Genomic DNA, 126,153 nt, shown 5'->3' with positions numbered 1-126,153 from the left:
TCCTTATTCGTTAGGGCCTCTTTCTTCCTATCTCATTTCAAGTAACCTAGTCATCTAAACCCAATCCTATTAGCTAAAAATGACGCCATCCTCCCCCACATTAAAAATTTTCTCGCAAGACTAATTCCTATTCGATCCCCGCTCCAAAAACCTAAGATTTTCCAAAGGGATCTACCCCAAAGAAAAAGTATAAAAACCCGTGTTCTGGTGGCTCCGGACACAATCACACACAGTTTTTCAAGCAGTTTGCGCAGTTATTCCGTTTAGCTCAGTTTCTCGAAACAGTTTTCGAGTAGTTCGGGGGCGCGAATCAAAGAGTAAAATCAGTTGATACTTTGTCGCGACCATCTCGTGGTGCATCTCAAGTAGAAGGCCCATCACCTTGACGACACCATCCCGCGGTAGGGTGCCCACTCGTTTACAAAAGGGTCCGACGCCTATACAACACCTTCCCTCAACGGGGCGCCTGCTCAGAACCACCGAACATATTCAACGCGATCCGAAACTACTCTGCAACGAGTAAGTCAGTTCATTTCTCTTTATTTTATTATTTCTTCTGTCCTCCCTCCGGAAAAATAAAACACTCACACACACACACACATACACACACACACACTTGTAAAGAATACATAAATAAAATTATTAATATATGCGATTAAGAATTAAGTTTTTGTATCCTAATTATAAATTCAATCAAATTAAAATGTTGTCTTTAATAAATTAAACTTTTGTTCTTTTTCATTTAACCACACCCTCCTCGTTCGTCACCCCCCTCACACCTTCCCTCTCAAATTGCGCACAAAGGTTCCGCCCCGGGTAATAGGGATTCAATTCCTTGACCCAAAAAGGGAACCACGAGCGGTTGACTTGTTGACGGAGTAAAAACGACTCTTCCAGTCGCTGACCCGTCGCAAGTCCTAAACGTGCCGCTCGGCTCGTGCGGTCAGGTCCGTTTACGTCGATCGCCGAGCCCAACGAAAAAATTCTACATCTATCAGGACGTAACAGAAATATCTACATGCATTTCATGAGTTTCTCTTGCGCTGTTCGCATTTTATGCGCTCCAGAATTGTACATTACGTACAATGCTTATGCATCGCAACTTCTGCGTTACTTTGTGACAAAATATTCTACAATTTACGGTGAAGAATATGTCACTCATAATGTGCATGGCCTCATTCATTTGCCTGCAGAATGTTTAAAACATGGTCCCTTGGATACTTTTACGTGTTTCCCATTTGAAAATTATTTGTTTCAATTAAAACAAAAAATTCAACCCTCTAGAAAACCGTTGTAACAAATATATAACAGATTGGAGGAACAAAAGTATGCATGGAAGAGCAATGAAGAAATAACATACCCAATTTTACGAAATCGACGTTCAGTATATCAAGCACACGAACAAAAAGATTTCGTCTACTACCGAGCAGTTGAAACGGAAAAGTTTGAATTGATTAGCTCATCAAGTACAGACAACTATGTTATGTTGAATGACAAGTCTGTACTGTGCATAAAAAGTATTTTTTTAAAGTATAATACATCGGAAATATTTGTCACGGTGTTAGCGATCGCATGAAAATCATTACTTATATTACCGTCCGTTCAATCATCGTTTATCTGTCAACAAGGCCGATATTTGTTTTGGTTACATAACCGTTTTTTTCAAAGTTCTAAACAAGCGCTCTGTGCCCCTCTCGAGCCACCAAGGCAAAACCAAGCAGCGTATATAAAGCGCTTCCTCGATTCCGGAACCAGAAGTTCTTTGAATTTGACACGAAGCGAAAAAAGGAAAATTAAGATAGAAAACGTTCGAAAAATCGCGAGTGTTCGATCTCAGACTCACATAAGGTGGTCTTATGTAGTGAATTTATTAGAAATAAACGCATTTCTAAACTTGTAAATTTGTTGAGTGCAACCGGACATTTTTTCGCGACATCTCTCGATATTCTATTGCCTTCTCCAATTTTCCGTTTTTCTGCCTATCTCTGTCTCTCAGAGTTCTTGCTCACTTTCCGAGAACGTCGTTTCGCTCTGCGGACGACAACAAGTCTTTCTATCTCTTGCTCTCTTGCGTTTCTCTCACCGTTCTCTATCGCTCTAATCCGTTACCTAATTACCGCAATCGACACCTGCATTCATTCAGAGTGCTTCCAGCGCCTCTTTATTAAGTTCCAACATATAAACCAGCGTCAGCCTTGGTTTCGCGAACAGTAATTTAGTAAAATGTGTACTGCCGCATTATTCACCGTTACTATAGATTACTTAAGCTTTCTTAGTGCTACTGTTACTAAGATTTGAAAACATCATATCATTTCAGATCAAACATCAGTTATACACTGTACTGTTTTCAAGCTTCTTTGTTGGTTTTTATATAATTATAAAAAAAAAAAATTAGTTTTTTAATTAGCTTTTAAAAGAACTGGCGCGTTTTTATTTAATAAATTAATAAAATTTTTTAATAAGATATTTTTAATTAAATAATTTTTACAATATAAATACGGTTAGTTACACATACGTTTTTGTACGTTTGTACGTTTTTGTAGTTACACATACGTAATTGAAAACAATTTTAATTAATTCTGTTCTAATTAAGTAATGTATGATTTTTGAAGAACAGAAAAAAAGATTTTTTATCTTAAAATACTGAGAAAATAATTTTAACATGCAAGAAAAGTGTATAATTATATACAAAAACGTATATACGATACACGTTTTTTAAGACAAGAATGATAAAATAAATTTAAAAAATGAGGGTAATAAAAAGAATAAGGGTATAAATCTTTTTTGCCAGTAAATAAATTATTTTTATGATTGATAGGTTTTTTACTTGCTAATCAAATTTTGCTTAAAAACGAGTCTTGTACATATATTTACTGTTTAATGTGAGTGTTATTTGTAAACACTTCTTTGAAAAAGTTAAGCATATTTGAGAGACCTATCGAGAGCTTTCATTTTATTTTTATGTTACGTTCCGTCAAAGGACTGTATTCTTGCCTTGTGTATTAAGAAGTGTTCTTACTAATAATATACTTGTATTATTGAAACATAATCTACATTCCTTGTATGTTATTAACCCTTAACAGCATATAATATCTGCAACAAGGTTATGGGTCCAGAAAGTTTCCGTGGCGCATAATACTAGTAAACTTTGATATGGCAAATGTAAGTATTTTTGATCGAGTCGATCGGCTGAATAGCAATAACTACCAAACATAGAAGTTTGCCATAAAAATGCTGTTGATACAAAGGGAATTGTGAAAGTATGTAGACGGATCCACAGTGTTACGAGACGATGCCACGGCCGAACAAAAGGTAAGCCACAGATTAAAAGATGAAAAGGCATTGTCGACTATTGCTTTATCGATAGATCCGGATCAGCAAGTTTATATAGTACATTGCAAAACAGCGAGACAAGCATGGTTGGTCCTTGAAGAGATATACGAACCAAAGTCAAGGCAGCGTATAATGCAATTAAAGAGGCAATTTGTTAGAATTCGATTAAAAGATGACAAAAATATGGAATCGTACTTAAATCGTTTAAAAATCTGTTCGGATTCTTTACGTGAAGCAGGAGCAGAGGTTAAAGACGAGAATTTGGCATACACTATGCTTTCTGGACTTTCGGAAATCTATGATGCTCTTACAATGACACTCGCAAGTCTGGAAGACGAGAAATTTACTTTAGTAGAAATAAGGAAATTTTTATTTATGGAACACGATAGAAGAATGTCCAAACGCGAGGATGAGCAACAAAAACAAGAAATCGCTGCATATCAAATAAAGCAAAACACCTCTGGAAAATCTAATAAATCTGGAAAGTGTTTCAGTTGCGGAAAACAAGGACGTTTTGCGAAGCAATGTCGAAATAAAGAAAGGAAGGGTGACAAGAGCGACGTCACTAAGAAAAAACAGATTGCTTTATTCACGGATACTAATGATACTTCATTGGAAGATGCTTGGTTGATAGATAGCGCCGCGGCACACCATGTTTGTAGACGTAGAGAATGGTTTGAAAATCTAAAAAGAATTAAACCTGAATCCATCGGTACAGCTGAAGCAGCAGATCATCCAGATGAGAGATCGTTAAGTGCACAAGGAGTCGGCGATATAAAACTGCAAGTTAAGATCAATTATAAAATTTACGAGGTAATTTTGCGAAACAATTATTACGCACCTAACTGCAGAAGAAATTTGATGTCAGTAGCTCAAATAGAAAAGAAAGGAAGAATATTAGAGTTTAAAAACGGATTAGCTCGCGTCGCGGATGGAAAAACAGGTCAACGAATAATCGAAGCTCGTAGATGGGACAATCTCTATATAGTTCAAGTAAATGTAATAAACCCTAAAACTCAAGATTTAATTAAACTACATTCCGCGAGCATGACAGAACGAGATGTGTGGCATCGGCGTTTTTGTCATATTAATAATAAAAGTATAAAGGAGTTAAAACAAAAAGGTTTTGTTCGTGGATTAGACCATCATAAAGTAGACTCAAATCTTTGTCATGGTTGTATTGGAAAATCTACTAAAGCACCGTGTAAACGTATTACGGATGTCAGTAAAGTGGCGTGGCGGAATTAATTCATTCCGATTTGTGCGGTCCCATGCCTGTTAAATCTATAGGCAGATCAAGATATATGATGACATTAACAGATGACTATTCTCGTAAAACGACGGTTTATTTTTTAAAGAATAAGGACGAGGTAGTTTATAACATCAAAAACTATATAAATAAAATCGAAAGAGATAAAAGCTCAAAGATAAAGCGTTTATAGACGGATAACGGGCTCGAATATTGCAATAAGGAATTACAAGATTTCTTTGACAAATTAGGTATCAAACATGAAAGGTCATGTGTTGAAACTCTTCAAATAAATGGTGTAGCTGAACATATTAATCAAACTCTAATGGATCTAGTTCGATCCATGCTAATTTCAGCAAAACTACCACCATCTTTCTGAGCTGAAGCAACGAGTGCAGCAGCTTATGTGAGAAATAGAATGATTCACGCCAACCTAGAAGATGGCGTTCCAGAAGGAATATGAAATGAGAAACCAGCAAGCGTGAGACATCTCAAGGCATATGGATGTTTAGCTTATGCACATCAAGGAAGAAAGAAGTTTGACCCCCGAGCTCGCCCGTGTGTTCTTGTCAGATATTCCAGTCAAACTAAAGGATATCAGCTGTGGGACATTAAAAAGGAAGAGATTATCCAGACTAAGCACGTAAGATTTGACTAGACGAAATTAGGAAAAAGTAGAAGATACAAGTCAAGCTCTGTTTCAATTTCCTTATAATAAAAATTCGGAAGAGGAAGAAGAATCGGAAGACACACAAGAAGATACTCAGCAACAATGCAGTGGTAAAATCAGGAAAGAAAAATATGTCAGAACCGAGCCAATACAAACCCGAGCTAGAAGCATTGCTCAAAGCAAGAAGAATGTTTATGACAAAGAATCTTCAGACGAACCCAATGAAGGAATAGTGGGGGCACCAAGCAGCGAAGTAGAAAAACAAGCAACTACAAAGAAAGTCAGAAATCCATACGGTCGCAAAGGCAAACCAAGGGATGAAGTAGAATTAAACTTAGTACAGGTAAAAGAACCACAGAATTTGGAAGAAGCACTTTCATTACCTCAGTCGACAAATTGGATACGGGCAGTGGAGAAAGAACTAAGCAATCTTGAACGACTAAAAAGCTGGAAAATTGTTGAATTGCCAGCAGGTAAAGATTGTATCGACGGCAAATGGGTCTTCAAACTGAAACGCGACACAAGTGGACAGAAAGCTCGATATAAAGCCAGACTAGTTGCACGGGGTTTCACTCAAAAAGAAGGCATAGATTATACTCAAACATATGCCCCTGTTGCAAGATTTGCTGTAGTAAGGTTCTTACTGGCAATGTCCGTAACCTTCGGATGGAAAACACGTCATATTGACATAAAAAGCGCATATCTAAATGGACAATTGGCGGAGGAACTGTACATGAGATTATCGACACTACACAAAAATGAAGAAGCAAGAACTGTTAAATTACTTAGACCAATCTACGGACTGAAACAAAGTGGTCATAATTGGAATGAGGCTTTGAATGATTTCTTGGTTGAAGCTGGTTTTACACGGCTAAAATCGTCAAATTGCACAAACCGCTATAACTTTTGTACATTTTTTGTAATATACGTCGATGATATTGTTATATTTTCTAGGTACCAAAAGATTATAAGTAAGGTAGTCCAGATAATACAGGATAGATTTGAAGCACGAGATTTAGGCGAAATTACACATTTTCTTGGCATAAACATCGAGAGAGATGTAGAAGGCAGCATAAGGATGAACCAAGAAATATATATTCAAGAGTTACTAGAAAGATATGGGTTACAAGAATGTCGACCTGCTTATTCGTCCCAGTTGTAACATGTACTACGCGTCTAAAAGATCTATCGAGAACTTTTATTTTTTATTTTTATATTACGTTCCGTCAAAGGGCTGTATTCTTGCCTTGTGTATTAACAAGTGTTCTCACTAATAATATACTGATATTATTGAAACATAATCTACATTCTCTATACATTATTAACTTTCAACAGCATATAATATCTGCAACAAAATTATTTGAAAAGATAAAATTAACAAAGAGTGACACTGAAGAACAGCTCTCAAATTGTGAAACATGTATACAGGCAAATCACATAAGAATGCCTTTTGGAGATCAAAGAAAAAGAGCTACACAAAAGTTGGAAATCATTCACACAGATGTCTGTGAACCAATTACTCCAGAAACATGGGACAAAAATAAGTATTTTGTTACTTTTTTAGATAATTATACTAGTTTTGTAACAGTTTATCTCATGGCTGAGAAAGGAGAAGTTTCTGAAAAATTTAAAGAATTTCTGACACAAGCGAAAGAAAATTTAATTAAAAAACTGTTGAAATTTATTGTGATAACGGTAGAGAATATTGTAGCAAACAATTGAGTATTTAGTGTAAAAATACAGGCATAACAATAAATTATACTCCACCTTAAATGGAAAAACTGAACGTTTAAACAGAACATTAGTTGAGAAGATAGAACAATGATTTTAAGAGCAGAGGAAAATAAAATATTTTGGGAAGAAGCAGTAAGAGTTACAGCGTTTCTACTCAATAGAAGTCCGACAAAAACAATATACAAACAGCATATGAGATGTGGAATGGTAGTAAATCCAATTTAAAGAATTTGAGAATTTTTGGTTGTACAGCATATGTAAAAGAATTTGGACAGCTTAAAAAATTAGATAATAAGAGTAAAATCGTAAAATTTGTTGGTTGTACGCAAACAGGATATAGATTATGGGATTCAATTAAAAGAAACACAACTGTCTCGCAAAAAGTGCATTTTAATGAGGAAGAAAATAAGCACACTAAAAGAAAAATGAAAATAAAACCTGTGTACTACATGAAGAAGATTTTGATGATGAAGATGAAGAGAATGAAAGAGAAAATGAAGAGGATGCTGAAATCAATGAAAATTCTTCAGATGAAGAAAAGAATGATAAAAATAAAAGAATATTAGAAAGAAATAATAACATATTACTAGAACAAGAAAAAAGAACACTAAGAAGATCTAATAGGCAGACAAAATTTCCGAACAGATACAATGATTACGCTTTTGTGACATATAATGAAGCCTTAAGGTCCGTTTATACATATCCGTACCGTATCCGTACCGTGTCCGTACCGTATCGGCAAGATTCGATATGAGTATTTACACATATCCGGCTCGCATCCGTGAATATTTTGAAACATCAGTCTTGAGACATACATCTGAACTGTGAACATGGCAGAGCTATCGATAAACGAATTAGCGGTAATAATATTAATTTTAGACGAAGAGAAATCTTAAAAAAAAAAAAAAAAACGGATTTTATGGGTTCATAAAGCATGGACAAAACGAAAAACAAAAGGTGAATTTTTTACATTTTACATATAAAGAATTGGTTAATAATGCAACTAAATTTTATCAATATTTTAGAATGTCAGAACATGCTTTTAATGTGTTACTCAATTTAATTGATAATAAAATACGAAAACAATATACAAGATGGAGAGAACCGGCTAGCGAAAACACGTTCCTACATATGTATAAATTTTTGAAGAGAATTGTGTATTTTTTCTTCAAATAAAATGATGTTTAATGAATATAAAAATTTATTTGTAAAATAATATTTATCATGAGTAAAATTACCTGGTTGGTCAAGTTCTTGAAAAATACTCTGCCACAGTTTTTCTTTATAAATTCCATCAAGATATTTTGGATGGGAAAGATCGTATAATTCGATGTGTTGTTGCACTAATTCTATCAATTTTGTTGAAATAATTCTATCATAATCCATTTCTTTATTTTAAAAGAATGCTCTCGATATCGCAGATTGATACAAAATGAGACTCAAAAATCTGAATGTTACACTGAAGCCTATTTACATTTGTCAGTACCGGCACGTTCAGTGCCGTCCGGTCCGTGAAAATATCGTCGCCAACGATATCTGCGGTGCCGGTACGGACACGGACGGCACGGATACGGAATAGTGTAAATACTTACATTTAATCATATGGAATCAAATCTAGCATCCGTGCACGGACGTGTACGGTACGGACACGGTACAGATACGGTACGGATATGTATAAACGGACCTTAAAGGTCCGGGGAGACTCCAAGGAGTATTTATCTTATTGTTAATACATATAAAGCGTGATTAAACATTAGGAGAATTTTAAAATAAAATTTGAATTTAAAAAAAGTTAATCAATATTATATGTAGAATACCGATTTACAGAGAATACATTTTTAAAGTAAAAAAACTGTGTAGTTGATAATTAGATTTCGAAAAGTTTTTTCAAAACTTTATAAGTAATAAGACAAATTTAATTAGATTTTTTTATTTCAATATTGTTAATTGCAACTACACTTTTAATTAAAAGATAACAAAAAAATTAATTTTAATAAAAAATAATTAAGAAAAAAACTAAATATTATAATATAATAGTATAATTGATGTCATACTTCATCATTACATTACCTTATAATAATTGCATGATTTAGTAACGCACTAATCCTCGAAAATTTTCATTTTCATATTTTTGTTCTTTTTAGTATCTAAATGTAAACATATGTATCAATTCTTTACAAAAATTCTTCCTAGTTGCGCTGTAGAGCAAGAAGTTTATTCCGTAATTTAAAAGATTTAAAAATATACCGATGAAAAGAATGTCGACAAACTCTGGAATCCATATCTGCAAATATAATTTTTAGCATTATAAGTTATTATTAAAAATTTATAAACAATAATACAGTTTTTATATCAATTGCATTAAAAAATTTACAAATAATAGAAAAAAAATTAAATATTAAAAAATAATTAATATCTTTTTGTAATATATAAAATGTTTTTAAAGTAAAAAAACTCTGTTTTTGATTTATTAGCTAATTTTTCTTTAATAATAAATGTTAATACGTACGCCATAGCTGATACAAAGTATAACGACTTGTATAGGTGCATTCAAACATATGAATAAGCTTGAAATAATAACAAGCATTTTTGTGACTTCATTGTGTGACGCTTCATTGTCAAAACTTTGTGTTTTCTTATCGGAAGCCAAGGCACTTAAAATCAAGTTTCTTCGAATACGATTTTGCTTGCAAATGTTGTACATCATTAGATTATTAAAAATTACTATCATTGTTGCAGGTAAGATAAACGACATAATAAAATCAATGGTGCCTACAATTTTTATCCCAAAATACAAATTTATTTTATTTTCTTCTTCATACTTCATGGAGAGTGTAATGCTGCTCACAATAAAGGTCCGTTTATACATATCCGTACCGTATCCGTACCGTGTCCGTACCGTACACGTCCGTGCACGGATGCTAGATTCGATTCCATATGATTAAATGTAAGTATTTACACTATTCCGTATCCGTGCCGTCCGTGTCCGTACCGGCACCGCAGATGTCGTTGACGACGATATTTTCACGGATCGGACGGCACTGAACGTGCCGGTACTGACAAATGTAAATAGGCTTCAGTGTAGCATTCAGATTTTTGAGTCTCATTTTGTATCAATCTGCGATATCGAGAGCATTCTTTTAAAATTAAGAAATGGATTAAGATAAAATTATTTCAACAAAATTGATAGAATTAGTGCAACAACACATCGAATTATACGATCTTTCCCATCCAAAATATCTTGATGGAATTTATAAAGAAAAACTGTGGCAGAGTATTTCTCAAGAACTTGATCAACCAGGTAATTTTACTCATGATAAATATTATTTTACAAATAAATTTTTATATTCATTTTAAACATTATTTAAACATTATTTTATTTGAAAAAAAATACACAATTCTCTTCAAAAATTTATACATATGTAGGAACGTGTTTTCGCTAGCCGGTTCTCTCCATCTTGTATATTGTTTTTGTATTTTACTAACAATTAAATTGAGTAACACATTAAAAGCATGTTCTGACATTCTAAAATATTGATAAAATTTAGTTGCATTATCAACCAATTCTTTATATGTAAAATGTAAAAAATTCACCTTTTGTTTTTCGTTTGTCCATGCTTTATAAACCCATAAAATCCGTTTTTTTATTTTTAAGATTTCTCTTTGTCTAAAATTAATACTATTACCGCTAATTCGTTTATCGATAGCTCTGCCATGTTCACAGTTCAGATGTATGTCTCAAGACTGATGTTTCAAAATATTCACGGATGCGAGCCGGATATGTGTAAATACTCATATCGAATCTTGCCGGTACGGTACGGACACGGTACGGATATGTATAAACGAACCTTAAACCACCTCGGGAAAAAATGAAAGAGATCTGAACAGACATGATCAGATCTAATCTACTCAGATATGGTTTGATCAAAATATTGGCCCTATCTGATCAGATTCATTCAGACATGAATAGATCTAATTAGATCCTAGCAAATGTGGCCACCGTTATAAAAAATATACTATAATTATGGGTTTCTTTTAATTTATAAAAATATTAATTTATATTTACTTTAACAATATTTTAGTATTTTTTCTTTAAATACTAAAATAATGTTAAAGTAAAAATATAAATTTATATTTTTATATATAAAGAAAACCGTTAAGATTCTGCATTATAATTATCATGTTTTCTTGTTATATATTAAAATTTTATTTCAAGAAATTAAAAATTAACATTATTTCCGAATGATAAAATATATAATTATATTCCGAAAAAACATATTTGTAAAATATATATATATTTTTGGTAAGGGCAGATAAAAATGATTTAGATTGGATTACATATGCAGCTGTAATAAAATAATTGGAAATAATATATATATATATTATACTTTATACTATGGTGTATTATACATACTTGGTATTAGGATATATATTACACGATTGTAATATTGCACCTCCGTTTTATATTTTTTAAATGAGATATATAACGTACAGCTTAGTCATTTAGTATCACAAACTTAAAAAAAAAGAAAATTTTAATCAAAATAGCTAAATCATACAATACTAAATACAGACTATATCATAATGAAATTTGAATAAAATCAGGAATAAAAAGAAATAATATTTAATATGAAATGTTCTTGGCCTGATTAAAAGAAATTAAAACAAAAGTGAAGAAATATTCCATACACTATAGCTTTCGTAAGTATAAAAAATTGAAAATGTAGGATAGTTGATAGTGTTACGTCCTGATCAGACTACACGATTCTTTTCTTTTCATCAAATACCAGACCTAGTAAACGCGGAACCAACAAAAACTCTTAAGAAATATTATAACGCCAGAGCTGTTTTTCTCATGAGACACCAGGAGCTCGAATCTTCTCACAGAGAAAAATAGCATGGATATTTCAAAATACCTTGGCCGCTCAGCGTGCCTATCGTCGCCAGAAAAACCGTAAAAGTCAAAACTTCGCGGTAGCTGGAGTCCTTAACCGACTCCAGACGGTTAGAGTAAGAGATAAAAAGAAAAACTGGCACCAACTAGTCATATTCTTGGATTCCACCTACGGAAACTCTAGCTAGTAGATAGGGTTTTACCGAGTAACGATCGGGGAATGACCGCAGTCGCATGCCGAGAAGGCGCGACACCTGATACGGCGCACGTGTTTAGTAGGTCTGGGAAACCGAGATGCATTAGTCGCACTCTCCACGCGACACCAAGGGCACGCGACAGTCGTAAACTGTCAAATATATTAGATCAGTGACCCAAGGCTTTGCGAACTTATATACCGATTCTTAACCATCCAATCCGAAAGCCGAGAATCGGGGCAAGCACTTCTATAGACCACCCATCATTCCATCGTATGGTCTAAAGACTACGCCCACCCAGATCTTAAGACACTGAGATGCACCCCACCTATACTAATTAACACCAACCGGGTTACGCCACCTCAAAAACCTACCCCCATCATATATGGACCCGAAACGACGCTATTCCTTATTCGTTAGGGCCTCTTTCTTCCTATCTCATTTCAAGTAACCTAATCATCTAAACCTAATCCTATTAGCTAAAAATGACGCCATCCTCCCCCACATTAAAAATTTTCTCGCAAAACTAATTCCTATTCGATCCCCGCTCCAAAAACCTAAGATTTTCCAAAGGGATCTACCCCAAAGAAAAAGTATAAAAACCCGTGTTCTGGTGGCTCCGGACACAATCACACACAGTTTTTCAAGCAGTTTTGCGCAGTTATTCCGTTTAGCTCAAACAGTTTTTCGAGTAGTTCGGGGGCGCGAATCAAAGAGTAAAACCAGTTGATACTTTGTCGCGACCAAGTGGTGCATCTCAAGTAGAGGGCCCATCACCCTGACGACACCATCCCGCAGCAGGGTGCCCACACGTTTACAAAAAAGGGGTCCGACGCTCATATAACACCTTCCCTCAACGGGGCGCCTGCTCAGAACCACCGAACATAGTCAACCCGATCCGAAACTATCCTGTAACGAGTAAGTCAGTTGATTCCTCTTTACTTTATTATTTCTTCTGTCCTCCCTCCGGAAAAATGAAACACTCACACACACACACACACACACACACACACACACACACACACACACACATTATTGTAAAGAATACACAAATAAAATTATTAACATATGCGATTAAGAATTAAGTTTTTGTATCCTAATTATAAATTCAATCAAATTAAAATGTTGTCTTTAGTAAATTAAACTTTTGTTCTTTTTCATTTAACCACACCCTCCTCGTTCGTCACCCCCTCACACCTTCCCTCTCAAATTGCGCACAAAGGTTCCGCCCCGGGTAATAGGGATTCAATTCCTTGACCCAAAAAGGGAACCACGAGCGGTTGACTTGTTGACGGAGTAAAAACGACTCTTCCAGTCGCTGACCCGTCGCAAGTCCTAAACGTGCCGCTCGGCTCGTGCGGTCAGGTCCGTTTACGTCGATCGCCGAGCCCAACGAAAAAATTCTACATCTATCAGGACGTAACAGACTTGATAGAAAGAATAAAAATTGGGGGCTCGTCCGGGATGAAAAGTGCAATTTTTGGGAGGTAGGAATGACAACGAGGTCTAACTCCGATAAAGATAAAATAGAGGAACAATTTAATGCTGCAATAAAAAGCAAAAAGAAAACTAAATCAGACACATTAAATACACTTCACACATCCACTCCAGCAGCCTCCTCCGCTCGCGTCCCTAAACGAATTAAATTCAACGCTAACGAACCTGAAATTGAAACGTTTTTAGTGGAACCTAGTGCTCCCGAGTACGGTTCCGACGATTCTGGTGACGAGACTATTAGACCGTGTGGTGAGAACGAACACTTAAATTTTAAACTAAGTCCAAGTGACAGTAAAAGGGTAAAAAATATGGCGCAAGGTAATCCGTTTGCTACCCTAAAATACGCGGTCGAAGCCGTTCCATTTTTCGACGGAAAAAATATCCCATTAAATTATTTTATCGAAGGATGCGAAGAGGCAAAGTCTATGTTGCCCCATGAAGCAGAGCCTCAATTTACTAAAATTTTACGAACGCGAATAGTAGGCGAAGCGCGACGAACAATTAGAGATCAAGATTTCGAAACAGTAGCTCAGTTAACTAAATATCTAAAACAAATTTACGGCGGTTTTAAAAATGTGTATCAGTTACAGGGAGAATTAGGAAACGTATATCAAAAGAATGACGAGGATGTCGTCACTTATGCTAATCGTGTAAAACTCTTAGGAAAACAGATACGAGAAGCCTATCGTAGTTCAGAACACGCGTTAACAGATCACGACGTGCGAGCATCTTTAGAAAAAGACATGTGTAAATCGTTTTAATATATATAGCCAATAGAGCAAGAGCTGGATCGATTTGCTCAAAAATTCCTTTTATTTATAAAATTCTACAGACGTTCCGGCCAAGGTACGTGGCCATCTTCAGTGTAATACAAATTATAGAATTTAGTACATGATTAGAGAAGCTTTGGTACTATTTTTGACTAAGGAAACGCATCCTCTGATAAACGTGTAGTACAATGTGGTTAGTAAAGTTATATACGTGTGAAGCCACGGACCGTCTTAACGGTTCGTCACTAATATGTAAAAGCAATTAAAACTGTGACATGTGTCCACGGATGTGAGTGGGACTCGACTGGTGTCACACCGTGGACACATGTCACAGTTTTAATTGCTTTTACATATTAGTGACGAACCGTTAAGACGGTCCGTGGCTTCACACGTATATAACTTTACTAACCACATTGTACTACACGTTTATCAGAGGATGCGTTTCCTTAGTCAAAAATAGTACCAAAGCTTCTCTAATCATGTACTAAATTCTATAATTTGTATTACACTGAAGATGGCCACGTACCTTGGCCGAAACGTCTGTAGAATTTTATAAATAAAAGGAATTTTTGAGCAAATCGATCCAGCTCTTGCTCTATTGGCTATATATATTAAAACAATTTTTAATTTAATTAAGAAAGAGCAATAACTAATTATTCATTGTACATGTGTAAATGTTTCATCCGAGGCCTAAAACCCGAAATCGAGCAGAGGATCGCTCGAAACTTAGACGTACAGGCGACTGTAACAGATGCCCTACGCATAGAAAGAGAGCTTCGTGCTATTACAGATTTACGACATGGACCTGCTAACTCCGACCGAAATAATGTACAGGAAAATCGTTCCAGAATTTGTCAAATTTGCTTTAAAATTGGCCACTCAGCAGCTAATTGTAGGAAACTTATGCAAATGGCAGACTCTTTTAAACAAAATAATTTAGGCACTGAAATCTTAATTTGCCAGATTTGTAAAAAACGCGGACATAGTGCAGAAAAGTGTCGATTACGTGATCCTCAAGCTCAACGATCAATAAATATGGTGCAGGAAAATACCATAAAATGTCAATTATGTTTTAAACCGGGTCATAATGCAAAAAATTGCCGCTTAAATAATTCTAATAACCAAACAAGTAATTTTAACAATAAGATCTCCATAATTTGCCAGTGGTGCGACCGACCGGGCCATTCTGCCAATAATTGTTGGAAAAAACAAAACGAGCAAACAAATCTTAATAATCAAACCAGAATTATCTGTCAAATTTGTAATAACTTGGGCCATACAGCTAAAAACTGCCGTTCAAATCCTAATCAACCAGCAAATTCTGCTGACGGAACGTTTTGCCGTTATTGTAAAAAAAAACGGGCACCTAATTGAAAATTGTCAATTGCGCATTGCAAGTAATAATCGTAAAAGAGAAGGAAACACGGGAAATGGGAACGGCCCCTCGAAATCGGGCGTACCGCAGGGGTCCGACCAGACCTTACGCCCGTCGACCTCACAGAAAAATGCGTAAAAAGTGACCCTTCGGAAATTCGGCCCGTAACTGTAAATCTTAACAAACAGAGTCGCGTACCTACTGTCCAAATAAAAATTAACGAAATGATTTTGCCCATAACTTTTATGCTAGACACAGGTTCCGGTCCTAACATAATTAAAACAAATTTTGTGCCTCAAAATTTAAATATTAATTATAATAACGTTTTACAGTTAAATGGTATAAATAATTACCCCGTTTATACACTCGGAGAAATCGCTCTTACTCTTTTCGACGAGTCAGTAAAATTCCACATAGTAGCCGATGACTTTCCGATTACGCAATCAGGAATATTAGGAAACGATTTCTTTAAACAAACAGCTTCAACTATCGATTACGCACACGAACGACTAAACGTTTTCGGAAACTGCGTGACATTTTCTTCTCCAGAAACTATCGTAGCATCACCCAGATCAGAATCCTTGTTTTACGTGAGAATAAAAAATCCAGAAATAAAAATAGGTTATTTACCAAAAAACAAATTAGCGCACGGAATATATTTGGGAGATACTATCGTGGAAAACGTGTCGGGAAAAGCTTATTTGAATGTCATAAGCACTTTGGACGAAGAAGTTGAAATTCGAGTGCCTACCCTTCGACTCAGGCCCCTGAGTGAACTGCTCGACAACCATAAAATTGATCTTAACCAGGATAGTTTAAGGAAAACGCAAGAGACGACGATACAACCTGAAAGCGACGAAACTCTTAAGATGCAAAATGAATTTAACAACGATGAACTCGACGATAGAGACATTAATAACGTCAACATTATTAATAATAATGAAAAATTCGAAGATGGTAGTAAAAATAAAACTAAGATCAAAGTAAACAAAAATGATAACGTGTCAAATAATAAAATTAAAAGGGAAATTAAAAATAAAGATAAAATTGAAGATAAAGATAAAATTAAAAATAACGTTGAAAATAAGAATGATCCTGAAGGTAGAGAGGGAAGTTGTCAAACCCCTCCGAAATTATTGAACAATTCTAAAAACGAAGAGGAAAGCCGTCAAACCTTGTTAAAAGAAATGAATGATTCTACATCCTTTGAAGGGAGAAGTTTCTGTAATTTTCCGAATCATCAAATAATTCCCGGAGAGGGAAGTTACCAAACCTCTCCAGACCCCGTCGGTTGCGAGGAGGGAAGTTACCAAACCTCGCTACGCAATTCGACACAATCTTCTTTTAAAAATTTAAAGAGGAGAAGTTTTCTATCCTCCCTAAAAAATATAAAATTTCCAAAGGTTGGATCACTCTCGAAAAATAATGGAAAAGAAACTCAGGATACATATGTAACAATTGAAGAGCTACTGGATAAAATCCAACATTTTAATAAAAAAATAACGATTATTGACAGTATTAAGAGTAAAAATAAACCATCTTCGAAGATTTTGGCGTTATCGAAAATTAGGACTCAGGAAATGATAGATAAATTTATGCGCAGGAGGAAATCTAAACATAAACATGAAAATGTGAAAAAATTAGTAAAAGATTGCATGGAGAAGTTAACTCTGCGTGAAAATCTAAATCAAGACGCTGTTAAGAGGATGCTGGAGTGCCTGACGAACTCCGACGCGAAAGCGCCATCATTTCGATGAAACTAAAAATGAGAGTGATATTATCGGCATAAGTCATAATCTAAGTATGAATGTATTATGTATGCGTATGTGTGGTGCGTGTATATATTCGCATATTATTGTATAGCGCCTCTCTGATATTATCCTGGAACTAATCTTCTGTTATTTTTTCATCTGTTATACCGATATTGGACGCACACGTATGTAAAAATAGTCGGACAAGAATATTTTTTACATTAGACTTTTCAGCCCAATTTTAATGGTTCCATAACATTTTATTATGCAGTGCGCAATTCGCGCTGCTCTTATTCGGTGTATTAAAATCGTTAAACTTTTATAAAAAGCTAAAATTGATAGCTCTAAAAGACATGTTATCCTAAGAGTATGTCAATAAAAATTAATGTTATAAATAACTTTATTTTTCCGAATTTTTTCGACCAACGCGAATTCTTTTTTTGTGTGCTCTTTAATTCTGCAAAAGGATTTTTAATTCTATGCAGGCAGAAAAAAGCTGTATTTGTTAGAAAAAAGTCAGGAAAAATACAGCATTCATGTGGTAAAACAGAACTCCAGCATCCTCTTAAACACAACATTTGTGTTTCACGTTCTTTTTCTGATCTTTTACTTTTTCATTGGTTCGTGAATCTTACCGATTGAGTCTCGCGTAAAGGTGCGAACACTACGTGTTACCGCCACCGCGCCGGGACGTGACACCATAAAATATTTTATCATCAGTTGGTTATATATAGCAAATTTTGGAACAAAATTTGTTGTCTATTGCGCAACTGGAAAGAATTTTCGCAAAGAATTAATCCGCATGTTTACGAAGCGTTCAGGCATTGGAAGAAACAAAGATATCATCAAAATGAAAAATTATAAAGAATAGCGTGATTGATACCATCATGCAATTATAATAAGATTATATAATGATAAGAAAATGGTAAAATTATCATAGATATTTAATTTTTTTAAACAATGCTTACAAATAGCATGATGTTAAATAACAATCGTGATACATGTATATATATACTTTTCAAAAAAATTGTCGTATATATTAAACCTTTCAAAATACCTGTCGTATATATTAAAATTTTCAAAAAAAGCTATCCTATATATTTCTTACAAAAAAATATGATATTAGGAAATGGCACCAAGTGGGACTAAAGAACTATGAAAAAACTTGTATTTCTACTATTTCTATAAAACTCTTCTATAAAACTCTTGTACATAAAGCTGTCGTATATATAATTAATTATATTATATACTATATTTTATCATATTTTACACATACTATACTATATATACTATATATATTATAAAAAAGTAAAAAAATTTTAAAAATAAAATTATTATTAAAAAACGCAAAAAAACTTGGCGCTGCTACACCTCAAAGTAATGAAATTAACATGTAGTTTACTGTAGCAGCGCCAAGTTTTTTTGCGTTTTTTAATAAATATTTTTATTTTTTAAATTTTTTTTACTTTTTTATAATATATATAGTATATATAGTATAGTATGTGTAAAATATGATAAAATATAGTATATAATATAATTAATTATATATACGACAGCTTTATGTACAAGAGTTTTATAGAAGAGTTTTATAGAAATAGTGTACAAGTTTTTTCATAGTTCTTTAGTTCCACTTGGTGCCATTTCCTAATATCATATTTTTTTTGTAAGAAATATATAGGATAGCTTTTTTTGAAAATTTTAATATATACGACAGGTTTTTTTGAAAGGTTTAATATATACGACAATTTTTTTGAAAAGTAAAACAATATTAGTTATGACAAGAGCGTGTACTTGGCGCCTTTTTTTTACCTTTTTTTAAAAAAGGTAATTTTTTGATAGATATTATTTCTTTTTTTTTAATAATATATATAGAACAGTTTTTTTAAATTTAATATATACAATTTTTTTGAAAGGTAAAACACTGTTTTATTGTAATAAAATTTGATTGTAATAAAATTGACTAAAAATTATAAATATTGTTGGAACTAATTTTATTTATCCATAAAAAAATAAACACAAACTCGACAAGAAATCTTGTAATACACAAACTGAAATTGATTGGAAATGATAAATATTGTTAGAACTAATTTAGTATACATAGAACAGAAATATTAAACTTTGAGCTATTTAATTTTATTTATTTTAGACAAATTATACACTAAAGTCTCTAAACAATTGTCACATAAGGCATTAGTGATAAATGGTGTGATTGTATAAATTTAAATTTTACCATACATTCTGTCAAAAAAGTACATGTTTCAAGACTTTAGTGTATGATTTGTCTAAAATAAATAAAATTAAATAGCTCAAAGTTTAATTTTTTTGTTCTGAGTATCCTAAATTAGTTTCAACAATATTTATAATTTCCAGTCAATTTTATATTTATAAAAATATAGCAAAAGTCGCCTTCTGTAGTTAACGCTATGGTTGACAACAATTATCCACATCATAGTATGGATAGAGAATTAAGTGTAAGAGAATGTTCAGATCATATTTTAGATATATTATTAAATTTTATTTATCCATAGAAAAATAAACACAAACTCGACAAGAAATCTTGTAATACACAAAATGAAATTGATTGGAAATGATAAATATTGTTAGAACTAATTTAGTATACATAGAACAGAAATATTAAACTTTAAGCTATTTAATTTTATTTATTTTAGACAAATTATACACTAAAGTCTCTAAACAATTGTCACATAAAGCATAGTGATAATTGGTATGATTGTATAAATTTTAATTTTACCATACATTCTGTTAAAAAAGCACATGATTCGAGACTTTAGTGTATGATTTGTCTAAAATAATATACCTAAAATATGATATGAACATTTTCTTACACTTAATTCTCTGCCCACATTGTGATGTGGATAATTTTGTTGTCAACCATAGCGTTAATTACACAGAAGGCGATTTATGCTATATTTTTTTAAATATAAAATTGACTGAGAATTATAAATATTGTTGAAACTAATCTAGGATACTCAGAACAGAAATATTAAACTTTGAGCTATTCAATTTTATTTATTTTAGATAAATCATCCACTAAAGTCTCGAATCATGTATGAATAATAACTTGCAAAATAAAAAATTTTTAAAAGTGTAGTAGATACTTACTAAGACATTCACATTCACCAACATATCACTTATTTCATTTAATACGAATTTCTAACAAATTTGGTCACCCGCACTACACTGCTCTGGATTAATAAACAGTCTTGAGTGTGCACCAAAGTAAATTGTTATATTTGTTAGACCAAATTCATTATTATTACTTTTTTTATATAACACTTTCTGATCTGAAAGGTTATTATATGTAAAAAATGTCAAATCGTAAGCGCGCGACGCGCGGCTTCTAAGCGCCATCAGCGCACCTAACGTCAGAAATCGGAAACTGGACATTTTAGCTGGACATCCTAGAAAACCTAGAAAATATGACAAATATGTCAACATTTCGACTCTGGATTATTATAACTTTTTTTCTACAGCACCTACAGTAAAAACAAGCATACTTTTTTTATGTAATTTGGGTATGCGCTATCGATTGAGCCTATTATCAACTCAATCGGCCCAGCCGTTATTGAGATCCGATAATCTCGGCTTGTCTCAACTTTCGGGCTCGCGTAAAGAAACACGGTCGGTCTTGCGCCCGCGTTGCGCGCTGCGCGTGAACTTGGCGCGAGACACTACCGTGTCTCTTGATATATATATATATATATATATATATATATATATATATATATATATATATATATTTATATTTGTTTTTTTATTTTATACAATAATTGTTTATTTTACTTTATACTTTATGCCTTAGAAATCATACGTTGCATATATAATTAAATTTTTTTAATTAAAAATTAATGTGCAATTAACAATGTTTAAATAAAAATTCAATTAAAATTATTTTATAAAAAAATTTAATTAACTTTTCCTACCACGCATAATGTATCGAACAATGTATACATCACTCACTGGTTCTCACGAGAGCAATTTCTAATAACCTAAATACATGGAGTCAGCTCTGGGATTAGCAAATAAGCTCGAAAACAGTACAGTGTATAACTGGTGTTTGATCTAAAATTACATGGTATTTTCGAATCATAGTAACAGTTATATTAAGAATACTTAATCAAACTATAGCCACAGTGTATATCACAGTGGTACATGTTTTACTAAATTCCATTTATATTATGCAGAATTTTAAAAAACGAAACACGGACCTGTATCCAGTTTTTCAACCGTACGGCAGTATCGACTTTATAAATAGGCAGTAAAACGCGCTAACTATTTTTTAATCAAACCGGTTTATATGAACCGGTTTATAATCGAACTGCAGTTTATATTAACACGGAACTATTTGACATTGGGTAAAACACAAGGTTTTCTCCACTCTATGTTCAGACACTTTCTGCTTTTTTCCGCGTTCACAACTGCTGCTAACAATACAAAGATACGCATCGATACGCAAGGATGAACGACGAAGGTAATTCAACATTACATGTGGTAGAGCACATCAAACAGTACTACATACCGACTTTCTTGTGGCTTTGTGTACTGGGCAATGTTCTATGCGTGTGTGTGCTTTTGGGCACAAAATTACGTTACAACTCGTCCAGCATCTACTTGGGTGCACTTGCGATGAGCGACAGTGGTGTGTTGACGGCGGCATTCCTGATGTGGCTTGGATGGATGCAAATTATACATTACAAAGTTTGGTTGTACGTGTTTTTGTTTGGTTTACGATGGCTATTTTGTTTCCTGAGTATATGGATTGTAGTGGCCTTTACTGTTCAACGGTATGTAGTGATCAAGTGGCCGCTACTTCGTCGCTCCTGGTGCACAGTCAGCCGAGCGAAAACCGTGGTGATCGGACTGCTAATATTTGCAATTATATACGCTACTCCATGGTTGATTATACAAAGTTTGATAACACTAAATTTTGATCTTGAGGAAACACATTTTGAGAAATCAAACTTGACGTACTGGTGGACGGTTTTACTCATTATTGATGCTATTTTAACGTTGGTCTTACCAATAACAATGATAGTGTCGTTCAATACTCTGATAGTATGTGCCATTCGCAAGCAGAATCGTGTTCGAGAAAACTTGTTTTTAACTCCTGATGTTCCCAATGAGAGAAAATTGTCTACTGCAAGTTCTGCCAGTGAATCGAATCATATAAAGGTCACAAAAATGCTTGTTATTATTTCAAGCATATTTATATGTTTAAATGCACCTATACATATCTCCTCCTTTCTTCATTACTACGACGTACGTATTAACATTTATTGTTGAAAAAAATCGACTATTAAATGTAGTTCCCTTAAAAACACATTTTACGTAATATTATTGCTATTAATTAACTTTATATAATTAATATTTTCTTTTATATTTTCTAATGTTTAATTCAATGGATATAAGAACAGTATTATTGTTTATGATTCTTTAATAATAATTTATAATAGATAATAATTATATTTTCAGATAAATGCAGATAAATATGTTGTTACATTTTTGCGTGATATGATCAGCTATGTTTTTTGTCTAACAAATCACGGGATAAACTTTATTCTGTATTATGCAACTGGAGAGAATTTTCGCAAAGAAGTGATCCGCATTTGTACGAAATGTTCAGATACTAAAAAGGGAGAAAGTGTGGATGTGAAAAGTTATGAGAAATAGTCCGATTGATATTGAATCATTCAATTGTTATAAGGTAATGTAACGATAAACCATGATACAAGTATTTATTCATTCAACGCTCACACGCTTCCTGTTTTCTTGTCATTAATAACTTCTACAAACAATTTGCAATCAATACGCAAAGATGACCGACGAAATTAATCTAACATTAAATGTGATTGATCACATTGAACAGTACTGCATGCCGATTTTCTTGTGTCTTTGTCTGCTAGGCAACAATCTATCCGTGTATGTGCTCTTCATCACAAAACTACATTACAACTCATTCAGCATCAACTTAGGTGCACTTGCGAGGAGCGACATTGCTGTGTTGATGACATTATTCGTTATATGGTTCGAATGGAGGGATATTATAAATTATGAAGATTGGTTAGATATTCTTTTGTCTTGTTTGCAATAGTTATTTGCTTTGCTGAATGTGAGGATTGTAGTAGCCTTTACTATTCAACGGTATATAGCAATCAAGTGGCCGCTATTTTGTCGTTTTTTTGACACAGTCAATCGAGCAAAAATCGTAGTGAACAAACTGATGGGATTAACAATTTTATACTCTATCCCATGGTTTATTATGAGTGCAATGTACAGAATCAGTTATAAAAAATATAATATAAAAAACTTAGACTGCTGGCGGTAGATTTTAAATGCCATCGATGCTATTATAACGATTGTCTCACCTACGACAATAATAGCAATTCTTAATGCTCTAATAGTGCACAACATCCGCAAGCATAATCGTATTTGAAGAAACTTGATTTTAAATTTCGCTGCCTCCGATAAAAAGCAAAAAATTCTGACAATGAAACATCACACATTGAAATCACAAGAATGCTTGTTATTATTTCAAGCGTATTCATATGTTTAAATGCAACTTTTCAAATTTGCGGCCTAATTGCTGTTCGTTGAGATATTTACTATTACTACAAAGGTTATTACTATTAAAGAAAAATCAATTATCAAATTCAAAGTTTTTGTACTTCAAAAACTTATTTTACATATTATAAAAAACTATCGACTAATGTTTTCTAAAATTCAAATTTTTTCCTATTATTTCTAATATTTAAGTCGATAATCTTTAATCTATATAATAACTGTATTATTCTTCACAATTTTTTAATATAAGCCTATTAACGATACGAATCATATTTACAGATCTGTTACAAACTTTGTGGCTTAATTCTGTTCATCAACCATTTCTTAAGGCTACCAAATTATGGAATGGACTTTTGGTCAGTATTGTGCAACTGAGAAGAATTTTCGTACAAAATTGATCCGCATATTTACGAAATCTACAGATACTGAAGAAAACAAAGATACGGAGATAAAAAGGTTTGAGGATCAATGCGATTATTTCTTAATCATGCAATTATTATAAGATAATATAATAATGAAGCACGGAATCAAAAAATCTAATTATATCTGTCTCATATTACATATTTGAAAAAAATTTTGGAATACTATCAAATTATTTACTAACTAATTAAATACATAGTTTCTTTACTACAAATGTATTCTATGTAAGCAATATTCTACATATTATGAAAAAATATTAATTAACTTTTCTCTAAAATTAAATTTTTCTTTAAAAATTTTTAATGTTTAATCGTTATATTTACTAACAATAAGATAAATGCTCCAATAGTTGGACATATCTACATATATGATTACAAAATAATACAAGAGGTATTATAATTTTTTTTTAAATATTAAATCCTTAAACGATATTAAAGATAGAGAAAAATAAAAACACCTACTTGTCAAATATTTGGTTACGGAGACATTTACTTTATTGCATTATATAACTTTTTTATTAGTTAGAAGTTTATATATGAATAAAATGCATGCAAAAGTACTACACTTTACTGTTAAGATTATATAAATTTAATTGATATAAAAACTATATTATATATATATATATATATATATATATATATATATATATATATATATATATATTCTTTATACTTTTCTAATAATGATATATTAAAAACATGTATACGAAATAAAAATATATATTCATATACAATAATAATTATATTTACAAATGATTTATGATTCGCCCATAAGTTACTTTATCAATAGTTGAGTATATGTAGCAAATTTTGAAATAAATTCTGTTGTCTATTCCACAACTTGAAAGAATTTTCGCAAAGAATTAATCCGCATGTTTATGTACAGACATTAGAAGAAACGAAGACATCATAAAGATTATGAAAATGGAAAATTATGACAAATGATATGAATGATACTGATATCATGCAATTATAATAAGATAATAACTATTGAAATAATGATCAAACATTTGGTAGAATTATCGTACAATATTTAACTTTTTAAAGCAATGTTTGCAAAGAGCCTTCACATTATGTAATAAATGTGTTACATGTATATATATATATATATATATATATATATATATACAGGGTGTCCCAAAGCACCCTTAACAACTCTCGTGAGGTGATAGAGGAGATCGAGACGAACAAAAAAGTCTAATACTATTTTGCGATATTTGCAATAATAACAGAGATATTTAATGTTAAAGTCAGGCGAATAAGAGCGCGCCGCGAGAAGCGCTCGAGCCGCCTGAGCCGTAGGACGGCCCAGTGTGCACCATTATAGGCCGTCGGCGCGCGGTAAGGGGAAGGCAGCGCGCCACTGCCCATGGTTACGTCGTCGTTCCCGCGTCTTACCGCGCCGCGCCAAAAGACTCGATAACCGATAGTACAAAATAATAAATAATGAAAATAATAACAAATAATAACAAATATAAATTAATAATTAAATAATAATATGTATAAAATGTTTGAGCACGTTTTCCGTAAAATATCGTATAGTATTTCAATACATGAGATAACGATTACAACTTGCATTCTGCTCTGCTTCACATAATTCTAGTGTCTACAGAATTGGCAAAACGCTCTACACTGAGAGAATTTTCTCTTAGACTTTATCCTGAAAATCATACACATGTTTGATTAACTTTACTAAACTACATAGTAAAATTAATTAAACATATTTTATATTTTATTGTGATAGATATTTTAATTTTTTATTGTGATAAATATTAATCATAAAAATTCTTATAAAATTCTTTCCAAATTGTCCCACGATTATCATGATTTTTAAAGTATAAATTATAAGAGAAAATTCTCCCTGTGTACAAATTAAAAAAAATACTAAGAGTTCCAATAGCACTTTTAATAGTTTTTCGATAAAAATTAAAAGATTCTATGTACATACACATTTCTTATTAAAAGAATTAAAAAATTAATTTATTAAAAATTAAAATTAAAAAATATCGTTTTAACTTTGTAAATCTAACACGACATTCTCTTCCCTAATTACTAACACGCATTAAATATTATAATTTGTAGCAAGACTTCCTGATAGCTGTTCAACTGCCAAAATGCTTCTTGCCAAAAATGATAGTATTTAATGTGTTTTAGTGCTTAGAATTAGAGGAGAGGAGTACGACACTTCGCAAATTTAACACGACGTTAGATTTGCGAAGTTAAAATATTTTTCAATTTCGATTAATTTAAAATAAAGAATGCGGAACTTTATAATTTTTATCGAAAATTGTAGAACTATAAAAGTGATATTAGAACTCTTAAATTTTTTTTTAAATTTGTTAAACGTCGTGCCTTCTCTCTCTCTCTCTCTCTCTCTCTCTCTCTCTCTCTCTCTCTCTCTCTCTCTCTCTCTCTCTCTCTCTCTCTCTCTTTCTCTCTCTCTCCCCCTCTCTCCACAGATAAATTCTATTAATATTTTTTCGAAATAAAATTATTTCGTAGCAAGAAAACGCTATCGTTTCCACACCACTCTGAGGTAGATAGCTTGGCGCGTTTTTTTTATAGTGGTTTCTCCAGTAGACCTAATCCACTCTCAAAATTTAATTCAATAATTGTTCGAAGTGCCTTCCTCGTGCTTGTAAGCAGAGGTCGGCTCTTCGAACAATTTGTCGCGTTGCACGGTGCGCTATTTCGGGGGTAATAGTGTTGAAGGCTGCTATGATCGCCTCGCGTACCTCATCTTCGGTACCATTGCGACAATGTTCTACCGCAGCTTTTATGTATCCCCAAATAAAGTAGTCCAGCACGTTCAAATCTGGCGAACGTGCTGGCCAATTGATTGGGCCGCCACGACCTATCCACCTGTCAGGATATCGCGCATCTAAAATTTCCCGCGTACGACGGGAATCATGTGCGGGAGCTCCATCATGCTGATAAATCAGCCTTAGCCGCGTTTGTAAAGGTATATCTTCCAGAAGTACGGGCAATTCATTTTCAATGAACTGCGCGTACGTCTGTCCGTTGAGACGCGGCGGAAGAAAATATGGCCAAATCTCAAAATCGACAATAGAGATACATTATACAAGGACATTACTCGAGAAAAATTTTTCAATTAACAAAAATATATTTACCACTTTATTCGCAATTACGCTTGCCCATACATTTATCGTCCATTTACGGAAAACGTGCTCAAACATTTTATACATATTATTATTTAATTATTAATTTATATTTGTTATTATTTATTATTATTTTCATTATTTATTATTTTGTACTATCGGTTATCGAGTCTTTTGGCGCGGCGCGGTAAGACGCGGGAACGACGACGTAACCATGGGCAGTGGCGCGCTGCCTTCCCCTTACCGCGCGCCGACGGCCTATAATGGTGCACACTGGGCCGTCCTACGGCTCAGGCGGCTCGAGCGCTTCTCGCGGCGCGCTCTTATTCGCCTGACTTTAACATTAAATATCTCTGTTATTATTGCAAATATCGCAAAATAGTATTAGACTTTTTTGTTCGTCTCGATCTCCTCTATCACCTCACGAGAGTTGTTAAGGGTGCTTTGGGACACCCTGTATATATATATTTTTTTTTTTTTTTATTTTATATAATAATTTTTTACTTTAAACTTTAGGAACCATATGTAGCATGATTAAAACAAAAACAAATTAAAATTTTTTCTGATTAAAAATATATGTACAATTAACAATGTTTAAAAGTAAAAAATCTGATTAAAATTGTTTTATCAAAAAATTTAATTAACTTTTGTTATCAAGCATCATATTGTATGTGTCACTCATCGGTTCTTATGAGAGTCCGATGTTAGCCACTTGAGTGACTGCAAGAATTTTTAATTTATATATAAATTTTATTTTTTAATAATATAAATAAAGTCTGCTTTAAACCACCAGACAAGCTTAAAAATAGTACAGAGTATAACAGATGTTTGATCTGAAATGATATGTCTTCAAATCTTAGTAACAGTAGCATTAAGAAGGCTTAATTGATCTGTAGTAACAGTGAATGATACAGCAATACATATTTTACTAAATTGCGCTTATGTTATATAAAATTTAAAAAAACAAAACACGAAGCAGTAGCCAGTTATCCAATCGTACGGTGGTATCGACTGCATACTACGGTAAAACCCGCTAACAATTTTTCAATCGAACCGGTTTATATTACCCGGTTTATAATCATACTGCACTTTATATTAACGTGGAACTGTTTATGACGTTGTGTATGACATAACGTCATATGACATTGTGTATGACACAAGGTTTTATCCACTTTACGTTCAGACTTTCTGCTTATTTTTCGTTAACAACTGCTAACAATTCAAAATTAATCGTAAGGATGGACGACAAACATAATCCACTAGTAAATGTGATTCGGCACATTAATAATTACTACTTACTGATTCTCTTGTGTCTTTCTTTGCTGGGCAACAGTCTATCGGTGTGTGTGCTCTTTTGCACAAAACTACGTTACAAGTCATCCAGCATCTACTTGGGTGCACTTGCGATGAACGACATTGGTGTGTTAGTGACAGTATTTATGATGTGGTTGCATCATATAAAAATTACAAATTTTGAATATTGGTTGCTAATCCAATATGGATTAGGATGGTTTGGAATATTTATTTGTTTTCCTGAGTGTGGAATGTAGTGGCCTTTACAGTTCAACGATATATAGTGATCAAGTGGCCGCTTCGTCGGTCCTTACGCACAGTTAGACGAACGATAATCATAGTGATTGGACTGGCGGGATTAGCAGTTTTATACTGTATTCCATGGTTTATTCTGTACAGTAATTTATTGTATATGACATTTAATACAGATGATACACCAAACTTTAGATTCTGGGTGGCAATTTTTGACACCATTCATATTATTATAACGTTTGTCTTACCTGCAACAATAATAGCAATTTTAAATACTCTAATAATGTATAACATCCGCAAGTAGAATCGTATCCGAAGAAACTTGATTTTAAATTCCTCTGCTTGCAATAAGGAAACATAAAGTTCTGACAATCAAGCGTCACACATTGAAGTCACAAAAATGCTTGTTATTATTTCAAACTCATTTACATGTTTGAATGTACCTGTACAAATCGTTGCACTTTGTATCAGCTATAACGTATGTATTAACATTTACAATTAAAGAAAAATCAACTATTGAATACAAAGTTTATTTACTTTACAAATGCATTTTACATTTTATAAAAAAGTAATGATAAATTTTTTTAATATTCAAATTTTTTTTTATTACTTTTAAATTTTTTTAACGCAATCGATATAAAAATTGTATTATTGTTTATTATGTGTTAATAATAACTTATAATGCTAATAATCATATTTGCAGATATGGAATATACATGTTTCCACAATTTTATTCATAATAATATTTTTGCATCTTATAAGTTACGGAATGAACTTTGTTCTTTAGTGCGCAACTGGGAAGAATGTTCGCAAAGAATTGATTCATATGTTTACGACATGATCAGATACTAAAAGGAACAAAGATATGAAAATCGAAATTTTCGAAGATTAGTGCGTTACTCAGTCATGCAATTATTATAAAGTAATGTAATGATGAAGCGCGACATCAATTAGAATTATATTATAATAAATATTTAGTTTCTTTTTTAATTATTTTTTATTAAAATTATTTTTTTTGTTATCTTTAATTAAAAGTGTAGTTGCAATTAACAGTGTTTAAATTAACAAATCTAATTAAATTTGTCGTATTATGAAGTTTTGAATTAGTAGCCTTCTATTTTAATATAAACCATCTAATTACCAAATACATAGTTTCTTTATTTTCAAAATGTATTCTCTGTAAGTAATATTGTACATATTATAAAGATATTAATTAATTTTTTTCGTAAAATTAAAAATTTATTTTAGAATTCTTAATGTTTAATCGCGCGCACGTGGTGTCTGGTCAAGACGATATTTTGTAACCGAGCGACAAAATTTGATTTCTATTGTAGGATTAATGACAAATTGGATTCCAAATAATAGCAGTATCTAATTAATCCTAATTTTGGAACAGAGGTGCGATGATTCTCAAAACTGTATAAAATATTTAAATCGCGGAACGAGAGCTCTTTCTCTTTTGCAGAATTTAGTTCTTCAAAAGAAAAAAAAAAAACGGCAAAGAGAAGAAAATCGATCGGTATGCAAAATAAGACCGAGCTTTCAAAGACGGGCCTGTTCGGAACGTCTCTGACAAAGTATTTTTGATACCTTTAATTGTAATAAATATACACACATTTATATATATATATCGACAAACATATTGACTGATTTCTGTTCGCCTTACTTTTATCTAAATCCGTAAAAATGGGACGGAAAAATGTAATTGTAGACATGGCAGCCTACAATTAAACATGTATTTGATTCTTAGTCACATCTCACGATACTGCCTGTCAATTTTTTGTATCTCTGTCTGCTGAATAACAGTTGATCCGTGTATTTGCTTTTTTGCACAAAATTACGTTCATTCAGCATCTGTTTGCGTGCACTTGCCATGAGCAACATTAATGTATTGACGGCATGACGACATTCATCTTTACTGAATTCAAGAAATACAAATTATAAATGATGAATATTGATTCCAAATCCTTTTGACTGGTTCGTATATTAGACATTAACATTCACAACAAATAAACGTAGGTATTGATATGTATACAAAGACAATAAACTAACAATACATTTATTTTTTGTCTTTAATCGATAAGTTAATCATTTTGCAAAGGTTCTTCAAAGCCGAGAAAAAGAACGAGTCTGCTCAAAATCATACGCGAGTCGAAAGACAGTGTCGCTTATTTGTACAATGTACAAGAATTTTGATATAGATACAGATAAGATAACATATTTTAAATTCCGATGGCTGATTTTAAGGCATTATTGATGCTATTATAACGTTTATCATACCCGCAATAATGATAGAAATTTTTAATGCTTTAATAATGTATAACATCCGCAAGTAAAATCGTATCCGAAGAAACTTGATTTTAAATTCCGCTGCTTCCAATGAGAATACTCAAAATTCTACAATAAAACGTCACACATTAAGATCACAAAAACGCTTGTTATCACTTCAAATATATTCATATGTTTCAATGCACCTTTTTAAATCTATTTACTTTGGTACAATCATAACCTATGTATTAACACTTATTATTAAAGAGAAACTAACTATCAAATACAGAGTTTCTTTACCTTAAAACCGCATTTTACATATTATAAAAAAGTATTAATTAATTTTTTTTAATATATCAATTTTTTTTATTATATCTACATTTTTTGACGCAATTAATATAAAAACTATATTATTGTTTATTATTTTTTAATAATAATTTATAACGCTAATAATCATATTTGCAAATAAGTTATAAATATTTTTCCATAATTTGTTTCATCAGTGATATTTTATATTTAACAAATAATGGAATAAACTTTTTTTCTATCGTGTAATTGGAAAGAATTTTCGCAAAAAATTGATTTGCATGTTTGCAGAACGTTCAAAAATTAGAAAAAACGAACATATGGAGATAACATAATTATGAGGACTAATGCGATTCATGCCATGCTAATATAATAAGGTAATATAATAATGAAACATGACGGTACAATTACATCGTATAATAATTACTTAAAAAAAAAATGTTTACAGATAACACTCACATTAAATGATAAATGCATGTTGCGTATTTATATATGTCCTTGTTTCTCATTTAATACTTTTTTGCATTTTTATGATGTTTTTCCGATAAATAAAAACAGACAACAGTTTTCATTATTTCTTTTGTCCTTCAGAAATCATACATTACATGATTAGAAAGAAATTAATTAAAGAAATTAATTACAATGTTTTTAGTTAAAAAAATATAGACAATTAATAATGCTTAGATAAAAAATATAATTAAAATTATCACATTAAAAAACTTAATTTATATACTTATTGTACCACACACGATATTGTATATATGATGCACCAGTTATTAAGACAGCTTAGTTGGTCTTCACTCACAGTGTATAATACAGCACAATATCTTTTACTTCAAAAAACAAGTTTATATTACTTAATTATTATTTTATTAGTTTCTAAAAATAAATCTGATTTCTCATTAACAATTGCTGCAAACAATTTAAAATCAGTGCATAAAAATGAATAAAACAAATGATGCAGTAAAAATTGTGATTAAAACTCTTAGTAACGTCTCAGAGTACTACATACCGACTTTCTTTTGCTTTTCTGTGTTGGTTAACAGTCTATCCATATATGTGTTTTTCTGCACAAAGCTACGGTACTCCTCGTCCAGCATTTACCTAGGTGCGCTTGCGATAAGCGACATCGGTGTTCTAATAACGATATTCGTGGACTGGCTCGAATTAAGAGACATAATATATATCAATTATTTGGATGCATTTTTTACTGGTTCGGAAAAGTTATTTGAGTTCTTGAGTGTGTGGATTATAGTGGTCTTTACTGTTCAACGGTATATGGCGATCAAGCGGCCGTTACTTTATCGCTTGGACACAGTCAAGCGAGCGAAAAACGTGGTGTTAGTGCTGGCAAACTTAGCAGTTTTATACTCTATTCCATGGTTTATTATGATTGCAATGTACATGGAAATTTATATATTTTTTGAGATAAACTTAGACCACTGGTGGCAAATTTTCGATGCCATTAATGCTATTATAACGTTTGTCTTACCCACAACAATAATAGCAATTCTTAATGCTCTAATAGTGCATAACATTCGCGAACATAATCGTATCCAAAGAAACTTGATTTTAAGTTCCGCTGCATCCAATAAGGAAACAAAAAGTTCTGAGAATAAAACATTACATATTGAAGTCACAAAAATGCTTGTTATTATTTCAAGCATAACTATATGTTTAAATACCCCCTACCAAATTTCCCGTCAACTTGAAACCTTAGAAATACTAGAGGTAATTACTATTAAAGAAAAATTAACCATCAAATACAAAGTTTTTTACTTAAAAATGCATTTTACGTATTATAGAAAACTTGTCGTTTAACCTAATTGCTATAAAAATTGTATTATTGTTTATAATTTTTTAATGATAAGTTATAATAATAATAACCATATTTACAGATATCTGGTAAACATTTTTACATAATTTGGATCATCACTCTATCATTATGGCTGACAAATTACGGAATAAACTTTTTTCTTCATTGTGCAACTGGAAAGAACTTTCGTAGAGAATTGATTCGCATATTTACGAAACGTTCAGATACTAGAAGGAACGAAGATATAGAGATGGAGAAATATTAAGAATAATGTGATTGATACCATCATGCAAATTATTATAATTATTATAAAAAGGTAATATAATGATAAAACACAATGTCAATTATATCGTACGATATTAACACGATTTCAAATATATTACATAATATTTAATTTTTTGAAAAAAATGTATACGAATAATGCTTATATAAAATAATATATGTATGTATTATATTATAAATGAGAAACACGTTTTTTTATGTAGGATTCGATCAGCGAATAAAAAATAGCCATCAAAGACTAAAATGATTTATTTACAGATAAAAAAGATCTATACACTTTTAAGTGTATAGTTTTGTTTATATAATCAAACTTTACTTAAAAACGCACCTTATGTATACGTTTAGTTTATAATTTTCTAGTTTTTCTGCACTTTTAAATTGTTTTCTCAGCATATTAAAATAAAAACTAAATATTATAATGTTGGTTTTATTAATAGAGATAGTAACGCTCAGTACTCTGATAGTGCACAACATTCGCAAGCAGAATCATGTCTGAAGAACGTTTATTTTCACTTTCGCTGTTTCCAATAATAATACTCAAAGTTCTAGCGATGAAACGTCACACATTAAGATCACAAAAATGCTTGTTATCAAGCATATTTATATGTTTCAAGCATATTTATATGTTCACATCTTTACAAGTCTATATATTTTTCGACTACTTTGAGGTATTAAAAATTTACGATTGTAGAAATATCAGTCTCAATGTAGAATTTTTTTACTTTAAAAATGCATTTTTTATGTTATAAACTATTAATCAACTTTTTTCTAAAATTGAAATCACTTTCTATAATTTCTATCTTTTAATCCTTATCGATATAAAATTGTATTATTGTTTATATTTCTTTAATAATAACTTATAATAACTTATAAGAATAATAATTTTATTTGCAGATAAGTAATAAATATTTAGTCGTACTTTGTTCATCAGTATTTTATATATAACAAATTATGGACTAAACTTTGTTCTTTACTGTGCAATTGAAAAGAATTTTCGTACAGGATTATTCTGCATGTTTACCAAATGTTTAGATATTAGAAGACACAAACATATGGAGATAACTATCATGCGAACTAATGTAATTGATACCATCGTATAATTATAATAAGATGATATAATAATAAAATATGATGGTATAATTCTATTGTAGAATAATTATTTTTAAAAAGTGTTTTCCGATAGCATTTACATTAAATAATAAACGCAATATGTATATATGTTCTTGTTTTTCATTTTATAGTTTTTTTTTATGTTCTGTCGGTATATAAAAACGGAAAATATTTTTCATTATTTCTTTTGTTATTCAGAAATTAGAAATACATTACACGTGTGTAATAATTACAATGAAATAATTACACGATTAAAAAAGAAATTAAAATTGTTTCTAATTAAAGAAATATATACAATTAACAATGTTTAAGTAAGAAAATTTAATTAAAATTGTCATAATAAAAATTTAATTAACTGATTCTATCACGCACGATATTGTATATATAACGCCACCAGTCATCAAAACGGCTTAAACGGTCTTCGGTCACGGTGCATATTACAATACTACATTTTTATATTTCAATGTATTTCAAAAAATAAGTTTATATTACTTAATTATTATCTAATTGTTAGTTTCTAATAATAAATCTCATTTCTCATTAACAACTGCTGCAAACAATTCATTCGTAAAAATGAGTGACAGAAATGACTTAGTATTATTTATGCTTACAAACTTTAATAACATCTCACAATACTATATACCGATTTTCTTTTGTCTTTCTGCGTGTGGGAACAGTCTATCCGTGCATGTGTTTTTCCACACAAAGCTACGTTACTCCTCGTCCAGCATCTACTTAGGTGCGCTTGCGATAAGCGACACCGGTTATTTGGTGATGACATTCGACGTGTGGCGAAGATTAGAATACATAATAAGTGATGAAAAATGGTCGATTACTGTTTCGATCAGTTTGGAAACTTTATTTGGTTTTTTGAGTTTGTGGATTGTAATGGCCTTTATTATTGAACGGTATATAGCGATCAAGTGTCCGCAACTTCGTCGCTCTGTGTGCACAGTCAAGCGAGCAAAAATCGTGGTATTTGGACTGGCGGGATTAGCAGTTTTATACTCTATCCCAAAGTTTATTATAATTGCAATGTGCATGACTACAAATGATAAAAAACAATTGGAAAACCTTATACCACTGGTGGTGGATTTCCAATATATTTGATGCTATTATAACGTTTGTCTTACCCACAACAATGATAGCAATTCTTAATGCTCTAATAGTGAACAACATGCGCAAGCATAATTGTATCCGAAAAAACTTGGTTTTAAGTTCCGTTGCTTCGAATAAGAAAACGCAAAGTTCTAACAATGAAACGTCACACACTGAAGTCACAAAAATGCTTGTTATCATTTCAAGCGTATTCATATGTTTAATTACACCTTTTCAAATTTGTCGCCTATTTCAACTTCTTGCCTTCAATGAGAAAATAGAGGTAGTTACTATTAAAGAGAAATCAGTCCTCAAATAGAATTTCTTTAAAACTTTGAAAATGCATTTTATATATTATTAAAAGCTATTAATTAATTCTTTCAAAAATTCAATTTTTTTCTTATTGTTTCTATTGTTTAACCCAATCAATATAAAAATTGTATTGTTGTTTAGAATCTTTTAATAATAAGTTAATAATAATAATTATATTATATTTACAGATCTCTGGTCATTATTTGGAATTAATTTTGACTCTCTGCCAATTATGGCTAGCAAATTACGGAATAAACTTTTTTCTTCATTGCGTAATTGGAAAGGATTTTCGCAGAGAAAAGATACGCATATTTACGAAACGTTCAGATAATAAAAAAAACAAAGATACGAAGACGGAAAATTATGAGGAATAAGGTCATTGATATTATCATGCAAATTATTATAATTATTGTAATACGGTAATATAATGATAACACGATGGTAGAATTATCGTACAATAAGTAATTTTTTTAAAACATAGTTTACGAATAGCACTAATATTAAGTAATGGAATTAATATAAATGTGTCACATATATATATGTTGTAAATTAATACAAATGTGACATATGTTTATATATATGTTTTTTTTTCTTATACAATAATTGTTTTTTTTTTTTATACTTTATGCCTTAAGAATCATACGTTATACGATTAATAAAATTTTCTTTGAATAAAAATGTATGTTTAATTAACAATGTTAAATAAAAAAATGTTTAAATAACAAACTTAATAAAAATTGCTTTATCAAAAAATTTAATTAACTTGTTCTACCATGCATAATGTATCGTACATAATGTATGCGTCACACACTGGTTCTCACGAGAGCAGAATGTCACGCATAAATAGCAACAAGAGTATTTAAATTAAACATGTATTTCATTAAACATGTATTTCAATTAAACATGTAGTTCATTTTTAGTCACATCTCACGATACTGCCTGTCAATTTTTTGTATCTCTGTCTGCTGAATAACAGTCTATCCGTGTATGTGCTCTTTTGCACAAAGTTATGTTCATCCATCATCTGTTTGCGTGCACTTGCAATGAGCAACATTAATGTATTGGCGGCATGACGACATTTGTTTTTACTGAATTCAAGAAATACAAATTATAAATGATGAATATTGGTTCGAAATCCTTTTGACTGGTTCGTATATTAAACATTAACATTCACAACAAATAAACGTAAGTATTGATATGTGTACAAAGGCAATAAATTAACAATACATTTATTTTTTGTCTTTAACCGATAAGTTAATCATTTTGCAAATGTTCTTCAAAGCCGGTCGCCGAGAAAGAAAATGAGTCTGCTCAAAATCGTACGCGAGTCAAGAGACAGCGTCGCTTATTTATGCAATGTACAAGAATTTTGATACAGCAGATGAGTTAACATATTTTAAATTTCGATGGCGGATTTTAGGCATTATTGATGCTATTACAACGTTTATCACACCCGCAATAATAATAGCAATTTTTAATGCTTTAATAGTGTATAACATCCGCAAACAAAATCGTATCCGAAGAAACTTGGTTTTAAATTCCGCTGCTTCCAATGAGAATACTCGAAATTCTAACAATAAAACGTCACACATTAAGGTCAAAAACGCTTGTTATCATTCCAAGCATATTTATATGTTTAAATGCACCTTTCCAAATCTATTTATTTTGATACAATCATAACGTATGTATTAACACTTGTTATTAAAGAGAAACTAACTATCAAATACAGAGTTTTTTTTACCTTAAAACCGCATTTTACATATTATAAAAAAGTATTAATTAATTTTTTTTAATATATCAATTTTTTTTTATTTCTACATTTTTTAACGCAATTAATATAAAAACTATATTATTGTTACGTCCTGATAGATGTAGAATTTTTTTCGTTGAACTCGGCGATCGACGTAAACGGACCTGACCGCACGAGCCGAGCGGCACGTTTAGGACTTGCGACGGGTCAGCGACTGGAAGAATCGTTTTTACTCCGTCAACAAGTCAACCGCTCGTGGTTCCCTTTTTGGGTCAAGGAATTGAATCCCTATTACCCGGGGCGGAACCTTTGTGCGCAATTTGAGAGGGAAGGTGTGAGGGGGTGACGAACGAGGAGGGTGTGGTTAAATGAAAAAGAACAAAAGTTTAATTTACTAAAGACAACATTTTAATTTGATTGAATTTATAATTAGGATACAAAAACTTAATTCTTAATCGCATATGTTAATAATTTTATTTATGTATTCTTTACAAGTGTGTGTGTGTGTGTGTGTGTGTGTGTGTGTGCGTGTGTGTGTGTGTGTGTGTTTTATTTTTCCGGAGGGAGGACAGAAGAAATAATAAAATAAAGAGAAATGAACTGACTTACTCGTTGCAGAGTAGTTTCGGATCGCGTTGAATATGTTCGGTGGTTCTGAGCAGGCGCCCCGTTGAGGGAAGGTGTTGTATAGGCGTCGGACCCTTTTGTAAACGAGTGGGCACCCTACTGCGGGATGGTGTCGTCAAGGTAATGGACCCTCTACTTGAGATGCACCACGAGATGGTCGCGACAAAGTATCAACTGATTTTACTCTTTGATTCGCGCCCCCGAACTACTCGAAAAACTGTTTCGAGAAACTGAGCTAAACGGAATAACTGCGCAAACTGCTTGAAAAACTGTGTGTGATTGTGTCCGGAGCCACCAGAACACGGGTTTTTATACTTTTTCTTTGGGGTAGATCCCTTTGGAAAATCTTAGGTTTTTGGAGCGGGGATCGAATAGGAATTAGTCTTGCGAGAAAATTTTTAATGTGGGGGAGGATGGCGTCATTTTTAGCTAATAGGATTGGGTTTAGATGACTAGGTTACTTGAAATGAGATAGGAAGAAAGAGGCCCTAACGAATAAGGAATAGCGTCGTTTTGGGTCCATATATGATGGGGGTAGGTTTTTGAGGTGGCGTAACCCGGTTGGTGTTAATTAGTATAGGTGGGGTGCATCTCAGTGTCTTAAGATCTGGGTGGGCGTAGTCTTTAGACCATACGATGGAATGATGGGTGGTCTATAGAAGTGCTTGCCCCGATTCTCGGCTTTCGGATTGGGTGGTTAAGAATCGGTATATAAGTTCGCAAAGCCTTGGGTCACTGATCTAATAAATTTGACAGTTTACGACTGTCGCGTGCCCTTGGTGTCGCGTGGAGAGTGCGACTAATGCATCTCGGTTTCCCAGACCTACTAAACACGTGCGCCGTATCAGGTGTCGCGCCTTCTCGGCATGCGACTGCGGTCATTCCCCGATCGTTACTCGGTAAAACCCTATCTACTAGCTAGAGTTCCCGTAGGTGGAATCCAAGAGTGTGACTAGTTGGTGCCAGTTTTTTCTTTTTATCTCTTACTCTAACCGTCTGGAGTCGGTTAAGGACTCCAGCTACCGCGAAGTTTTGACTTTTACGGTTTTTCTGGCGACGATAGGCACGCTGAGCGGCCAAGGTATTTTGAAATATCCATGCTATTTTTCTCCGTGAGAAGATTCGAGCTCCTGGTGTCTCATGAGAAAAACAGCTCTGGCGTTATAATATTTCTTAAGAGTTTTGTTGGTTCCGCGTTTACTAGGTCTGGTATTTGATGAAAAGAAAAGAATCGTGTAGTCTGATCAGGACGTAACATTATTATTTATTATTTTTTAATAATAACTTATAACGCTAATAATCATATTTGCAAATAAGCTATAAATATTTTTCCATAATTTGTTTCATCAGTGATATTTAATATTTAACAAATAATGAAATAAACTTTGTTTTCTACTGTGTAATTGGAAAGAATTTTCGCAAAAAATTGATTTGCATGTTTTGCAGAACGTTCAAATATTAGAAGAAACGAACATATGGAGATAACTATTATGAAGACTAATGTGATTCATGTCATATTAATATAATAAGATAATATAATGATGAAACATGACGGTACAATTACATCGTATAATAATTACTTTAAAAAAAATGTTTAAAGATAACACTCACATTAAATAATAAATGCATTGCGCGTACTTATATATGTCCTTGTTTCTCATTGAATACTTTTTTGCATTTTTATGATGTTTTCCCGACAGATAAAAACAGACAACAGTTTTCATTATTTCTTTTGTCCTTCAGAAATCATACATTACATGATTAGAAAGAAAGTAATTAAATAAATTAATTAAAATGTGTGTAGTTAATAAAATATAGACAGTTAATAATGCTTAGATAAACAATCTAATTAAAATTATTACATTAAAAACTTAATTTACTTATTGTACCACACACAATATTGTACATATGATGCACCAGTTATTAAGACAGCTTAGTTGGTCTTCACTCACAGTGTATAATACAGCACAATATCTTTTACTTCAAAAAACAAGTTTATATTACTTAATTATTATTTTATTATTAGTTTCTAAAAATAAATCTAATTTCTCATTAACAATTGCTGCAAACAATTTAAAATCAATGCATACAAATGAATAAAACAAATGATTCAGTAATAATTGTAATTAAAACTCTTAATAACATCTCAGGGTACTACATACCGATTTTCTTTTGCTTTTCTGTGTTGGTTAACAGTCTATCCATGTATGTGTGTTTCTACACAAAGCTACGGTACTCCTCGTCCAGCATTTATCTAGGTGTGCTTGCGATAAGCGACATCGGTGTTTTAATAACGATATTCGTGGACTGGCTCGAATTAAGAAACATAATATATGTCAATTATTTGGATGAACTTTTGACTGGTTCGGAAAAGTTATTTGATTTCTTGAGTGTGTGGATTATAGTGGTTTTTACTGTTCAACGGTACATGGCGATCAAGCGACCGTTACTTTGTCGCTTGGACACAGTCAAGCGAGCGAAAAACGTGGTGTTAGGGCTGGCGGACTTAGCAGTTTTATACTCTATTCCATGGTTTATTATGATTGCAATGTACATAAATATTCATACATATGATGAGGAGAGAAAATTAGATTACTGGTGGTGGATTTTCGATACCATTAATGCTATTATAACGTTTGTCTTACCCACAACAATAACAGCAATTTTTAATGCTCGAATAGTGCACAACATTCGCGAGCATAATCGTATTCAAAGAAACTTGATTTTAAGTTTCGTTGCATCCAATAAAAAAACAAAAAGTTCTGAGAATGAAACATCATATATTGAAGACACAAAAATGCTTGTTATCATTTCAAGCACAATTATATGTTTAAATATCCCCTTCCAAATTTCCCGTCAACTTGTTGCCTTAGAGATACTAGAGGTAATTACTATTAAAGAAAAATCAAATACAGTTTTTTTTACTTAAAAAATGCATTTTACGTATTATGGAAAATTATATTAAGTTTTTTTTAAATTCAAATTGTTTTCCTATTATTATTATTATTATTATTATTATTATTATTGTTATTATTGTTATTGTTATTATTGTTATTGTTGTTGTTGTTGTTGTTGTTGTTGTTGTTGTTGTTGTTGTTGTTGTTGTTGTTGTTGTTGTTGTTATTCCTATCGTTTAACCTAATTGCTATAAAAACTGTATTATTGTTTATAATTTTTTAATGATGTTATAATAATAATAATCATATTTACAGATATCTAATAAACATTTTTACATAATTTGGATCGTCACCCAATTATTATGGCTGGCAAATTACGGAATAAACTTTTTTCTTAATTGTGCAACTGGAAAGAACTTTCGTAAAGAAATGATTCGCATATTTACGAAACGTTCAGATATTAGAAGGAACGAAGATATAGAGATGGAGAAATATTAAGAATAATGTGATTTATACCATCATGCAAATTATTATAATTATTGTAAAAAGGTAATATAATGATAAAACACAATGTCAATTATATCATATTTAATAACACGATTTCAAATATATTACATAATATTTGATTTTTTGAAAAAAAATGTGTACGAATAATGCTTATATAAAATAATATATGTATGTGTTACGTCCTGATCAGACTACACGATTAGTAGTATATGGCAGGTATGGGGCGTCACAACAAACCCCCACCACCTACCCCATATTTGACCCACTGACCTACATTTGGTCTGGCGTCAAAACAAATGACGTCACAGGGAGGGGAGGGGGAAAAGATGGCGGCAGTGGGTCCAGCATGGTGGACGTCTACAAGATGGCGGTTGTTGACAAGATGGCGGCTGTTGACAAGATGGCGGCTGTTGACAAGATGGCGGATGTTGACAAGTGATTTTTATTTTTCGGAATTGAGAAAAATCCAAGCTGGGTTCGAGCCTGGATCGCTGGATTTCTAGTCCTGGTCCTAGTCTGCTGGGCTACCTATACATCTAATGATAGTAAAATGGTGTGTCGTATTTATGGCTATGGGACCTGGCAGGGAAGGGATGTATATATGCTGGGACCGCGTCTATATGATGTACCCCGGACTCTGTGGCAGGTATGGAACATGTAAACAAATGACGTCACACAGTCACCTCTAGTCTGCGAAGGGAAGGGATGTATATATGTTGGGGCCGCGTCTATACGAGGTACCCCGGACTCTCTGGCAGATATGGAGCATGTAAACAAACGACGTCACACAGTCGCCTCTAGTCTGCGAAGGGAAGGGATGTATATGTGCTGGGGCCGCGTCTATATGAGGTACCCCGGACTCTCTGGCAGGTATGGGACATGTAAACAAACGACGTCACACAGTCGCCTCTAGTCTGCGAAGGGAAGGGATGTATATGTGCTGGGGCCGCGTCTATATGAGGTACCCCGGACTCTCTGGCACGTATAGCGAACAAAAGAATGACGTCGCAGCGACGAATGATCATGCGACTTTTAGTTTGATATTTGATGTGATGGTTAAGGGGTCGAGCGCGCGATATTGCGTGAACGGGGTGAGCGTCAGCCACTCGTTTTCGCAGATTGAGTGTGCTGTAAAAATTGACGATGGCGAGTGGAGCGTGCAGGAACATGTGAAAAGAGGAAGGAAACGAATGCAAGAAATGAAATACAAAATCGTTTATTTGGAATTTTTTTTTAAAATACATAATTGAACATTACAGTCAAAATATAAAAATATTTTATTCGACTTACTGAATACATTCTAAAAATATTATTTCAAAGCGCGCATCGAGAAATGTTAAATATATGAAAAAAATGTTTTATTTTAAATTTTTTAAAATACATCGTTGAATATTACAACAAGTACTAGTAGGTAGTTTCGTTTGCTCATTCTTTTTGCAAAGAAAAATTTTGCGATATAAGCATACTATCAGTCTGTCGTTTTGGTTATAATCATCGGTGAAAAGACGAAGAAATTGCTGAAGGCTGTAACCAAGAGACAAATAGTAAAGAAACACGCAGCAATATTAACCGCATGTTTGCGAAAAATATCCTTGTAGCTGCTCGGTGTTCCATCGATACGTGATGGAATTTCGTCGAAGTCGCAGATGAAATCGTTGATCCGAGTGTGGCGGGATTCCGTAACTATCGAAATATGTGCCGGTACCATGCTCGTCGATGTAAAAGGCGACCCAGTGTCTTCCGGGGCGGTCATGTTCGTCTGTATTAGCGACAATGGCTGTCGACCTCGTCCACACCCTCGGTAGTCTGTCGGCAGGATAGACTCCCGCATATCTGACATTGAGACGATGCAACGCGTGTAAGATTTCCAACGAATTCATTTGTCGCGTAACAAGACGGTGCTCGCGTGCGAGGAATTATTTGTATAGTAGAGTCGCAGGGGTTTACCTCCTTACGCAAAGAGTAGACGTTCTCGAATGATTGTGTGTTAACGGGGATGGTTTGTTGAGCGTAGCTATCGGTAGGATATTCTTCTTCTTTCTTTACGTACGGTGTATCTTTTGCAATGTAATAAAGTGATTGATTCTTCTCTTCTTCTTCTTCTTCCGTAGCGTTACGCCACGCTTTGATATTGCGAATTATATCAAGATTTTTATTCTTTTTTATAAAAACAGCACTGTCGGTTTTTTCGCTTACGCTCCAATTCTCATGAGAAAGATCATCGCAGCTCGAAACGATGCTACACTCGCTGCTAGTGTTTTGAGTGACTATCCAGCGTTTCAATTTGCAAGCGTTGCGTAACGCGCAAAGAAATTTGTCTGTAGAGCAAAATCGAAAGCCGTGGTGAGAGCACCGATGTCCGCTCTCTTTGACTTCTGGTAAATTTTTAAATGCCGGAGAAATTCCTTCTAGATTATATACGTTTCTGGAAAATAGACGCCTCAGATAGTGTGCCTTTTCCTGCCCCCTGCTATAGATGTAGCGCGCTCGACGTGTTATTTCACGTAGTTGTATTACGAAACATTTAAGATCAGTTTCACCATCAAACCACTCGATACCGTGATAATTTCGCGAAAGCCAGTTGTTTTCTCGTCTCGATTTATCGGGTAAATCGTCGAAGGGATAGGGAGGCGTCATAATCCAGTGTCCGATAATTGGTGAGTTAATCGCAACGACAGCTACTTCTTTCGGAATAAACTTCTCGGCGGCATCGCGGAAACCCTGTATATCAATGACTATATCCATAGTTATGTCCAAGTACTCACTCTTTATTTTCAAACGAAGCGACGACGTTCGTGTCTCGAACAGAACTGAATCTGTTTCCGCTGCTTCACACGCCATTTAAGAAAACAGACGTGAGGGAAAAATGTGTGTAGTAGTAGTGGTGGGAGGCGGGGGTTTGGCGTTATAAAAGTCTAACCGGCAAAATCGACGATAACTTGTCGAGAGGAGTCTATTTCTAGAATGTTATCGAACTCTGCGTAAACGATACAATTAACGGTCGCGGTAAGCGCCTTTTCAAATTTCACTTCTAATCGCAAACTACCATGTTTCACGAGATTCCAATGCCCGGCGCAATGAGCGGACAAGTCGGGGGTAAGATCAAAAGCGAAAAGAGTGTAGCCCTGGCCATAATCCTCTCTACTTATAGAATTTCCCTCGTTCAAGAAGTGAATGCCGGTTCCCGAGAAGAGCGTGTGGTAGGCTTCGACGTAAAGGCCTTCGTCTTTCGAGAAGTTCGGTTGTAACGGTCTACTGGGAATTTGCATACCATCGGCATACAGAGAAAAAAAATTTATACCGTAGTTTTTGAAATTAAACGGATTCAGTTTTCTATCACCATTAAACGCTCTGTTATCGACAAAACCGACTATTACACGTTTTGGCAGTTGTCCGAGTATTACATTATCTATCGATTCCCCTATGAGTCCAGCGTGAATCGTAAATGTTTTAACCTCGACTTTTGTGAGAGGATATTTGGCGGTGGTTTTACTCAACATTCTCGCATGCGAGAGTAACACACCAGGGCTTATCTTTGCTCTTCTAACGAGCAGACTAGCGTCTAGAAGGCGTATTTTTGACAGTGAATTAGATTCCATAAGGCAAAACGAATCTTTCGAGCGAACGAGCCTCATTCTAACTTCCACCCCGTTGATTAAGAATTTATCCTGATTGAAAACGTCGCAGTGAAGATGGCCTATGAGATCTAGCGCCTATTCGTCTCGAATGTAACGCGAGCGTCTCACGAGAGCCTGATTTGGGGTTTGCGACTCTAGGAGGGCGTCCATTAAACCTGGGGTATCCATATCCCACAGACAGCAGGTCAGATGGGAGTTTTTTGCGGGTGAAGAATAATTTAATAACGCCTCGATGTAAGCCCGATACGCGTAAGCGTTGTTTGGGGGCGACACGAGTTTTTGATTGAAATATATGTCGATTTGGTTGAACATGGAATGCAGTAAATGATTTACAGAGCCTACTTTGAATTCGGGGGTGCCAACGGCGGTACCACCTCCTGCTAGGGAGGAAGATTCTACGCGTACGCGAAGGCTCAGCATGGTGTGCGTGAGATCTAGATAATCTTCTCCATGACCGGGTATGGCGAATTCTATAGGCGCGTCGTCCGCGAGCGACGTTACGGGTTTGTAATAAATCCATTGCGAACTCTCGATGCTGGTTTGTGTGAGTGGTAAAGAAAAGAGATCGAGTTCACTTTTTAAACACTCGTTTGAATGTGTATGAAGAAAGGACATGCTCCGTAAATTCCTAATTCACGCACTAATTAAGAGAATATGTCGGCTACACTACGTTTCTTGACTCGACGACGCCTCGTGGTGCCGGATGGCTTTTTGCTGTTGGTCTTTCTAGCCGCTGTGCGAATTTTCTTTTTTTTCGTTGTCTTTTTTTTCTTCGTGATTTTCCTTCGCACGCTGCTATTTTTCGACGATTTCTTTTTGCTCGTCTGACGATGAGGACGACGACACTTGGGAACCGCGATGCGTCTTTCGTGACTGAAGAAAGGAAACTGAAGCGCGGCTGTTTTCGCTGATACTTTATAACCTGTACCCTTCATCAAGCTAGTTATTTTTTCTTGGGCTTTTCTTTTGAGATTTCCACTCGATTCCTTGAAACGAGATTTGACCGCCTCCTTGAACGGTGTATTATTTTCAACATCCTCCATCACGCTAATGCCGGCGCGTAAAGCTTCTTTACCAACCGCTCGTACACCTTTACTCAGATAAGGAAGCGCTCTCCTGAATAATCCTCCGAGAAAACTACCGATTCCGTGTCCTCGTTGATAGGGTGCTCCGACGAAAACTCGTGTGATTCCTTCACTCCGACCTCCGTTTTGTATATCGTAATATTCATGGTCCTCCGGTCTAGTCATAGCGTGCGGCTTTTCTGACTGATTTTTTCTTACTGGAAACGTCTAAAGTGCAACGTCACCGTCAGCGTTCCCGATTGGAATGGTATTCTTTTTCCGAATTGATCTTTTATATCTATTTCAATCCTACGAAAATACGTTTGTCGTAATGGTATATAATGCGGGACGGAGAAATGTTTCACTTGATTCGCTCCGTACGTGTAATAATGACCGTAATGCTGCAGCTCGACCGGTACTATTCGAAGAAGTGGAGTTTGCACATCGCCGGTTATATAAGGTTCACAAATATCACAATAAACAAAGAGTTTATCGGGAATACCGCGCAGCAATCCGTGCGGTTCGAGAGTATAGAAATTTCCAGCGCGCCCTCTTTGTTCTCTTTTAAACCCGAGTTTGATAAAAGGTGCTGTAAAAATATCTTTGGAATTAGGATTAGTTGCAGTAAGTGTTGTATAGAATTCGATTTCACTAGTCGTTAGGGCCCCACCGCAACCAAGTATTCGTAGAAGATTATCGGAAACGTTCATATGATGAACCAGATTGCATTTATTTTCATCGCATGTAATCTCGAACAAGATTTTACCACCACTAGCGTCTTCTAGTGTCAAATTAATATGCGAATTCGCATTTTTGCACGCCGAATTAATAGCGGAGATAAGTTCCTCGATATTTTTGTAAATACCATTCGGTATTACTCCTTGCGTCGTCGTTAACGTCGTCCCGCCTTTCCTCGTCTCGCGACCATTTTCAATATCGACGAATCTAATGACATTTTCACCGTGATTTATGTGTAAAAAAGTAGTGGGAAATTGGATCTCGTTAAGCGCGACTTCCCATTCGCCGTGTAAGTGTATAGGATGGGGTAATTCTGTAATGAAGGAAGTGGTTGCATTGTCCGGAAAATAGCGCATACTACTATTGCTGGGAAGAATCAAGAGAAATTGATCCGTCCTCATTTCGAACAAGCGGGGTTAAACTCGAAGCAGGGATCCAAGAATCAAACTTGCTGGGATAACCACGCCAACTAACCAGCACCTGTTTATTATTACCGCGACCCCGACTTCTTATCACACGATCGACGATAAACTCCTCCTCCTGCAAGTTTTTCTCAACCCGAGCCAATTCTTGTTCGTAAAAAATGCCGTCTATGACTTCTCCTTCTAAATCGCTCAGCTCGTACACACGTGGTTTTCGCCAATCGAGTATACGGTGAATTCGAAATATCTCCTCGCTCCACCGTGCCTCGTATCCTTTCTCGAAGACGACTTTTGCTCTACTGATACGAACGAGATCACCGACGTGGTATTTAGCCTTTCGACGTTTCTCGTTCGCTTCGTCGTCGTTGCTCCTCCATTGGCGTGTTATATTTTCACGTGCGATACGTGCATTTTCTCTCGTAACGACATACGGTTGCATTCTGGTGCTCGAATGACGGGTGTGATTATAGGCGTTTACGATATTTTGCAAAACATCGATGTAGCGTCGCGTATTTTTATGCGTAAAATAACGCCACATTCGTTCTTTCAACGTTCTGTTGAAGCGCTCGACGATGGCGGCTTTGACATCCGGATTGCGGGCTACGCGAAAACGAATGTCATTTTCTTCCAAAAGCTTTTGTAGCGGTCGCCCGACAAATTCTTTACCCTTGTCCGTTTGTAGGTATACGGGTACGCGTCCGTTACTTCTCGAGAGCACGCACTGGAAAGCTCCCATTACGGAATTACTCGTCTTATCGCGCAATGGTTCTACCCAGACGTATTTACTAAGTACATCGATAATCACGAGTAAATACGCATATCCGTCGTTGTAACTTTTGAGATTTCGGAGTTCGATCAAATCAGCCTCCCACAGATCGTCGATATTCGTTACGTTGTAATGCATTCGTGGAAATTTCCGTCGCAATGGACGATGCAGTGTGTACGCATCTTGCGCTTCGAGCCATCGCGCGACATTGTTACGGGATAAATTCGCCGCGCGAAACAGATTATCAACAGCCGAATAACCGGCATAATGCGCGGGATCATAGTACAATTTTTCAAGACCCGTCATTCCAATTTATTCCAATCGAGCAGGCGTCTCGCTACCGGAGAATCCGTGTTTCTCTTAGGAGTGGAACTCACCGTAGGACCGCTAAGTTTCGCGATATTTTGCGAAGAACCGACTGCTAATAATTTTTTATTTCTCACTAGTGTGGAGGGAATGTTCAAGTCGTGAAGTAACCGCGCGAACTGAACTCTTCCCACGGCTTTCACGGTTTTTCTATCGCGCATCGCCTCGTTTATCAGGTCTGAGATATTTGAATCTTTTACGACGTTACCGTCTATAGTCACGACTCCTAGCTCATCCCAGCTAATTCTACTCGACGATGTTTTATCGAGTAGGTGTTTCGTTAGTAAGCGAGCTTCGGCACGGTAAGATTTCGGTACGCTTTCCACTATTCTTCCGACGCTTTTCATCACCTCGAGACTTGTGTCGTGTTCTTTCGGGAAGCTTCTCGTACGACTAGAGTCCGGAACGAATGAGCCCGTGAGATCGTGCGCCGGTACTCCTTCACGTGTGTCCAACGCATTTTCGTCTTTTTCTTCCTCTTCTTCTTCCTCGGCGTTACGCGTGTCGTCCTCTTGATTTCGTCGTCCTCGTGCTACTCGTACAAAGTGAAGATATCGCCAAAGAACCTCTTTGTACATCTTCTATCTCTCGGCTTCATCCTTCGGATAGGGTGAATTAAGAATTTGACTCAACTCCGCATCGAGTCTGGATAAAGGGGTCCCGGGAGTTCGCACGGAATTATTATTATTAGCGCTTTCGTTGTTCCCCGATGTGTTTTCCACCAGAGGTACACCGTCGGTAGTCGGCTGCGGATGATGTAATTGACGCTGCATTCTCTCGAGATTTTCCGTAGAAATTAAAACCATTTTTTTCGCTCTTTCCATAACGCTCAATATTATTTTCTCTCTTGTGTTTTAATCCGTCGCCCTGTCTATAATTCGCGAAAATAAGGCCTCTAATAAAGGAACGATGATATAGGATAAGAATCCACCTCGTTGTACCAATAGCTTTCTTTTATTCTTCCAATTTCCACGTTTTGACGCGATACGACGCAGCGCCGTTTTGTATTTGCTCAGACGATTTTTTTCGCGTCGTTCGAGCGCAACGTTACCATTGAGTGTGTTGAAAACGCATTCGCAAATACAGCGAATAAATTTTTCATCCGCGGTTCGCAGGAAGGAGGTGCGTTGATTTTTGTTCAGATGACACAATGCCTCTAGAAGACAAACGTTTCTCTTTCCGATCGAACGTTTAGCGGTTTTCGTTGCACTGTCTGACGCTGCTACCGCTTCTTTCATCGTGTGAAAGTCTCTCGCAACTGACGTCACGCGAACGCAAGTACATACTTTTTATACGCTTGAGAATGATCTGCGCGGTACGTAGACGTAATGCAACGCATCGTCGGGAAAGATGTTTGTCCGAAATCGATATTTGTCCGGAGTCGATTGTTTCAGATCGAGTAATAAATATCCGTGAGGGCGTGAGGTTGCGTCAAAGTATGCTTCTTCTAGAAACTTTGGGTCATGAGGGTACACTTGTCGCGCGAGATGGCGAATTTGAGCGCGATCGCGCGGATTCTTGAAAACGGTTATGTAGTTAGAATTAAGAGATATGTCGCGCTGTCCGCGTCCCTGGTGAAATAGATTTTGCGTGATGAGTATAACACTGAGATTCTTATGATGACTACCCTTTGTAAAAAGATCCACGATTACGTCGCACGAGGATGATTCTCTCATAAGATCGTCGATTATCACCAATTTTGGTGCGAGAGGATCGCAAGAATAATCGTCCGTTTGCGGTAGCCCTTCGCGAAACTCGATTATATTTCTCTTTATTTTACCCTCCCCTCTTCCATGTCCTCCCACTTTCTCTTTTGTTTTCGCAAACATGTATTGTAGTTGACGATATGCGTCTTGCCATTCGGCGTAATAAAATAAGACTCTTTCAAAAGAAACATCGGCCATTTCGGGTAAATATTTGAGAAAGGATTTTACAAAGACCGTTTTACCACAGCCGGTGGGACCGCTGACAATAGCCGTCCAGGGATGTTTCCAGCGTACGTCCATCTTGTGAAATGAACACCGCTCGTGTCTTCACTAACATAAAAAAAGCCGTGTAACGGTACGATGAAGTAAGCTTACCATCGCGGAAGAGGGCACTCCGCGGCGGAGGTGCGCGCGCGCCAGCGTACTTCGCGGCGGTCTTTTACGAGCTGATTCAGACCGGAGAAGCTGGACAAGCGTAAATGCTGAACAAGCGGAATTGCTCGCGTCAGCGCCTGCGCGCGCGGGGGAGTGAGTTCATGAGCTTATGATACTCCCCCACGATGAAAAGCTGCTTTCCACGGAAAGAATTGGGCAAAAATAGTCGTTTTACGTGAATGTATGTGGGGAGAGAGAGAGAGAAAGGGGAAAATAAACTTGGAGAAAAATCATTGGAGAATTATTTTTTCAGAATATAAATACAAAGCAAAAACGATATAAAATATAAACAATTTTATTATTTCTTAAATCTTTACATGACTTTTTTCTATAATTTTATCATTTTCTTAGCCTATTCTTATTCTATTTTTACAACACAATTTTTATTTACTTTTTACAAAAAAATTTATAAACTTTACATATATGGGGAAAACATGCGTGTAATTATTTAAATAATAAAATAGAGCGAAGGAATAGCATCGTGAAATAACAATTAGCATTCGGATAAATATCCATAAGGGACGGAACAACGACTGTCGAGAAATCTACGTTTTAGCAACACGGGTGTGCAAGCTTTCACTTCGTCGCGTGTTATTATTTCGTGAAAGGCTGTACGTCGAATTGCTCTGAAACGTAGATTTATCGAACGCGATTCTACCGTTGCCGACTCCGTTCCTTCCTCCTCTTCCTCTTGACCTTCTCGCTCTTTACGTAATAATAATTCCCTAATACTATTAAAATTAACTAAGCGTGAGTTTTCGAAATTTAGAGTTATGCCCTTTACTTTGCAAACTTCTCGCGTTTGCCCTTCCGCTGTGCGAACTACGTATGCGTAAAATTTCGGACCACCCGATACAAACGCCTCGATATAGCTACCGCAACCATAGCTCTCGAGTTCGTCCGTCATATCGCCTAGGAAATTACCTTTACGCACTTCGTATTCATCGGAGACACCGCTGCTCGCGTAAATACACGAGTCGGTATCGTAATATAAAACGCGACGATCCAATTTATCTAAATATTCGTATCATACAAGACGCGCCTGTGCCGTCGTGAAAGCCGCTATAACCACGTTAGTAAGAGGCGAGGGTACGTCCAGCTCTTCTCGCAGTCGCCACGAAACATACATCACTTCTTCGTTTACGGGTAATATTTCGATTATCTCATGCTGAGGACTCGTGAGTAAACTCGCTAAACGCTGTTGAGTTTTTACGATCTCGGTATTCGGCAGGTTGGATCGTTGACCAAATTTCCCCCAAAAAGAATTTAAACATAGCTTCGCGACCGAGCGCAAACCAGGATTTTTCGCGATGTTTTGCTTATCGAGAACGACACCCTCGGTTTTCTCGTAGTCGCGAAGATATTGTTCTTTAGACACGTCATCCTCACACTCGCTCGGCCATCCGCTGGCTTCTTGTTTCAATTTTAAAAATGTGTTTATATATTCCGTGAATAATCCACCCTGCTGTGTATCGGGATCGTAGCGAGCTGTAGTGTATTGCCAAATCTCACAAACCCTCGTTACGAGATAACCTTTGTCGATGGCTTTGCGCAATTCAAGCGATACCCACGTACCCTCGAATTCTCGCTCGGACGGCTCGTGGGTACATTCTTCGTGTGAAAATGTTTCGCAACAACTGCGACACAACGCGAATAGTAGCTTTCCACGCACGCGATAGGGTAATACGGGGTGAAAGAGATCGCTCGGAGGGAGTACCCTGCAACGCACGAGACCTTCGACGGAATCAAAATTGTAACACGGTCCTATGCCAATTAGAGTCGAGCATTCCTCCGCGACGTACACCGTGGGATGTCCGATCGGGAAAACCCCGGTCTTCAGTACGTACGGGTACAGAGAACACACGTCCACGTAACGTATCTTCTCCGTATCCGTAATCTCGTACCGCGTCACGATGTTCCCTGTACGTCCACCGTAGAACGCATCGCGCGGGTTGAGCGGCTCAATTTCTATCATCGGGTGATTTTGTAAAAATTCACGCATTTCCCTATTTTCCATCATTTCGCGATCAAAGACGCATTCCCACTTCTCTATCACCGAGTACCCCCGTCTTCGAAGACGATACGTTGTTGCGATGGTGCGCTCATAACGCAAATCAATCGTATCGCCGCGTTCGTTGTTTACCGTTAGTTCCCTATCGCGATTAATCTTAAAACACGACGGACATCCGTGCCAAAAACAACCGTGGAATTGCAACACGTGATAGTGTGTTATACCGTTTTCCACCGACTCGTAATAACCATCGACTAGCGTGCCGTCTTGCAGACGATATTCCCGAGTGCGTCCTGCGTGGGTGATGTTATGTCCGAGCTCGCGCTCCTTCCACACCAGCCACTGAAGCGCCTTCCGCGATTGGGTATTCGCGCGTCTGTACCCGCCCGGTGGAATTATTCCAATTTCTCTTTCACGTAAAAAGTTTTTTCTAAAAACCCTCATACACGTGGAAGCGATTGTTGTGCATTCCTCGAACGGACACACGCGACCGCACTTCAAGAAAATCTTTCTGAAAGACATACACGCGCGTCTCAGAATATTCACGTCGTTGCGACAGTAACGCAATATCTCGCATTCAAAATCAAACACATAATTCGTACGAATCATTTCCGCGTGCCACGCTAAAAACTTTTCTCGCTCGTTCGTATTCATACTATCGGGTGAACAATATCGAATATCCGGCAACGGACCGACATATGACTGATTATCGTTGGTATTAAATAAATGCGGAAAAATGCCTTTGTCCGAAGTATTTGTCAGGCCAAAAGCCTTCGGTAACTCCGATAAACGCATTGGCATATAATTAATACTATCGATAAATTTCGTATGTCCCACTGTTAGTACTACAATTTTCGTCCCGTTTAAGATTACCCGCGGTTCTAAGGCGGTTCCGCTCTCAACAATATAGCGTAGGATAAATTGCGCATCGAATGCTTTCGCGTTATGAGCTATACAAATTATGTGTTTAAAATATTTAGTCGGACGTGTCGCGAAATCTACAAACTCCTTTACAGGATCACGACGAATTATGTATTCACGAATACCGCACCACCGACAGCGCACCGAAGTATCCTCAATCTCGGCACACGTTTCGCAAATCTGCTGCGCGACGCAAAGTGTAGGTACGTGAATATTTACACTCGCGGTACCTTGAAGCGTGTCATCCTGTCGCGTCTCGAAATCGTAAAACACGAATGCGACGCGACTTTCTGTTTTAAGTACGCACTCACCTGCGTTTTGTTGTTGCTCTCCTCCCTCTCCCAAAATGTGCTCCGTGTCGTTAGTACGGAAATTAGCTTTGTGAGGGAGAGGAAGCATGTGACAAAGATGATTCAACGGCTGGGCAGAACGACACGTTAAACAGTAAGTCACGCCGCATTCGTGTTGTCTATTACGCTCGATTAAACGACCGCATTCTTCGCAAAAACATACGGTGTTGCAAACGCTACGAGACGATTGCCCATCGTATGATTTTTGCGCACGATGATGCTCAAGACACGCGTGATTGAAAAATTTGCGATTACAATTTTCGCAATGAATACGCTCCGCGTCGAATCGCTCGCACGAAGGTACCGCGTAACACCGAGGGCATTTATTTGAGCATCGGTGTCCCCTTACATCGCTGCGGTAACCAACGTTACATGGTACATAATAACCTCGGCTACCCGCGGCGGCTCTTAAATTTAAAATAACGCTGTAATGTCGTAATTCAGCGTGATGTAATATGTTTAAACTCGCGACCGGTTCGCGATGTAGTGAGGCTAGTATCGCATTTCCATCAAATAAGACTTTACCCCCGTGACCAAAAGTTTCCGCACTATAAACCATTATCGCGATGTTTTCCGCGGCTAAATATTGCTGAAAATGCTCGATTTCGCGAATACCGCAACCCTCTTCTGGAATTGTAATACCGACTTTCCTCGTTAAATCACGTGCCAACTCACGTTGTAACGAGGAATGACGGTATCTCACGGCGTTCCATCTTTCTTGTAGGCTACCCGTACGTAAATTACCACGTTCATTGTAAATTTGCGCCGTTACGAGTGCGCGAGGAAAACATAAGTTATCCGAGTTAGATATCGTTAAAATCGAGCGTTTACCAGCGATATCAAGCGCATTACCCGCACGACCCGTAGGAGGAGTGACACGGTAAACGTGGATATTGAATTCTTGCGCTACGTTCAAGCCCCCGGAGCTTTGAGCTAACGAACTCACGAGGTTCCAGATATTCTCGTGAGTCAAATCACGAGATGGTCGGAACGAAATACCCGCGGGCCCGTGTGAAAGATTCGGGGAATCGAAACTAAGTCCGATGTAATCACCGGGAACACAGGAAAGTACCGCGTACGCATAAAGCTCGCGAAACGCGTTTTCTAACCACGCGTAAACCTCCTCCCCCTCTGGTAATGATCGAAGGCGAAAACCAGCCTCTCTCCCTACTACACCGAAATTTCTAAACTCACGCACGTTTTCCCTTATTAAATCTAAATAATTAAAATTATCCCCGTTATGATTCGCGATCTGTTCCGGCGCACCAACCTGATTCTCCGGAAACAACGCTTCCTCATCCTCTTCTCTCTCCAGTCTCCCCTCCCCACGAACTCCTATCTCGTTGTCGTCGGTTTCTTCGGCTTGATTTTCCGCCGACTGCTGCTGCTGCTGCGTGTTTTCTTCCATTCCTCCCCCTCCTCCACCAAACTGAACTGGAAAAATCGAAAACAAACGAATTAGTTTATCTTTAAAATTATTGTTTTTACACTTCCATACTCGAATTTTACGTGTTGTTAAAATTAAAAATAGTAATACATTTCATATTAAATTCTCTCACCTTTATACAGGATTATTCCCTTTCTTGTTCACCGTTGATCGTGTTGATCATTGATCACTAATATTCCGGCGAGTAAGAAATTTCCGGGAAAACAATTCCTAAAAATTTCGTCCGGTTAGAATAAAGGTATTCGAGTATGAAAGCGTTATCTATGCAAAAATGTATAATTGTATTTACCTCTTTCCCTCAAAAGTTCCTCTAGAGTCTGTTCTTCCGTTCCACTCAGCTCCTCCCCCATATCTTCCTCTTGTACCTCATTATCATCATCATCCTCATCCTCCTCCTCCTCCGAATCTTCTATTATTATTGTATTTTCACCTTCTTGGTTAAACTCTAAAAAATTCACCATTGTTTTTTAGCGGATAAAAAATTTTTATCCATTTTCTTACTGCGATAAATTTCTCATTACTCACCTGGTGAAAAAATCTCTTCCTCGTCAAATGAACTCACTTCGTGAGTTCCAACTTCTTCTTCCTCGCTCTCGCTATCCAAGTTAACGAGAGGTGGCTCAGGTGTGAGCTCGATACGTGCACGCCCTAAAAACATTTAATATTTCATTATTTTAAAAAAATTTACCAATATGAAATGCTTATTTTTCATAAAAGAATGTGTGATAAGACTCACGTGAGGGTCCGGCTTCGGGTGAAGTATCAGCCCGTCGCCTTATTCCGTGAGGAGGAGTATACTCTTCAGGACGTGCAATACGTTGCACTCCTCTCACCCCCGCGATCCTGCGAGGCGATACATTCCGATGTTCTACTCCTAAAAGATTTTACTCTTTTAATTTTTGAAAATTATATATACATATATATATAATAAAAATTGGAATATAAACTCACCGTTTTCACTTGCTTCCGAAATCGATCGATGAAAATAAAATAATAGAAAAGCTATATGCCCACCCGCATCCTCCACTTCTCCATCACCGAAAATACTTCTCATTTCGATAACTTCACCCGCGTAGATTACAAGTCTCTGATAGGAGGCAAAATGCCCCAAGCGAAATAGCACCGCTAGCACTGCACTAGGACACAGCCCCGCAAATTTCGCAAACACTTCAAAATTTTTTTCATCGTTGTCTGATAACAGCGATAAATATCTGCTCACATCGAGTCCGCACAAAGCGCGTGACAGTAGTAAGCATGTCTCGACGGTTTTTCTTAAATTCTCAACCATTTTCGCGTACTCAAGATAATTTCGCCCGAATTCACGATACGAAGAAACACGACGCGTGTTGTCCACTACACTGAGAATTTTGAAATGCGATTTTTCTCCGTCTCAAACTTCCTATTTATACCTTCAGTCGGATCAAAAAAATCAATCAGTTTCAAGTTGTACATCTTTCACAAAGATTTCCGCACATTGGCGGCAACTTTACAAGGTGTATATTACTTTAGTGTTCGAAGGGTTTATCAGATAAAAAATACCCTTCGGACGATGTCGATATTCTTTTCCTATAACTTTTTACAATTTAATTGAGAGTTAGTACGTGAGCAAAACTTAATTTCGAAAACTCACAGTAATAAACTTTCACGTGTAATATAAAAAGGTTTACATTTGCTTACCCTATTGTAAATTGCTTCTTTTTTTAACGGTACGGATATTTCCGATCTTTTTTTTGTCTAACCCTTTAGATTCCATATGTTTAAAATGTAATTTTTCCAGGGTCCAAGTGTAAATAAATAGTTTTATCGGATTGGAGATTTATAGTTTTAGAGCTTTTTAGGATGAAAGCTCGTAAAAATTCCGTTGACTGCAATATTTTAATTTTTTCTCATTCCTCAGTCCTCAGTTTCTCTTCCTTTTGTACCCTTTTTGATTTTTTTCCGAATAATTGTAATGCGAGACTGTGCAGGATGTAACAGCGCACGAACCGATGTCCTTACGCCTTCTTTTATCAACGGTCGTTTTTAAGAGAGTTCGAGAAAATGTAGAAGCAATAAACATCGTATCCAATCAGATGACTCAAAATTTTTATGCGCACGCATTTTCCCACTACTTTTCCGATTTTCTACTCCATGCGATTGGGAAAATTTTAATCATTCGTTTTCTGACATTCGAACGTGCGGGTTCAGCAGCAGCAGCAACAGCAGTAACAACAGCAGCAACAATAAAGAAGATACAGCATTTTTGTATTTCATTTTGTGTCTACGTGAAAACTAGTATCATGAGTAAACGCAAAGAAATTTTAAATTCTGAACATCACGAAGTGCGCGGTGACGTTTCCGGAGCAAGATACTTCAATGGAGAAAAATTTGAGCAAAATTATATGATGTTAGCCAACACCACTTACGGACTCAATTCCTCATATACGAAAAAAATTCATGTTGGGTTGCAAACTTCAATCAACGATGACGAGTTTGATTTCCAACCCGCTGTTAAATTTACTTCCAAGGGAGCCGAGGGTATTTGCTTCAACATGGTGGAGTGGCAGCAATTTCAAGAAAACATGGAACTTATGACTGATTATTTAAATGGAAATAGTGTTAAGTCTAACTCTATTATTATCAAGAAGATAATTATAAATTTCACCACCACCTATGGAGCAAGAGCCCTGCTATTAAAATATCAGGAGCAAGAAGAGCCTTCTTCGGGAAGTAACTTGGCTGCAGAAGAAATCATCCATACTCCGAAGAAACCACGAACATATTCCTACGCAATAGCAATGCAAAAGACTACTTTTCTCGGACTGGAAAACTTACTCGATTGCGTAAACGCTAATTTAAATCAGTTAAATATAATCGCAAACAGTGTTAATGATTGCTCTAAATATCTTATTAATGAAATACAGATAAATTTACCCAACAAGAACTTCATCGAAAGTAACATTGTAAAACACACTATAAACACTAATTGTCACAATATTCAACATAATGTACGTTTGCAACTAAAAGATTTAACATTTCTCGATACGTACTTTGAAATAATATTTTTAGAATTAATTGCACTTTACTTCAATCAAATTGTACGGATAATCAAGTTGCAGCGAAAATTGTAATCTATACGAACGTACATTTTTCTTGCATATATGGATTTGTTTATGACTCTCTGAAAACTCTCCAAATAAATAAAATATTTTTGTCTATAACGTTCGACCATGTACTTTTAAGAAAAAAATTGTTGCAAATAAACATATTTTTGTATTCCATTTCTTGCATTTGTTTCCTTCCCTTTTCGCATGTTCCTGCACGCTCCACTCGCCATCGTCAATTCTTACAGCACGTTCAATCTGCGAAAACGGGTGGCTGACGCTCACCCCGTTCACGCAATATCGCGCGCTCGACCCCTTAACCATCACACCAAATATCAAACTAAAAGTCGAATGATCATTCGTCGCTGCGACGTCATTCTTTTGTTCGCTATACGTGCCAGAGAGTCCGGGGTACCTCATATAGACGCGGCCCCAGCACATATACATCCCTTCCCTTCGCAGACTAGAGGCGACTGTGTGACGTCGTTTGTTTACATGCTCCATATCTGCCAGAGAGTCCGGGGTACCTCGTATAGACGCGGCCCCAACATATATACATCCCTTCCCTTCGCAGACTAGAGGCGACTGTGTGACGTCGTTTGTTTACATGCTCCATATCTGCCAGAGAGTCCGGGGTACCTCGTATAGACGCGGCCCCAACATATATACATCCCTTCCCTTCGCAGACTAGAGGCGACTGTGTGACGTCGTTTGTTTACATGCTCCATATCTGCCAGAGAGTCCGGGGTACCTCGTATAGACGCGGCCCCAACATATATACATCCCTTCCCTTCGCAGACTAGAGGCGACTGTGTGACGTCGTTTGTTTACATGTTCCATACCTGCCACAGAGTCCGGGGTACATCATATAGACGCGGTCCCAGCATATATACATCCCCTCCCTACCAGGTCCCATAGCCATAAATACGATACACCATTTTACTATCATTAGATGTATAGGTAGCCCAGCAGACTAGGACCAGGACTAGAAATCCAGCGATCCAGGTTCGAACCCAGCTTGGATTTTTCTCAATTCCGAAAAATAAAAATCACTTGTCAACAGCCGCCATCTTGTCAACAGCCGCCATCTTGTAGACGTCCATCATGTTGGACCCACTGCCGCCATCTTTTCCCTCTCCCCTCCCTGTGACGTCATTTGTTTTGACGCCAGACCAAATGTAGGTCAGTGGGTCAAATATGGGGTAGGTGGTGGGGGTTTGTTGTGACGCCCCATACCTGCCATATACTACTACGATTCTTTTCTTTTCATTAAATACCAGACCTAGTAAACGCGGAACCAACAAAAACTCTTAAGAAATATTATAACGCCAGAGCTGTTTTTCTCATGAGACACCAGGAGCTCGAATCTTCTCACAGAGAAAAATAGCATGGATATTTCAAAATACCTTGGCCGCTCAGCGTGCCTATCGTCGCCAGAAAAACCGTAAAAGTCAAAACTTCGCGGTAGCTGGAGTCCTTAACCGACTCCAGACGGTTAGAGTAAGAGATAAAAAGAAAAACTGGCACCAACTAGTCATATTTTTGGATTCCACCTACGGGAACTCTAGCTAGTAGATAGGGTTTTACCGAGTAACGATCGGGGAATGACCGCAGTCGCATGCCGAGAAGGCGCGACACCTGATACGGCGCACGTGTTTAGTAGGTCTGGGAAACCGAGATGCATTAGTCGCACTCTCCACGCGACACCAAGGGCACGCGACAGTCGTAAACTGTCAAATTTATTAGATCAGTGACCCAAGGCTTTGCGAACTTATATACCGATTCTTAACCACCCAATCCGAAAGCCGAAAATCGGGGCAAGCACTTCTATAGACCACCCATCATTCCATCGTATGGTCTAAAGCAGTGCTCGGAATTAGTCTGAACATTTCAGCCGATTTCCGTGGTATACGCCTCCTTTCCTCTCCTTACCGCGCGCGCCGCAGCCGCTAGGGCCAACGCCGCCGAGCGTTAGGAGCGGCACTATCTGATTAGGTTCTATGAGTAGGTTCTTCTCCCTATTTATTAAAATTTAAAAAAATTTATTAAAATTTATTAAAAATAAATTTTTTTTTAAATTTATTAAGTGGAAATATTTCAATAGATTTCTACGTCACCCATGAGGTACTAATACTGACACGTTTTTCAAAAAGTGGTTTCTATCTACATTATTGCATCAATTGTTCATTCTCATAAAAGGCTAAGAAAATCTAATTAAGAAAATCTCTTTTATATATATTTTTTTTTAAATTAAGAATTTATTTTTATCTTTAGTGGAATAGGTCTACGGGGGAAACTACTTAAAAAAAAAACGCGTCAGCATTAGTATCTCATGGGTGACGTGGAAATCTATTGAAATATTTCCACTTAATAAATTTAAAAATAAAAAATTTATTTTTAATAAATTTTAATACATTTTTTAAAATTTTAATAAATAGGGAAAAGAACCCATTCATAATCAGATAGTGTCGCTCCTAACGCTCGGCGGCGCTGGCCCTAGCGGCTGCGGCGTGCGCGGTAAGGAGAGGAAAGGAGGCGTATACCACGGAAATCGGCTGAAATGTTCAGACTAATTCCGAGCACTGGTCTAAAGACTACGCCCACCCAGATCTTAAGACACTGAGATGCACCCCACCTATACTAATTAACACCAACCGGGTTACGCCACCTCAAAAACCTACCCTCATCATATATGGACCCGAAACGACGCTATTCCTTATTCGTTAGGGCCTCTTTCTTCCTATCTCATTTCAAGTAACCTAATCATCTAAACCCAATCCTATTAGCTAAAAATGACGCCATCCTCCCCCACATTAAAAATTTTCTCGCAAGACTAATTCCTATTCGATCCCCGCTCCAAAAACCTAAGATTTTCCAAAGGGATCTACCCCAAAGAAAAAGTATAAAAACCCGTGTTCTGGTGGCTCCGGACACAATCACACACAGTTTTTCAAGCAGTTTGCGCAGTTATTCCGTTTAGCTCAGTTTCTCGAAACAGTTTTTCGAGTAGTTCGGGGGCGCGAATCAAAGAGTAAAATCAGTTGATACTTTGTCGCGACCATCTCGTGGTGCATCTCAAGTAGAAGGCCCATCACCCTGACGACACCATCCCGCAGTAGGGTGCCCACTCGTTTACAAAAGGGTCCGACGCCTATACAACACCTTCCCTCAACGGGGCGCCTGCTCAGAACCACCGAACATATTCAACGCGATCCGAAACTACTCTGCAACGAGTAAGTCAGTTCATTTCTCTTTATTTTATTATTTCTTCTGTCCTCCCTCCGGAAAAATAAAACACTCACACACACACACACATACACACACACACTTGTAAAGAATACATAAATAAAATTATTAATATATGCGATTAAGAATTAAGTTTTTGTATCCTAATTATAAATTCAATCAAATTAAAATGTTGTCTTTAATAAATTAAACTTTTGTTCTTTTTCATTTAACCACACCCTCCTCGTTCGTCACCCCCCTCACACCTTCCCTCTCAAATTGCGCACAAAGGTTCCGCCCCGGGTAATAGGGATTCAATTCCTTGACCCAAAAAGGGAACTACGAGCGGTTGACTTGTTGACGGAGTAAAAACGACTCTTCCAGTCGCTGACCCGTCGCAAGTCCTAAACGTGCCGCTCGGCTCGTGCGGTCAGGTCCGTTTACGTCGATCGCCGAGCCCAACGAAAAAATTCTATATCTATCAGGACGTAACAGACTTGATAGAAAGAATAAAAATTGGGGGCTCGTCCGGGATGAAAAGTGCAATTTTTGAGAGGTAGGAATGACAACGAGGTCTAACTCCGATAAAGATAAAATAGAAGAACAATTTAATGCCGCAATAAAAAACAAAAAGAAAACTAAATCAGATACATTAGATACACTTCACACATCCACTCCAGCAGCCTCCTCCGCTCGCGTCCCTAAACGAATTAAATTCAACGCTAACGAACCTGAAATTGAAGCGTTTTTAGTGGAACCCAGTGCTCCCGAGTACGGTTCCGACGATTCTGGTGACGAGACTATTAGACCGTGTGGTGAGAACGAACACTTAAATTTTAAACTAAGTCCAAGTGACAGTAAAAGGGTGAAAAATATGGCGCAAGGTAATCCGTTTGCTACCCTAAAATACGCGGTCGAAGCCGTTCCATTTTTCGACGGAAAAAATATCCCATTAAATTATTTTATCGAAGGATGCGAAGTGGCAAAGTCTATGTTGCCCCATGAAGCAGAGCCTCAATTTACTAAAATTTTACGAACGCGAATAGTAGGTGAGGCGCGACGAACAATTAGAGATCAAGATTTCGAAACAGTAGCTCAGTTAACTAAATATCTAAAACAAATTTACGGCGGATCTAAAAATGTGTATCAGTTACAGGGAGAATTAGGAAACGTATATCAAAAGAATGACGAGGATGTCGTCACTTATGCTAATCGTGTAAAACTCTTAGGAAAACAGATACGAGAAGCCTATCGTAGTTCAGAACACGCGTTAACAGATCACGACGTGCGAGCATCTTTAGAAAAAGACATGTGTAAATGTTTCATCCGAGGCCTAAAACCCGAAATCGAGCAGAGGATCGCTCGAAACTTAGACGTACAAGCGACTGTAACAGATGCCCTACGGATAGAAAGAGAGCTTCGTGCTATTACAGATTTACGACATGGACCTGCTAACTCCGACCGAAATAATGTACAGGAAAATCGTTCCAGAATTTGTCAAATTTGCTTTAAAATTGGCCACTCAGCAGCTAATTGTAGAAAACTTATGCAAATGGCAGACTCTTTTAAACAAAATAATTTAAGCACTGAAATCCTAATTTGCCAGATTTGTAAAAAACGCGGACATAGTGCAGAAAAGTGTCGATTACGTGATCCTCAAGCTCAACGATCAATAAATATGGTGCAGGAAAATACCATAAAATGTCAATTATGTTTTAAACCGGGTCATAATGCAAAAAATTGCCGCCTAAATAATTCTAATAACCAAATAAGTAATTTTAACAATAAGATCTCCATAATTTGCCAGTGGTGCGACCGACCGGGCCATTCTGCCAATAATTGTTGGAAAAAACAAAACGAGCAAACAAATCTTAATAATCAAAACAGAATTATCTGTCAAATTTGTAATAACTTGGGCCATACAGCTAAAAACTGCCGTTCAAATCCTAATCAACCAGCAAATTCTGCTGACGGAACGTTTTGCCGTTATTGTAAAGAAAACGGGCACCTAATTGAAAATTGTCAATTGCGCATTGCAAGTAATAATCGTAAAAGAGGAGGAAACACGGGAAATGGGAACGGCCCCTCGAAATCGGGCGTACCGCAGGGGTCCGACCAGACCTTACGCCCGTCGACCTCACAGAAAAATGCGTAAAAAGTGACCCTTCGGAAATTCGGCCCGTAACTGTAAATCTTAACAAACAGAGTCGCGTACCTACTGTCCAAATAAAAATTAACGAAATGATTTTGCCCATAACTTTTATGCTAGACACAGGTTCCGGTCCTAACATAATTAAGGAAAATTTTGTGCCTCAAAATTTAAATATTAATTATAATAACGTTTTACAGTTAAATGGTATAAATAATTACCCCGTTTATACACTCGGAGAAATCGCTCTTACTCTTTTCGGCGAGTCAGTAAAATTCCACATAGTAGCCGATGACTTTCCGATTACGCAATCAGGAATATTAGGAAACGATTTCTTTAAACAAACAGCTTCAACTATCGATTACGCACACGAACGACTAAACGTTTTTGGAAACTGCGTGACATTTTCTTCTCCAGAAACTATCGTAGCATCACCCAGATCAGAATCCTTGTTTTACGTGAGAATAAAAAATCCAGAAATAAAAGTAGGTTATTTACCAAAAATCAAATTAGCGCACGGAATATATTTGGGAGATACTATCGTGGAAAACGTGTCGGGAAAAGCTTATTTGAATGTCATAAGCACTTTGGACGAAGAAGTTGAAATTCGAGTGCCTACCCTTCGACTCAGGCCCCTGAGTGAACTGCTCGACGACCATAAAATTGATCTTAACCAGGATAGTTTAAGGAAAACGCAAGAGACGACGATACAACCTGAAAGCGACGAAACTCTTAAGATGCAAAATGAATTTAACAACGATGAACTCGACGATAGAGACATTAATAACGTTAACATTATTAATAATAATGAAAAATTCGAAGATGGTAGTAAAAATAAAACTAAGATCAAAGTAAACAAAAATGATGACGTGTCAAATAATAAAATTAAAAGGGAAATTAAAAATAAAGATAAAATTGAAGATAAAGATAAAATTAAAAATAACGTTGAAAATAAGAATGATCCTGAAAGTAGAGAGGGAAGTTGTCAAGTCCCTCCAAAATTATTGAACAATTCTAAAAACGGGGAGGAAAGCCGTTAAACCTCGTTAAAAGAAATGAGTGACTCTACATCCTTTGAAGGGAAAAGTTTCTGTACTTTTCCGAATCATCAAATCATTCCCGGAGGGGGAAGTTACCAAACCTCTCCAGACCCCGTCGGTTGCGAGGAGGGAAGTTACCAAACCTCGCTACGCAATTTGACACAATCTTCTTTTAAAAATATAAAAGGGAGAAGTTTTCTATCCTCCCTAAAAAATATAAAATTTCCAAAGGTTGGATCACTCTCGAAAATTAATGGAAAAGAAAATCAGGATACATATGTAACAATTGAAGAGCTACTGGATAAAATCCAACATTTTAATAAAAAAATGACGATTAATGACAGTATTAAGAGTAAAAATAAACCATCTTCGAAAATTTTGGCGTTATCAAAAATTAAGACTCAGGAAATGATAGATAAATTTATGCGAAAGAGGAAATCTAAACATAAACATGAAAATGTGAAAAAATTAGTAAAAGATTGCATGGAGAAGTTAACTCCGCGTGAAAATCTAAGTCAAGACGCTGTTAACACTCCAGTCCGTAGCAAGTGTCTAGTAGTAGCAGAAAAATCTGGAAAGGATCGTCTTACAGAAATCGTCGACCTACTACGTTTGGAACACTTAAACGCACGAGAAAAAGAAGGCATAATAAGGCTTATTACACAGAGTCAAGACCGATTTCACATACCTGGAGAAAATTTAACTGCCACTCAAATATTACAACATCAAATTTCAACAACGGATGATCGACCGATAAACACGAGGCAATATAGATTTCCGCAATCTCATAAGGAAGAGATAAATAAACAAGTAGAAGAACTGCTGACAGGAGGTATAGTTAAACCTTCGCAATCACCGTATAATACACCCATATGGATAGTACCCAAAAAGGAAGACTCGAAAGGAAATAAACGCTGGAGAATGGTTTTAGATTTTCGAGCTTTAAACGATAAAACAATCGGAGATGCTTATCCATTACCGAATATTGTCGATATTCTTGATCAATTAGGAGGAGCGCAATACTTCTCCGTATGTGATTTAGCTTCCGGATTTCATCAAATAAAAATGGATCCTGCAGATGGCCATAAAACTGCTTTCACCACTCCTTTTGGACATTATGAATTCGATAGAATGCCTTTTGGATTAAAAAATGCACCTGCTACTTTTCAACGTTTAATGGATCTAGTATTATCAGGACTACAAGGCCAGGAATTATTTGTTTATATGGACGACATCGTTATTTACGCCGCCTCATTGGAAGAACACGAAAGGAAATACAATTTATTAATTGAAAGGCTTCGAAAGGCCAATTTAAAATTACAACCGGACAAATGTGAATTCTTAAAAACAGAAGTAACTTATCTAGGGCATATAATTAGTAAAAATGGAGTTAAACCTGATCCTAAGAAGTTAGAAGCAGTAAAATTATTTCCTAGGCCCAAAACACCAAAAAACATTAAACAATTTTTAGGACTCGCTGGATATTATAGACGATTTATACCGAATTTTTCAAAACTGGCAAAACCATTAACTAATTTGTTAAAAAACGATACACGATTTGAATGGACGATTACTCAAGAAGAATCTTTCGAAATATTGAAACAATTATTATGTAAAGAGCCCGTATTGCAATATCCTGATTTTTCAAAACCATTTATTTTAACAACGGATGCTTCTGGGATAGCAGTAGGAGGAATATTATCGCAAGGAGAAATAAATAAGGATCGTCCAGTGGCCTATGCATCTCGTACTTTAACAGATAACGAACTGAAATACGATACATACGAAAAGGAAGCATTAGCAATAGTTTATTGCGTTAAACATTTTCGACCATACTTATATGGACGAAAATTTACACTGGTAACCGATCACAAGCCTTTAATGTGGTTTAAGAATGCTCAAGATGCGAACATGAGAATATTACGATGGAGACTAAAATTAGCGGAATACGATTATGAAGTGGAATATAAAGCAGGTGAAATGAACGTAAACGCAGATGCATTATCACGAAATCCTATAAACCTTGAAGAAGTCGATTGTAAACCAGTTAGAAAGGGCAGACAGAAACAAAAAATCTCTAAAGATGCTAAAACAACCTTAAAAACGCAAAGAGAATTTGACGAAGAAGAAGATAATTATAAATTGTATCTCTCCGATTCTTCAGAGGAAGATGATAATTACGAACTACGCCTCTCTGACACTGAAGAAAATGATAATTACAAATCGCATCTTTCTGATAGCGAGGAAGAAAATTACGAATTACATTTTTCCGACACCAAAGAAAACGAAAATGCAATTAAAAATAATACAGACTCGATACCATTTACCCAAGAAGAATTAGATGAACCAAATCAACAAATAATAGAGAGAGCATTAATTCACAGTCCACCTACACATGACAAAATACTAACAAGAAGTCGGACAGCACGACGTCGAATTACCGATCAAGATAATTTAATAAAAGAGCAAATAGACGATAACATTATATTGTTAGACGATAGAAATGATCCGCCTGATAAAGAAAACAGTGATGAAGACGAGGAACAAGAAAATATAGACAATAACCAAGAGATCAATATCAAAAATTATAGTAAACCCACTATTAATAATCAGCAAATAATAAAAAATAATATAATTGAATCTCGCGATCTATTATTCTTACGTAAAGACAACATAGCATATTTTGTTGATACAAACGGTAAACCTTTAGATTCCGGTTCGCAAAAGTTATTCGAACGAAACAAACTTCCAAATTTAAATAATCTTATGTTAAATCAACCTAAAACCATTAAAGTAAAAAATTATTATCATATAATATTGCCGATAAGCGAAGAACAACGAGAAGGCCCAACATTAACTTTATCTCGAATCATAACCGCTTTAATTAACTTAAAGGAAACTGTTGAAAATTTAAAAATTGAAACACTTAGTATTGCTAAAACGGATTTTATTAACAATGTACCGTGGAACAATGTCAAAAATCAGCTACAATTAATATTCCTTGACGCACCAATTAAATTAATTATTTGCAATGGATTAGTTAAATATCCACCTAGAGATCTACGACCAATAATAATAGGAGAAACGCACTGTTTACCTACTGGGGGACATCGCGGAGTAACTAAAACGTATAATAGAATCAAACATAATTATTACTGGGAAAATTTAAAAATAGATGTACAGCGTTTTATCCAACAATGTTTACATTGCCAATTAAAGAAACTAGTTCGCGTAAAAACCAAACAACCTATGATAATTACCGATACACCCGGATCATCTTTCGATAAGGTCGCCATGGATATCGTAGGACCTTTGCCTAAAACCGAACGTGGCAATGAATATATCTTAACTCTACAAGACCAACTCACTAAATTTAGCATGGGAATACCGTTATCCGACCAAACTGCCGAAACGGTAGCCGAAGCTTTCGTCGATCGATTTATTTGTGTATTCGGTTCTCCGAAAGCAATTTTAACAGACCAGGGTAGAAATTTTATCAGTGACTTAATGAAAAAGGTAGCTAAAATATTTAAAATTCGTAAATTCCGTACAACCGCATTCCATCCTCAATCAAACGGCTCATTAGAAAGATCACATCACGCATTAGGAGAATATTTAAAGCAATATGCAAGAGAACAAAAACAGTGGGATAGATGGATAAGTCTCGCGATGTATAATTATAACACTAGTGTACATGAAGCAACTAAACACACGCCTTACGAATTAATCTTCGGTAAAATAGCACGAATTCCGTCAAATGAACCTTTAGCATCTGGCGATAAATTAGCAACTTACAACGAATATCTTGTAAATTTAGTTAGTCAACTCCACGCAATTCAGAAAAATGCCCGAGAAAACGTTGTCGAAGCAAAAATTAAATCGAAAAGACACTATGATAAAAAAATAAACCCACAAACATTCAAACTTGGTGATCAAGTTTTTTTATTAAAAGGCCCTAAACCTAGCAAATTTGGAGATCAATACACAGGACCCCATGAGGTCTTAGAAATATTGAATAGAAATAACGTAAGAATTAGAATAAAAAAGAACAGTCGCGTTGTACACCCTAATCGCCTACGAATCTCACACATCAAACCAACTCCTAATAATTAAGTAACTTTATTATTATTAATTAAAATAAGTAACTATAAAAAAAAAAAAAAAAAAAATATATATAAATATATTTTTACACAAAAAAAATTTTTTATAAATAAATAAATGATAAATTGATTAACAAATAAGGAAATAAGTAATAACAACAAGCTTGACAATTAAAGGTGTGCTATATTAATATACCTTAGACGTGCTAAATTCCAGATGGATCTCCGAGGATTTTTAATAATCGCCGTGCTAAATTTTTGGTTACGCGGCACTAAAGGCATAATAGGATATGACTGCGGATCTGCATCGACGAACATTACAACTCTATCATTACTGGGGATAGAGGAATGTGATATACCACAGCCAGAAGTAGCAGCTCAGAAGATTTATATACAATTGCTACAAATTAACGAATTTACCTCCGCGAGAGTTATACAATGCAAAATAGAAATAGACAGATTAATCAGGAGATGCGGAATGTTCTCTCACTCCATGGACGTGTACAACGGAAAGCACGCGTATATAGAAGAAGTATCAAGAGACGCCTGCCAACGAATGCATATGTATGGTACTTACGAAATCGGGAACACTCGAATAACAGGATTGAAATCCAATCAAACTGCAACACGACCGGTAACACTGGCCGGACACGTGAATAATGATGGCACCTGTTCCGGAACAACATATAGCGATCCATTCGGCACATGGGAAAAAGCCGTGGTACTCGCAACCATAAAAATTACACTACAGGATTATATAGCTGACGTGAAGATAAACACGAACCGAGTCCAACTGAGGTCTGGAGTGACCTGTGCGTTGAGCGCAACACATTGCACCGACATCGAGGGTGGGGATACCTACTGGGCATCCATGCCCACGGATACCTGCAGGTTCGGCACTTATGGAGTATTATATGAAGGATATGCACACAGAATAATAGACGTCGTCAACAAACAACAGCAAATTGTTTATTCCATGACTACAGAAGACACAGTTTTTGCATTGGCAAGCAGAGACTCCTATTCTACTTGTGGATACACTCTTTTCCACACGGAACATCCAAAATTAGTAATTTTTGAAACTTCACCAGGCGTAGCAATTTTTAAAAAAGAATCACGCATAGCTAATTTGGACATTTTCACCTATATGAATTCTAAATTTGTATATGTAGAGAAACATGTGCGGACTCAATTTAGTGAACTATATAAGAATATTTTACTGCAACAATGTCAGCTCGAACAGAAAATATTACACAATTCATTAGCCATAGCCACTCAATCACCGGATGTTTTTGCTTATCACTTTATGAAGGGACCAGGATACATGGCCTTACTGGCTGGCGAAGTAATACACATAGTAAAATGTGTGCCTGTCGAAGTAAGAGTAGCACACACCGAAGAATGCTATGATCAATTGCCTGTGACGCGAGAAAACAGAACACAATTTTTAACACCGCAAACCCATATACTATTACGACAAGGAACGCAGATTACGTGCAATTTGTTCGCACCACCTATGTATCTTCTGGGAGATGCATGGTATAGACTCACTCCTAAACCAATACATACAGTACCGCCGATGACCATGAAACCGATGACAACACCTAGCTGGAAATATATTAGCCCCGGATCACTTACTACCAGCGGCATATACACTGAAGGAGATTTAAGCAATCTCAGGGATCATATTATGTTTCCTGCTGAGAGACCAGCAATGTTAAACACCTTGGCCAGAGGAATGATGGGCCACTCTACGATTATGCACGATGGAGGATCCTTTGCAAACTTCCTAGATGAGGCATCAGTTGAAAAAATAGCTATGTCAGCATGGCAGAAATTTTGGGATCGATTCCTAATTTTCGGCAATATAAGCGCTGGATTTTTAGGAATTTACTTGGCAGTAAGAGCAGTAAAATTAATATTGGATACCATTGTGCATGGCTATGCTCTACACACAGTATACGGATGGTCCATATACCTGCTTGGAGCCATTTGGGACTCGTTAACTCAGCTCCTATTACACTTAAAACTGAAAAAACCACGCGATGGAAATAGAGAAACTATGCAACCGTCCGCAGAACGAAACCCGATAGAAGACTCTTCACAGAGGGGAACCTACCCCCTATTATCTGCAAAAGACGCATCTACTTATACATTCGCACTAAAGGACTGACCGCTTGATTTCTCTTTCCCTTGAAAAAAAAAAGAGAAAAAAAAGAGAAAAAAAAGAGAAAAAAAAGGGAAAAAAAAGAGGGGAACGGAAAGAAGAAAAAGAAGAAAAAAAAAATACATAAACAACAGCTTCCCTGCCAACCTTACATAAGCGCCAACTCTGACAATTCTTATTTCTCTTATTTATGCATTTTATTGTTTTATCTCATTTTAATCTGTTTCGCTCCTTCTTATGGGGTCTCGCGGTTGCGACCCGAAATTCGCACCTAACCCCAACACCACCTTTTTGTTTATAGAAACATGGAGATCGAACACCTCGATACTCAAACACTGAGCCGCTCGCCGTTTGCTGTTAAAATAATCAGGGTGTTTTCGCCCACGCTGATTTGGATTCACCTGGAAAATAGTAAAGAATCTTTCCAAAAAATGATGGAGGACTTCAACCAGCGGATGAACAAACGATTTTTCCATTCGAATACAAAACTAGGCGACATTGTTGCCCTCGAAACGAATGGAGGATGGCAACGCGGCATCGTTACAAAAATGAACGGAGATGGGACAGCGCAGGTAGGACTCCGAGATTGGGGCGTGTATGTCCGCCATGCAATCGCTGAACTCTACCATCTCGAGGAGAGGTTCAGAGAACATTTCTGGCAAGCCGTGCCATGTAGCTTAGCCTACACAGCCCCTGCCACCACGGGACCCACATGGTCCCGCAGGGCCATAAATGTTACCAGAAGCATCGCCGAACAGCAAACCGGAATTATGCAGATAATCAAACCAATTCGTGACGAAGGTGCACTCATCAAATTAGATATTAAGAACGAAACTAACAACGTCTACCACAACCTCAGAGACTTATTAATAGAATTAGGAGTTGCGCAAAAAATAGCGAATATAGCCACACACACCGTACCATCCGCGTTGAATTAAACACCACACCCTTATTATTACGCATAAGGATATATACATAATTAGTTCTATAATCACAGATAATAACTGATAAGAATAACAAAAATATATACATATATATATTGTGTTTATTATTAGGCAAAAAAAAAGTTTTTTTTTAAAGAAAAAAAAAAAAAAAAATTTTATATAACTACCTTTTATAAAAAGTTATCTCTAATTATCTCTTATAAGAGAGAAAATACATAAATATATATATATATATATATATATATATATATATTCAATAGTATAAATAATAACCATAATATTATACACACACACCTATATATATATATACATACATATATATATATGAATACGTATATATACACGTTTAAAATAATGTTAAGAAAAATCTATATATACATATATCTCTATATATCAAACATATATATATAGTACAAAGAAAAAGGGAAGAAAAAAAAAAAAAAAAAATTTTTTTTTACTATCTACTTCAATAAATAATCAAACATATATAATCTTATATACATATATACATATATATAGATACATACACTTCTAAAGCATATATATATATATCTAAGTAAATAAGCAAAATAATTAATTTAGACGTAGGATTAACTTCTAGTATATATTTTACTTAATACATACATAAATAAATAATGTCGTATACTTAAAGGATTTTCACATATCCATAATTCTCTCATAAGTAAATCTTAGATAAAGTGGAATCCTTTTCATTAACAATTTGCTATAGGGAGAATTACTCGATGATCAGTCACAGTATAGAATGTCAAAGTACCAACTTTTACAAATACAAAAAGGAGAGAGAAAGAAGAAGAAAGATCTACACATATAGTATATCGAAGAGTAATGTGCCACTAATCCACTTGACGCCACACTGAAAGATCACCCTGGAGCCTGCCCGCTGCTCACGGAATTTAATGTACGACTGCCCTGAGTGGGAAAATACATTAATTGTGGTAGACTACCACAATTCCCGTCACCAGTGTTGTCACAATCCGTGACTAAGGTGACTAAGGACAACCTTGAATACGCACCTATCACATTACCCTACCTGATCTATGAGATCAACCTATGTGAAGGATGCGGAAACTTTATTAATAACATTGAAGATAAGAAGACTGTACAAAAAGGTTCCTGTATAAAGATGAAAGCCGAGCTGGGCCAAGGGATGGAGAAGATAAGTGGCTACCCAGAAAAACAATAAAAGGGTACATGTGGTTGGACTGACCTACGGACCTTTGCGTGACATTCTGGGACACGATTATCACGTAAATAAAACTCCATCTTTTCTTTTCTTTACTCATTTTACCATGTTCTATCGAACATTTGAAAGGATTCCACTGAAGAAGGCTTCATCAAATCCTTTATAGTAGATTTTTATTATTAGAAATAGAGTCAAAAGAAAAAATATATACAGTATGTAAGCAACAGCAAAAGGAACGAAAGGAATAAGGAAGGGGTTTTGGAGGTCGCCTTTCCTTTCCTTCTCTTTAACAAACAAGCAGTGTAAGAACGATTCGGCATCTCAAATGGGAATGTTAACCGAGAAAAAAAAAGAATCTATCTTTAATTTAATTGCAAATGTTGCATACCCCCAACATTTGTCTAAGGTGGGGGGTGTTACGTCCTGATCAGACTACACGATTCTTTTCTTCTCATTAAATACCAGACCTAGTAAACGCGGAACCAACAAAAACTCTTAAGAAATATTATAACGCCAGAGCTGTTTTTCTCATGAGACACCAGGAGCTCGAATCTTCTCACAGAGAAAAATAGCATGGATATTTCAAAATACCTTGGCCGCTCAGCGTGCCTATCGTCGCCAGAAAAACCGTAAAAGTCAAAACTTCGCGGTAGCTGGAGTCCTTAACCGACTCCAGACGGTTAGAGTAAGAGATAAAAAGAAAAACTGGCACCAACTAGTCATATTTTTGGATTCCACCTACGGGAACTCTAGCTAGTAGATAGGGTTTTACCGAGTAACGATCGGGGAATGACCGCAGTCGCATGCCGAGAAGGCGCGACACCTGATACGGCGCACGTGTTTAGTAGGTCTGGGAAACCGAGATGCATTAGTCGCACTCTCCACGCGACACCAAGGGCACGCGACAGTCGTAAACTGTCAAATTTATTAGATCAGTGACCCAAGGCTTTGCGAACTTATATACCGATTCTTAACCACCCAATCCGAAAGCCGAAAATCGGGGCAAGCACTTCTATAGACCACCCATCATTCCATCGTATGGTCTAAAGACTACGCCCACCCAGATCTTAAGACACTGAGATGCACCCCACCTATACTAATTAACACCAACCGGGTTACGCCACCTCAAAAACCTACCCTCATCATATATGGACCCGAAACGACGCTATTCCTTATTCGTTAGGGCCTCTTTCTTCCTATCTCATTTCAAGTAACCTAATCATCTAAACCCAATCCTATTAGCTAAAAATGACGCCATCCTCCCCCACATTAAAAATTTTCTCGCAAGACTAATTCCTATTCGATCCCCGCTCCAAAAACCTAAGATTTTCCAAAGGGATCTACCCCAAAGAAAAAGTATAAAAACCCGTGTTCTGGTGGCTCCGGACACAATCACACACAGTTTTTCAAGCAGTTTGCGCAGTTATTCCGTTTAGCTCAGTTTCTCGAAACAGTTTTTCGAGTAGTTCGGGGGCGCGAATCAAAGAGTAAAATCAGTTGATACTTTGTCGCGACCATCTCGTGGTGCATCTCAAGTAGAAGGCCCATCACCCTGACGACACCATCCCGCAGTAGGGTGCCCACTCGTTTACAAAAGGGTCCGACGCCTATACAACACCTTCCCTCAACGGGGCGCCTGCTCAGAACCACCGAACATATTCAACGCGATCCGAAACTACTCTGCAACGAGTAAGTCAGTTCATTTCTCTTTATTTTATTATTTCTTCTGTCCTCCCTCCGGAAAAATAAAACACTCACACACACACACACATACACACACACACTTGTAAAGAATACATAAATAAAATTATTAATATATGCGATTAAGAATTAAGTTTTTGTATCCTAATTATAAATTCAATCAAATTAAAATGTTGTCTTTAATAAATTAAACTTTTGTTCTTTTTCATTTAACCACACCCTCCTCGTTCGTCACCCCCCTCACACCTTCCCTCTCAAATTGCGCACAAAGGTTCCGCCCCGGGTAATAGGGATTCAATTCCTTGACCCAAAAAGGGAAGCACGAGCGGTTGACTTGTTGACGGAGTAAAAACGACTCTTCCAGTCGCTGACCCGTCGCAAGTCCTAAACGTGCCGCTCGGCTCGTGCGGTCAGGTCCGTTTACGTCGATCGCCGAGCCCAACGAAAAAATTCTACATCTATCAGGACGTAACATATGTATTATATTATAAATGAGAAATACGTTTTTTTATGTAGGATCCGATCAGCGAATAAAAAATAGCCATCAAAGACTAAAATGATTTATTTACAGATAAAAAAGATCTATACACTTTGCGACATGAACTAGCCTCGGAATCCGCCAGATCCGAGGGAGCACGCCCAATGGATATCTGTATCCCGCGGTATCGGCAATAAATTCGCGATTTGGTAACTCGACGAAATCGGTATCCGGAAATGGGCGCCAGGTGCGTATAATCGCACCGCGGTAACGGTAACTTCAATAATTTTCTCTTAATACGTCCGGCCGTTCCTTAGTATATGGCAGAGAGGCGTAGTTCTTTAATTTCTATTGGAGATTCTGGAGAGGAAAAAGAAAAACACCACGTTTAACAATAAAAGTTAACAACACTTATTATGAAAGAATTATGAATTAACATGGCAGAACAAGCTTTAGAATCTCTTTAAGAGAGACGGTATCGCACGCAAATCAAAATACAATATGCACCAAACAATGCGTCACAGAATCCAATACTCAAACTGATATTGTTCAAAAGACGGTAACCAAGAGCGATACTCCCAAAAACGATACTCCAGAAACGATACTCGGAGACAACAGCCGAAACGATACTCCAACGATATTTGGAAATGATACGCAAAAACGGCAATCAGCAACGGCACGCCAAACGATACTTAAAAGCGGCAATCAAAGCGATACTCAAAAAAGATACTCAGAAAACGATACGCAAAACGATAGCCGAAAACGTTACTTACAATGAGATTTAAACACGATAATCGGAACGCACAATGACATTTAGAAACGGCAATCGAAACGATACGCAAAACAATACTTAGAAGAACGTTACGATGAACGATACGGTAATAGATTTGCCAGATACGTCCCAGTCTCCTCCTAAAACTGCGACGAGATTCCGCCAAGAAACGACGCTCCAATGCAGGCCCCAAACGGTAACACCGAAAGGCAGAGGAGACAAAGAGAGAGAGTCTTGCCGGAGACGTCCAATTTCCTTAAAGGCGTGAATTCGGAATCTCGCCCAGAGACGACGTTCCAAGGCCAAATCCGTACTAACGGTAGCACATAAATTTCGGTAGCCGGCAAAACGTAATATCAACGGTAATTTCGAAAGAGGCACTCAAGTTTCCGCGACGAGTTGACCGTTACGTCACAAGGCCGAATTCAAACTCTCGCTGCGAGACGGAACTGCACTGCACGCAAATTCCGCGACTCAAATTCTCTATCAACTTTATCAAACGGTATCTTCTCAAAACAACGGTGACACGCGGTAACGTCAGCGATAACAGGTAACTGATAACTCCGGTAAGACGGAGACGGTAACGGGATTATCCTTTCTCGGATTACGAGCGTTTGGACTGTCGACGGCTCAGCGTCTCGAAGAGAGCTACGGTAACACGGTAACCGGGGCCAGCCAACCTCCGGCTCTTAAACTCACGGGAAGCGGTATCGGTACGCTATGTTTCAGCAATCAAGAACGATCGCAACATTCTTACGGTAACTGAATTCGCCGGAGGCGTTAGCTTCGGCCGGTATTGCGAGATTATAGCTACCCTGGATGATGGCCTTACAAAGACGGTACGCTCGTCGGGACCCTCTTTCTGGAGCTGCTCCTTTCTAGTTGCTGGCTCGTCAAATAGTGATTTCTCTGAGGTCCTCCTGGCCCATGTCGAGTCTCCACGCATCGGTCAGCGCACTCTGTTTATAATTTTTCCCTCGAGTCGCCTGTGGATCGTAAACAGCTGCGACCTCGTCAATTATTTATCCTGTTCCTCGTGCTCGCCAACAGCCGATAATTTGAAATGATGAATCTCTCTTAGATGTCCCCCGGTTCGATTCGCCCGACTGGCCAGGCCAAGGCTACACCGACCATCTGTTTGGACTCTCGGTGATGGCGGCAACGTCATCCGGCATCCGGTCGCACTGCCGTGCTCTCTTTAACGTGGATCTTATCGGGGCTTCCCCATGACCTCGGTCCTGTAAAGTTGGAGGATCGGTAACTGTTACTACAATGTTCAACGCGAGACTCGATACATGACCTTGGTTTCGTATGTTTTTCGGGCATCCTCTCCACTGTCGAGGTCATTTTCCAAAATCCCCCGGCATTTGCTTCTTTTTGGCTTAATTACATGACGCAATAAAGTGGCCATACATTTTAACGCTAAAATTCTAAGCTTGTCGGTATATTATTACAATTTACAGGAGAACGCAAGACCCGTCGAAGCAGGAGAAATTGCTCCCTCTTCGACCGGAGGGACGCAACTCCAAATTCCGCCTTCTTCGGCCGGGCTACTGCCCTTGTGACGGGCGCGACGGAAAGCGTCACGTCACAACTTTTAAGTGTATAGTTTTTTTTTTTATAATCGGACTTTACTTAAAAACGCGCCTTATGTATATGTTTATTTTATAATTTTCTAGTTTTTCTGCACTTTTAAATTGTTTTCTCACCATATTAAAATAAAAATTAAATATTATAAATAAATATTATAATGTTAGTTTTACTAATAGTGATAGTAACGCTCAATACTCCGATAATGCACAATATCCGCAAGCAGAATCATGTCTGAAGAATGTTTATTTTCACTTTCGCTGTTTCCAATAATAATACTCAAAGTTCTAGCGATGAAACGTCACACATTAAGGTCACAAAAATGCTTGTTATCAAGTATATTTATATGTTTCAAACATATTTATATGTTTACATACATCTTTACAAGTCTATATATATTTTTCGACTACTTTAAGATAAATATTAAAGATTTACGATTGTAGAAATATCAGTCTCAATGTAGAATTTTTTTACTTTAAAAATGCATTTTTTATGTTATAAATTATTAATCAACTTTTTTCTAAAATTGAAATCACTTTCTACACTCACCCGAAAAAAAAAGCGGTACACTGAAAATGTGGGAAAAATTCATCAAATTTCAACTGACGATAACTTCGTAAATAATAAAGATAGAAAGTTCTATAAAATATGGAAATAAAGCTAAAAATCTCTACTTTAAGAATCAATTTATTTCAATGTTGCAAAATAAATTTATTGAAAATGGCGGATGACAAAGCGCGAGCATGCAAAATTGAAAAATAATGGTTCGAGTTTGCGACGGTGCACGGTATAAACAAAAAATTGTAGCTTATTGGGATCAAAAGCGTACGAAAGTACAGAGTCTCCTCTTTAAAATGCTTTTTTATGCATCTCGATACGATGATTTTTCGCTGAGAGATTCGCATTTGAAGTAAGAATCTGCCTTTTTCTTCAAATGCGAATCTCTCGGCGAAAAATCATCGTATCGAGATGCATAAAAAAGCATTTTAAAGAGGAGACTCTGTACTTTCGTACGCTTTTGATCCCAATAAGCTACAATTTTTTGTTTATACCGTGCACCGTCGCAAACTCGAACCATTATTTTTCAATTTTGCATGCTCGCGCTTTGTCATCCGCCATTTTCAATAAATTTATTTTGCAACATTGAAATAAATTGATTCTTAAAGTAGAGATTTTTAGCTTTATTTCCATATTTTATAGAACTTTCTATCTTTATTATTTACGAAGTTATCGTCAGTTGAAATTTGATGAATTTTTCCCACATTTTCAGTGTACCGCTTTTTTTTTCGGGTGAGTGTATAATTTCTATCTTTTAATCCCTATTGATATAAAACTGTATTATTGTTGATATTTCTTTAATAATAACTTATAACAATAATAATTTTATTTGCAAATAAGTAATAAATATTTATTCGTACTTTGTTCATCAGCAGTATTTTATATATAACAAATTATAGATTGAACTTTGTTCTCTACTGTGCAATTGGAAAGAATTATCGTAGAGAATTGATCTGCATGTTTACCAAATGTTCAGATATTAGAAGACACGAACATATGGAGATAACTATCATGAGAACTAATGTGATTGATACCATCGTGTAATTATAATAAGGTAGTATAATAATAAAATACGATGGAGTAATTCTATTGTAGAATAATTATTTTTAAAAAGTGTTTTCCGATAATAACATTTACATTAAATAATAAACGCAATATGTATAAACAGGATGTCCCGCGAGACTTGTCCCACCGGGAACAGGGAGGTAGATGGGATCGAAATAAATATACAAGTCCTTTACCGTTTTACGATATTCGCAATAATAAACGAGATATTAATTTTTACATGTGGACTAATGAGAGCGCGTCGAGAGAAGCGCTCCAGCCGCTCGAGATCTAGCCTGGCTTGGCGCGATGCGGCGATACGTGAGCCGAGCGCCGAACCACGGCGCGTTTCCCCTCTTGCCTCTCTAACACGCAGCCAATATATCACTGATTAGGCCGGGCTAGATCTCGAGCGGCTGGAGCGCTTCTCTCGACGCGCTCTCATTAGTCCACATGTAAAAATTAATATCTCGTTTATTATTGCGAATATCGTAAAACGGTATAAGGAACTTTTATATTTATTTTGATTCCATCTACCTCCCTGTTCCCGGTGGGACAAGTCTCGCGGTACACCCTGTATGTCCTTGTTTTTCATTTTATACTTTCTTTTTATGTTCTGTCGGTACATGAAAACGGAAAATATTTTTCATTATTTCTTTTGTTATTCAGAAATTAGAAATACATTGCACGTGTGTAATAATTACAAAGTTATGATTACATGATTAAAAAGGAAATTAAAATTGTTTCTAATTAAAAAAATATATACAATTAACAATGTTTAAGTAAAAAAACTTAATTAAAATTGTCATAATAAAAATTTAATTAACTGATTCTACGCACCATATTGTATATATAACGTACCATATTGTATATATAACGCCACTAGTCACCAAAACGGCTTAATCGGTCTTCAGTCACGGTGCATATTGCAGTACTACATTTTTATATTTTAATGTATTTCAAAAAATAAGTTATATTACTTAATTATTATCTAATTATTTCCAATAATAAATCTCATTTCTCATTAACAACAGCTGCAAACGATTTATACGTAAAAATGAGACACAGTAATGACACAGTATTATTTATGCTTACAAATTGTAATAATATCTCACAATACTACACATCGATTTTCTTTTGTCTTTCTGTGTTGGGGAACAGTCTATCCGTGTGTGTTTTTCTACACAAAGCTACGTTACTCCTCGTCCAGCATCTATTTAGGTGCGCTTGCGATAAGCGACACCGGTTACTTGGTGATGACAATCGACGAGTGGCTAAAATTAGAATACATAATAAGTGATGAAAAATGGTCGACTACTATTTCGATTAGTTTGGAAACCATATTTGGTTTTCTGAGTTTGTGGATTGTAGTGACCTTTACTATGGAACGGTATATAGCGATCAAGCGGCCGCAACTTTGTTGCTCTGTGGGCACAGTCAACCAAGCGAAAATCGCGGTGTTTGAACTGGCGGGATTAGCAGTTTTATACTCTATCCCAAAGATTATTATAATTGCAATGTGCATGACTACAAAAAATAAAAACTGGTTGAAAACCTTATACCACTGGTGGTGGATTTTCGATATATTTGATGCTATTATAACGTTTGTCTTACCCACAACAATGATAGCAATTCTTAATGCTCTATAATAGTGAACAACATGCGCAAGCATAATCGTATCCAAAGAAACTTGGTTTTAAGTTCCGTTACATCGAATAAGAAAACGCAAAGTTCTAACAATAAAATGTCACACATTGAAGTCACAAAAATGCTTCTTATCATTTCAAGTGTATTCATATGTTTAATTACACCTTTCCAAATTTGTCGTCTACTTCAACTTCTTGGCTTCATTGAGAAAAGAGAGGTAGTTACTATTAAAGAGAAATCAATCATCAAATACAGAGTTTCTTTAAAACTTTAAAAATGCATTTTTTATATTATTAAAAGCTATTAATTAATTCTTTCAAAAATTCAATTTTTTTCTTATTGTTCCTATTATTTAACCCAATCGATATGAAAATTGTATTGTTGTTTAGAATCTTTTAATAATAAGTTAATAATAATAATCATATTATATTTACAGATCTCTGGTTATTATTTGGAATTAATTTTGACCTTTTGCCAATTATGGCTAGCAAATTACGGAATAAACTTTTTTCTTTATTGCGTAATTGGAAAGAATTTTCGCAGAGAATTGATACACATATTTACGAAACGTTCTGATACTAGAAGGGACAAAGATATAGAGATGGAAAATTATGAAGAAGTGTAATTAATATCATCATGCAAATTACTGTAATAAGATAATGTAATCATAAAGTACTACATTAATTATATCATATAGTATCAACACGGTTTCAAATATATCATATAACATCTAACTTTTCCAAACAAGTGTTTACGAATAACGGTCATATTAAATATTATATGTATTATAAGTAGAAAATACGTTTTTTATGTAAGATCCGATCAGCGAATAAAAAATAGCCATTAAAGACAGAAATAATTTAATTTATTTTCAGATAGAAGAGAGCTAACATTTTTAAGTTTATAGTTTCTGCTAATCAGACTTTATTTAAAAACGCGCATATATGTTTTAGTTTATAATTTTATAAATTTTTCTCTGCACTTTTAAATTGTTTTCTTAGTATATTAAAATATTAAATTTTTTAATTATTTTTTATTCTTCAGAAATTATACATTATAATACATACATTTTAATTAAAAATGTATAATACTTGCATATTTAATACATACATTATTATAATTAAAAATGTGTTGCATTAATTTTTATTCATTGTATATGGCTGTATTTGTATTTTATCAATTATATTACATAATATATTCAACTTTTTAAAAAAAGTGTTTACGAATAAAACTCACATTAAGTAATAAATGTATTATATGTATTTAGAGGTTTTTTAAGCGAGATTTGATAAGTAAATAAAAAAACCTGTCAAAGATAGAAATGATTTCTTTATAGGCAAAAAAGATCTATATTTTGAGGTGTATATAAGTTCTTTTTACTTGCCTATCAGACTTTTCTTAAAAAATATGATTCGTATATACGTTTTTAAATATAATTTTATGCTTTCTTTGCATATTTAAATTATTTGATCAGCATATTAAAGTAAAAAATCTTTTTTGTTATTTTTTTTCTTTATTTTTCAAAAGTTATATATTACTTGACCAAAACAGAATTAATTAAAATTGTTTTTAATTAAAAACGTACGTGCAACTAATCATATTTATATTGTATAAAATATTTAATTAAAAATTTAATTAAAAATATTTTATTAAAACATTTAATTAATTTATTAAATAAGAAACTTATTAAATAAAACAGCGCCTGTTCTTTTAAAAGTAATAATTTTTCTTTTTATAATTATATAAATACAAACCAGCAGATAAGCTTAAAAACTATACAGTGTATGATTGATGTTTCTGATGATGATCTGAAATTATATCATATTTTTTAAATCGTAGTAATATCTATTCAGAAAGCTTAATCGCGATCTAAAATCACAGTGTATAATAAATAAAAAAAATTCTTTTACCACATTGCAATTTAGAAAATAAAATATCATTTTATTAGTTTCTAATAAATCTATTTTTATTAACAACTGCTGCAAACCATTTAAAATCAATGCATAAAAACGAGTGACGAATTTGGTTTCCTCAGTGACAAAAAAAGTCCAGTATTTATTCTAATTAAAATTTTTAATAACGTCTCACGGTACACGTTACCGATTTTCTCGTGTCTTTCTCTACTGAGGAACAATCTATCCGTGTATGTGTATGTTTAGCGCAAAGCTGCGCTACTTCTCGTCCAGCATTTATTTGAGTGCGCTTGCGATAAGCGACATCGGTGTTTTGGTGACAGTATTCGTAGGTTGATTTGAATTCATAAAAATTATAAATCATGAGTATAAATTGGATATTCCTCTGATTTGTTTGCAAACATTATTTGCTTTCCTGAATGTATGGATTGGTCTTTACTGTTCGACAGTATATAGTGATGAAATGGCCGCTACTTCGCCGATCCTTGGACACAGTTATTGTAAGTCAAAATCGAGATGATTGCATTAGCAAGATTAACTTATACTCTATACCATGGTTAATTATATGCAGTGTAAAGTATTTTGATGCAGAGAAAACAAACTTAAGTACTGGGAGATCAAACCTAACTGGTTGTGGATTTTAGATATATCATTGATACTATTGTTGCGCCCAGGCTTTTTTATCGCTGATGCTGTGTGAAGTCAGCTGAGAGACCGATCGATAATATCGATCGGTCGTTCAACGGTTTGAGAAGCTGTTTCTTGGCAACTTTGAAATGTTATTAATAATGTTTTCATGGTGATATTGTTTAGACGTCTCTATGACAGTTTGTAAATAAACTGTGAGACGTCAGATTTTCAGGAGCTGTCTGCTCGGGCGGACGTGTGCGACGGCTCTGATCTTTAAATTGTGTTCCCGATTACTCGTTGTATTCATTTCAATTATTGTTCTTATTAAAGTTGTTCTTCTACTTAAATAAAGTGTTCTTTGTTTCCCGCGAGTTCCGTTGGCGTGTGCGATACATCGTTCCGCGGGCGCAACACTATTGATATCATAATATTTGTCATACTCGCAACAATGATAGCAACTTTTAATGCTTTAATAGTGTACAACATCCGCAAGCGCATAACCATTTCCAAAGATACTTAATTTTAAGTTCCATTGCATCCAATAAGAAAACACAAAGTTCTCACAGTGTAACGTCACACATTAAAGTCACAAAAATGCTTGGTATCATTTCCAGCATATTCATACGTTTAAATGCATCTTTCCAAATTTCCTGCCAACTTCTTGTTTTCAATGAGACACTAAAGGTAATTGCTATTATAAAGAAGAATTAACCATTAAATAACATTGTATACAGTAAAAAGCCGCTAATCTCGATAATCCGATCATTATAATGATCGGATTATCGAGATAATCACAAGGACTGTGTCCACAGATTGACGAAGTAATGGCTACTTGATCACTATAAATTATTGAATAGTAAAGACTGATCATTCTGGAAACCGTCAGAGTTTTTTTAAAACTTTAAAAACGCATTTTACATATTATAAAAAGCTATTATATTATTTTTTTTTTAATTAAAATTTTTTTCTGTTATTCCTAATGTTTAACTCAATATAAACTTTAATTGATATAAAAATTGATATAAAACTGTATTATTGTTTATAATTCTTTAACGATAAGTTAATAACGATATTAATCATGTTTACAGATCTGCAATATATATTTTGACTTTATTCTATTTATCAGCCACTTACTATAACAAGCCAATTACAGAATAAACTTTGTTCTCTACTGCACAATTGGGATGAATTTTTGTAAAGAATTGATCTGTATGTTTACGGAACATTCAAATACTAGAAGAAACAAACACATAAAGACAAAAATTATAAGGACTAATATAACTGATGTTATCATGCAATTATAATAAAATAATAAAACAGGGTGGTACAATTATATCGTATAATAAATATCTTATTTTTTTAATATTTACGAATAATGCTCATATTAAAAAATGAACGCATTATATATATACGTCTTTGTTTTTCAATTTATACTTTTTTTTTGCATTTTTATGTTGTTCTCCCGGAATATGAAAACAGGAAATATTTTTTATTGTTTCTTTTGTTATTCAGAAATCATACATTACACGATTAAAAAAGAAAGTAATTACAATTGTTTCCAATTAAGAAAATATATGTAATTAACAATGTTTAAATAAAAGAATTTAATTAAAATTATCATATTAAAAAATTTAATTAACTTGTTTTACCACGCACGATACCGTATATATGATGCACCAGTTCTTAAAACAGCTTAATCGGTCTTCAGTCACAGTGAACAACAGTGTACATTTCTTATTACAATGTACTTCAAAAAATGAGTTTAAATAACTTAATTATTGTCTAATAATTAGTTTCCAATGATAAATCTCATTTCTCGTTAAAAATTGCTGCAAACGATTTAAAAAATCATTAATCATCAATACGCAAAAATGAGTTACGCAAATGTATCTGAAAACTATGAGAATTATGAAGAAAAAATTCGTTTACGCATTGCGATTCAACTTCTTAAATCGATGTCACTTCACTACCGAACGATTTTAGTGTGCATTTCTTTGTTGGGAAACAGTCTATCCGCATATATATTTTTCTGCACGAAGCTCCGTTACTCCTCGTCCAGCATCTATTTAGGTGCACTTTCAATAAGCGACATTGGTTTTTTAGTGATGTTATACGACACTATAGTTGCCAGAATAGTATATTGTATGTGTGGTATGCCACGTTGGTCTACTATCTCTATGATCTATATGAATGGTTTGCGAATGTCATTTGCTTTTCTGAGTGTGTGGATTGTAGTGGCCTTTACTGTTCAACGATATGTAGCGATCAAGTGGCCGCTACTTCGTCGCTTCGTGTGCACAGTCAAACGAGCGAAAATTGTGGTGATTGGACTGACGGGCGTAGCAGTTTTATACTCTATCCCATGGTTTATTGAATATGCACAATTCTGGAGAATTATAAAAATATACATAGACTGGTCGATCTTATATATTATTCATCCTATTATAACGTCTTTCTTACCTGCAACAGTGATAATAATTTTTAATGCTCTAATAATATACAACATCCGCAAGCAAAATCGTATCCGAAGAAACATGATTTCAAGTTTCTCGGCTTCCAATAAGAACAGACAAAGTTCTGACGATAAAGCGTCCCACATTGAAGTCACAAAATGCTTGTTATCATTTCAACCTTATTCATATGTTTGAATGTACCTATGTTCGTCGTTGATCTTTACTGTGACGACAGTGACGTACGTATTAACATTTTTTGTAAAAGAAAAATCATCTATCAAATACATGATTTCTTTAAAGATGCATTCTACATATTATTAAAAATTATTAATTAATTATTTTTTGAAAGTTTTTTTTTATTATTTTTTTTTATTTTTATTTTTTAAAACACAAACATCTGACAATAAAACATCACACATTAAAGTCACAAAAATGCTTGTTATCATTTCAAGCATATTCGTATGTTTAAATGCACCTTATCAAGTTTGCAGCGAACTTGATGTTTTGACGTATGCAATAAAGGTAATCACTATAAAAGAAAAATTAACCATCAAATACAGAGAGTTTATTTTCCTTAAAATCTTATTTTACATATTATGGAATGCTATTAATTTAGTTTTTTTTACAATTCTAATTCTTTTTTATTATTCTTATTTTTAAACTTAATTCATATAAAAACTGTATTATTGTTTATAATTTTTTGATAATAAGTTATAATAATAATAATAATTTTTACAGATGTGTAATTCTACAGTTTGGCAGATAGTTCAGTGGATCAGCACATTATTACGGATAACAAATTACGGAATAAACTTTTTTCTTTATTGCGCAGTTGGGAAGAACTTTCGTAGAGAATTCATGCGTATATTTAAGAAACGTTTAAATAATAAAAGAAACAAAAGTATGAAGACGGAAAATTATGAGGTATAGGGTCATTGATATTATCATGCAAATTATTATAATTATTGTAATAAGGTAATATAATGATAACACGATGGTAAAATTATCGCATAATAGCTAAATTTTTCAAAACACTGTTTACGAATAGCACTCATATTAAATAATGGAATTAATATAAATGTGTCACATATATGTGTGTTGTAAATTAATACAAATGTGTTATATGTCTATATATACATATATGTTTTTTTCTCTTATACAATAATTGTTTATTTTACTTTATACTTTATGCCTTAAGAATCATACGTTATACGATTAATAAAATTTTCTTTAATTAAAAATGTATGTGTAATTAACAATGTTAAATAAAAAATGTTTAAATAACAAATTTAATAAAAATTGCTTTATCAAAAAATTTAATTAACTTGTTCTACCATGCATAATGTATCGTACATAATGTATGCGTCACACACTGGTTCTTACGGAAGCAGAATGTCACGCATAAATAGCAACAGGAGTATTTAAATTTCAATTAAAATTTGAATTTTTAATAACATAAATACATGGAATCTGCTCTAAAATTAGCAAATAAGCTTGAAAACATTACAGTGTATAACTGGCGTTTGATCTGAAATTTCATGATGTCTTCGAATCAAAGTAACAGTTATATTAAGATTATTTAATCAATTTACAGTCACGGTGTATAACACAGCAGTACATGTTTTACTATATTACACTAATATTATGCAAAATTTAAAAAAATAAAACACGGAGCTGTAACCAGATCGTACGATTCAATCGTACGACGTATCGACTTTACATTGCTATCGTAAAACACGCTGACAATTTCGATCAAACCGGTTTATACTAACCGGTTTATAATCAAATTGCGGTTTATTTATATCAACACGGAACTGTTTAACATTGTGTATGACACAAGGTTCTATTCACTCTACGTTCAGACACTTTCTGCTTTTTTCCTCGTTAACAACTGCTGCTAACAATTCAAAATCAATACGCAAGGATGGGCGACAAAAATAATCCAACATTCAATGTGATTGAGCACTTTAATAAGTACTACATACCGATTTTCTTGTGTCTTTGTCTGCTGAGCAACAGTCTATCCGTGTATGTGCTCTTTTTCACAAAGCTACGTTACAACTCATCCAGCGTCTACTTGCGTGCACTTGCGATGAGCGACATGGCTGTGTTGATGACGGTACTCATGATGTGGTTCGAATGGAAAAATGTTATAAATTATGAAGATTGGTTGCACGTTCTTTTGTTTGGTTTGCGATTTCTATTTTGTTTCTTGAGTGTGTGGATTGTAGTAACCTTTACTGTTATACGGTATATAGCAATCAAATGGCCGCTACTTCGTCGCTCCTTGTGCACGGTCAACCGTGCCAAAATCATGATGATCGGACTGGTGGGATTAGCAGTTTTATACTCTATTCCATGGTTCATTATAGAAAGTGCAACGAAGAAAAATTTTGATGCAAATGTTGAGAAAACAAACTTGACGTACTGGTGGAGGATTTTAATCATCACCAATGCTATTATAATGTTGATTTTACCCGTCACAATGATAGTAATGTTTAATACTCTGATAATTTGCATCATTCGCAAGCAGAATTGTATCCGAAAAAACTTTATTTTAAGTTCCGTTGCTTGCAATGGGAATATTCGAAGTTCAAAAGATGAAATTTCACACATTAAGGCCACAAAAATGCTCGTTATTATTTCAAGCATATTCATATGTTTAAATGTACCTGTACATATCTGCTCCTTTATTCTTCTCGATAACGTACGTATTAGTATATTATTGAAGAAAAACCGACTATCAGATACAATTTCTTTACTTTAAAAATGCATTTTACGTAATATTAATGCTAATAATTACTTTATCCTAAAATTAAAATTTTTTTTTATATTTCCTAATGTTTAACTCAATAGACATAAGAACAGCATTATTGGTTATGTTTCTTTAATACGTACTTACAACGATAATAATTATATTTGCAGATGAGTGGTAAATATTTTTCTATGATTTTGTTTGATATGATCAGTTCTATTTTATATGTAACAAATTACGGGATAAACTTTATTCTGTATTATGCAACTGGAGAAACTTTTCGCAAAGAAGTGATCCGCATTTTTACGAAATGTTCAGATACTAAAAAGGACGAATATATGGAGATGGAAGATTATGCGAAACAGTACAATTGATACTTAATCATTCAATTGTTATAAGGTAATATATAATGTTAAAACATGATGGTATATATAGAGGTATATACATATAGATATTACATGAATTACTAAATTATAATTTATAATTTCAGTTTTTTCCACTTTTAAATGATTTTCTCAGTATATTACAATACAAAATATTTTTTAACAAAAATAAGTGTATAAAATCCCGAGAAAAATAGTATAGTTGGTCAGATATAAATATATACAATTAGTTATGAAAAGATCTGAATTTTATATGATTATATAAAATTACATGTGTTATTAGATCTTTTCATAACTAATTATATATATTTACATCTAACCATATTACGCCATTTTTTCTCGGGATTTGTTTTTGAAAATTCATATATTACACTATCAGAACAGAATTAATTTAAATTGTTTTTAATTACAAACGTACAATTAACGATACTTATAATTAGATAAAAAATTGTATTAAGAATATCATTGTAAAAAATTTAATTACGTTGTTAAGTAACAACGCATCTGTTTTTTTTCAGCAGAAAAGCTTGAAAGCAGTATAATATGTGTATGACTGATTGATCTGAAATCATATTTTCAAATTATTTTAACAGATATTGAGAAAGCTTAATTAATCCGTAATCATGATGTATTATATTATTTATTATATAATGTATGATATAATAAAGCAGTATATTATTTTACAACATTGCGCTTAAAAAAAGGTTTGTATTACCTAATTATTACGTAATTACTATTTTTTAGTAACATTTGTAATAAATTGTAATAAATTTTTATTTTGAGAAATTATAAAATTATATTTTCAAAGATGTAATTTCTTACCTCGAGTAAAAGAGATTCCTAATGCCGGGTATGGTGCGTTCTTAATTAAGAATAGGTTATAAATACCCGAGAAAAAATAGTATAATTGGTCAGATATAAATATATATAATTAGTTATGAAAAGATCTAATAACATATGTAATTTTATATAATCATATAAAATATTACATGTTATCAGATCTTTTTATAACTAATTATATATATTTACATCTGACCATATTATACCATTTTTTCTCGGGTATATATAATGAATAGGAAATAAAATTAACTTTTAACGTAATTAATTCTGTTTAAAAAAAGAAAAAAGTTTATTGCTAAAAATTGAATTACAAGTTTGAGAAGAAACATTATTTTCCAAAATTAAAGAAAAATTAAAATATGTATTTAAAATAAAATGAAATAGAAAGTCAACAACTTTAAGAAAAATTTAAGTAACAGAAACATTTAATTGCAATAAAAGGATTAACGTAATTAAAAGTTCGACATCCAACAATCTCTTATTACCCGGAATTAGGAACAAACTGTCTGCTTTTGCTAGTTAGCCAACATAATCTCTGAATGGCAGTGGGGTATTTTTGAAAATATCTCTTATAATTAAGAAGTGGATTTTACAGAAAATTCCGCGCGCGCGAAGAAAATTTCTCTTTGATTAAATTACAAAATCGAAAACAGCGTGATGAGCGCGACCCGATTCGCAATGGCTGTTAACCTTATCCTTCTCCACTAGTAACAAAGGTCAGTTGCAGAGTGCGGCATTTAGGAGCCAAGAGAAGCATTTACCCGGAATTAGGCAATCACTCCAAATTCGGACACTTTATTCAATATGTGTCCATAGCACTCCAAAGGTTAAAATTGACGTACTCCCATTTCAACAAATGCAATAATTTTTTACTTTTTTTGTCATTTAATAATCATACATTACACAATTAAAAAAGAAATTAATTAAAATTGTTTTTAATTAGAAACATATAAGCAATTAACAATGTTTAGATAAAAAACATTTAATTTAAAATTTCTCATATTAAAAAATTTAATTAACTTATTCTACGCACGATATTATGTATATATGACGCACCAGGTATTAAAACGACTTAATCGGTCTTCAGTTACAGTGTATAAAACAACTCTACATTTCTTTGTTACAATGTACTTCAAAAAATAAGTTTATATTACTTAATTATTCTATAATTACTAATTTCAAATAATAAATCTCATTTCTCATTAACAATTACTGCAAACGATTTAAAATCAATGTATAAAAATGAGTGACAAAAATGATACAGTATTAATTGTGACTGTTAATAACATCTCAGAGTACTACATATTGATTTTCTTTTGCCTTTCTTTGTTGGGGAACAGTCTATCCGTGCGTGTGTTTCTCTGCACAAAACTACGTAACTCTTCGTCCAGTATCTACTTAGCTGCGCTTGTGATGAGCGATATCGCTTTTTCTGTGACGATATTCCAAAAATGACTTGCCTTACAACAAATAAATCTTGGAAATACTAAGTTTCACTGATTCGAGAAAGTCATTTGCATTCCTGAGTGTGTGGATTGTAGTAGCCTTTACTATTCAACGGTATATAGCGATCAAGTGGCCGCTACTTCGTCGTTCCTTCGACACAGTCAATCGAGCGAAAATCGTGGAGATCGGAGTGGTAAGATTAACGATTTTATACTCTATTCCATGGTTTATTATGAGTGCAATGTATAGAATCAGTAATAGAGAACATAAGATAAGAAACTTAGACTACTGGTGGTGGATTTTAAATGCTATCGATGCCATTATAATATGTGGGTTGTCTTACTCACAACAATAATAACAATTCTGAATGCTCTAATAGTGCACAACATCTGCAAGCATAATCGTATTCAATAAAACTCGATTTTAAGTTCTACTGCATCCAATAAGAAAACAGAAAGATTTGATAATGAAGCGTCGCACATTGAAATCATAAGAATGCTTGTTATCATTTCAAGCGTATTCATATGTCTAAATGCATCTTTCTAAATTTGCCGCCTAATTGCTGTCTTCGATGAGATGATAGTAATTAGGTCAAAGGTTATTACTAAAGAAGAGTCAACCATCAAATGCAAAGTTTCTTTACTTTAACAACGCATTTTACATATTATAAAAGGCTATTAATTAATTTTTCCTAAAATTCAAATTTTTCCTTATTATTCCTAATGTTTAACCCAATATAACGTTTAATTGATATAAGAACTGTATTATTATTCATAATTTTAAAAACAGGAAATATTTTTTATTGTTTCTTTTGTTATTCAGAAATCATACATCACTTGATTAAAAAAGAAATTAATTAAAATTGCTTTCAATTAAAAAAAAATGTATGCAATTAACAATGTTTAGATAAAAGAATTTAATGAAAATTGTTATATTAGAAAATTTAATTAATTTGTTCTACCACGCACGATATCGTATACATATATCAGAGCTCGGCGTTAGTTGCACATTCCGGCTCGATTCTTGAGACGACGCCTCCCGCTCTCCCACTACCGCGCGGCTGCTGACGGCCGAGTCACCGATAGCCTTGATTCAGGAGCGTCAAATGTGCAACTAACGCCGAGCTCTGCTATATATAATGCACCAGTTCTTAAAACAGCTTAATCGGTCTTCAGTTACAATGTGCAATGGTGTACAATGGTGTACATTTTTTATTATAATGTACTTCAAAAAATGAGTTTAAATTACATAATTACTATCTAATTATTACTTTCCAATGATAAATCTCATTTCTCATTAACAACTGCTGGAAACGATTTAAAAAATCATTAATCAATCCGTAAAAATGAATGACACAGATGTGTTTGAGGACGATGAGAATAATAAAGAAATTGATTCATTACTTATTACAATCGAAACTGTTGAAGTGATGTCAAGGTACTACGTACCGATTTTATTGTGTCTTTCTCTGTTGGGAAACAGTCTGTCCGTATATATGTTTCTCTGCACGAAGCTACGTTACTCCTCGTCCAGCATCTACCTAGGTGCACTTGCGATAAGCGACATCGGTTTTTTAGTGACGTTAGTCGAATATCTGCCCAGACCAATAAAGAAAATAATTGAAGATGAATATGAATACGATATCGTTATCATCTATATTACTAGTTCGCGAATGTTATTTGCTTTCCTGAGTGTGTGGATTGTAGTGGCCTTTACTGTTCAACGATATATAGCGATCAAGTGGCCGCTACTTCGTCGCTCCGTGTGCACAGTCAAACGAGCGAAAATTGTGGCGATTGGACTGGCGGGTTTAGCTGTTTCATACTCTATCCCATGGTTTACTATGAATGCAATCTACTGGCTTCATGACGAAAATGAGCTGACAAACTACAACTACTGGTGGTGGATTTTAAATACTATTAATACTATTATAACATTTGTTTTACCTGCAACAGTGATAGCAATTCTTAATGCTCTAATAATGTATAACATCCGCAAGCATAATCGTATTCGAAAAAACTTGATTTTAAGTTCTGCTGCATCGAATAGGAAAACACAAAGTTTGGACGGTGAAACATCACACATTAAAGTCACAAAAATGCTTGTTATCATTTCAAGCATATTTATATGTTTAAATACACCTTACCTAATTTTCCGACAATTTATTCCCTTGGATGAGATACAAGAGGTAATTACTATTTTTTTTAAATCAACCATCAAATTCAGGGTTTCTTTACTTCAAAATCGCATTTTACATATTATGGAAAGCTATTAATTAAGTTTTTCCACAATTAAAATTGTTTTTTTATTATTCCTATTGTTTAACTTAATTTATATAAAAACTATATTATTGTTTATAATTTTTTAACGATAAGTGATAATAATAATAATTATCTTTACAGGTCGGTGATGATAAACTTTTATACCCACTTTTTTTCATCAGCAAATTATTATGGTTAACAAATTACGGAATAAACTTTTTTCTTTATTGCGCAATTGGCAAGAACTTTCGTAGAGAATTGTTGCGCATATTTATGAAACGTTCGGATAGTAGAAGAAACAAAGATTTGGAGATGAAAAATAATGAGAAATAGGGTCATTGATATCACCATGCAAATTATTATAATAAGAGAATATAATGATAAAACGATGGTTATTACATAATATTTAATATCATATGTAATATTTAATTTTTTTTAAACAATATTTACGAGCAGAGCTTATATTAAGTAATGTAATTAATATAAATGTGTTACATGTATATATATATATATATATATATATATATATACATATATGTATTTGTTTTTATCTTTTATACAATAATTGTCTATTTTACTTTATACTTTATGCCTTTGGAATTACACGTTGCACAATTAACTTAATTTTTTTAATTAAAAATGTATACGCAATTAACAATGTTTAAATAAAAAAATTTAATCAAAATTGCTTTATCAAAGAATTTAATTAACTTTTCTTACCACCCATAATGTATTGTTCAGTATGTATTGTTCAATGTATACATCACATTGGTTCTCACGAGAGCATGATATCACGCATAAAGAACAAGCCGCAAATATTTCATTTTAATTTAAATTGGAATTTTTAATAACATAATAGATGGAGTCTGCTCTGAAGCTAGCAAATAAACTTGAAAACAGTACAGTGTATAACTGGCGTTTAATCTGAAATGATGTTTTGGAATTATAGTAACAGTTATATTAAGAATACTTAATCAATCTATAATCACGGTGTATATCACAGTAGTACTTACATATTTTACTATATTGCACTCATGTTATGTAAAATTTTAAAAAACAAAACACGGAGCCAGCTTTCCAATCATACGACGATATCGACTTTGTATTGCTACCGTAAAACGCGCTGATATTTTGAATTGAACCGATAAACTGCAGTTTATATTACAAAGAACTGTTTAACATTGTGAATGACACAATGTTTTAGTCACATACGCTTTCTGCTTCTTTCTCATTAATAACTTCTGCAAACGATTTACAATCAATACGCAAGGATGAGCAACGAAAATAATCCAACATTAAATGTGATAGAGCACATCACACAGTACTTACATACCGATTTTCTCGTGTCTTTGTCTGCTGGGCAACAGTCTATCCGTGTATGTATTGTTTTGCACAAAGCTACGTTACAACTCATCCAGCATCTACTTGGGTGCACTTGCGATGAGCGACATTGGTGTGCTGGTGACGTCATTCATGCTGTGGTTCGATTGGACAGATATTATAAATTATGAAGATTGGTTGTTCATTCTTTTGTTTGGTTTGCGATATGTATTTTTTTTCCTAAGCGTGTGGATTATAGTGGTCTTCACTGTTCAACGGTATGTAGCGATCAAGTGGCCGCTACTTCGTCGCTCCTTGTGCACAGTTAATCGTGCAAAAAATGTAGTAATTGGACTGGCGGGGTTAGCAGTGTTATACTCTATTCCATGGTTTATTATACAAAGTGCAGCGGTGAAAAATTTTAATGCAAATGATAAGAAAACAAACTTGTTGTGGATGACTGGTGGATGATTTTAATCATCATTAATGCTATTATAACGTTGATTTTACCAGTAACAACAATAATAATATGCAATACTCTGATAATTTCCATTATTCGCAAACAGAATCGTATCCGAAAGAACTTGATTTTAAGTTCCGCTCCATCCAATAAGAAAACACGAAGTTCTGATGATGAAACGTCACACATTAAGATAACAAAAATGCTTGTTATTATTTCAAGCATATTTATATGTTTAAATGCATCTGTACATTTCACCTCCTTTCTTTTTTTCTACGTACGTATTAACATTTACTCTTGAAGAAAAACCAATTATCAGATACTGGTTCTTAAAAACGCACGTAATATTAATGCTATTAATTAACTTTATCCTAAAATTAAGGTTTCTTTTTACATTTTCTAATGTTTAACTCAATGGATATAACTGTATTATTGTTTATGATTCTTTAATATCTTAAAATGATAATAATTATATTTGCAGCTAAGTGATAAACATATTTCTCTAATTTTGTTAGACTTTATCAGCTCTATTTTATGTCTAACAAATTACGGGATAAACTTTATTCTGTATTATGCAACTGGAGAGAATTTTCGCAAAGAAGTGATCCGTATTTTTCGAACACAGTTCAAATACTAAAAAGAACGAAGATATAAAGATGGAAAATTATGAGGAACAGTGCGATTGATATTTAATCATTCAATAGTTATAAGGTAATATAATGATAAAGCACGACGGTATATATATATATATATATGTATATATATATATATATATATATATATATATATATACATACATATATATACATACATATACATATTACATGAATCACTAATTTATCATTTATAATTTATAATGCAGTTTTTTCCACTTTTAAATAATTTTCTTAATATATTACAATAGAAAATATTTTTTAACAAAAATAAGTGTATATAATTTGTTTTTCCTTGAAAAATCATATATTACACTATCAAAACAGAATTAAATAAAATTGTTTGTAATTAAAAACATTAATCCCAACTTTTATTTTTTATGTCTTTGGTAATTTTATTTGCTGCAAATAATTTTGCTAAATTTGCAAATTATTTCGCTAATATAACAAATTGATTTTTACTTTGCCATTAAAATTTCACCACATTAGCAAAATACATTTGTTAAAAATAAATTATTTTATTGTAGCAGCAAATAATGTGTCTTTACGAACAAATGTAGTCAACAAAATTCATCTTTTCTACCAGCAAAATAAATTTTGCTGATATATCGAATAATTTGGAAAGTTGGTTATGGTATCAAAGTTTGGTTGCTATCACATCTAATATACAATAGCAACAACAATTCTGCTGCTATAGCAAAATTCTTTTTATTTGTAATATTTTTTTCGTCCATCATCGTCCAGATACGTTTGCAATAAGCAACATCGGTGTGATTCTTACGTCGGAATTCATGCATTGGTTTCTAAATAATATAATTAATGAATATTGATTCAAAATCCTTCTGTGTGATTCGCACATAATATATTATTTTGTTTCCTGAGTGTGTGGATTGTGACTTTTACTGTTTAACATACAGTGCCCGGCAAAAGTTCCGTAACATCTAAATAACTTCTGAATGGTTCGAAATATATAATTGAAATTTATAGGGATACAATAAGATCATAAAATCTACCATTTAACGTCGAAAACACCCACCCTAACACTCCCGGGGGGCAGGGGAGGGGGCGGAAAATCTTAAATGGCATGTGGGGTCGAGTGAGGACTCGTTTGAAAGGGCTTTCCGAAACGAGAACAACGCGGGGTGATCGAGGTCTCTACGATTTTTTTTTCAAAGAGTTATGATTATTTAAACATTGTTATTGAGATTTTGCGGAAGCGAGGGCGGAAGCCACAGCGATGACGTGAGGAAGATAAGGCTTCACGCGGGCACGCGTGTTCCTGAGTGGATGGAAGTGCATGTGAGAGAGTATGGGTGATATGCGTGTGCGTGCGGGAGATTTTGCGGCCCCCCTTTCTCCCCGCCCTCCGGGAGTGTTAAGATGGATGTTTCCGAGGTTAAATGGTAGATTTTATGATCCAATTGTATTCTTATAAGTTTCAATCCTATATCTCGAACTATTCAGAAGTTATTTAGGTGCCCCGGAACTTTTGGCGGGCACTGTATACAGTGATTAAATCACTTTTGTTTTCTGTTTACCTCGTATGACATTGATATGAGTTTCCTTGATCAAGCTGAAATTCCAAGAAACAAGTTTTTCCTGAAAGTCTGGTTTCATGAACGCAGTATTGAAAATAGTCGTTTGATATTATCATGTGTTTAGACATGTTATTATTCATCAATTGATACTTGATTATCTGATCTTTTAACTAATGTATTGAAAAACTGCGCAGTTTGAAGATACATCGCGAAAGATACACACGCATATTGTCGAAACGAATGGTAATCGGGTGAATCACACATATACATTTTTATCATAAATTTTAACGACACATAATGGTGGCTTTATAAAAAAGAAATAGCATTTTGGAGATTAGTTTTAGCTCACACAATAAATTATAAATGATTGTCTTGAAACATAAATTTTACTATGATATACACGGTAAAACAAAACACATAAGACAGTCAATGTGTCAATTATTGTTGACTATTTTGGTTTGACTTTTCGGTAAGAAAATAAGTTTAACAATTCAACACATTTATTGCACATAATACAAGTTTCACTGAAAGCAAACAAATTACGATAGAGCGTTCTTCATACTGCGACTATTTCTCGTAATCGGCGAATCGCGGAAGAAGAAAAGGAATGTAAACAGCTTCGCATATTAAATAAGCACGCTATCGATCTGTGATCGTATCGATAAAACTAATTCACTTTCGCAAATGAAGGATTAACGATTATTTTCTCTTTCAATATAGATAAGTATCATAATGAATACATCCAATTATTATGAAAAAGGAACATTTACAAATTAATGTAACAGCGAACCTTCTGGCAAATGAGTTTAAACAGACTCTGTTAGTTTGCAATAGTGATGGTCATGGCGGCTGCTATTCAACACGGCTTGCGTCTTTTTTTACTCATACGTTTCATTATCGGTTTAGGTGTTTATCCCATACAGCAACCAAAGTCAAAAATTCGAAGAATTGTGTACTTAAGCATTTTATATTCATTGATAATCTGGTTTAGTTATGGCTATTTTTTTTACTATGTAATAACTTTCTTTCCATTGAGAGTACTATTTTTTACCATCATTAATATAGTTGTCCACTATATTACCATCTTTATCACATTCACGTCCGTCATTATAAATTTTTATTATGAAGAGGTACGGTTACGTTTTTATTGTTATATTATGTAATATATGCATGTATATGTATGTGTGTATATGTATGCGTTATATGTATATAAAAAACTATTTTACGCTTGTACATATCAATTTTCAATGTAACATCTCAACAAATTTTGTATTCAATTTAAGTTATCATTAAAATTAAAAATTTTTTTAGCTAAACAACGAGCTTTTCAATCATTATCATTTAAATACATATTTACGTTATTATAGAAATATAATCGATTGGTATTATTTCAGAAATTTCAAATGTGCATGAAAAGGCTTGCTGCCGTGGATGATACTTTGGAAAAACTGGGCAGTCCAAAAATATATCGAAGGATGCATATGTTATCGAAACGAATGATAATCGGGTGGATTGTGTACACTTTTGTCTCAAACTTTTACGATACATACTGGTGGCTTAAAAAAGAAAAAGCACCTTGGGGATTAATTTTAGGGCTGATATTAAATTTTTGTTTTCATATTAATACATTTGAGGATTTATTGTTTCTCTTCCTTTTATGGTTTGTACAATATTATAATAAACATAATCAGTTGCTCTTGCCATATTACAATATCTGAAACTTTTATAACGCAGGTATATAGGCACAAGATTTGATAAGGTGAATAAGAATGTGCGATGTTTATTGATAAAAGAAAATCACGAACTAAGATGTACATGGAAGAAATCTACAGTCTCCCTACATCGATATGTGAATTACAAACAAACGTTGTGGACTTCAATGTAAATTAGCACCCACATATGTCGGAGACGTTATTGACTACATGCTACTTTAATAATAAAATTTGATTAAGTTTGTCAAAATAATTATTAATTAATTATACGTAATATTGTTCGTGAATTGTGGCAACTTTTATATTTTTTAATATTAAAATTTTCTCTATTAATTTCAATCATTTGAGTCTTTATATTTGATTGTAATTTCTCTTCGTAGGCACCTTCATTTAGAATTATGTCGTATTGCTCGCGAATTGAATTTGTTGTTTGGAGTGCAAATGACTGTCGAAATGGCATCTTATTTGTTCTTTATATCAGCATTGTGTTATTTCTTTTACATTATGATACAAGAACAGCATAATAAAATATCACTGTACTATCGATTCGATAACATCTTTTGGATTTCTTTATCTTTTATAAGAGTTGCTGTTATTAGTTTTATCTGCGAAAATGTCACTGTTAAGGTAAAATTATACTTATGCATTTTTTATTATAAAATATGTATTTACAAATAAAATATATAATATAATTTAGTATAAAAAATAAGAGCAAAATGATCACAAGTTCAAATTTTTAGGCTAACAAAATTGGCAAAGTAATTCATCAACTGACAAACAGTCTTCGATATACTGACGTTTCAAAAGAGGTATTCAATATTTTAACAACAAAAAAATATATATTAAAAATGAAAATATATTATTTAAAGATAACCATTGATTATTTATTTACAGATTTGTCAATTCGCTTTACAAACAATGCAACATCCGTTAAAGTTCAATGGAATGAATCTTTTCTGTTTTGGCAACGTGTTTCTTCAAAAGGTTTATTTTTACATTATATTTATACTATAATATTTTACTTCTATATTGTACTATATCATACTCGTAGAATTATAAACATTCAATTTTTGCATGTATTTATTTTAATTTTATATCATATTTTGTACTATAAAGTATAGGACTTTACGAAATTTAAGATTATTATTATAACTATTATTACTATTTTTATTTTATCTTATACTATGCTATATTTCTGATTAAAATTTTTTATTTGTTAATAATATGCGCATTAATAATATATTGCTTTTATAAGCGTTAAGTAATATTAATAGACACATCTTTTTCCAGTTTTGCACAATGATTGTAACATTTGTAATCATTACGATACAGGTGAATATTTATGTTAATTTACCATATTTTACAACTTAAAAGGTAATAATGAAAATAATAGCTCACTAAAACTAACATTGTTGCAACGTACAATATTATTATTAAACAAATATTATTAAAAATATTATTTAAAATATTATTTATTTTATATATACATTGATAAGAACAAAATTGAATATGTTTACTTCAAAAATATGCACAAAATGGATTAACAACATCAATTCAATCATTTGTAGTGTTTAGAATTTAATAATAATTATCTCTTTTGCACATCACAAAGTGCATCAATTATTTTAATATAAGTGCTGTAATGAATAATTGTTAACATTATAAAACAAAAAAAGTATCTAGAAATCAATACAATTATGCTGCTTTCAGCAAATAAGTTTCAACAGACATTCAATATCCATTTACAATAGTAACTCTCATAGCAAAAAAGTCACAGTGACATCACAACAGACTCACAATAGAGTCACAAGGTTACAGAAAAATTTTGATGTCACTGTGATATTATCAAAAAGTTACAGTAATATCATTAGTCACAGTCGTGATAATATCATCATAATATGACATAAAATGTCGCAGAAATACTTATTACAACAACATTCCAAAAAAATCACAAAAACAGTATTTAGTCAGACATACCTTCAGAGGAAAATTTTTTCTTGTTTTGAGGTCTTAAATTCACAGTTTAAGTTAAGACATTTAATCCTGAAACACCCTGTATAGTGATCAAGTGACCGTTCCTTGGACTGAGTCAAAATCATGATGATCGGATTAGCGAGATTAGCGGTTTTATACTCTATATCATGATTAATCACAAGCAGTGTAAAGTATTTTGATGCAGAGGAAACAAACTTAACCATTAAGAGAACAAGTACTGAGAAAACAAACTTAACTGGTTGTGGATTTTAGATACATCATTGATACTATTATAATGTTTGTCATACCAGCAACAATGATAGCAACTTTTAATGCTCTAATAGTGTACAACATCCGCAAGCATAATCCAAAGCATATCCAAAGAAACTTGATTTTAAGTTCCATTGCATCCAATAAGAAAACACAAAGTTCTCACAGTGTAACGTCACACATTAAAATCACGAAAATGCTTGTTATCATTTCTAGCATATAAATGCATCTTTCCAAATTTCCTGTCAACTTCTTGCATTTGATGAGACACAAGGTAATTACTATTATTATCCCTATAAAGAAAATTTAACCATCAAATACAAAGTTTTTTTAAAAACGCATTTTACATATTATAAAAAGTTAATTAATTTATTTTATTAATTTTTATTAATTAATTTTTATTAATTAATTTTTCCTAAAATTCAAATTTTTTCCTATTATTCCTAATATTTAATTAATATAAAAACTGTATTATTGTTTATAATTTTTTAATGATAAGTTAATTATAATAACAATATTAATCATATTTACAGATCTGCAGTAGATATTGTGACTTAATTCTGTTTATCAGCCACTTAATATGGCAAGCAAATTACGGAATAAACTTTTCTACTGCGCAATTGAAAAGAATTTTCGTCGAGAATTAATCTGCATGTTTACGGAACGTTCAGATACTAGAAGAAACGAACATATATAGAGACAAAAATTATGAGGACTAGTGTAACTGATGCTATCATGCAATTATAATAAGGTAAAATAATGATGAAACAGGGCGGTACACTCATATCGTATAATAAATAACTTTTTTGAAAAAATGTTTACGGATAATGCTCACATTAAAAAATAAATCCATAATTTCTTTCATAAATATTCACATATTATCATTTTAGCACAGAGCTCGGAATTAGTTGCACATCTTTTCGCATTATATATATATTTTTTTTTTTTGCGACAAGTTGCACTTGTTTTTCCGGACTATAATTTAGTGTTTGACCGATTGTTTCATACATCACCTTATTAAAAAGTAATCTCATGGTGCATAATTTTAAAGCATGGTGAAATATATAAATATATATAAATCTGAAAAAAAAATAAAATACTCGTAATATATATTTATTAACTATCAGTTTTTATCATAAAGTTAACGCTGCAATGAGAGGATGTAATTATTATTTTAATTTTGTTAATTTTATTTGTATTTCCTGTAATTATAAGCAATCCATTCTAAATAAGGAAAGGAATCTTTTCAAGAGATGCGTACAAATAATATGTTTAATGTCAAATGTGATATGTCAAATGCATCTATGGAAAGTAACATTATTTACATTAATTACAGTTGTGTAAAACATACATATAATAGGAAAAAAAGAATTGATACATTAATATGAAGTAATAAGAGAACAGCTAAACAGAAAAAATATAGTACATTTATTGAAAAATAGTACATTTATTGAATATATAAGAATGAACTATCGTACACGCGAAGACTCATTTATATATTTTAATATGTAAAACAAGAAAAAGAAAGAAATAAATTTAGAATGCTTTCTTTTTCTTTCTTAGACCTTTTAAATTTAACGAAAATAGAATAAAGCTGTCATTTTGGAATATAATTGTTAACTATTCTCAGTTAAGAATCGCAGAAAAAATCTGGAATCTTTTGAACAGATCTTTTTTTGAGTTTTTTGTGTTTTTCGCGATCAAATTTATTCGCTTTATCGAAACTCTTTAGAACTCTCCTGTTTATATACTCTCGTACAAATTGTATTTTCATGCCATAACGTAGTATAGAGCTGAAATTATGTAAAATAATTATTAAAAATGTTATGATTATAAACTACTATAAATATTTATCATTATAAATTACAAATATAATAATTAAGATGTGCAAATTTTACCAATTATTATATTTTTAACTAAAAGTTGCATATACACTTTTAATTTATTTATTTATTTGTGCTTACCGTAGTAACATAAGCTGCAATCGTTGAATACAAGTGAGCGTTTTTTGCATATGTGGCATATTAATGCTTAATAAATCAGCGACGAGTAGTAAATATTGGTTGAATGCGAGACTATCCGTCGTATAATAATTTGTACCTTCTACTAAACATCTTAGCATGTGCTCCCATTCAGGTGTTACTTGCCGTAAATATGGTCCCATTCAAGTTTCGGTGAAGTCTCGCCCCCTTTGCTTTATCTCCTCAAGACTGCCCGGGAAAAAATGCCCATGCTTGATCATACATAAGAATACATACTCATGTGTGGAGACTCCATACATGTCTATGTATGGATTTTGACCTGACATGGTCATGTACAATCATATACGCCCATGCACAATTATTCACGGTTGTATACAAGTATATATGGCTGTATATGATTGTACACTGCCATATACGGCCATGTATCAGGTTAAAAATTAATAAATAATGAAACAGTATTCATGAAAAGGAAAAACTTTATTTATTAAACCTTGATAAAGTTTACAAAAACCATCAAAATTTTTATAGCAGTCAATCAATATTTTTTACCAGTACAAAAAAATAAAAAGTCCTTTTTTTTTAATTTTGTAACGTTAAATAAATTATATTTAATAAATTATGTTTTAATTTTACGTAACGTAATAGAGGTTGTCTTTTTTTAATTTTAAGCAACTTAAATAATTTTAAATCTCATAGTAGATTAATAAAAAAAAAAAATTTTTTTAATTTTAAAAAACGAAATGAGCACAAACACCCGTTCAAAAAAATTACTTGTTTTGGGCATCAGCGTTTTTCAGCTCTCTTTTTATTTCGCCCAGTTTTTGTGACATCGCGGTATTTAGTTCCTTGATAGATTGTGTTACCCACCCTTTTCTTTTTGCCAATTTCATTGCATAATCTGTAAACAAAAACATAATTTTTATACATAAATATATAACATTTTATCGCTATATAAATACGGAAATAATAATTGTGGCATAATTGAAGAATAAATATACATTACTAACCAATGATACTATTTCTTGCGTGCAAGTTTAAACAAGTGATGTCGTCTTTGTTTTCATGCACTCCGCGGTGACTTGCGCCCGTGAATGTGCAGTTCTTTAAGCTATCAAGCTTAAATACGCCTACAATTAGGCGGCGGACAATATGGCTCGCCTTGTGCGACGAACTCAATGCGACTTCCAAAACGCGTTCATTGCAGAACACCCCATCCTGCAGTAAGACCATCTGTAAAATATTAGTAATATTTACTATCATAAATGTTATTTTTTCAATATCAAATATTATTCTTAAGATTGCAATATATATGATCACAATTTCAAGATATGCTTTTTTTAATGTAAAATTGCGTTTAGAAAACATTTAGGAATCTTATTAAAGGCATAGGAACTGTATTATTTTACCTTATCGCCTGGCGAATTTTGTCCTAATAATTGGTCGTTAGATTGCAGATTACGCTCGTCAACTGTAGTTGATGGGTAATCATCATCACTATATTCATCATCATCCATAATCTTATTAGTAGTTTCTTTTGCCTTTATATTTTTGATTTTTGATTCTGAAAGTGATAACACATTAAAATACAAGTATATTATTACAGTATTACAGTATATTATTTTTTTAAGTAAAGTTATTTATTCAAATATATTCATCAATAAATAATCCTCACTAATAATTTTTTAATATTTTCCAATAGTTAAAATTTATTCTTTTCTAAAATTTCTATAATTAAAAAATGCCATACCTAGATCCTGTCGCAAATCCTTATTTTCGTCATCTACTATTGAATAATAATTTCTTGAAAGCTCTTTGGTCTCATTTTTTTTAAGTGCTGGTAACTCAGATTTTTTCCGCGGCTCCAAAACTGGTGCGTTTGACGCTATTTTCATTAATGCCGCGATATCTGATTGCTTCTGCTGTGCATAATGCTGAAATGATAATCAGAGAGTATTATACTGATTCAGTTTGATGAATAGCAATTAATATGTAAAATATTCATAAAATATAATTACCTTTTTTTTTTTTTTTTTTTCGGGAGTTGTTAATTCCCTGTTTGACTCATCTTCTGACCACGAAGCATTTTTCGAATCGGGAGAACTACTTAGGTTACTGTTTTCGATGCTGATCGATTTTTCTTTCTTTTGGATATCGATCACTTTTGAAACTTGAGCCTGCATTGCCGAAGAAAGTTTCTCCTGCCAATTTGCACTTTTATTGCTTTTCTGAAAAAAGAGTCATAATTTCATTACATTTTAAGAGATATAGGGATATGTATATTAAAGAAACAAAGTAAAAATTTTAATATATATGATTTAATCAGGGCTGGGCAAACACATTTGAAATACAAAATACTAACAATTTTAGTATTTATTGCAAAATATCTTCAATTTTTTAATTTAAAATACAAAATTTTTGTATTTTAAATCGAAAATTAAAAATTAAAAGTATTTTGTATTTTATAATTTAAATACCAAGATTGTGTTAGCATTGTACATTTTGTATTTCAAATATTTTATTGTATTTGAAATACAATTTGAAATACATTTTGCCCAGCCCTGGATTTAATATATATTGAAAATACTTACGGCTCCATTCCCTTTCAATAAAACATTTCGTGGTTTTTTATTCTCGCCCGACAAGAGTTTAGTCTCTGGCGACCACCTTTTTACAGATGCTTTTTTACGACTAGAGCCCAATTCAGACCGATCTATTACTTTCGATGCTTCCGATTTATTGCATTTACTTTTTGACGCGCGTTTATTTTTTTCTTCAGCTTTCAACATTTTTATTTTCTCGTCAATTTTTGTTTCATCATCTATAACATATATGTAAATAATAATGTTTCACTTTAAATGTGTAATAGTCTATATATAGTCTATATAGTCTATAAAATTATAAAAATTTTTAACATTTTTTGGATATCGAACATTAACCCTTTGAAACACCATGTTACTCCTAAGCAACACCTGAGAGAATTGGAAAAAAATAGAATTTATTAATGAATCTTCATGCTGTTTGGCATAAATATAGTCAAAGGATACCTGCATCAAAGTACTGATTACATACATATGAATTTGAATAAGAAGTACATATATATAAATAAACAGTTAAATATATAATCTATGATTGAGTTGAGAAGGGTTGCACATCCAGCCATACATTATTTATGTTCATGGGCAAAGTAACGAGAAATATTTTGTGCTAGGAGATGGCTAGATGATAGATATCCAAAGGCAGATACAATTGTCGCCTTATTCTGTCGCCTTAATATTCTGTATAAATTTTATTACATATTTAATGTTTGATATCCAGAAAATGTTAAAAATTTTTATAATTTTATAGACTATTACATATTTAAGATGGTTAAAACAACAAAAAACATTAAAATATTTATTTATTATATTTTGAAATTTTATGCATATAGTCTTAATTAACATGTTAATTTTTTACCTGATCTCATGATGACGGATCCGTCGTAATGTTTTTTATTCCAGACGAACATAACTTTGTCCCCAGGTCTTATGTTCTCTTCGTCAAAAATGACCGCATTTTCGTGAACCACACAATATGAACCATCTGATTCGCATTGCAGGATGAACATTATTGCTATTAAATAAAAACGACTTTTCTTAATTCTTATTTTACATAATGCAATATTATGAACACACGCACTTTGCAGACACGGAAGTACGCACACGCGTTTCCACAGAGTTTCCTAGCCTCGTGTATAATTTTTGCAGGTTAGAACACGTAGTTGTGGTATTTGTTCGTCCAGCACTGGCGCTCGTACAGAACAAAGGAAAAAATTGTTGAAACAATAAAAGGCGCTTGGCACCTCGATGTCGGCGCAGCGAATCGGCGATACTGGGTAGCGATACTGATGTACTGGGGTGGAGGATGGAGCTCGGCACGTTGGGCTCTACCAGTGATGCGATGTTTCTTACCGGGCTCCCGGCTTCCGAGCCCCACACAAGCGAGAAGCGTGTACATGTGCTGCGCGGAACACTTTGCGCAGCACATGTACGCGCTTCTCGCTTGTGTGGGGCTCGAGAGCCAGGAGCCCGGTAGGAAATATCGCATCCCTGGGCTCAACACTCTACAGTCGTAACGCGGGAAAGAACGATTTTTTTTGACAGATCAATAACAATGACTTTCAATAAAGACACGCGTGTGTAGCAATGGCAATTATTTTGTTATATTAGATATATCATATCATTGAAAATATTAATTTCAAATACATAATACATAAACCTAATATAATCATAAATTCATAGTTTTCTATAGCTATCAGAAAAGTTCTGGTTCCCGCGTTGTGACTGTACGGACTGCGTAGACCACAGTGCCCGCAGCGGCTATATGTGCAAAGCTGATCAGTTGATCATGGTTGCACTGGCAGTGACATGCAAGTATAGCGTACAGAGCAAAAGTATCAACTGAAAGATTCTTACTCAATTTTTTATCAAATATCCATACGCATAAAAAATGTCAAACGATATTCGTGATTATGATGAACCAGTGGCGAAAAAGAAATTATATCATTCTCACCCTTGGAAGATTGATGGAAACCTTTCGGTACGTATATACACAGTTTCATTTATAATGACATTCTCTTAATGCACTTATTGTAACTTTGGTCCTTTATATTTATTTCATATTAAAATATGTGAGTGCGATTGGCAGGAAATTTTCATATATATTACTTAAAAAAAAAATACTTTTCATACGCTAAAAATTGAACTATTTCAAGCCGCTGTAACTCGGCGAAAAATCATCGTAGACAAAAAATTAACAAAGCATTTTGAAGTTTGAAGTTTTAACTTTAACGTACTATCCATAGTTTTTGTAATTTTTTGTCTGCGATAATTTTTCGCCGAGTAATGATATATAACTTGTAAAAATACAGGTTTAGTTTTAAAATCATGAAAGATAAAAATATTTAAAAAATCTGTCGATAGCACGTGCTATCCTTCCTTGTTTCGTGCTTTAAAAAAGAACGCATCGCTTTGTTCCTTAAAATTATGTATTTTTGTAGCTTTATAGCTGGATATAAAAAAATTTTTTTCGGACTTTTTGGGGACAATATATTAATACTAGGTGCGCAATTAAGTTTCCGGGTTTTTTTTTATCAATGCAAAATGGAAAATTTCAAGAGAAATACAAAAAACGGTTTATTCAAAGTATCGTCCCTCGCTAGCTACACATTTTTGCCATCTCTCTGGCAATACATGAATACCGCGACGATAAAACGACGCGTCTTTGCATCGAAACCATTTATCCAATCAGTTTTGCACTTCTTCGAAATTGGCCAAGTGTAGCCCAGCTAAGCCATGTGCCATCGACCGGAACAAGTGATAATTGGAAGGGGCCAGGTCTGGTGAATACAGCGGGTGCGGTAGCAGATCCCATTTCAGCGTTTTCATGGTGTCCTGGACGATGGAAGTGCGATGGCACGGAACGTTGTCGTGCTGCAATATCACTCGTTCGTGTCTCGTGTCCCATTCTGGCCGTTTTTCGAGCAATGCATGGTTCAAATTTATCAGTTGTTGTTGTCTTGTGTTTGCGTATCATTTTCATCCAATAACGCTTGCAGATCGGCGTCCTCAAATGTTTTTGGTCTTCCGGAGCGCTCCTTGTCCTCAGTGTCGAAATCGCCATTTCTAAAGCGTTTAAACCAATCTTCACAAGTAGTTTTCGATTGTGCATGTTCGCCGTAGGCTTTCTCAAGCAAACGGCGTGCTTCAGCTGCATTTTCTTTCAAGTTGAAGCAGAAAAGCAAAGCTTCCCGCAAATGCTGTTTATTTGGCACAAAACTCGACATCTTTATTGTTAGAAAAAATATTTTTGCGTTGCAATATGTGTTGGTATTATGACTGGTTATTGTTGACAGATGTCCAAGTTAATAAAAAAACACAACTTTAGACATGTATATCGACTACATGTATCGTTAGCGCCATTCATGTGTGAAACCCGGAAACTTAGTTGCGCACCTAGTATATATATATATTTATATAGAACTTATTTTCTGGTGCAAATATTAACATAATATTCATGTTTCATTTATGTATGTATATATATTTATATATATTTAATAAATTATATTTTTTTTTTATATATAGATCCCTCTAAGAACATTACAAAGATGGCGGAATAAAGTAAGGGCTTCTTTGGATGAAAATAATTCCATTATATTTGTAGAAGAAGGCTCATCTACAGGTATCAAAGATCAGACCGTACATGAAAGCAATAGCTCAGCTGACTCGGAAGAAAAAAGCCTACTACTAGTAGATGACGATGGCAGCGAATTGGAAGAAAACGATGATGATGAAGGAACAGAAGAAGACGCTGAAGGTGAAGAAGAAGAAGAAGAAGAAGTTGAAGGAGAAGAAGAAGATGAAGAAGAAAATGAAGAAAGCAAAAATGAAGAAGAGGATGAAAATAATGTTAGTGACATTGAGAGGAACTGCAGTTCGGAGAGTAGTTATGAGGTTGGTGACAATCAAGACAATCAAAATGACGAGGTAGTTGAAACATATAGTATGTTGTATGAGAATAGCCCAAAAAGTACAGATGAATGTGTCTTAGCTGTTTTCGAATTGTACATTAAACACAGGATGACGAAAGAGAATTTAAAAAATACTTTGTTGACAATTTGTAATATGCTTCCACAGCCGAATAATATGCCTAAATCTTGTTTTCAGTTATTTCAGTATACTCGAAACATCGCTCCTCAGTGCTCTGTCACGGAACACTTCTATTGTAAAACGTGTCTTTTTTATGATAATAATATCTTTGTTAACAACTGTTGCCGAGTATGTTTATCAGGCGGCGGTAGATCGGTATTTTATGAATTGGATATATCGCAGCAAATTAGACATATGTTTGAGCATAGAAATCTTGCTGAGATTTTAAATCAATCGAAGTGTCGTGATCGCGATCCAAATGTAATTAGCGACATTACTGATGGAACAGAATATATTAGAGTAAATTGTAGAAGGGAAAAAGGAGTGTATGATTTAACTTTAATATTAAATACTGATGGTGTTTCATTAATGAAAAGTTCAAAGGCTCAGTTTTGGCCATTAATGTTTATGATAGCTGAAATCCCAGAGTATCTTCGGGAATCTTTCTTAGTCGTCACTGGTTTGTGGTATGATGAACGCAAACCGTTAATGAATACTTATCTTCAACCGTTTTGTTCAAAATTACAAGATTGTTTTAATGCCGGCGTTAATTGGATTGATCCAAAGACTAATGAGAGTGGCAATTCTAAAATTGTAGCTCCATTGATAGTGGCTGATGCCCCATGCAGAGCAGAGATGCAAAATATTTCCTATTATAACGGACGTTTTGGCTGTAATAATTGCGAAATTAAAACCAAAAAGTGTACAGTTGTGGAAACTCTCTCTGGTAAAAAGCGGATTCGTATATATCCTTTCATCAACGAAATTACTCTAAGAACAGGAGAAAAGATGGAAAAACAAGGGAAAAAAGCAGCCAAACAGAATACTATTATTAAAGGTGTAAAAGGAAGATCAATTATTGCAGCTCTACCCCTTATTGATGTAGGTACATGTTTCATGCCTGAATACATGCATTCTGTTCTTTTGGGAGTTGTGAAGCAATTTATGGTTCTTTGGTTCGAAAAAACTGGAGATTGGAATGTGAAACATTTTATGGCTGAAATTGATACCAGATTATTAAACATCTTACCTCCGGATACATTTAGTCGCTTACCACGAAGTATATTCCATTTCAAGTCTTATAAGGCATCCGAATTCTATAATTGGCTCTTATTTTATTCAGTCCCTATTATGATTGATTATTTACCAGAAAAGTATTTCCAACATTGGCTTCTTCTCGTCATAGCTATATTCACGTTATTACAAAAAAATATTAAGAAAGTACCAGATCTTGATGAAGCAGAATATTTGCTTAAATTATTTGTAAGGGACATTGAAATTTTATATGATGACCGTCAGTTAACATACAATGTTCATCAGCTGTTACACCTTACCCTCTGTGTGAGACGTTGGGGTCCTCTGTGGGCTAATTCAGCATTTCCATTCGAAAATTTTAATGGATTTCTTTCAAATTTTGTACATGGCTCGAAACATATCGGCAAAGAAATTGCAAATAATTTACAAATAGTTAACGGAGTTCAAATTCTAAGAAACAAAGTTAATAAAATTAATAGATCTAATTCGACCCTACAAAAAGATAATGAAGTTAATGGTAATAGCGTGAAAGTAACGTTAAGTGACTCTGAGAGGGAATTGCTAATAGCGCATCAGTTTAGTGTAACTAATATACTAATGTATGCCAGAGCTACAATTTCTAGTAAAACATATACCTCTGAAATTTATAAGAAAATAAAAAGTAATAGTTACACTGTTTACATTAACTTTCAAGATAAATCTAATATTTATGGATCAATCAGATTCTTCTTCAAATCTAAAGGCGTGGTATATTTTATACTTCGTCAATTTTTCGTGAAACATGTAAATATTATTTATAATCAGGATACAATGATGAAGGTCAAGCATGTAATACCTGTGGAAGAAAATAGGCATCAATTTGTTATAATTAATTCAAATGACATAAACTTTATGCATAAAGTTGTGAAAATTGAAAATTTTATATGCAAACAACCAAATTTTCTTTCTAAAATCTTATGATTATTATGATCAAATCATACTTCTATTATATACAGCACATAATATATCGAATCATAATAAGTTCCTGTGTATGTACTTTACTTTATATGTAACTGCGTTTTTTTACTGTAACACACATTTATATATAATATATTAAAAATATATAATTAATTTTATAAGATATTATATATAATACACCGCCGCCTGAGTTTAATATTCTGCAGGATTTATCGTATAATGTTGTGTATATTTTATAATTATAGCTATTTATAATAAAAACAAAATGTTTTATCAAGAATAATTAATATTATATTTTATATTCATAATTTATATATCCGGAAAAATGCCTTATAAAGTCGTATATGATTATGTCTGCACATGTATAAATTTGTGTAAATCAGTATGACACCATACATTCCAAGTATGAATGTATACGAACATATGCGATCATGTATGACCGTACGAATAAGAATTCCGTTACGGTACGGAATCGTATATGATCATGTATGATCATATAGTAGCTTGCATACAATCATATATGGTTTTTTATAAATTCATGTATTAATGAATATGACCATATACGATTATGCATGCTCATATACGACCATGCAAGATCGGACAATGTATTGTATGGAATGGTGTATGATCATGCATAGTCGTAAACAGTCTGCACACACAACACGTATGGTTCCATACAAATACATGTTCGAATGTATATGATCATGCATGGTTATATATACAACCATTCATGAATATATATAATTATACATAATAATATATTATCATTCAAAATTATGTAACATTTCATGTATACTTTTGTATGCTCATATATAATTATATAAAATCAAGCGTGAACGTTTTTTCCCGGGTGCCGCGACAAAAATTGTATCTAGAGCATAGATTTATTGTCGGTAAAACGTACTAATTTTATAGAACAAACTATAGAACAATATATTATAATAGATTATAAAAAATAATAAAAGTATGCAAGTGATAAAAAGATCAGTCAACAAACACATAACAAATAAAAATCAAGAAGCAAAAGCAAAAATATACATTGGATAAAGATTAAAAATCAATGTTCAGATAAATAAAAAATTTATTCTAGAATGGAAATACGTTAAACTCAAAAGAAAAGTTTAAACTTGTTATTAGATGAACTTACTGCCATAATGACCTTGCTATTAACATCGCAGTGTTTGAAATGTAATGATGAGCGAACTTGCGCGGAAATGCCATCGTACTTAGTCATCTTCGATACCAAGAAGATATCCTATACCTTTTCATAGGTGACAAAAAACTATCATATCTTCGTCGTTAATGTGAACGCCGAGCTTGTCCGGATAAAGCAGAATTATTCCCATAAAAGCGAATTGCGTAGCTGCCATATCAGCTTGATTTAATCCCGTGGGTCTGAACAGTAGATGAAGACAACCGTTTGCCACGGTCGGATACGGACAGGAAGAAAAATCTTCTAGGATTGTTTTTCTATTCCGGCATCATCAGGGTTCGAGATTTTAGTGGCCGCATCGAGTTCCTCATGATCGTACTCGCAAAGTTTCAGCCGTATCGCACGATGCATCCCAGCTTGAATGTCTTGATGAATCTTTGTACCTTCGGTCCAAGGATCCTCTGTCATCCAGTTTCTCACACGGCAAGCAATAGATCAGCAAGTATCTTCAATCATAAAGTTTTGACGTGCATTTTTCAAAAATATACCGAATGTAATTTAATTCAATCATTTAAATTTAATTCAACTACAGTTTTGTATATTATTTCGAAAAAATTATTTATATTTATTACATAACAGTTGAGATTAGCTGTAGTTAAAATTATTTTGCAGTAGAGTAAAAAATTCTGTAATTTCTGCTTTTTGTTTTTCTCAAGCTATATATTGAATGATTTCTGTAAATATACCATTATCATTATAAGAAATACAAGTTTAATAGAAAAATAAATTATTTGATTTAAATCTAATTATCAAATTCTGTAGAAATCTTTTCATATATTTGAAAAATTTTGTCGAAATTATTACAACTTACACTTTTTAAACTTTAAACGCTAAGTACGACGTGTGAGATTGCCGGATCAAAATTATCGGTTTAAGACTGTCTTTAAAAGTAAATATTTGGAACAGTGACAGCATGTTAGCGAGGAAGATCGAGAAGATGTGTTTTTGTGCGAATTTTTGTCCTCTCCGAAACATGTCCATATCCAACCAGAGCGGTCTGTCCGTTGCACTTTGGCCGCGATCTCCACGATGTACCATTATTCTGTGTAGAATTGAAATATTTTAAATATTATTATCAAAATGGCATCAAACTCAGAAAATCAGAACGACAATCACATGGATTACCGCATAGATAATGCAACAACAGACAAATGTTATGAACTCGCCGAGGCAAAAAACGCAATGAAATGTAAGAAGCACATGATAAAGAATATAAAACATTTCATAGACCAGCATACATCTAACAATGAATGGACGGATAAAAAATATGAGCATACAATAGAAAATGTGAAAACGTATATTCCAAAATTGCCAAATTTCTTAGATGCATCTAACAATTCGCGGCTGATATGAAGAACAATAACTTACATTTTATTGCGTTCTTTGTCTCGGCGAGTTCATAACATTTGTCTGTTGTTGCATTATCTATGCGGTAATCCATGTGATTGTTGTTCTGATTTTCTGAGTTTGATGCCATTTTGTTTATATTTAAAATATTTCAATTCTACACAGACCATTGTTAACTGTCTCAGTTAAATCAACTGTAACACAAAACATTTTAAACAAAGATAAAAATTAATAGTATTGCTTATACAAAATAGTCAAAATAATTAAGAGGATGCTGAAGTCATATTGTTACCGACCGAAACTTCAATTTTCTAAACAGGGTGGCGTTTTTTATTGCTTTAATAGAATTACAAATCCTTTGGTGTAAATAAAGTACATATGCTAATCTTTCGGCAGTTGGTCAAATTTAAACCAAAAAATAAAAAAAATTTTTGAAAATTTACCGACAATGTCACCTCAAAGAATTATATCTTTTATATCAAAATTATACTGCTTCAATCTGCAAAACAAGACCATGTGCCGAAGAAGATCGTATGAAACAATAATGGAAAACCAAAAAAATAGATCTTAGAGACTTATTTTCAAAACGCCACCCTTTTCCAGATTTATGTAAAGCATGTGTGCAATATAGAAAGAATAAGGTAAAAAAGAGCTATAGATTAGTTCCGAGATTTTGGGATAGAGGCGCTATACAGTTCTCAGTGCTATCTGTCATATACAGAATCTTTTAGGTTAGTTATGTGTGTGTTAGTTGTGCGTGTGTGTGTGTTTGTGTTATGTGCTACGAAACCCGGCTGAAAAAAATGGGTTGAAGGCACTCTGAAGGATAAAAAAGTGTATGTATTATACATAAATTTTGCAACATTTTTGCAAACATTTATATTATTTAATTACATACATTTATATTCTAATTTCTACAAAATACTTTTATTCATGTGCTTTATGTGTATATATTATGTATATTATGTGCTCCATATTATGTATATTCACATCAAAGTATTGTTACGTCCTGATCAGATTACACGATTCTTTTCTTTTCATTAAATACCAGACCTAGTAAACGCGGAACCAACAAAACTCTTAAGAAATATTATAACGCCAGAGCTGTTTTTCTCATGAGACACCAGGAGCTCGAATCTTTTCACGGAGAAAAATAGCATGGATATTTCAAAATACCTTGGTCGCTCAGCGTGCCTATCGTCGCCAGAAAAACCGTAAAAGTCAAAACTTCGCGGTAGCTGGAGTCCTTAACCGACTCCAGACGGTTAGAGTAAGAGATAAAAAGAAAAAACTGGCACCAACTAGTCATACTCTTGGATTCCACCTACGGGAACTCTAGCTAGTAGATAGGGTTTTACCGAGTAACGATCGGGGAATGACCGCAGTCGCATGCCGAGAAGGCGCGACACCTGATACGGCGCACGTGTTTAGTAGGTCTGGGAAACCGAGATGCATTAGTCGCACTCTCCACGCGACACCAAGGGCACGCGACAGTCGTAAACTGTCAAATTTATTAGATCAGTGACCCAAGGCTTTGCGAACTTATATACCGATTCTTAACCACCCAATCCGAAAGCCGAGAATCGGGGCAAACACTTCTATAGACCACCCATCATTCCATCGTATGGTCTAAAGACTACGCCCACCCAGATCTTAAGACACTGAGATGCACCCCACCTATACTAATTAACACCAACCGGGTTACGCCACCTCAAAAACCTACCCCCATCATATATGGACCCGAAACGACGCTATTCCTTATTCGTTAGGGCCTCTTTCTTCCTATCTCATTTCAAGTAACCTAATCATCTAAACCCAATCCTATTAGCTAAAAATGACGCCATCCTCCCCCACATTAAAAATTTTCTCGCAAGACTAATTCCTATTCGATCCCCGCTCCAAAAACCTAAGATTTTCCAAAGGGATCTACCCCAAAGAAAAAGTATAAAAACCCGTGTTCTGGTGGCTCCGGACACAATCACACACAGTTTTTTAAACAGTTTTGCGCAGTTATTCCGTTTAGCTCAGTTTCTCGAAACAGTTTTTCGAGTAGTTCGGGGGCGCGAATCAAAGAGTAAAACCAGTTGATACTTTGTCGCGACCATCTCGTGGTGCATCTCAAGTAGAGGGTCCATTACCTTGACGACACCATCCCGCAGTAGGGTGCCCACTCGTTTACAAAAGAGTCCGACGCCTATACAACACCTTCCCTCAACGGGGCGCCTGCTCAGAACCACCGAACATATTCAACGCGATCCGAAACTACTCTGCAACGAGTAAATCAGTTCATTTCTCTTTATTTTATTATTTCTTCTGTCCTCCCTCCGGAAAAATAAAACACACACACACACACACACACACACACACACACACACACACACACACACTTGTAAAGAATACATAAATAAAATTATTAACATATGCGATTAAGAATTAAGTTTTTGTATCCTAATTATAAATTCAATCAAATTAAAATGTTGTCTTTAGTAAATTAAACTTTTGTTCTTTTTCATTTAACCACACCCTCCTCGTTCGTCACCCCCTCACACCTTCCCTCTCAAATTGCGCACAAAGGTTCCGCCCCGGGTAATAGGGATTCAATTCCTTGACCCAAAAAGGGAACCACGAGCGGTTGACTTGTTGACGGAGTAAAAACGACTCTTCCAGTCGCTGACCCGTCGCAAGTCCTAAACGTGCCGCTCGGCTCGTGCGGTCAGGTCCGTTTACGTCGATCGCCGAGCCCAACGAAAAAATTCTACATCTATCAGGACGTAACAGTATCTATGTAAAAAGTTAATATCATTTTGTATATTGTATATATTTTTATAATAAATGTATATGTCATATAACTTATTTATAAAGCATGAAATATAAAGGTATTTTTAGTTTCTTGTATGTATCATTTGTAAAAAAATCTTGATAAAAAAAACATTAATTTTGTAACTTGCAATTATCTGTTTCAATATATACTTCTTTTAAATACTTACAACTAGCCTTATTTTATGCGTTTTCCTTGGTATCTAAAATACACATCAAAATATAAAATTAATTTCTAGTTCAGTAGAAAAAAAACATTGTAGTCTTACACCAGATAGGAATGGTAAAATATCATGTATATGTAATAACAAATAAATCACTTTTCCACTGACATTATACACAACTTTGCAGAAATAAATTTATTCTGTGAATTTTGAATGTGTAGTGCAGTTTAAAATACACAGTCGAAATATATCTATATTTTTGAAATAATAATTCTGATTTTTCATGAATCACAGTGGTTTTATAAAATGTTCAATTTTAACAGTTTTTATTGGACTGTACTTTAGACAATATTATATTTTGCCATTTCTCTCTGTTGTAAGACAAGAATGTTTCGTTTCTACTGTAATAGAAATACATTTTCGATTTTGATACGTATTTTAAATACCAAGTTAATCACATAAAATAAGGCTAAGTGTAAGTATTTAAAAGAAGCATATAATGAAACAGATTATTGCAAGTCGCAAAATTAATGTTGTTTCTTTTATCAAAATTTTTTTACAAATGATAGACACAAAAAAATAAAAATATTTTTATATTTTATGCTTTAGAAATAAAAAATATGGCATATATCATATACATTTATTGTAAAAAGAGTATACAAAATGATGTCAATTTCTTAGAAAAATATTTTGATATAAATATAGATAATGTAAAGCATATAATATACATTATATATATATATATATACATAAAGCATATGACGTAATAAAAGTATCTTACAATAAAGAATAAGACAAGCCAGAGGCGGTTTCCTCGTGGACTGGCAATATACAGGGTGATTCAGAACAATCCAGGTGTCCTTGCACATACGTATTCCTGAGTTAATTCTGAGACGATTTTTCCTTTACAAAAATTTTGTCCGCGGCTTATTTTTCAAGTTATAAAAGAAAAAAGTTATCAAATCACGGAACGAATACAGAAGATAGGCAGGAGCGGCGCAACTGGGCGCAACTCCATTCGACACGGGTGATTACGGGACGCACGTTGCGATCAAACACACGTGATGAAACACACACACACACACACACACACACACACACACACACACACACACACACACACACACACACACAACTCTCTCTCTCTCTCTCTCTCTCTCTCTCTCTCTCTCGCTCGCTCACTTACTTTTACAAATTCGACGTCTTCATTCTGTTTGACGGATGAATAATTTTACCGGGGATAAGCAATAAAAATTTACACAGCACTTGACATGCAACAAATCCATACCGAGATTTATAAGACATACATTTTTTTTCGTATCACGTATCGAATTTACTCACGTAAATGAATAATTTATAAATCGATTCATTACTATTAATCACTGCCGAATAATCATATTCCGCTTACTTTTATTAAGAAAAAAGTACACACTACATGCAATTACAGTAATCAATACTTTCACAGATTTACACACACTCACACACGAATCTATCGGTTTGTTATTACTACCGATTAATTATTCGGTGACTAAAAATTATTCGAAGGATACGCCTAACGTTTACACAACGCACGTAGCTCGATGCGGAGACAGTACTCGATGTAAACAATGAACCAGATTATGTTTTTATTGAAAAGTATTGTTACGCCTGTGCTTTTCGCCGCTGATGCTGTGTGTTACAGCTGACGGACCGATCGATAATATCGATAATATCGCAGTGATTAATAGTAATAAATCGATTTATAAATTATTCATTTACGTGAGTAAATTCGATACGTGATACGAAAAAAAAATGTATGTCTTATAAATCTCGGTATGGATTTGTTGCATGTCAAGTGCTGTGTAAATTTTTATTGCTTATCCCCGGTAAAATTATTCATCCGTCAAACAGAATGAAGACGTCGAATTTGTAAAAGTGAGCGAGCGAGAGAGAGAGAGAGAGAGAGAGAGAGAGAGAGAGAGAGAGAGAGAGTTGTGTGTGCGTGTGTGTGTGTGTGTGGGGCGCGTGTTTCATCACGTGTGTTTGATCGCAACGTGCGTCCCGTAATCACCCGTGTCGAATGGAGTTGCGCCCAGTTGCGCCGCTCCTGCCTATCTTCTGTATTCGTCCCTTGATTTGATAACTTTTTTCTTTTATAACTTGAAAAATAAGCCGCGGACAAAATTTTTGTAAAGGAAAAATCGTCTCAGAATTAACTCAGGAATACGTCTGTGCAAGGACACCTGGGTTGTTCTGAATCACCCTGTATAATAAGACAAGCCAGAGACGGTTTTCTCGTGGACTGGCATTAGAAAACTCTTATTCTTGTCTTCAAGCCAGAGGCGGTTTCCTCGTGGACTGGCAATATAGAATAAGACAAGCCAGAGGCGGTTTTCTCGTGGACTGGCAATATAGAATAAGACAAGCCAGAGGCGGTTTTCTCGTGGACTGGCATTAGAAAATTCTTATTTTTGTCTTCAAGCCAGAGGCGGTTTCCTCGTAGACTGGCAATATAGAATAAGACAAGCCAGAGGCGGTTTTCTCGTGGACTGGCAATATAGAATAAGACAAGCCAGAGGCGGTTTTCTCGTGGACTGGCATTAGAAGAAAATTCTTATTCTTGTCTTCAAGCCAGAGGCGGCTTTGTCGTGGACTGGCAATATAGAATAAGACAAGCCAGAGGCGATCTTTCGTGAGCTGACAATTTTAAATAAATATAGTCAGAGGCGATCTAACGTCAGCTGACAGTTTAGAAGAAAGAGAGCTAAAGGCGATTTATTCGTGAACTGGCAAATTGTAAGAAATATTGTCAGAGGCGATCTATCGTGAGCTGACAATTTTTAATAAATATAGTCAGAGGCGATCTAACGTCAGCTGACAGTTTAGAAAAAAGAGAGCTAAAGACAATTTATTCGTGAACTGGCAGATTTTAAGAAATATTGTCATAGGCGATCTAACGTCAGCTGACAGATTTGAAGAAATACGTATTTATTTTAGTTAGCAATTTACTGCACGTGTGGTCTGTTTATATTTTATCAGATAATTTATAAGGTCATTTAACCTTTTTTCTCGCAATTGAAATTCTATCGTATGACTGAATGATGTACATACGAGACAAAATAGACTTATACAAGGTGTCTAATAGATATAAGTTAGATATGATAAAATATTTTATTTGAAAAATGTATGTATAATACTATATATCTAATTGGAAAAATATGTTATATGCTTTTCCTATTTTTATTCTTATGTAATAAATACAAAATAAATAAATAAGTTAATTAATTATTGAATACATACATATACATATTGAATATAGTTATCTTTATTTTGTATATTATATAACTGAAATAATATATACTTTCATTATTTTAGTCATTATCATATAAAATACAAAATAAAGATAACTATTTATTGAATATATGTGTATATGTATATATTAATTAATTGATTAATTAGTTATTTAGTATTTACTACATAAGGAGATAAAAGTAAGAAAAGTATATGACATTTTTCTTCAATGATATATATAGTATTATATGTATATTTTTTATTTATTATTTTGTCATATTTAGTTTGTATTTATTTGACACCTTGTATACGCTTATGTTTTCTCGGACATTCTATTGCAGCTTTGCGACGAAATTTCAGTCGAGGAAACAAGCGCAAGCATCGTTTGTTTACAAACTTCCGATGACACACGTACACAGACCACACGTCAGTGTAGTGAGTCACCACTACAAACAAATGCGTACACACGGACCTACGCGGCATAGGTCCGTAGGCTGCGCCGATAATGTCATTTCATTTTTAGTACCATCGAAATGATGGCGCTTTCGCGTCGGAGTTCGCCCGTCACTTCAGCATCCTCTTAAGGGGATGCTGGAGTTACCGGCCGGACATTATATTTTTTCGAACAAGAATATCTTTTTATTGGTTGCATAGAATTGTAAATCCTTTTGCAGGAGTAAAGTGTACACAAAAACGGAATTCGGGCTGCTCGACTTTATTTGGAAAAAAAAGAATTAATAACAAAATTTGTTTCTATTCATTAATTTCTATTCTGCTCTTAGGATAACATATTGTATAGAGCTATCTATTTTCGTTTTTTATAAAAGTTTAACAGTTTTAAAACGCTGAATAAGAGCAGCCCGAATTGCGGACTGCAGAATAGAATGTTATAGAACCATTAAAATTGGGCTGAAAAGTCTAATGTAAAAAATATTCTTGTCCGACTATTTTTACATACGTGTGCGTCCATTATCGGTATAACAGATGAAAAAATAACAGAAGATTAGTTCCAGGATAATATCAGAGAGGCGCTATACAATAATATGCGAATATATACACGCACCACACATACGCATACACAATACATTCATACTTAGATTATGACTTATGCAAATAATATCACTCTCATTTTTAGTTTCATCGAAATGATGGCGCTTTCGCGTCGGAGTTCGTCAGGCACTCGAGCATCCTCTTAAGAGTGCCTGACGAACTCCGACGCGAAAGCGCCATCATTTCGATGAAACTAAAAATGAGAGTGATATTATTTGCATAAGTCATAATCTAAGTATGAATGTATTGTGTATGCGTATGTGTGGTGCGTGTATATATTCGCATATTATTGTATAGCGCCTCTCTGATATTATCCTGGAACTAATCTTCTGTTATTTTTTCATCTGTTATACCGATATTGGACGCACACGTATGTAAAAATAGTCGGACAAGAATATTTTTTACATTAGACTTTTCAGCCCAATTTTAATGGTTCCATAACATTTTATTATGCAGTGCGCAATTCGCGCTGCTCTTATTCGGTGTATTAAAATCGTTAAACTTTTATAAAAAGCTAAAATTGATAGCTCTAAAAGACATGTTATCCTAAGAGTATGTCAATAAAAATTAATGTTATAAATAACTTTATTTTTCCGAATTTTTTCGACCAACGCGAATTCCCTTTTTGTGTGCTCTTTAATCCTGCAAAAGGATTTTTAATTCTATGCAGGCAGAAAAAAGCTGTATTTGTTAGAAAAAAGTCAGGAAAAATACAGCATTTATGTGGTAAAACAGAACTCCAGCATCCTCTTAAACTCAAAGAAAGGGCAACTTGGAGCTTTTGAGAAAGATTTCACGATGGAAAACGTTTTAATAGTTAACAACACCATTAAAAAATCGAAAAAAATTAATGATGTTGCAAGTAAGTTTTTGTATGAGGATACTTGTCCGTGGAATAAGGTGCAAAAGAAAAAAAAACATGGATTAAATATTAAAGAAAGTGTCTTGTGCACAAGAATTATTTATTCTGAAACCGAAAAGAAATTTACCACAAAGAACTTTTTATAAGAGATAATACACACTCAGCAGTTAGTGCGCAGATACAGCGTGCGATGACTTGATCTTTCGCACCAAGGTGTAAAGAGCAACTAAAATGCAATTCAATTTCGCATGCTGTTTTAGTTATATCAATTACCTTGATGTAAATGCGATTTATGCTTAAGTATATAAAAGAATATCAAGTTATGTAAAAAAAGAGAAGAAATTTCGAAAAAAGTAAAGTAGAAATAAATTATTATTATTGAGGAAACTATTTCACATATCAATTTTGTGTAGAACGGCGATTTAAATTATTACATTAATTATTATTTTAATAAATAACTTATTTAGAATAATGTCTCTAGTAGACGAATTAATTTTCTATATAAAAATATTAAATAGGTTACTTTAATATTTATAATAAGTTATGGGTACTTTTTAAATTTCTCATCATTATCAACTTACCCGATTCTCGCACTGTTCTGCACTGCTTGTTCTTGCTCAAGACCCAGTGCAACGAGGGGTTGAGTAGTTGCACGCATGCTTGTGCACTTGTCCCGCGGAATGTAGAAACTGCGACGACGTCGAGATCCAGAACCGTGAAAAGCAAAAAGTAGCTTGAGAATCCGTACATGTTACAGTAGGTCGTTGTATATACAGAACTATTCCGACTTTAAGGAGGTGTCGTTCTACTCCTACCTCGATCCAGTGTTGCGATATGGGACCGGTTATATGCGCATGTGCGGCTCTGCGCATGTGCGGTGATGGAGATCCTGTGCCGTTATATGTTGTGTGTTGACCGTATGGCGGGACGTTTTGACATGAGAAGGTTAGGTGACTACAAATAAGGTAAGATTTATTTATTTACAAGCATGGAATCTACGAAGCCAGCAGCTAAAAAACCAAGAAGTAGAAAATTTCAATCAATTTCAAAAAATTTAGAAATATTTTTAATGTAGCGGGGTAACGCGGTGCCTTGTTTAACTTGTATGAGACACTGTACTGACGCCGTATTGCCGCACATGCGCATACAACCGGTCCCATATCGCAACACTGCCTCGATCCCGCCTATAGACCGGTCAGTTTCATCAGTATCATCGATCAAGAGCGTCCGTACGGGGAGGAGGGGGCAAATCCGGCATTTGCCCCCCCCCCCTGGAAAAGCAAGTTTTTTCACAAATTTGTGTTTCTTATCTTGAAACAAGTTTAAAAATTGATTTTTTCGACCCCATTATACCAAGCTCTCCCTTAAATTATATATTTATTTATGAAAACCCTCGGTAATTCGGTCGCTAGGCGTCGCATGCTTTTCAACGCGCTGTACGAGAAGTATACTCCGTCCAGCGAGAGGAAAATTGCCTCCTCCCTGAAAAAAATCCTGCGGACGCCCTTGACATCAATTTCATATTTATTTCGGTATCCCGCTTTCTTTTCGGTTGGTTTGTTTCGGTGACATGTTATCTGCCGTCTCGCAGCAAAAGTCGCAAACGTACACTGAAAAAAAAAATAGTTGAAATAACCATAATTTCACTAAAATTTATAGTAAAAAGTTTCATTATTTCTCGGAACCATGCGTATAGGGTTATATAACTAGTATTATAGTAGACTTTACTAGTATTATAGTAGAATTTACTATAAAAATTATTATTCCGACTATAATTTTTTTACCGTGCAATTATAGTTCATTTTATCATCGATTTTTTTTTTAGTGTATTCTGAAATGAACATTCTCTCCATGCATGATACATTGATTGCATTTACGATATGCATATTACAATTGCAATGTATTTCAATTGTAAAACATTTTTTTACGAGTAAAAATTTTCAGAATTGAGAATTACATGAAAATTTTTATTATATTCTTATTAAATTAAATTCATATTAAAATTCAATAGTTTTTAAATATAAAAATTTTCAATAATTATATATGCATAAAATGTATGCTTATACAGGGTTGGGAAATAACGTGTTACTTGTAACGAAAAAAGTAACTTCGTTACATTTTTCGGTAACAAGTAACGAATTTAACAGTTTTATCGTTATATTTTTCAAATTTTTTTAATTTAAAATATCTTATTATCAAAATTATTACTTTTATTATATATTATTAAAATTATTACACTTTATATTAAGAGCAATATCACATTATTAAAATTATGTCATTTTTGTTATTTTAATAATAAAAATAATGTTTAAAAATTTTTAATGTTTACTGTAAACTTGTAGTGTTTAATTTAATCTTGTATTAGAAAAATTGTGCATAAAATTTGTATTATATATTAAACAAGTAACGCTAAACTAGAAAGTTCAGCAATAAAGAACAAACCTATAATATGCGTCACTTACTGCTTTTCACGAGACCACAATGGGAGCTTTCT

At 34.2% G+C, this 126,153-nt stretch overlaps 13 protein-coding genes, 2 long non-coding RNA genes and 1 pseudogene across 26 annotated transcripts; 9 read left to right on the top strand and 7 right to left on the bottom strand.

Annotated features, from left to right (window-relative positions):
• Positions 1-21,860: 21,860 nt before the first annotated feature.
• Positions 21,861-25,055, top strand: LOC105668172 (thyrotropin-releasing hormone receptor). The gene is made up of 3 exons (XM_012360407.2): positions 21,861-22,747; positions 22,961-23,192; positions 24,329-25,055. Exons 1-2 carry the CDS (start codon positions 21,947-21,949, stop codon positions 23,156-23,158), a joined length of 999 nt encoding a protein of 332 aa, XP_012215830.1. The 5' UTR covers positions 21,861-21,946; the 3' UTR covers positions 23,159-23,192; positions 24,329-25,055.
• A 15,229-nt stretch (positions 25,056-40,284) lies between these two features.
• Positions 40,285-44,528, top strand: LOC136997285 (probable G-protein coupled receptor 139). Its single transcript, XM_067347856.1, has 2 exons — positions 40,285-41,585; positions 41,914-44,528. The coding sequence occupies exons 1-2, from the start codon at positions 40,794-40,796 to the stop codon at positions 42,094-42,096; spliced, it is 975 nt and encodes a 324-aa protein (XP_067203957.1). The 5' UTR covers positions 40,285-40,793; the 3' UTR covers positions 42,097-44,528.
• A 492-nt stretch (positions 44,529-45,020) lies between these two features.
• Positions 45,021-45,740, bottom strand: LOC136997033 (uncharacterized protein F54H12.2-like). The gene has a single exon (XM_067347172.1). The coding sequence runs from the start codon at positions 45,738-45,740 to the stop codon at positions 45,021-45,023; it is 720 nt and encodes a 239-aa protein (XP_067203273.1).
• Positions 45,741-45,818: 78 nt separating this feature from the next.
• Positions 45,819-46,358, bottom strand: LOC136997031 (uncharacterized). The gene has a single exon (XM_067347160.1). It carries the CDS (start codon positions 46,356-46,358, stop codon positions 45,819-45,821), a length of 540 nt encoding a protein of 179 aa, XP_067203261.1.
• A 1,547-nt stretch (positions 46,359-47,905) lies between these two features.
• On the bottom strand, positions 47,906-49,039 carry LOC136997026 (uncharacterized). The gene has a single exon (XM_067347157.1). It carries the CDS (start codon positions 49,037-49,039, stop codon positions 47,906-47,908), a length of 1,134 nt encoding a protein of 377 aa, XP_067203258.1.
• A 2,199-nt stretch (positions 49,040-51,238) lies between these two features.
• On the bottom strand, positions 51,239-54,499 carry LOC136997282 (uncharacterized). Its single transcript, XM_067347848.1, has one exon. The coding sequence runs from the start codon at positions 54,050-54,052 to the stop codon at positions 52,268-52,270; it is 1,785 nt and encodes a 594-aa protein (XP_067203949.1). The 5' UTR covers positions 54,053-54,499; the 3' UTR covers positions 51,239-52,267.
• Positions 54,133-63,022, bottom strand: LOC136997022 (uncharacterized). Its single transcript, XM_067347148.1, has 3 exons — positions 56,706-63,022; positions 54,317-56,617; positions 54,133-54,201 (listed from the first exon to the last, which is right to left on the bottom strand). Exons 2-3 carry the CDS (start codon positions 55,928-55,930, stop codon positions 54,133-54,135), a joined length of 1,683 nt encoding a protein of 560 aa, XP_067203249.1. The 5' UTR covers positions 55,931-56,617; positions 56,706-63,022.
• Positions 63,023-70,668: 7,646 nt separating this feature from the next.
• Positions 70,669-72,069, top strand: LOC136997283 (uncharacterized). The gene has a single exon (XM_067347854.1). It carries the CDS (start codon positions 70,714-70,716, stop codon positions 71,737-71,739), a length of 1,026 nt encoding a protein of 341 aa, XP_067203955.1. The 5' UTR covers positions 70,669-70,713; the 3' UTR covers positions 71,740-72,069.
• A 9,012-nt stretch (positions 72,070-81,081) lies between these two features.
• Positions 81,082-83,725, top strand: LOC105669648 (probable G-protein coupled receptor 139; annotated as a pseudogene).
• Positions 83,726-83,847: 122 nt separating this feature from the next.
• On the top strand, positions 83,848-85,985 carry LOC136997288 (uncharacterized). Its single transcript, XR_010888088.1, has 2 exons — positions 83,848-84,898; positions 85,303-85,985. It is a non-coding gene; the product is annotated as an uncharacterized lncRNA (long non-coding RNA).
• A 2,551-nt stretch (positions 85,986-88,536) lies between these two features.
• Positions 88,537-90,491, top strand: LOC105669665 (FMRFamide receptor-like). 2 transcript variants are annotated; one of them, XM_067347855.1, is made up of 3 exons: positions 88,537-89,374; positions 89,593-89,821; positions 90,327-90,491. In XM_067347855.1, the coding sequence occupies exons 1-2, from the start codon at positions 88,592-88,594 to the stop codon at positions 89,794-89,796; spliced, it is 987 nt and encodes a 328-aa protein (XP_067203956.1). In that variant the 5' UTR covers positions 88,537-88,591; the 3' UTR covers positions 89,797-89,821; positions 90,327-90,491. The 2 variants fall into 2 exon arrangements, with proteins under 2 accessions (XP_067203956.1, XP_012218146.1); XM_012362723.2 differs by having other exon boundaries at positions 90,324-90,491.
• A 2,910-nt stretch (positions 90,492-93,401) lies between these two features.
• Positions 93,402-103,062, top strand: LOC105669681 (uncharacterized). 7 transcript variants are annotated; one of them, XM_067347852.1, is made up of 9 exons: positions 93,402-93,528; positions 96,239-96,409; positions 96,614-96,843; positions 99,718-99,983; positions 100,058-100,204; positions 100,416-100,662; positions 100,776-100,844; positions 100,930-101,019; positions 102,813-103,062. In XM_067347852.1, exons 4-9 carry the CDS (start codon positions 99,727-99,729, stop codon positions 102,924-102,926), a joined length of 924 nt encoding a protein of 307 aa, XP_067203953.1. In that variant the 5' UTR covers positions 93,402-93,528; positions 96,239-96,409; positions 96,614-96,843; positions 99,718-99,726; the 3' UTR covers positions 102,927-103,062. The 7 variants fall into 7 exon arrangements, 5 of the variants coding, with proteins under 5 accessions (XP_067203953.1, XP_067203952.1, XP_067203954.1 ...); XR_010888084.1 differs by lacking the exons at positions 93,402-93,528; positions 100,416-100,662 and adding an exon at positions 101,326-102,553 and having other exon boundaries at positions 95,936-96,409; positions 102,813-103,051; XM_067347851.1 differs by lacking the exons at positions 93,402-93,528; positions 96,239-96,409; positions 96,614-96,843 and adding an exon at positions 98,437-98,566.
• Positions 93,437-95,255, top strand: LOC105669656 (FMRFamide receptor-like). The gene is made up of 2 exons (XM_012362714.2): positions 93,437-94,279; positions 94,494-95,255. The coding sequence occupies exons 1-2, from the start codon at positions 93,437-93,439 to the stop codon at positions 94,683-94,685; spliced, it is 1,035 nt and encodes a 344-aa protein (XP_012218137.2). The 3' UTR covers positions 94,686-95,255.
• On the bottom strand, positions 94,829-95,824 carry LOC136997287 (uncharacterized). 2 transcript variants are annotated; one of them, XR_010888086.1, is made up of 3 exons: positions 95,686-95,824; positions 95,366-95,593; positions 94,829-95,276 (listed from the first exon to the last, which is right to left on the bottom strand). It is a non-coding gene; the product is annotated as an uncharacterized lncRNA (long non-coding RNA). The 2 variants fall into 2 exon arrangements; XR_010888087.1 differs by having other exon boundaries at positions 95,682-95,808.
• A 248-nt stretch (positions 103,063-103,310) lies between the features above and the next one.
• Positions 103,311-108,208, bottom strand: LOC136997286 (uncharacterized). Of its 4 annotated transcripts, none has more exons than XM_067347860.1 (8): positions 107,937-108,208; positions 107,715-107,870; positions 106,850-107,079; positions 106,009-106,486; positions 105,668-105,822; positions 105,269-105,491; positions 104,244-105,159; positions 103,311-104,072 (listed from the first exon to the last, which is right to left on the bottom strand). In XM_067347860.1, the coding sequence occupies exons 4-7, from the start codon at positions 106,151-106,153 to the stop codon at positions 105,029-105,031; spliced, it is 654 nt and encodes a 217-aa protein (XP_067203961.1). In that variant the 5' UTR covers positions 106,154-106,486; positions 106,850-107,079; positions 107,715-107,870; positions 107,937-108,208; the 3' UTR covers positions 103,311-104,072; positions 104,244-105,028. The 4 variants fall into 4 exon arrangements, with proteins under 4 accessions (XP_067203961.1, XP_067203962.1, XP_067203958.1 ...); XM_067347861.1 differs by having other exon boundaries at positions 107,960-108,208; XM_067347857.1 differs by having other exon boundaries at positions 107,715-108,208.
• Positions 108,209-108,486: 278 nt separating this feature from the next.
• LOC136997281 (uncharacterized) lies at positions 108,487-113,569 on the top strand. Its single transcript, XM_067347847.1, has 2 exons — positions 108,487-108,836; positions 110,381-113,569. Exons 1-2 carry the CDS (start codon positions 108,747-108,749, stop codon positions 112,937-112,939), a joined length of 2,649 nt encoding a protein of 882 aa, XP_067203948.1. The 5' UTR covers positions 108,487-108,746; the 3' UTR covers positions 112,940-113,569.
• Positions 113,570-126,153: the final 12,584 nt, after the last annotated feature.

The sequence above is a fragment of the Linepithema humile genome, chromosome 1 (genome assembly GCF_040581485.1).
Source record: "Linepithema humile isolate Giens D197 chromosome 1, Lhum_UNIL_v1.0, whole genome shotgun sequence".
In the NCBI taxonomy this organism is placed as follows: domain Eukaryota; kingdom Metazoa; phylum Arthropoda; class Insecta; order Hymenoptera; family Formicidae; genus Linepithema; species Linepithema humile.
Note: the sequence above shows the minus strand (reverse complement) of the source record. Positions and strands in the feature narration are given on the sequence as shown.

Coding starts and splice junctions, on each gene's coding strand:
- LOC105669656 (XM_012362714.2), top strand. CDS start 93,437: ATGAATGACACAGATGTGTTTGAGGACGATGAGAATAATAAAGAAATT. Junction 94,280..94,493: donor CCTTGGATGAGATACAAGAG/GTAATTACTATT, acceptor TTATCTTTACAG/GTCGGTGATGATAAACTTTT.
- LOC105668172 (XM_012360407.2), top strand. CDS start 21,947: ATGAACGACGAAGGTAATTCAACATTACATGTGGTAGAGCACATCAAA. Junction 22,748..22,960: donor CCTTTCTTCATTACTACGAC/GTACGTATTAAC, acceptor TTATATTTTCAG/ATAAATGCAGATAAATATGT.
- LOC136997283 (XM_067347854.1), top strand. CDS start 70,714: ATGAATTCTAAATTTGTATATGTAGAGAAACATGTGCGGACTCAATTT.
- LOC136997281 (XM_067347847.1), top strand. CDS start 108,747: ATGTCAAACGATATTCGTGATTATGATGAACCAGTGGCGAAAAAGAAA. Junction 108,837..110,380: donor AGATTGATGGAAACCTTTCG/GTACGTATATAC, acceptor TTTTATATATAG/ATCCCTCTAAGAACATTACA.
- LOC136997031 (XM_067347160.1), bottom strand. CDS start 46,358: ATGTCCTTTCTTCATACACATTCAAACGAGTGTTTAAAAAGTGAACTC.
- LOC136997033 (XM_067347172.1), bottom strand. CDS start 45,740: ATGAGGCTCGTTCGCTCGAAAGATTCGTTTTGCCTTATGGAATCTAAT.
- LOC105669681 (XM_067347849.1), top strand. CDS start 99,160: ATGGTCATGGCGGCTGCTATTCAACACGGCTTGCGTCTTTTTTTACTC. Junction 99,984..100,057: donor TTGTTTCTCTTCCTTTTATG/GTTTGTACAATA, acceptor TTTATAACGCAG/GTATATAGGCACAAGATTTG. Junction 101,020..102,812: donor GCAACGTGTTTCTTCAAAAG/GTTTATTTTTAC, acceptor TCATATTTACAG/ATCTGCAGTAGATATTGTGA.
- LOC136997022 (XM_067347148.1), bottom strand. CDS start 55,930: ATGGAAGAAAACACGCAGCAGCAGCAGCAGTCGGCGGAAAATCAAGCC. Junction 54,202..54,316: donor CCGAGATTGAGGATACTTCG/GTGCGCTGTCGG, acceptor TAATTTGTATAG/CTCATAACGCGAAAGCATTC.
- LOC136997286 (XM_067347858.1), bottom strand. CDS start 106,153: ATGAAAATAGCGTCAAACGCACCAGTTTTGGAGCCGCGGAAAAAATCT. Junction 105,823..106,008: donor GGATTTGCGACAGGATCTAG/GTATGGCATTTT, acceptor TATCACTTTCAG/AATCAAAAATCAAAAATATA. Junction 105,160..105,268: donor CGCAAGAAATAGTATCATTG/GTTAGTAATGTA, acceptor TTTTGTTTACAG/ATTATGCAATGAAATTGGCA.
- LOC136997282 (XM_067347848.1), bottom strand. CDS start 54,052: ATGCCAATGCGTTTATCGGAGTTACCGAAGGCTTTTGGCCTGACAAAT.
- LOC136997285 (XM_067347856.1), top strand. CDS start 40,794: ATGAATAAAACAAATGATTCAGTAATAATTGTAATTAAAACTCTTAAT. Junction 41,586..41,913: donor TTGCCTTAGAGATACTAGAG/GTAATTACTATT, acceptor TCATATTTACAG/ATATCTAATAAACATTTTTA.
- LOC136997026 (XM_067347157.1), bottom strand. CDS start 49,039: ATGACGGGTCTTGAAAAATTGTACTATGATCCCGCGCATTATGCCGGT.
- LOC105669665 (XM_067347855.1), top strand. CDS start 88,592: ATGGGCGACAAAAATAATCCAACATTCAATGTGATTGAGCACTTTAAT. Junction 89,375..89,592: donor CCTTTATTCTTCTCGATAAC/GTACGTATTAGT, acceptor TTATATTTGCAG/ATGAGTGGTAAATATTTTTC.